Source organism: Phragmites australis, chromosome 8 (genome assembly GCF_958298935.1).
Source record: "Phragmites australis chromosome 8, lpPhrAust1.1, whole genome shotgun sequence".
Classification (NCBI taxonomy): domain Eukaryota; kingdom Viridiplantae; phylum Streptophyta; class Magnoliopsida; order Poales; family Poaceae; genus Phragmites; species Phragmites australis.
The window spans coordinates 37,297,508-37,414,768 of record NC_084928.1 but is presented as its reverse complement, the minus strand read 5'-3'; the positions used below and the strand labels follow the sequence as shown (position 1 = coordinate 37,414,768).

The window sequence follows — 117,261 nt, the reverse complement described above, 5'->3', positions numbered from 1 at the left end:
TTATGGAAAAATAATGATACTTTCATGCATACACATAATTTTAACATGTAAACGACAGTAATACGAATCTAACTAAATTTATTTTATTTTTTTGAGTTTTAGATATTTCCCTATTGCACTTTAAATTATTTCAACTGATTTATCAATTTAACTATTATTACTTTCACTATTTTTCTAGAATTTTGCAAAAAAAACTTATATGTATGTACACATATGTATACATATACACATATGCATACATATTTGTATATATGTACATACACACATGTGGGACCCCAAATGAACAATAGCTACAGTACTCAATCGCTAGAATTGCTCCAAAACTTGGCTCTTTAATATATGCATATACTAGGTGGATTGGCATGCCTACGCTGTGTTTGTTTTTGTTGCATAGAGCGTGACAAAAGAAGACTAAAAAATTTAGATTCATCATTTTCAATATCTCAATATTTATTTATGAATTTATCAATATTTAACACATTCATTTAATTATGAGAAAGCAGTGGCACTTTCATGCATGCACATAATTTTCACATGTAGATGATAGTAATACAAATCTAACTAAATGCGTTTCATATTTTTTTTAGTTTTAGATATTTTCCTATGCATTTGAGATTATTTCAGCCGATTTATAATATAACTATTATTACTTTTACTATTTTATATGGGTACACATATATTTGTGTATATATATACATACACATACATACGTTTATACATATATATATATACGCACACATATGTGGGACCCACATAAACAGAGCTACAGTTATTTGACCTAGATTGCTTTAATTCTTAGTAGCCTTTTAATATACGTAGTAGACTAGATTTGTGTTGGTACGTCCGTGAGTACACTTTCCAATCTGCAGCATGTATGTGTGTGTATATATATAAATATATACGCGCTAGGTAGGTGGCTGTACACACGTGTGCCGTACCGTACGGTGCCTAGAAACATTCGTAGGCGGAATTATATATTCACATGTAATTTGCAAGCATGCATGCATGATTCGTTACAGGATTCGCGCTGCATCTGCATGCATGAGTGAAGAGTGATCCATCGATGAGGGCAACGAGCAACGTTCGCAAGCTCAATTTTTTTTAGATCAGAGCCTCCAATATTCAGTTTTTTTGAGATTTCTACGGGAGAAATATACGGAACGGGAGCTCTAACCTCCACCTTGTAGTTTTGCCACTCCGCTCAATGCTAGCTCATGCATGCACGCGAGATGTATTGCAACATATATACTACTGTATACGATAGGACTACTAGCTAGCTTGTATATATTTGCATGTGCTCTCGCAACTTCACAGCTAGCTTCTCTCGACACTTAATTCCAAAAAGAGGTGGCATTTCACATTTGGCAGAGCAAGGAAAAAAAATAAGAACAGAGAAGAAAAATGAGGAAAACTCCAACTCGATCAAGTTTTATTTTGTTTGTTTCTCTCTCTACTGGCTGTACGTGGTGTAATTTGGTATGAAACTCTGCAGCAAATATTGGTCCTACTCCTTGGCCCTGAGAATCTATCTGAGATTTCAATTTCACATAAACAGACTCACTAGGTACTGCATGCTGTTGCATAGGAGTGTCTCTTTATTTATTTATTATCTTCTTTGAGATATGTGTATGTTCGCGTCAACCCAAGAAGAGAAAAGAGAAAAGGGTGTCGCTGCCGGGATCCGGCGCTGTCCCCAACGAGACACTACGAAAAAGTACTCCTACTCTACCACTGCAGCACGGTGCTCTACCCAGTGTGTGCTGTGCTGTGCTGTGCTGAGGAGAGGAGAGAGAAGATGAGAGAGAGAGAGAGAGAGCAAATATTGTGGGCGCGAACTGGCGGCGTGGAGAGAGAGAGAGCAAAGATGAAAGATGAGAGAGAAAGAAGATGAGCATAAGACAAGCCAAAAACCGAAGCGGCGGTGCTACGTCCAAAACCATGCCAGTTTTCTGCTGGGCGGTATGGTTGCCTTCTGAGCACCTTGGACTCTTGCGACGAGCAACCTAGTGTCTTCTCTGTCTGTCTTCGTGGCTCGCAACCAACGACACGTATAGATAGGCAAGACAGGGGGGAGGGGGGGGGGGAGAGAGAGAGAGAGAGAGAGAGAGAGAGAGAGAGAGAGGGTTTCTTAGCGCACGCGCGCACGAAAAACCAACATGATCCACGAGCCATGCATAATAATGCACTCTCAAAACTAGCCAGCCAGGGCATGCATGCAACGCAGCGTCCTTTTCCAATTTGACATTGCAAGCATCTGAGCAAGAGATTCACTACATATTCGATCCATGGATGCCCAACGTTTTTTCTCATCACTGTAATCACAAATAGATTCATCGCCGCATCAAATCAATGCATGCATTCCTTTAATTTCTTCACACCTATGCTAGCTGCGCTGAGTTTGTCCGCGTTAATTTGGCAGAATTTGATCCATTGCTGGGGTTCACAAATTAAACTAAGTGACGATGATTACAGTGGCTAGCTTAGCTGTTTAAGAAAGCTGGGAGGAATTTCTTGCAGCCTTTTCCAGTAAAAGTACAAAACCTCGAATTGAAGAGCCGTTCCAACAACGGGATTAGAAATTATGTTGAACAATTGGCCTCCTCTACTTGTTCCTTGCTGTGTCCTTCAAATTCTCGTTGTATGTGTTGGGCAGTGTTCCTAAAAAAACTTGTTCGTCGAACTGACAGTGATGCATCATGCACCAGTTTATCTTCTTCAGACCTTGTAAATAACAATCGAAAGATGAACACAAAACTAGCTTGCACGTGATACCAAAGGGAGGAAGCAACTGATACCAACGACATACACTGTACTCTGTCTGTAGTGTACATCATATATATATACGAAAGGTGAACATAAACCATGCACGTGCCACCTGTAGGCTGTAGGTACCTCATGAGCTCTTTTTCCATGCTACCTGACAAGTGAATTTGAGTACTGTTGCTGGAACCTGACATATCATTGTGTCTGCGTTGTCGAAGCCTGTCAACTTGATGATTGCTTCATTCATAAATTAGTGGTTACTTATACCGCATTGATCATCTCTTTGATTGAACAGCTCCTGATCAATAGGAGGCGCCAACTAAATACTACGATGATCACTTGTGTATAGAATGTCAGATGGAAGAAGCACTGTCGTGACAGTATGCTGCAGATTGTAGAGAGTACTACATGCAGACTGTAGGGGCACTTGGGCTGGTGAGAGGAAAAAAAACTCTCTTGGACTGCACAAATATAACATACTAGTATAACAGTATCCAGTATCCAGCACAAAAATATATAATGCAATGAACTAGGTTAACTCTGAAGCCGCTAGCACACCCTGCAAGAATAGGAGCAAACCGGGAGGACGTACACGCGGTTGATTACATGACTGGGCAGTGCTCCTGCCATAAAATTAAAGAACAGAGAGAGAGAGAATACGAGCAAACCGTCAGGCTGATCGATGGATCGCCTTTATCTGTGATCCAACGCAAAGGCCGTCGCGTCTTATTCATGTAGCGAAGCACACAGTCACCGAACGAAACTGCCGCTGTCCCCGGCCTGAAGTAGTAGCAGCCGGACCCTTTTCTGGACCCCTGAAATCTGAATTGGCAGATTTGATCTACCGCTAGTCCACTACCATAAAAAGAAGAGCAGAGCAAGAAGCACGGACGACATACATCTTACAAACTCGTGAATATGCAAAAATAGAAACCACAAATAACCTGAAAAACTTAGCATTAGCAGAGTACTGCTAGCCTGTTAGGTAAGGCTTGTACATCATGTTATTCGTTTTCATTGTACCCGTCTATTATTTTTCCCTAGTGTAAAAAAATAATCTTATTAGGTTATTATTGTGATTTTAGTAATTAATGATAACATAGTTGTTAGTACTAACATGTTTGTCAAGTATATAGATTAATAGGTCTCATAGATGTAATGCATCAAGAAGCTACCGTTGCTGGGACAAAAATTAACTGAATTGAAGAAGTCTAAGGACAATTGATTTCACTGGATGATCCGGTGTTTAGGGTTGAACTCACCGTAGTATTTTGCTTAGAGGCAGAGTGAATGCTGATGACTTTACCGGATGGTCCGGTGCTTTGTGTATTGAACTCACCGGAGTATTTCTGACAAAATATGAGAAGGCTGAGGACCTCACCAGATAGTCCGGTGAGATACAGAAGGTAACACCAAAGCATTTCTTGCAGAAAAAAAATACAATTGCAGAAGACTGAAAATCAACCTACCCGAAGATCTGGTGGTTGGTTGTGCACACCGGAGTATAACACCAGATCATTTCTTGTAGAGACGACTGCAATTGTTGATGAATGAAGAACAACCCAGTGGAAGGTCTGATGCTTTGAAGATGAATGCACCGGAGCATTTTACACAGAGAGACTGCAAAGGCTCGGATGACTCCAGATAACTCACCGGAAGGTCCAGTGATGGATTTGAAGGCCCAACGGAGTGTCCGATGTTCATAGAGGCAGTGTGAAGTTCCAACGGCTAGTTTCTGAGGTTGTACTGATCGAATGATCCGGTGTTAGTATTATAGTTTTCATTGGATCATCCGGTGTTAACAGTTTTTCTAAGCTGTTAGAAAAACGGCTAGTTGGTGGGTTTGAGGTTATAAATACCCCTCCATTCAGTCATTTGAATGTGCGACATGCTATTGTAGTCTAGAAGAAGCTTTTACACATTTAAGAAGATATCTAAACCACCAAAGTACTTAAAGTGATCATTCAATACGATTAAACACAAGATTAGATAGTGCTTATTGCTTATAGGTCTAAATTGAGTTGTAGCTAGGTGATGTAGCTTGAAAAAGGGAATTAAAGAGTGATCCTAGCTTGTACCAAGTGGTACGTCAGCACCTTTAAGTCTTGGTGACTCGCCAGTATCTTGAGCCTTGGTGGTTTAGTGGCTCAAGCTTGTTGACCCTCGACTTGGTGTGAAGCGACGGCAAGACACGTATCCAGGGACGCGGAGACTCTTGCTTTAGTGGCTCAAACTCTGAAGTAATTATGATAGCAAGTGACCGAAAGATAGGCTAGTGGTGAAACCTTGCGTTGGTGGCTTGGTGACCCATCATGCTTGAGATCTTGTTTTGGTGACTTGATAGCTCAAGAGCTGTGACCGGAAGAGACTTGGGGACCGAAAGTATGTCTTTTGTGGAGCTCTAACATGGACTTAGGGTGATATTCATGCTATCGATATAACGGGATAAAAATCTCTTGTGCCGAGTTTGTCTTTACCCTATTTACGTTTCCGTATTTACATATTTGCAATTTATCTTACTACAGTAGCTTGCAATCCTCTTGAACGGTAGAGTAGACACACTAGATAAACCTAGATCATATTTAGATAGAAATTAAGATAGATTTATCTTGTGGAGTTTTTTGAGCCAATTTAATTTAGGTTTCTAATTGTCCTAATTTACTCTTCTCTTAGGACGTTAATGTTTCTCACAATTGGTATCAGACTCTCGTGCTCTTGACAGATTTAACATTATAGAGTTGTGACGTCCGGGGTTAAGATGAATATCCATAGTGCTCCACTTTTCAATGACAAATTTTCTCCGTTAGAAAATTTTGATGTCTTGTTATTTACAAGCTAAATATTTAGATATTTGGGGAGTCACCGAATAATGGATGAGACCTCGTATCACCAACAAGGAGAGACAATTAGATACATTGGCAAATACTATTCTTTTATCATATTTAAATATTGATGCATTTAATCGTGTTTATTCTCTCACCAATGCACATGATATTTGAAATAGTCTTATTGAAATACTTGAAGGCACAAATATGTGCGTAATGAGAAATATCATGTGCTTGTTACTAAGCTCAATAACATCAAACAATTTATCTATGAAAGTGCTAATGATATATACTAATATTTGAATATTTTTGTCAATGAGATGAATAAGCTAGGTTTGACATAAATTGACGATGATCAAATGGTAGGAAAAATACTTCAAGCTCTTCTTCCAAAATATAAGTGGATAGTCTCCATCATCTACGACAACAACAACATCGAGAAGATGACCCAAGTCAAGTGCTCGATAAGATCACCGCCCATGAGATGACCATGAACATATGAGTAGAAACATCTTCCTCATCCGACGCCAAGAACATTATTCTCACAAGAGCAAGCAACACACCCACACATAAAAGCGAAAATAAGGAGGTAAGAGCAAGAGTCAAGCTCTGGCGAAGGTGGTGAAGATAAAGATAAAGAGAGCAATGACGATGATGAGCAAAGCACATCAAGTGATAAAGAAATGGATTTTAAAGTCGCCAAGTTCATCTCTCAAATGGAGAAGAATATAAAAAAAATCAATACCAAGATTAATTATCGAATCTCCATGAAAGACTTGGTTAAAACAATTGATCACATCAAAAAGGAGAAGAAGACCAAGAGTAAGAGTAAGACAAAAGGAAGAGCCAAAACATTTACAGGCATGGGAAGCTGGTGAGTGAAGATGAAGATTTAAACTCAAGTGATAAGAACTTCGCCACCTACTCCTCCAAGATAAGCTCTTCTTCAAGATCATCATCATCACACAAGTCAACACGCAAGTCATCTCACAAGTGACTTATGGTCAAAGGTATGGATAGTAATATAGGTGATGATGAATCTGATGATGATTCTTTCTCCTATGATGAACTCCTTCATTTGATCAATGAGCAACAAAAAATCCTTAATAAACAATCAAAAGAGCTTAATAAATTCAATATCCTTAATAACATTTACGCTACATTTATTTCTAATTATAAGCAATTATTGAGCAAATTTACTTTGCTAAACAAGGAGCATGATGAGTTTAAGACTAAATTTAAGTGTATTAAATCTCAAAGTAAGCTCCCTTTAGACTAATCTACCTCTCTATATAATTTTAATCCTAAAGTAGATGCTCGCACTTCTTGTAATGATTTAATTGATATATAATGCTCACTCATTTGCAATAAGATATGTATTAAGAACGTTTTTGTAGAATCATCTAATGAAATCATTATACAAGAAAATGATGAGCTCAAATAAGAAGTGAAAAAGTTCAAGAATGACTTAACAATATTAAAGAGTAAGAACCATGTTCAACCTCCTTAAGATAACCGTGCAACAAAAGTGAAGAAGCTCACGAAGGGGTCCACCGTGACATGCTTCAAATATCATCAAGAAGACCACAAGTCCTTCCAATGCAAACAAGTAAAGAAGGAGATTAAGGAGAAGAAAAAAATAATAAATCTTTCTAATAAGACCTCCAACTTCCACACCAAACTCAACTACAAGAACAAGATCAAGAACAACTACCACAAACTCAAAGAAAGGGAAAATAATAAGGTGGTTGCACATATAATTAGGAGAAAAAAAATTGGAGATGGAACTAACTCATTTGGGTGTCCAAAGAAAATATCACCAACATGAATGGGCCATATCGTTTTGGATTTCAAAAAAGACTTAAAGCCCTAAGCGGCTATGAGGATTTGTAGACTTAGCTTACAAAATGAAATGAATGTGCTTTGATAAAAATCATGATCATCATATAACCAAATCCCCATCCAAAAGTAATAAGGTAATGGTAGCTAGACTTTTGTTCGTATTTTTTGAACTATTATCTTGTCTAGAATTGCATGTACATATTTTAATTTATTGCAATGCCTAATATAGATTTTTATATGATAGGTTGCCTGTGTTTATCTCTAACTCATGAGCAATATATATGGTTTATTAGTTTTATATCTCTTACATGTCACTAGTTTCACAATTAGTATCATTTATATTCCATGAACCAATTTATAGGGTATATTTCTTATTATTATTAATAACAAATGCATATATCTCGTAAGTATTTAAAACTTGTATGCACACATTTAGAGCTTGTTGACCCTCCGACTTGGTGTGGAGCGACGACAAGACACATGTACGGGAACGCAGAAACTCTTACCTTGGTGGCTCAAGCTCCGAAGTGATTACAACGGCAAGTGACCAGAAGATAGGTTAGTAGTGATACCTTATGTGCTTGAGACCTTATTTTGACGACTTAGTAACTCAAAAACTGTTATCGAATGAGACTTGGTGACCGGGAACATATCCTTTGTGAAGCTTCAACGTGAAATAGAGATGACATTCATACTATCGATACCATATGATAAAAATCTCTTATGCCAAATTTATCTCTTTACCCTATTTATGTTTCCGTATTTATATACTTGTAATTTACCTTACTATAGTATGTTGCAATCCTTTTGAACGGTAAAGTAGACACACTACATAAACTTAAAGTATATTTAAATATAAATTGAGATAAATTTATCTTATAAAATTTTTGAAATCAATTTATTTAAAGTTTCTAAGTATCTTAATTCACTCCCTTTGGCTGCCATGTTTCTCCCACCCTGTTCATGATGAACTCATAGTACAAACTCATAAGTAAAGAGAGTCTATTTTTAAGTGTTATTAAAGCATTAATTATACAAGCTGCTCAACCTAAGCTCTCACTCTTAAACACTCGCCTCAAGTGAAGTCCATGAGCTGATGCGGTGAGCCATGCTGAGCAGTCAGCATCCTGATGTCACCACCTCGGACAGAATCACAGGTGTACCCCCAACTCAAGAAGGCCCATGGCCATGAGAGAGGAGGGAGGACACGTGGGGCATGTGGGCCACACCCAGCAGACTTGCATGCCGATGTGTGATGAGCAGGGAACCTGACCCAGCCGCTGCTGCTGACCCAAAGCCGTTTTCGATTCAGACGCATTTGTGGGTCAAAGTTTGCCACACCCTCCGGGCCCCACAAACCTGCTGAGATCTTCTGCGGCTGGTATGATAAGAACAATCATTCATCTGAGTTTGGCATCTCGGTATTCCATATTTCCATGGCCAAGCAGGTTTGAGACTAACCAACCTTATTGCGGCAAAGTAAGTAAGCAATCAATCACACATCTGTACAGTTCTTACTCAGCCGCACAGAATCCAGTCTCACTGATAGCCTGCATACAGTTTTCAATCAATAATTACAGTTTTTACTTACCCACAATAGCCTGTATAGGAGTAGAGTACTATACGACTGCATACTACGTATACTACTTAGTACTCCTGGCCGTAGGAAGGTTATCAACAATAATTAACAAATGCATCACAGAATTTCATTCCATTTAACTGACAAAGAGGAGGGAGGAGCTCACAGCGAAGTTTCCTCACGGGCAGCCAAGGGTTTCTGTGGAGCCTGGTTGGTGCCAGTCATGAGTGCTGAGCGTTTTAAAGTTTGTGCCCGTCCAGAAAGATGGTTTTGGATCCTTCCTAGTTCCTCCTAGTTTTACTAACTCCTTCAGAGTGACATTGGTATTTGCCGGTAATTCGGTATTTGCAGCTGCTTAACATTGGCAAGGAAAGGAAAAAGACACATTGTGCACAATGGTTTACCATAACATTACACAGACATGTATACTCTTCTTTTGCCAAGAATAAAACCATAGACACGAAAAAAACCATAGACAACATGCCTTTAAGTAAAATACACTAGTACCGTTTTTCAAGGCTGCCAGTAACAACATACCTTCAAGTCCAATGGACGCATCATATCTCGGCCTATCCCAATAGCTCACTTGTGAAAAGGCATTAGCATTACACACGAGGGATCAAAAGGAGGAGCTGTACTCAACAGGAGGAATTCCTGGACCCTATCACTGTTATCTTTGCTCTAGGGCTCACAAGTCACAATACTACAAAACCAGGTTGGGAGCCTCTCTACATTCTACTCCTACCGCAAACCACAGATTAAAGGCCTCATGAGCAGAATATAATAGGGATTAAACAAATGAATGAATGGGATAAGCAGCAGGTGAATGGGAAAGCACTAATGATTCCTTTCCAATCTCATCATCCCATCCCTATCTATCTTAATACTACCACTGTTCACCATTTATCACAGGGAATAATTGTCCCCCTTCCACGGTTCCACCCCATATAAATCCTCTCATCATGGCCTTGCCCTCCCCTCTCACCATAGCTCACAAGCCGCACACGCAGCAATAGCCAGCACTTGTTCTTCTTCTTGTTGTCGTTCTTGGAGGAGGGTCTCACAAGCCAAGCAAAAGAAGAGATGGAGCTGGACGAGCAGGCCTTCTTGGAGGAGATCCTCTCCCTGAGGAGGGACGCGTGGGAGTGCAATGCCATGGGGGACTTCTTCTCCTCGCCCTGCACCGCCGCCATGGACTGCTCCTTCCAAGAACGCCACCAGCCGCCACCAACTGTGAGCGTCCTCCCCACATTCACAGCTTCCTACGAGCAGCCGCAGCCGGCGGCGCACGGGTTCGACTACCTCAGCGAGGTCTACGGCGCCGCCGCGTTCGGCGACCCCAATGCCAGCGACTATGGCAGCGAGATGGGGTTTCTTGATATCATCGAGCCCAAGGCGCCTCTGGTGGAGGGCGGTGGCCTTGGGGTCTGCAAGGTGGAGCCCGGGCTGGCGGAGAGCGGCGGGGCGTTCAGCGCCGGCGCTGCGCCACCGGCCCCGGCGTCGAAGAAGAAGAGGGTGGAGGGCATGCCGTCCAAGAACCTGATGGCCGAGCGCCGCCGCCGCAAGCGCCTCAACGACCGCCTATCTATGCTTCGGTCCGTCGTGCCCAAGATCAGCAAGGTAAGAAACCCAAGGAAATTAAAATCTCTCCTTTTTTAAGGACTTGTCCAAGAAGACCAATTGTTTGCAGCAAGAACAAACAATCTAAGCACAACAACAGAGCGTTTAGTTGATGAAATGTGCCTTCTTGGTTGTGGTGATTAGATGGACCGGACATCGATTCTTGGCGACACGATCGACTACATGAAGGAGCTACTGGAGAGGATCAAGCTGCTGCAGGAGGAGATCGACGAGCAGCAGGAGACGCCGGGCGTGCTCAGCGTGTTCCGGGAGCTCAACCCCAACGAGATGGTCACCAAGAACACCCCCAAGGTAAAGCCATTTGCTAAAGTAATCTGGTGTATTGGGTGAATGCTGAGAATGTGAGACTGAGATGCAGTTGTTTGGTGCACTGCAGTTCGACGTGGAGAGGAAGGAGGGCGGCGAGACCCGGGTGGAGATCTACTGCGCGGCGAAGCCTGGGCTGCTGCTGTCGACGGTGAGCACGCTCGACACGCTGGGGCTCGACATCCAGCAGGCCGTCGTCAGCTGCTTCAACGACTTCGGCATGCACGCCTCCTGCTCCGAGGTAGGAGTGTTGTCTTCCTTTCTCTGTGCCTACCCTTCCATTCGTTCACCATGCTCGTTTCTTGAGCTGCAAATTTGAGGCACAAAGCCTGATAATTTTGGGTGCGCAGATGCAGAGGGAAAGGATCAGCGCGGACATGATAAAGCAGGAGCTGTTGAAGAACGCCGGCTATGGCGGAGGCTGCTTGTAGAGAGAACTAGAGGAGGAAGAAGAAGAGAGCAGCAATAAATTAAGCAGTAGTGGTGGTAGCAGTAGCAGTAGCAGCAGTCAGTAGAGCAGGCAGGCAGGATTGAAAAGGCAGAGGCAGATTTGGGAGGCCCTTTTGCAATCGATCTCCCCATGATAACCCATGTTATGTAGTACTGTATCACGCTGTGATGAATCTTCTCCTATTAGCAAAAAGGGTAGCTTGCTGCCTTTTTAATGATTGATCAGTTCTGCTTTTCGCAGTTTTTTTAATGAGGAGTTCCTCAGCTCTGTTCATGGTTTGTATCAAAGAAACGTGTTAAAATGTTTAGTTCAGTTTCTGATTTGGCCCTATTTCCACTGCAATGGGCACAGCACTAGAGGCTCACCACAAGTCTGTGATCTAGTCCTGTTTTGGAGTGCCAATGGACACTGCTGGAGGTCATGTACAGCCACTGGAGGCTCACCACAAACCTTAAAATGTTTAGTTCAGTTTCTGATTTGGCCCTATTTCCACTGCAATGGGCACAGCACTAGAGGTTCACCACAAGTCTGTGATCTAGTCCTGTTTTGGAGTGCCAATGGACACTGCTGGAGATCATGTACAGCCACTGGAGGCTCACCACAAACCTTAAAATGTTTAGTTCAGTTTCTGATTTGGCCCTATTTCCACTGCAATGGGCACATCACTAGAGGCGCACCACAAGTCTGTGATCTAGTCCTGTTTTGGAGTGCCAATGGATACTGCTGGAGGTCATGTACAGCCACTAGAGGCTCACCACAAACCTCTGCTTCGCTCCTTTTGCTGTCCGGCCGCCTAATAAATCAACACAAGTGAGGAAAGGGAACCCAACCCCCCAAGCTCGCTCCATCCATCTTTACCGATCACTATCACAAGACACTGATGTGGGCACGGATTGGGACTTGCACAGGGAGAGGCTTAAAACTTTGTTTCTTCTCTCCCTCCACTGATGTGGGCCACTTTCTTTCTTGCATGAATTCCTTTTTCTAAGATGAGGGAAAGATTTCACCACCTATTATCTCCTGGCGTCCTGCTCTGCACAGGAAGAGAGGTTGGCGTCCTCGGAAATGACGTTAAGATGGCAAGGCCAGGTTTGCAATGAGGTCGAAATTTAATGGGATTGAGAAAGAAAGATGAGAATGCCAAGTTTGCAGTTAACTAAGCTGAGGCTCAGAAATCGGATGGGATGCACTCACAGACGTTACTGCTCATCTTGAGGACGCTGTGACTCGAATGTCCAGGCGACAACCAGCGCTCTCGGCACGGCGTCGCGAGGTTGCCGGCGAGACGACATGGTCCTCTCCTCCGCACTGCACGGTTCCCGCGCGATGCGGGCGCTCCGTCGGATCGGATGGGTGTGCCGAGTGGGGTCGGTGCCAGATGCGTCTGCTGTTCCTTGTGTTCGTGCAATCATGAGCGTGGCTGCCAGGTCTCGCCCCGCTGCACTCTTTCTTTCATGGTGATCTCCTGCGGTCGCGGCAACGCCATGATCACCCGTCACCTCACCACCGGGGCATGGCTGCCCATCAGCAGGCAGGGGCTCCTCTTCTTTCTCTCCACTGCGTGTCCGGGGCAACACCCGTACGCTAAGGTTACGTTCGAGTCTTGGCCCACACCCCACAGACAGACAGACAGACCGACAGACAGAGGACCTTTCGTGTGCAGGAGTCAGTCAGCCATCCAGTTCAGCTCATCCACATGCTTCTTTTGCATCTACTCCAGAGTTGAGGTTCCTTTGTTGGGCTTTGGTAGATCATGTGCTTCTCGGCGTTTTCGGTCGTCGCCTCCTGCACCTTCTGCAGATCTCCGGCGACCAACGCAGAGACGGAGCGGACCAAGAACTTAAGAAATACGCTAGCTACCTAGTACCCAGTTGAGTCAGGCTAATTAAGTGGGCTAATCCTGTTCCATAACTATGAAAAGTAGGTCGAACGATGAGGATACATCTTCCTTAATAAAGCCCAGATTAACTGGACCAGCTTTATGACGCCACACGTCACGGACCTTGACACATATGCTAATATAAGATTTCATACTACTACGTGGATAGCCTAAGAGGGCTGGGCTGGAGTAAGTTATGTATGAAGCATTAATAGGTAGATCAGCGATAAGGCAGATATAGGGCTACCGGCTATGAACAAAACGCCACTTTCCGCCTAACGTTTCTGCCTGCCTCTTGCAAGTCATCATACATAAAATACATAGCTAGGGGAAGGAAGGACCTGTCAGGACCAAGGCATCCACCAGATGTACATTTTACCAAGGTTGCCGAGGGAGACCGCTTCCGCGATCCGGCGGCGTGCTTGCCCTTCCACGGAGAGCGGCAGGGAAGGGCTGGCCTTAACACCCACGACAACTCCCTGGAGCCTTCCTTTGATGTTAGTAATAGCCCTCTGGATGATTGGTAACAAGAGAGATATCAGAATATCGACATGTCAAAGACACACCCAACTCTTGGTGCAGATTCATACCTGTGCGTGTGGGTTTTGGACTTCGCCTCCACTAGATTTGTGAGATTTGGTCCACTCTACTAGTGGATCATGGATAAAGGTCTCAAGAACAGTCATGAGGGTCTCCTTGTGAGTTCTGAGAACCGATAGAGTAATTTCAGACCTTAAGAAATACGCCTTCATATCCAGTGATGCCCAAGCCATCAATCATGTTCTACAGTTACAGGTTTAGCAAAACCATGTTATAGGTTAAATATCTGCAAAGCTTGAAATTCATGACAAGAAACTAGGAGACAGGCTCTCACTACTTACCTGCGTAAGCCTAAATGGCACCACCTCAGGCTTGTCAAGGAGCAAGCCCCTATCGAATAAGCAGCTAAAATCCACATGAACACAGTCCCCAGTCGTCAAATCTAAAAGGATGTTTTCACCGTGTCTGTCACCAAGCCCAACAATGTGCCCGACCATCGACCACACAGCAGTGGTATGCGCATATGCCACTCTAGCACGAAACCATGCAGCTGGTTCAGAGAATGTTGTCGAGAACCATTTGTGGAAAACTGGGGGAAACATTGGAAGGATTTTAGTCTTCAGCATCTCATCGTCAGGCATTTTACCATGGTATACATCATATATCTTCTTGATTTGTGGATTTGTTTTCAACCTATCAAACTTCCCACAAGTAGTGTAGATGTCCTGAAGGATATGCCGAAGACCACGAGTATTGGGTACCCATTCTACCATTCCACAATCTTCTGTAAGTGGTACTACTGCAAAGGTTCTGATATAAAGCTTATTACATCCAAATCAGCAATATCTTCACCAACGATGAGAGCAGTAATATCCTCCCTTCTGGCATTGAATAATTTGCAAAACTCAGAAGCTACCTTGTACCTCACATTTAAGCTCTCACGATTAAGACCACCAACTAGCTTCAGATGATCTTGCAACTAGCTTCACATTTAAGCTACCATGTATCCTTCAGATGATCTTGCAACTAGCTTCACATTTAAGCTACCATGTATCCTTCGGATGATCTTGCAACTAGCTTCACATTTAAGCTACCATGTATCCTTCGGATGATCTTGCAACAAGCTTCACATTTAAGCTACCATGTATCCTTCACATGATCTTGCAGCGTCATTAGCCCTCTAGCTTCCCTGTATTACCTTGTTTATTTCTGATAAAGATGGTAAGCTAGGCAACAGCGGAAGTTCCCGTATATGTTGCTTCAGTAAGCTATTGTTTTTCACAATAAGTTCTTCTAGGATTTCAACAATTTTTCTCAAGTGCACAGAAGGGCATCCTCTGCACCTTTCCAAAGATGGAATGAAAGCAGCTACAACTTGACACATAACATACTTGATACTATTAGGCGATACCTCTTCCAATTGCCATACTTCTCAGGTTGTTTTCTTTAAGTGCAACTAATTCTGAATTCTCTCCCCAATCCCCATGTGGAAAACATGGGGAAAGATGGTACATTTAATTATTAGAAAGGCATTTATTTAGCATGGGCAAAATAGGAACAAAAGGAGAAAAGTGTCTCGAGGTTGTGGAATGACACATATTTGAAGAAGAGTTGAAAAAGGTTAAAACAACTTATATGGATGGAGTATTAAGGATTTTCGCATTAGGTAGAGGGAGGCAGTGTGTCACATTGCGGTTTCCATTGATCTCAAACCCCGCCAGAATTATAAGAACAGCTGCCTCTGGATTTAATTTAAATTCAAATTTCGTGTCCGACGATCGAATACAGCATCGCCTATTTTGAATACAGAATAACGCAGGTAGCTTTCTATTCTGGTAAATTAATACACAGGTAGCCAGCTGCACTAGTGAGCAGTGACCATTTGCACCTTTGGCCTAAACCACACCCACACACATTATCAGCTTAACCCATCCCACATTCCCACGTCTGGATGGGAAACGAGTATCAAGTGGACAATAGGCAACGCCGCTGCATAGCAAATGAAGTACATTTGTCTACAGTTTAGCAAAAGTATACAACCAAGCGAGAAATGTCAACACGTGGTCGCGATCACAGCACAGATATACCGCCACCGCTACTATGGTACTAATAGATGCCATCACAATCAAATCGCGCAAGCAAGGATCCAAGAAACCTTTAGCGTGAGGAGCGGTTGGGCTAGGGTTTTGAGGAGGAAGAGGGGTGGGGGGGGGGGGGGGACGAGACACTACCGGAAATAGGGCTCAGCGAGGGAGGGGAGGATGCCGCCGATGATGCTGATGACGTCGGCGGCGCGGCCTTGGTAGAACACCCCCGGAAACTTGAGCGCAGTGTATGCGACCAGCCTCAGCACCGCGGTGACTTCCCTGAGTTCCATCTCGGTGGCTGCAACTCGCGCGCGCGACCACGGCATCGGTCAGCTCAATCACCCAATCCGCGAAAGATGGATGGAAAAAACCATAGGGAGGGACGGGGTCACCGTTGGGGGAGGGGACGACGTAGTCGCGGAGGAGGTTGGGGAGGACCTCGCGGGGCTTGACCTCGAGATGCGCGGAGGCGGAGGCGGTGGAGGAGGATGCGGCGATGAGCTCGCGGAGCTCGTTGATGAGGGTGAAGCGGCTGGCCATGGCCGCCGCCGCCGCTCCTTTTCCCTCCTCAATTTGCGGTTGGGCCCAAATTGAAATGCAGGTGGAGCAAATTGGAACTGCTTGGCCCATACCACTAACCCGTCTACTTTGTCTGACTGCCATGTGGGCCTCCATCCTCCTCCCACCAGAGCTCACGCGGAGTCAGATCCAGGCGCCCTGCCCACCACACACACCCGAGGCGGCGGAGGCGACGGGGCGGTCGGCGGCGATGGGCGGCGGCGCGCACGGAGGCACCACCTACAAGGGGTACACCATCCCACACAACAAGCGCTGGCACACCGTCGCCGGCAAGGGCCTCTGCGCCGTCATGTGGTACGCACGCCACGCGCGCACTTCCCCCTTTCCTCTCTCGCTCTCCAACCCCGATCCATCGGACCGTCAAATCTGGTAGCTTTACTCCGATTCAACGCCCGCCTGAACGATGCCTCCCTGCTTTGCTAAAATGGAACGCCACGGCGGGATTCGTCCTCGCGGCGGGCCTTCTGGTAGGTACATCAGCTTAGATTGCGAACGAATTTTATGGATTGTTCGTGCGCAAATTGCCAGGAGCTTTAGATGGGGAAGGGTTCAAGGCGTTTCTTCTGTTCCGATTTCGGAATCTGGAAATGGACCTGGAGATTGCCTTTTATCCGACTTCGGTGCTTTCAAGGGAACTTTGTAACCTCCTTCACTGGTTCTATCTCTGTGCTCTTCTTACCGGAGTTTGGGAACGAGATCCAACTGTTGTTCTACCTTCACATCAAACAAGAACGATTCGAGGCAATTCAATGTTATACAACCTTATTCGGTTCCATGTTCAGGATTACGTCTACAATTTTGAAATCTAATTTCTTAGCATACGAGCAGTTGACTTTGAAAAGGCTACCGCAATTGACATTTATGGATCTCAACCACCTTTGCATCTTCATTGAACAGAATTATCAGAAACCAAAAAAGAAAAAGCTCTGAAATTTTAGTTCTACTACTTAACCCGTCACCTGTCACAGTCACTCGGACTCACCAACTCTTTGCGGATACTATAGCTTGATCATGCGAGCATAGATGCATTAGACAGCAAAATCTTAAAGTTGACTTTCTTTTGAAGCTAGAGCTCGACATCCTTGATCGTGTATCTGTTCTGAAATTTTAAGAGTACCGAAGTATGGTGATTTGTTTCAGATATGTTCAGAGTTTAGACCCCAAACATTCTAATAGCGTGACTGTCATATTTTCACAAGCATAACCAATTGTGCTGTCTATAGGTTTTGGATTTTCTACAGGGCTAAGCAGGACGGTGCTGTGCTCTTGGTAATATTCTATATTGTCTAATTCAACTCTACATTTTATCTTGGTTTACTCGAATACAAGTTAAATAAGTGTAATGTTTTCAGGGTTTGCGTCATCCTTGGGACGGGCATGATGATCACTCTCATGGTCATGGACATGAGCATGAGGTATTAGCATCTGACCCCTTGTCTTCACTTAGCATTATAAAATACATGCTTTAGCTCGCTTTGTTAATGATATGAAAAGGTTGCTGCTGCTTGACTCCTGTGCCTATTAGCATGTTACATTTAATGGTTTTTATTAATTCTGCCATCGGTTTCCTTTCACTTTTTATGTGTTGTAATTTCGAGGATTTGAGGACCCACTAGGAAGAAATTTTGCTTAACTGCCAAAATGTCGGTTGCTGCATATCTCACTATATTGTAATATCACGCGCTGAGTGTTGCATAATCATTTTAATGCCATCATTATAAGGTCCTTCAATTGGTAAGGTTATTAGTTCACGAACTATTGTGTGCTTCACTTAGAGGTACCGACAACTTGATATTTCCTCTTGTAAACTAGTTGATTGCCTTCATTCTTCATTCTCAAAACACGCTCATTTTTCCTTTTGAAATGTGCCTGTAATGCATCGATGATCTTCCAGGTGGGAATGGGACTGATAACTCCCAGATATTTTCAGGTGCCTTTTATTTGTTGTGATTTCTTATATCGTGCATGTTTGATAATTTGTAGCAGTAAATTGATGTGTACTGTTCTGACTGTGATAATTAAACCCAAGGTAGGGGTTATTCGCTTTCAGTGGGTCTACTGTACTGTACTGTCCTGATAAAAGAAAGGGAAAACAGAAAGCCCTTTGCTTCACCCGTGCACCGTGAATTTATTGATTTCCGATTATTTTGTGCAGGCATCATCGTCGTCGTCACCATCTCATTAAGTTCACTTCTCCATGCGTCTGAGGTCGACTCACTGCTTCGCATGTGCCAGCTAAAGTCGCAGTTAATAAAGTACGCTACCATGTATGGGATTCATGCTGTTTGCAACTTGTTTAGCGCAAACTGGTTTTGTGATGATTGTGCTCATGTATTTGATTTGAAGCTCAGTGCAAATGTTGTGAGAAACGATTTGTGTATGTTGCTGTTTGTTTGCTTGTGGCCATAAGGAAATATCAGCAGACACACATTCTGTCTCCCCTTAATCTGTATTTCATTCCGTGGGCATTTGGAAAGAGTTTGTTCCTTTTTTTTTTTTTGAATTGACACTGGGCGACCCTTGATCATGCAAAGCCCGGCCTTGTAACCCCTTCGGCATTCCAAGGCATTTAGCTTCATTGTTTTAGGATGACATGGAGTGGGCTGAAACGTTACATTTGCTGACCGGTACGGCAGGTGATGTCCATTTCTGGTCCCTTGTTGCAGCTGATGGATGTAGCCGTTAAGATCACTTGCGTCGCATCAGATTTCGGAGCATATAGAAGAATGAGTCGGCTGCCAATTCATCGAGTTCCTCCCACGTGGCTGCCTAATTAATACTTAAGACATCTAGCTGTCTAATTAATATTTGAACATTGAGAGTCCACAACTCCACGTGAGCTTTAGCTGGCACATTACGCGTAAATTTGTACGAGCGGCAAGGTAGTAATGGTTTTGTGAGTTGGTTGAGAGAGTCGTTTCTTCCTGTTTACTAGAGTAGTCGTGTAGTCGTCGCGGTAGTATATATTTTGGAATTGAAAGAATTTAAGGGCAAGTTGATCGACGGAGGAACCTGCTGCAGTTACAGTTGCAGTTGCACGCACATCCATCCATCCATCCAGAGATGCATCCACTTGGTCATCGACTGACTGACTGCTCGACGATCGAACTGCTGCCGTCGAGGTCGAGGCCAGCTGTGCCTCCGCCTGCAGATCGAACAAGTGGCCGTTGGCCTCCGGCAAGAGACGCAGGCAGGACTCTTGCTTGTCACGAGGGAGCAAGCTAGCTAGCTAGGAGGCTCTGCTCGATCGCTGGCAAACCGTGTCCGTGTGCATCACTAGCTATGATCGATCGAGTAGCCAACGAGCCATCAGATTCAGATGCATGGTTGGTTGGTGTGCGCATGCAGCGGCGAATCTGGAACCGGCCGGCCGGCGCTTGTCCTCGATCGATCACCGGCTGTGGTCCCCCCCTGCTGCAACTGCAACTGAGCGACCTCCAACGACGAACGTACGACTTGAGTACAAGTACATATACCAGACGGTACTCTCTGCTGCCCTCGATCTGCTTGTTGGTTACTTCAATTCGATTGTGCATGCAGGTGCAGCGTTCTCCAGCTAGCTAGCTCATAGCTTGGGTTAGTTACACATGGACATGCATGGACCGCTGGGGACGACGACGACAACCCGCACGAAGGGCTGCGGGGACCGGGGAATCTCTGCTACTAGCAAACAAATTAATCAGACCTTCACCTTCACGCTGTTCCAAGCTGGCTGGCCGGCCCGGCCGGGAGATCCAAGGTCTGTTTGCTTAGGTGAATATCTTTAATCAGCTCATGGGATTTAAAATTCCCGTGTTTGGTTGCCTGCACTGTCTCTGGAGTGTAGCTCCAAGCTCTGCACTGGGTGCTGCACTTCTCTCCTGGCTATGACGATATACTGCCGCCGCAAGGCACGTGCACGCATGCATGCGAACGTAACGGCGCGTGCGAGCAGAGAAAGAGAGACGCCAACCGCCGGCCTGAGCAGGAAATGCAAGACGAAACGCGAGCGAAGCATCTGGCCACCCGCCGATCGAGAAGCTCCCAACCTCCCCTGGCCTTGCGGATCCTGTCCCTCTCAGCCTCCTCGAACCTCACCACCCATCCATTATACTCCATTGTTAACTCGATCGATCTTAGCTTACTACTGCTAATGAGCCATCGATGATGAGATCACTAACCAACCCACTCGTGCGCACTTACACATCACCAGATCTCCATGACTTGTAGTATTATATATCGTGTGACAGATGTAGGAGCTGTCTGTCTGGCTCTAACGTACGTTTACAGACATATATAGCGCCATCCGATCTGGCAGCCTAGAGATGTGTTCTCTTCTTTTCTGTTCTGGACACGTAAGCCTCACTATACTCCCTCTCTGTTGCCAAGGCCAATCCAATAATATACCATGCCCATGCAGTCACGCGCGCGCCTCGCGGATCATGTCGCCATGGCTCCCCTGCACCTGACATCGTCAGTGGCCTCAGGAATCAGGATAGCTTTCCTGCTCCTTCACAAACGCTAAAGGTCAAATAAATATTATATATATTATACTAGGTTGATTCGCACGCCATATTTTTTTCACAGAGCATGATAAAAACGACTTAAAAAATTGGGTTCAACAATTTTAGATATTTTAATATTTATTTATAAATTTATCAATATTTAATACATTCACTTAATTATAGGAAAAACAGTAGTACTTTTATACATACATATAAATTTAACATGCAGATGAAAGTAATAAGAACCTAACAAAATGTGTTTCATATTTTTTGAGTTTTAGATATTTTTCTTTGTATTTTAGATTATTTTAGCCGATTTATCAATATAACTAATATTTCTTTAGATATTTTTTCTATAATTTCCCAAAAATGAAAATCGTATGTATGTGTATATATACACATATATATGCATATTTGTACCTACATGTATAAATAAACGGGACCCACTGCTACAGTAGTTACAAGAAACCGACCCTAGATGCCCTGATTCTATGACCTTTAATATATGTTATAGACTAATACTAGCTAAGCTGCTACACTACTTCCTAGATGATTGCCTGGTGTCTCTTCTGTGGGGAAAAAAACTCTACCCCTAATCATGAATGCTCTTATTAGTATTAGTAACTTCTTTCAGAATAGCTTAATTATTATTATTTTTTTGAAGATGATGCATGGAATAATGTAGGTGCCGATGTTATGACTCTAGATTATAATGGGGGTAAACATCTACCAAAAGGATAGCCAGATGATATTAGTTACTAGGAATGAGAGAGTAAACTATAGATGAAAGAGACTTAGAATATTAAGAAAGACTTAGATTAATTCTTCTTGTTTGGTCCTAATACACAACTATGATCAACTAACAGAGTTCTAATCTTAATCCAACTAACTATTAAACCGAATCTAACTCTAATTTATCTCCTTCCTGATACCTTGACCGAATCCAAATCTTTACAATCTAAACTAATTTATTTCCTAACTTATCAGCTAAACTCTAATTTATTTCTTCCTAATTTATCCAAACCGAATATCTCCTATACCTGAACTCAATCTGTCATAGTTGCTTCCTTCCTTTCTTGTGCGCCCTTTCCTTTTTGCCGCTCATAACATCTCTTCCTTCCTTCGAATACAGCTCGTCCTCGAGCTATAGGGTGGCGGCCATTGTTGCAATCCTAACAATCCCCACATCGATAGAAGGTGTATCCCACGCCGTTGCCCATGTGGATGCCAGCAGCAAGGCTGTTGTTGGTGTGGCGGTAGCGTGGTGGTCTTTGATGAAGTTAGGAGCACGGCTAGCTTGGTTGCAGACTTTAGCTTGTTGTTGTTGTCATTAGAACATCTCATCGAAGAGATGGTGACTGGCTTGGTGTTGAGGGTGATGTTCGTGCTTGAAGCAAAGCAACAGCATGCACGTTATGGTCAACGACGGTGATAACCACTAGTGGCGATGTGGTAGCAGTGTTTGCGTCACCGTTGCCACCAATTAGGCATATCATTAAACACCTGGCGTGAAGGTATGTGCCGACGATGGTCTCCATGCTCGACGCAGTTGTAGCAGAGGTGTCATACATGATCGGCATGCCTTCCATGCCCGTGAACTTTTCGAGTGTCGTCATGTGTTCCATGAGGCTTGTTACTGCACACGTGAGATCTGATAGCTCATTCTTGATGTTGTCGGAGCCATTCTGAAATTCCTTGCACAAAAGATGTTCTTGAGCAACGAGTAGTGCCTTGAATTGCTCATGTTCAGCGTCTGAAGCCATGGTCTCTGATACCAATTTGTTATGATTCTAGATCATAACGGGGTAAACATTTGCTGGGAGGATAGATGGACGACATCAGGTGCTAGGGATGAGAGAGACTTAGAATATTATGAAAGACTAGATTAATTCTTCATACTTGATTCTAATACATAGCTATGACCATCTATATATAGCCAGCCGACTAACAGAGTCACAATCCTAATCCAACTAACTATTAAACCGAATCCAACTCTAATTTATCTCCTTCGTAATACCTAGACCGAATCCAACTCTTTTTAATCTAAACTAATTTATTTCCTAGCTTATCTCAGCTAAACTCTAATTTATTTCTTCCTAATTTATCCAAACCCAATATCTCCTATATCTGAACTCAATCTGTCGTTCCTGCTCCCTTCCTTCCTTGCGTGCCCTTTCTTTTTGCCGCACATAACAGCCGATTGCCGAAAACTACATTCTAGTTCTTCCAAAGCTCTTACTACAGTAGCTGTGTGAAAAATTTATCGCCGAAAAAAAATTGATTAACCCGATAATCCTGTTTATCGGCGGGGCCCAGTAAATTTACTTATCGGTCAAAAATTTCGGTAATTTTTGAATTTGACATCTTTTGATTTCCGAATTCAACACGCGAGCAAGAAAACTTCGGCCCGCAGGCCGCCAGACCACCCCATTCAATCCTAATTCATTTATGTGTTATTTTTTAGTCAAATGATTTGGATGCAATTTATGTGATTTTCTAGATAAATTAAACCTTTTTTTCAAATTTTGTCCGAAATATTTTGTCCATCGCCGATAAAATTCCGATAAATCCGATAGTTCTGTTTATCGCTAACCTCCGATAAAAAATTTTATCGATAAATTTTTCCTTTTAGTTTTTAGGAATATGTTTATCCTTGGCTACTTAATTTGTTGTACGTACTGCCACCTAATCTCAATCAGGAGACGCATTATACCATTTTTCTTCAGAATTTCAGTGATCTCCAGCTAGCCCACAACTTAGATTTGAACGAAATGCAAGTGTTCAAGATAGGTTTTTAAATATCTCATAGTAGTGCACTCTGCTGTCACCTAATTAATCTCGATTGATCGATCGACCTGTGACCTGATTTTATTCAGACGATCTGAAATCAGAAAACATATACTACGTAGAAAACAGAGAACAGAAGCCAAGAATGATCCCCTCCACGGCACGGTGGCTACTGCCTGCACGCCACTTGTCTTTTGTCTGACAACTGCATGCTCCTGAAAAATCTCACGCATGTCACAACGCGAGATCGATCGAGCTCATTTTCAACTGCACGTTGGCTGGCAACCACACACACCACTCCACGCCGACGCGAGCTACCTGCTTGAGCTCGCCGTGCGTGCGCCTCTTCCTCTTTATAAACTAACCAGCTGGAGTGGAGCACGTACGCCGCCGCAGACACACACAACGACGAGCTAGCTAACACAAGCTTGTCTTGCAAACAAGTCATGGCGCCCGGCTTCGCGCGCTCCATCTCCTTCCCTCTGAGCCCGTCCAGGTCTTCCAAGCCTCGCATGGCGTCCGCCTACCACGCCCGCTCCGTCAGCCTCCCGTGCCGCTCCCACCCCATCCTCGCGCATCTCCACACCCACATCCGCGCCGTCCGCGCCTGGGCGCAGGACCCCACCTCCGTCGCCTCCGGCCTCGCGCACGTCGACGCGCTCCACGCCGCGCTCGGCGACCTCCTCGACCTCCCCGAGGCCCAGGCCGCGCTCTCCGGCGCCAGCAGCTGCGACCGCCTCCTCGAGGCCTTCCTCCGCCTCGCCGATGCGCACGGCAGCTTCCAGGAGACCGTCGTCGAGCTCAAGCAGGACGTCGCCGAGGCCCTGGCTTCCATCCGTCGCCGCGACGGCGTGCGCCTGGCCTCCGCGCTGAGGTCGCAGCGTAAGGCCGGCAAGGAGCTGGCCCGCCTCGCGGCCGCGGCCAGGGACGGAGCCAGCAGGCCCTCGCGCCTCAGATTCTGCGGCGGCAGCGCGGCGGAGGTCGAGGTGACCGGGCTGCTGGCCGAGTCTGCCGCGGCCACGGCGTCCGGCTCAGCTGCGCTGTTCAACATCGTGGCGGCCATGTCAGCGTCCGCCTCCGCGGCGGCGTGCTCGTGCAAGAGGTCGGCGGCGCTGATGTGCCTGATCAAGAAGGTGTCGGAGGAGGAGGAGGAGACGATGGCGTTGATGGAGAGGCTGGAAGAGCTGGAGGAGTGCATCAACGAGCTGGAGAGCGGCAGCGAGAAGGTGTTCAGGAGCCTCGTGCAGACCAGGGTTGCGCTGCTCAACATACACACCCACATCTTCTAGCTCTAGCTAGCCACCAATATAATCTCTCCAAGCAAACATCTTCAGTACTGAATTAGCAGTCAGAAAACAAAAACGAGTGTAACTGGAAGTCTGTAAATAGCTGAGGTTTAATTTTGTGCAGTTACGTTCGTGTAATTTCCGGCTGCGTACGTACGTCTGTCCGCGTTGTGAAATGTATGTTTTGACATGTAAAGATCGATCGATGTGCAACTATGCAAGGCTTATGTTTTTCACACTTCATCTCAGGCGCGAGAGATTTTAAGCGCTCGTGTGAACATGCCGTCGTTAGATTAGGCGAGGGGGGGTTTCGAGATGGGTGGTTTGGGATGCCGGATTTAGAGGAGTGCTGGGGGTAGCGATGCAGCAAGACGACTACAGCGGCGCCGGTGCCGTGGATGGGCGGTGGATGAGGTTGGTAGCGGGGGAGCGCGAAAATAGAGTGATTAGCGTGGTAGGGTAGTGGATATGGATCTGGCAACGAGAACGCTGTTGAAGAGGACTGCAGGCGAGCAAGAGGCACGTCCAGGTTTGAGGTTAAAAATTGCTATGCATGTTTTTTTTAAAAAAAAATTAGGCGCATGAAGAATAGGATCACCCTATGTTTTTTCATATGTCGAGGTTTAAGAGAGTGTGGTGCGATCAGAGTAGTAGTCTAGTTCTACGTCTCACCTTTGAATTTGTTCTATAGTTGTTCAGTGCACGTCTCGCCTTTTTTCTTAATAAAATTAAGGAGCATGCATGCTCTGTGTTGTATGGTGCTGCTCTTCACTCTGCACTGCTTTCTTTTGGAGGGGTTTAGGTTTATATTTTGTTCGGAGAAATATTTTAGTCCATAGATAATATTAAAGGAACACGTTGAGAGCTTTTTCAGAGTTCTTGGGCTCTAGACTCTCCGCAGAAGCTAAGGTCTCTAGAGGCCGTGAACCCCTCGGGCCATCGTTTCTCGAGACAGGGGAAGAAACTGGTCTCTGGAGAGAATATTAGCAAAAAGAGAACACCAAAGACAATTGGTCTGACACGAAGTGACTAGTAGTTAATACCGTTGCAAGTGGTGACCACTCTAACACATGGGACAGTGAAACGTCACATTTAATGATGAACTAGGTACCGCATCCCTAATGTCACTTGCACTACTGTATTTACTATAGTAGATAATATCTTCTAAGCATGATAAAAGTATTCTATCTAGGTCCAAGTTGTGCGATTCAGCCCTAGATCCTTGTGGTATAGTAACAGCCTGTATTACTATCTCTATATGGTATACATGTATATTTACACCCTAAATAACACTATAAATACAGACTCTTGGTCACCAGACCAGTGGACATAATATTTTTTATTTATTATCAATACATTTTTAGTTCTCCCTTCTCTTCACTTCTTCTCTAGCTTGAGTCTCCTCTCTAGAAGAGACTCTCGCCGTACTTTATTTTTTGAAGACATCTTCTCTTTCGCCAACAGCGCGTCGTCTGTGGAGATATGAACATAGAAGCACAAGGGGAGGTAGGACACCACCAAAGACCACCAAGGCGCTAGCCCAAGCAGTCGTTTCCATCGCCGCACCCAAGCAAACAAACGCATGGCAATCGTGATTGAACACACCATGTGCACCCAATAGCTCCGTAGCTGGGCGAAACGGAAACTATCTGGTTACTACAGACCCAACAGCTTGGGTTTGCACAAAGGCCCAAGCCAATATATAGGCGCTCCAACAGTAGCGCAACAAGGACCTCGTCACACCCCATGGGGCTACGGCCGAGGCCGCAGCCAAACAAGCTACCCACTAATGGTTTTAGGTGCTCAAATCTAGGGGCACTCATGTGTGGTCCTGGCCCCTAGATGCCTCCTATGATGACGCCCAGGGCACCTTCATCGAGCTAGTGTCCTCTGAGAGCCTGGTCGCCCAGCGGCCCCAACAGCCTCCCTGTGTGGAAGCACGCTCTAGGGAGACCACCGGCCCCAGGGGCGTAGATCCCGCCAACATCCTTGGCACCAACCACAAGTTTTGGAACCACCAGAAGGATACTGATGCATTCTGCATGGACTCGGACATGGACACAATATAGACGGCTATCAAACCCTCATAGCTTTTCGAGAAGATTACCTTAAGAGGTGTACGGACGCTCGGCAAGGGAAATAAGCTAGCAACAGGCGACCCAGAGGTCGCAAGCCTACAATGGGCCACTAGATGGGCGGTCGGACCTTACCGAGCCCCCCTCTACGTCTCCGGTCTCAGCACAGGCTCCGGAGCGTATTGCCTCCATTTGAACCTCGACGGCCTTCGAATCCGAAGCCTCTACACCTCCGGCCTTAGCACGGGCTCTGGAGCACATTTCCTCCATTCGAACCTCGATGGCCTTCGGCTCCAATGCCTCTACACCTCCGGCCTCAGCACGGGCTCTAGAGTGCATTACCTCCATTCAAACCTCGACGGCCTTCGGCTCTGGCGCCTCTACGCCTCTGGCCTCAACAGAGGCCTCGGAGTGTGTTGCCTTCGTTCGAACCCCGACAACCTTTGACTTCAACGCCTCTATGCCTCCGACCTCAACATGGGCTCCGGAGCGCATTACCTCCATTCGAACCCCGATGGCCCTCGATTCCAACATCTACTATGCGTCTGACCTCAGCATAGGCTCTAGTGCACGTAGATCCTAGTAAACCACCATGACCCTTGGCTCCGACATCAACTCAATCTCAGGCGACCCCCGCCGGGCTTCGGACGGCATCATCCCTGCCGAGCTTCAGATGAACCAATTCTATATCTCCGACTCTCGTCATTTGGGTCTGGACCATGTAGTTTCCTCTAAGTTACGCCATCTCCATCTGACTTCATCAGCATCGCTTACCGTCATCACCGAGAGGCTCTTCAACAGCTAGAAGTTATATTAGGATATCCTGACTATGAGGCTTAGGCTAAAGCTAGTTCCTTCTACATCTGCTCGCCCCTCCACACCTCGAAGCTAGCAGATGAAGGGGTACTGTTGGAGAAAATATCATAGTCCATAGATAATACTAAGGGGACACCATCAAGAGCTTCTCCGGAGCTCTCGGGTTCTGCACTCCCCACATAAGCTAAGGCTTCCAGAGGCTATGAACCTCTCAGGCCACCGCCTCTCGAGAAAGGGTGAAAAGATGGCCTCCATAGAGAATATCAGTAAAAGGAGAATACCAAAGGCAATTGGTTTGACACGAAGTGACCGACAATTAATGCTGATACAAGTGGTTGCCACTCTAACACCTAGGACAGTACGACGCTACATTTAACAATCGGCTGGGTACCGCGTCCCTAGGGCTATTTGCACTACTGTATTTGCGATAGTAGATAATATCTTCTGAGCAAGGTAAAATTATTCTACCTAGGTCCAGGCTGTGCGATTCAGCCGGCCCTAGGTACCTGCGGTATAGTGATAGCTTGTATCACTATCTCTGTAGGATATACTTGTATATTTACACCCTAAATAGCACTATAAATACAGACCCTTGGCCACCAGATCAGGGGACCTAATCATTTTTACTATCAACATGTTTTTTGTTCTCTCTCATCTCCACTTGTTTTGCAAGCTTGAGTCTCCTCTGTAGAAGAGATTCTCGTTACACTTTATTTGTGAAAAACATCTTCTTTTCCGCCACCAACAGATTCAGAAATACAAATTAAATGGGCTAGTGGCTTGATCAAATCAAATTTGGTAGTGTTTACTTCTACAGCCCACATAGTTGCAAAATAAGATTTACTGCCAATGCTCAGGGCTCGTATAATCGGAATTGCTACGAAATTGATTTTTGAGTGAAGAAATAAAGGATGGTACCGATTTGAATTTCATGACACTGCTACCCGAAAAGAACAACATGCCTTGAGAAGGCAAAAATCAAAAAATAGACAACATACTCGACCGTATTTACCCAAATAGACAACATGTCACCGTATTTATAAATTTAATATTCGTATTTGGTACTTTATTTACTAAAAATAGTGATATTCGGCATATTCAGCCCCTAAGGTGCCAAATACAAACTGCACTCTGTCAACTCCCGTTGCCATGAACAGTAGCCTCGTTGATTAAATTTTGTTTCCACTCTCCTTCAAAACGGTGGTCTTCTATTACTTCAAAAAATTTAAAACTTTTTCTACATGTACATATGCAAACCATTTTAATTGGATTCATCCAAAAATCCTTGGTATATTTTAAACTAAAATTCTCCCAAAAAAAAACTACTTTTATAACTTCTAACAATTGTTAGTGCCTCAAATAAATTCCAAAAAATCTGAAAAAAATCACTAATATTCTTATTATGTGATGGACTAATTTCTAAAATTATTTCCAGCCCTATGTTATATGATAAAAAACTGAGTTCCTTTGTAATGCTCCATTTATATGCGTTTTTATCATTTCATGTGATATTCTTCTTTTAATTCAATTTGAATTTAAACAAAATTCAACTATCTCATTATTTTTATTTTGCTGACATGCTAACCTTTTAACTATACTTCTGAAGAGCGGTGGGTGAACTAGCGCGTCTCTTGAATGGTGTAAGCAGTAGTTGCTTGAAGTATGATTATATTATACTTTAAACAGTAACATGGTTTTCCAAATACAATTTAACTACTATTTTTAGTATAATATATTTATAAAAATATAATCATATCAGTTACGAAAGTAAATTTAATGGCGAATCTATGCATAAGTTGTTGCGCTTCCATCTGAATATTTATATATAACAATATATAGTAAATTTTAAATGTTTGGATACATACACATACTTCTAAAATGACACTGGAAGTAGTCAAAGCAAACAACTCTTCCTCCTTACATAGTCTATAAAAATACCGCGACTGTATTGCTTAGCCGCTTAGCCAAATATCAGGTGATTAGTGACCACGACCATGAACATCACATCTGCAGCAATGTCCATGGAGACACTCCAAGTTCATGACCTCTTTGCACACCTCCTCCTCCTCCTTGGTACCATGCTCCTCTATAAACAACTATTGCTTGCACTGTTTAAGAGACGCGCCAGCTCGCCCACCGTTCTTCAGAAATATAGTTAAAAGGTTAGCATGTCAACGGGTCAAAAATAATAAGATAGTTGAATTTTGTTTGAATTCAAATTGAATTAAAAGAAGAATATCACATAAAATGATAAAAATGCATATAAATGGAGCATTAGAAATGAACTCATTTTTTCATCATATAACCTTTAGACTGAAAATAATTTTAGAAATTAGCCTATCATATAAGAAGAATATTAGTGAATTTTATTAAAAAAATGGAAATTTATTGGAGGCAACTAACAATTGTTAGAAGTTATAAAAGTAACAATTTTTGGAGAATTTTAGTTAAAAATATACAAAGGATTTTTTGTGAATACAATTAAAATGGGTTGCATATGGATTATAAAACAAGTAAAAAAAGTTTTAAAATTTTTGGAGTAACAGAAGACCACCGTTTTGAAGGAGAGTGGAAACGCAATTTAATCAATGCGCTACTGTTCATGGCAACGGTAGTTGATGGAGTACTGTCTTTATTCGGTATCTGAGATGTTGAATATAGCACTATTTATAATTTTTGGTAAATAAGATATCGAATACGAATGCTAAATTTGTAAATACGACGATATATTATCTATTTTAGGAAATAAGATTGATTATGTTGTCTACATTTTGAATTTTTGCCACGTTGAGAAGTGCTACAGTAGCTTCGGCACAGTGTTTTAACGGGAGCTGCTGGAGCTGCCCTTAGCATCCGTTGAGGTCTCCACACCAGGGATGCATACCGATTGTGTATCTTGCTGAAACTTGCATTGGGAATTTGAACCTTGATGGTACGTTACTCCATTTATTTTAACTCACGTATGCATACCGATGAATCTTGATACCGTCCTATATATATATATATATATATATATATATATATATATATATATATCTACCACTCAGAGACGGGCACGTACAATTGCATTGCAAGGTAGTAGTCAAGTAATTGTACGATTTCCGATGGACGTGTCGGCCGGGCAGATGGAAATCAGACAATAGATTAACCCGTGCATCGTGGTGTATTGCCGGAGGAATATCCGGTAGCTAGCTAGCAATTGGAGTAGCATCTTGCTCCATCGATCGCCCCGTTGCATGCCATCATCGTCAAACGTATGCAAGGCCGAATCAGACAATATTCAGCGTGTGCAACAGGACAAAAACACAGTGGACGTAGAGGTTCCGTACAGCGCGGAGGACACACGAGCTGTCTCCCTGCCTCCCGTCTCTACACGTACGCCTCGCCGTGGTCCACCGGCCGCCTGCCGTCGCGGATCGTGTCGGGCACCGCCCCGGCCGGCCATGGGATCAGGCACAGAAACTTGCATGCGAATGCCGCCAAAACCTACCGATCGATCGGACATGTATCGCTCTGCCACGAGCTAGCGGACAGTATAATGTTGTTGCCGACGCCTGCTGCGTCGTCGATCTATCGGCAATGGCCGGCCGGCACGGGCAGGCAGCGTACGTGTGTAAGTATATACTTGTCTCGATACCTCCCCTCCCCTCCCCCGACGTTTAGTAGTGTATACCGTGCTGCAGTGTGTGTCCCTCAACTATACTTGTCTCCTCCCTAGAGATCTGAGCTGGTTAATTACTCACTAATAACGCGATTAATTAGTGGTAGGGTTAAGTAAGCAGTAGCTAGCTTTTTTAGACTTAAAGCTACTGATCACTAGTCACTACTAAGTAGCAAGCTGACCAACTTGGCAATTACATGATGGTTGGAGCTAAGGGCTGTTTGATTCCATCAATCGTTGTTATTACATGGGTACGTAATATTATGACCAGTTCGAATGCATGCATTGTTGTCCTCATGCATCCATATATATAGTATCATTCTTGGATTAATCTATCGTGGTAATCTCTGGAACAGATGGAGGTTTCATGCATCAGGATGCATGTGTAGCTCGGTGATTAGGTACTCCATGCCAGTAGCTACCTGAATCCACTGTTCGATCACAGGATCGAATCTGTGGCTGTGAGTGTGACTATGCTGCTGCCGATCGGTGAGGGCACGCATGCAGGACAGCTCTGCCGGGATCTGGATCGGGATCCCGACGCGGCAGGAATCCAGCCTCGCCGATGATCCAGCAGCAGACTCCACGTGTAACACAGACCATCCATCACATCCCACGAGGCCGCAAGCTGCTGCCTGCCCGCCAGCGAAGCACGTCCCCTCCCCTCGCGGATCGTGTCTCCCTCGATCGTCTCCTTGCTCCCTGCACCTGCACCAACCGCCCACGCATGGTGGTGCCTTGCTGCCTCGCCACCCTCTTTATATACCGGCCCCTTCTTCGGCTCTTCCTCTCCCCAGCACAACAACACAGCAAACGCAAAGCAGCAAGAACAAGATCCGGCACTCAGCAATGGCGCCCACCTTCGGCCGCTCCATCTCCTTCCCTCTCAGCCCGGCGCGCTCCTCTAAGCCCCGCGCCGCCGCGCGCCACGTCCGCTCCATTAGCCTACCCTCCTGCCGCTCCCACCCGCTGCTCGCCCACCTCCACAACAGCGTCCGGGCCGTCCGCTCCTGGGTCGCCGAACCCACCTCCGCCTCCTCGGGCCTCGCCCACCTCGACGCGCTCCACGCCGCGCTCGCCGAGCTCCTCCTACTCCCGGAGGCGCGCAACGCGTTGCAGGCCGGCTCCGCCACCGCACACTGCCTCCTCGACGGCTTCCTCGTCCTCGCCGACGCGCACGGCGCCTTCCAGGAGACCCTCCTCGAGCTCAAGCGCCGCGCGGCCGAGGTCCAGGCCGCGCTCCGGAGGCGCGACTGCGCGAGGCTCTCCTCCGCGGCCCGCGCGCAGCGCCACGCCGAGAAGGAGCTCGCCCGCCTTGCGTCGTCCGTGCGCGGCGCCTGCAAGTGGCCCCAGGTCGGTTCCGAGGCCAGCGCCGCGGAGGTCGAGGTGTCCGGGGTGCTCGCCGAGGCCGTGGCGGCCATCGCGTCCGCGTCCGCGGCCGTGTTCTCCGCCGTCGAGTCCCTCTCATCGGCCGCGACTGCAGCCGCCGCCTCTTCGACCAAGAAGTCAACGACTCTCATCTCCTTGGTCAAGAGGACCAACAAGGCTGCAGCTGCTTCCTCCGACGAGGAGAAGGAGATGGCTGCACTCGACAAACTAGAGGAGCTTGACGAATGCATTGCGGCGATGGAAGCCGGCAGCGACAAGGTGTTCAGGAGCATCCTGCACACCAGGGTCGCACTCCTAAACATCCACACCCAGACATGCTAATTGCTACTGCTACTTCTTGGCCATTGACATCTTAATTTGGACATCAAATTAAGACTCCAAATTAACCCAAGTGTACATAAAAAGCAAAATAACTCTTGTTCGATCGGCTGTATATTTCGCTGTCTCATTGCACATCTCCTTTCAATTTGTCTACCTGAAACTCATTCCTGTGATATATATGTGTTTCGTTGGAGAAAATGCTTTCATAGTTTGTGTTCACAAGCTTAAACCCATCTCTGACGGTCGGTGCATGTACAACAGTACAAGATATCGAATCAAGCGTTTTTCTTCTTCTCCATATATATTTGCTGCTGTGTCCCTTTAATTTCCACGAGAAATTTGCTGATTTGTAATGCATAGAGGAACTATTTCATAAATATAATCTATCTATGGATATGACATATGAGTAAAGGAGAAGAGGATCCCATTGATGCAAATTACTTAAATATCTGCTAACGCTATTCTTAAATCAAACCATGACCATGATCTGGATCTAGATCAAGTTCCTGAAACACTTATTACCGTTCGAACAAGAGACCTCCAATGTTCGACTGAGTTTGGGAGACACCACTGATCAATGCACCACTAAGATTGGCCAAGATCTCTGACATTGATCAATAAATAAAAGGGGTGGCCACCAAAGTCGGTCCTGGGACTCGATGCACCACTATATATTCATAAATTTTAGTCGACGGAATTCATACAATTATCTACAAACATACTGTGACCAGAGTGGCTTATATTCAACTTTTCCATGGATCCATATTTCGTACAGATTCGTGTCATGCAACCTTTTCTTGCTTAGAACTAAAGATATATAGCTCATATTATGAACTTGTGTGTGCGCTTCCTTAATTCTATTTCTTTGATAGGTGAGCACTAAATTAATTTTCATTTTTTGCAAGCTCCATGCATGATAACCAGTGAATTAAACTAGTTGGTACTAAAACTAATACTAATTATTGAAACCAAACAGATAATGATCTTACCGATTAATTATAATATTATAGTAAACAAGTCCAAAAAAATTCTAGTAAACAAATAATCGTTTGACGGCAGCCCGTTCGTGCAAAATTGTCCTAGGCTCCTAGCTAGAACCAATTAAATCTCTCTCTCTCTCTCTCTCTCTCTCTCTCTCTCTCTCTCTCTGAAATACGGTGGTTAGCTCCGTCTTCATTCTTGATTATTATATATCCAAAATAGCTAAGATACCCTCTCGTATCGTCTAGTACTAATATTCATGGAACTAAAAATATGATTATTGCAAACATCTAGCTTGTAGCTATCAATTAAGCACGCTTTCCATAAATTAATATATTGTATGAACCAAGCAGGTAGGCATTATATTATGAACTTTGCCGTTTATCTGTCGATAGATTCCTTGCTTGAAAATCTATCAAATTTCTGACTATCTGATCTGCTTTAAAAAGCGTAACCAATTTGATTAATAGCTGATGGATTTTCTTTGTTAACGGGTATTCGAACCACACATAACCCGTTAAGACATGTGCGAAGACAATGAGACTTTTAAAATTGAGATTTGATTTGAGTGCGCTCTCTCTCGTCTCTCTTGCCTTTTTCCCTCACCACTCTCAGGACAGTGCTTCTCTCTATCTTCCTTTTTCTCGAACACAACGCATGTGTTCTCCAGAGCGTGATGCAGATCTCCCCTCCCCTTCACCCTTCAGCTCCCTTTCGCATGCATCGAAGGTCCGTAGATCTGTAGAAATCATAGGCCATCGAAGGTTCGTCGAGCCAATTTATATTATCTTGAGTTTCGATCTATTTCTTTTTCTTATTTTTTTTGTTGGTTATTCTATTCTGGTTAGGGTTCGAATGGGGATTTTTTAGTGAAGGCTTCAGATGTGGAATCTATGGGTTTTTTTTATTGTGTTTGTTGTGTTTTTTGATATGTTTTTACTGTGATTCTAGGAGTTAAGGTTTTGGGAAGTGTTGATTTAAGGAGCCCGTTAGGTGAATCGAATCTGCATTCTTCCCCTAAAATTTTGTTCTGGATAGTATGTATATCAATCAATTTATTAGCCTTTCGGCTCATGAACCAACCATTCTATTTGTTCATGTGTAAGTGTTTGTGTTTCAATTGATCAGCCTTGGCTCACAACACGATGACGCGGATCTAGAGTTTTTCATTTTAGATCATTTCAGGTGAGTGGTAATATTCTCTTTTCACGAGCATTTGTTTTTCACAGTGTTGTCCATGTTATTTATGTTCATCTATTTGGTTCACTATTCTAGTGTTGTTTTGATGTCTTTTTTGTGTGCAGGGAGATTGGTGAAGGAATCGAGCTGTATTCAAATCTTGTGTTTTTGTGTGGCGAGTATGCTCTCTAGCCTTTTTGCCGTGCTTCATTCATTTCATCCCCGTAGTTTTTATTTGAGCAATATAGTTCTCGTTTCTTCTATTTTTATGCAAGTACATTTTGCTACTTATTCGGGCATGCACTTCCTATATGGTGGATTCGATTGCTGTTAGGGAGGGGGGCATTCAATCTCTGTATGTATGTATATGTGATGTGTTAGGTAAGGTTTAGTGTTTATGTTTTGTTTTTTATTTTCTATGAAATTGATCAAAAGAAATTGTGCTATTGATATGTATTGGTAGAGTTATGTTCGTAATAGGTAATCATTGAGAGTGGCCTGGAATAAAGGGAGGGGGTAAGCTTTGCTACATGTGATGTGGTTAAGTTTTTTTTTCAATTGATTGTTGAGTTTCTGTTATAACATGTATGTTATTTGATATCAATACAGATGAGAGAATGTGGTTGCCTCTATGCTTCATCCATTTGTGCATCATTTTTGTTTGTTGAATTTTGTTGTTGCTCTTATGATCTATGAAGTGTGCATCATTTTTTACCTTTACTATGTTATCAGTATTTGTTCTTAGGATTTTTCATTTGTAATGTAGATTCCTTTGTTTTTGCTGATATAAGTTAAAATGCACGGCAGTGCAAGCATTTGACATGTATGTATATGTGATGTGTTAGCTATGTGATATAAGTTGAACGTCAAGTTGCATGAAGAAGGTGCCCATGCAATTATTAGCTATTTACTCGTGCCCCTTTTGTATAAATTAGAAATAGTTTGTCATTTAATTCACTCTGGTTGACCCATGCTTTAGCTGTAATATTTCCAGCTAATGCACTTCTCTGTTCTTTCAGGGTTTTGTCATGAATCTCCAACCATCTGAAGCAGAGGTATGCCTTGGTATCCGAATGCCTCCTAGTGTTCATACTGAAGCACTGGAGAGGCATCAAGTTAAAGAATGGGCACCTTCTTCATGCAAATTGACCTTCAAGGTATGAATGTATGATGTTATTGATGAGTTTCTGTTATAACATTTATGTTATTTGATATCAATAGGGATGAGAGAATATGGTTGCCTCTATGCTTCATCCATTGTTCATCATTTTTGTTTGTTGAAATTTGTTTGTACTCTTATGATCCATGAATTATGCATTATTTTTTAGATGTACTACGTTGTCAGTATTTGTTCTTAGGATTTTTCATTTCTAATGTAGACTATTTTTTTGCTATATAAGTGGAAATGCACGGTGGTGCAAGCATTCGACATGTATATATTTTTCTCTTTGTATCTCTCTTTGTCTTTTTATATCTCTTTTTCTGATTATGTATCTCTCTTTTTCTATTCATCTCTATTTTTTATGTACATTCCTGTTTTTATATCTCTCCTTCCTTCTCTACTTCTATTTATGCTTCTCTATTTTTATGTATATCTCTATCTCTCTCTATCTATATGTATGATTGCTATTTTCTTTTTTGACTATGTAGCTATTTATCTCTATCTCTCTTTGTATATCTCTCTATCTCTGTGTATGACTATGTAGCTATTTATTTCCTCTCTCTCTATCTATATAACATGTCTGTTTATGTCTAATTATGTTTGTGTTTCTTTCTTCTCTCTATTTCTCTCTCTCCCTCTCTCTGTTTTTCTTTATGTATGTATCTTTATCTCTTTCTTTCTCTCTTATCTTTGTACCTCTCTTTCTCTCTTTTTTTATATGTACAAGTATCTGCATAAGTATATTTGATTATCTCTTTATATCTATCTTTATTTCTATCTGTCTCTTGTCTTTCCTATTTCTTTTTTTTAGTATTATATGTATATCTCTATAAGTATCTCTATCTATCTTTATCTCTCTCTGTGTGTGTATGTGTGTGTTTCTGTTAGTATCTCTCTTTCTCTCTTATTATCTATGAATATCTTAATGTGTCTATGTCTCTGTTTATGTATATTTATATTTGTTTATTCTCTTTCTCTCTCTATCTCTTTCTCTTTTTATTATCTTTGTTTGTGTTTTTGTTTATGAATTTGTTTCTATTGTTATTTATATTTGTTTGTTTTTTAATGCTTATTTTGAAGATACCAAGGTTTTGACATGTGACACGAGTTTGTTTGTGCTGAAATGCATTTTGAGAGGTTCAAGATTGGTTATCCTTATGTACCAAAACAAAATAATGTGTGAGTGTTTCAAAAAAATTTATTATAATCTTGAATCTCTTGGTGCATTTTGAGATGTTCAAAGATTGGTTATCCTTAACATCATTTTTATAATTTTTTTAGTCTTGATTGTGGTGTTTTTGTGATGAAATTCATTGAGCTTTGGAGGTTTGGGGCAAAGCTGGTGGATGAATTCTATCAAGATGATATTTGGACCATCTTACTCTTCCTGGGTCGCCATGACGACACCCCTCTTATGTTTCTTCTTCTCGATCTATGAAATCTCGTGGCGGTTGTGTGTCTCTCGTGACCCTCTTTGATTATTTGTTTTTTAATGAATTTTGCTAGGTCTGATCTAATTGTGTTTTGGTTTCTTTTTTTTTTAAGTGGACCTCTGTATTTAATTGAACCTCTGAACTATTGGGCCGGACCTAGGCCTAGAATTTTTTTTCGGGATTGTATTTTGCTAATACAATTTAGCAGTAAACAAAATGGGGCAATGCTCGTTGTATTGTGATGGGTTATTGGGTGACGGGTTTCTTCTGTACCCGTTACAATGTTTTTCTAGCGCTCCACAAATCTAACAGATTTTTCCCTTTTCTATCTGTCAGTTTTTTGGTCTGATGTGACAACTTGCTATTGGTTTAAAATCTGACAAATTTTCTGTTAGAAAATCGTTGACAGACAGATAGTCAGTACAAAGATTTATATATGGGTCGATGATTATATATGATTAAGCTTTGGTATATAGAGATATCCGAACCATGATAGACAGATTTTTTGTCTTATATTATTTGATTCAATGATGCAGCTACCTACATAACCTCTCTATATACCAAAGATTTTATATGGTTCGAATATCTCTTGGCCGATCCGGCGGTCCGGACGGTAGCTGAATGCAACTAAAATAAGTAGCCATTCGTGCAGAAACTAACTCAACCTCTACAACAGCCGGTAGGAAGCTTAAGAGAGCCCTATGACCGGTAGGACGACAACCCATTCGTGCAAGCTGAATTTATTTGTTTTTTAATGTTTATTATGAAGATACCAAGGTTCTGACATATGGCACAAGTTTGTTTGTGCTGAAATGCATTTTCAGAGGTTCAAGATTTGTTATTCTTATGTACTAAAACAAAATAATGTGTGAGTGTTTTAAATTTTTTTTATTATAATCCTGAACCCTTGGTGCATTTTGAGATGTTTAAGATTAGTTATCCTTAACATTATTTTTATAATTTTTTCAGTGTTGATTGTGGTTTTTTTATGATGAAATTCATAGAGCTTTGGAGCTTTGGCGCAAAGCTGGTGGATGAGTTTTTTTCAAGATGACATTTGGAACATTTTACTCTTTTTGGGTCGCCATGACGATGCCCCTCTTTTGTTTCTTCTTCTCGATCTGAGAAATCTCGTGGTGGTTGCGTGTCTCTCGTAATCCTCTTTGATTATTTATCTTTTAATGAATTTTGCTGGGTCTAACCCTGATTGTGTTTTGATTTTTTTTATTGGACCTCTGTATTTAATTGGACCTTTTAACTATTGGGCCCGATTAGGCCTAGAATTTTTTTGGGATTGTGTTTTGCTAATACAGTTTAGCAGTGAACAAAATAGGACAAGGCCCACTGTATTGTAATGGGTGATCAGGTGACGGGTTTCTTCTGTACCCGTTACAATGTTTTTCTAGCGCTCCACAAATCTGATAGATTTTTCCCTTTTCTATCTGTCTGTTTTTTTTTGTTTGATGTGGTAGCTTGCTATTGGCTTAAAATCTGATAGATTTTTTGTTAGAAAATCTGTTGACAGACAGATAGTCAGTCCAAAGATTTATATATGGTTCAGATTATATATGTTTAAGCTTTGGTATATAGAGATATCCGAACCATGATAGACAGATTTTTTTGTCTTATATTATTTGATTCAATGATGCAGCTACCTACATAACCTCCTTATATACCAAAGATTTATATATGGTTCGGATATCTCTTGGCCGATCCGGCGGTCCGGACGGTAGCTGAATGCAACTAAAATAAGCAGCCATTCGTGCAGAAACTAACTCAACCTCTACAACAGCCGGTAGGAAGCTTAAGAGAGACCTATGACCGGTAGGACGACAACCCATTCGTGCAAACATTGTGACTGGCATGCATATATACTTCAAATTCTAGCTAGTGCAATGATTCATCTGGCGATCATATAATTGTATCCGACGACCAATATGATGGAAGAAAACCTATGAATTAGAAGATTTAGAATTGCAATATATGCAATTAAGGTAGCAGAGAGAGCCCTATGAATTGGAGGACGACAACCCATTCGTGCAGAAACTAACTCAACCTCTACAACAGCCGACCGGTAGGAAGCTTAACAGAGCCATATGAATTGGAGGACGACAAACCATTCGTGCAAACATTGTGACTGGCATGCATAGATACTTTCTAGCTGGTACAATGATGCATCTGACGATCATATATATAATTGTACCCGACGATCATATGATGGAAGAGAACCTATGAATTAGAAGATTTTGAATTGCAATATATGTAATTAAGTAACAAAGGCACTACTACAGAAATGATCATCATTATCGATTCAAAAACTACATTAGTGCCGGTTATTGAACCGATAGTGATTAAGTGGGATTATCACTGTCAGATATAAAACCAGTACTGATAATGAATATCACTGCTGGTTTATAGTGATACAAACTATCACTGCCGGTTCTTGAGCCCGATTGATATACATATCACTGCCGGTTCCAGTTATAAACTAGTAGTGGTGCTCAGTCCAAGGAAAAATAAAATAAAATTCAAACATACAGACAATAATTTAATTGAGCTTTACATTACTAATATCTAGAATTACTAATTTATATTACACTAATCTATAATTGAATCACTAATAATTCATAACTCTATCACTGTACACCAAAATCAAAAGACACGGCCGTACGCGCAAAAGAACCCTAAACCCCGTGCACGTCTACCGGTTGCCCACGATGATGAAGTAGTTATCATCATCATCGTTATTGTCATCCTAATCCTCATCGTCGCTGTCATTGCCATCGTCATCCTTGTCGTCATTGTCGTCATCACCCTCGTCATTCGTGGCTTCCTCCCATGCATCGGCCTCCTCCTCCTCCTCATCCGAGCTCCGGGGCCTCTTCGCCTTTGGCTCATCGAGGAGGTAGTCCCAAACATCGTCCTCGGAGGGGGAACCTGCCGGAGCCCAAGGACTACACCTCGTCCTAGCTCTCCGGCGGGGCCTCTGTCTCGTCGTCAGGTGACGGTACGAGTGTGGGTGGCGGTGGAATGGCGATAGTGGGAGAAGAAGGTGGTGGATCCATTGCGGTGGTGGTGGCGGCGGTGGAGGGGAGAGGGCAGAAGAGATCCAGTGTGAGAGCGAGAGCGAGTGAGATGAGCGATTGAGTGAGAGCGATCGAGTGAAATTTAAAGGCATTCGGGAGAGCTGAGCAGGCGGGCGTACGAATTCATACGATTTTTGAGTTATCACTGTCAGTTTGTAAATACAACTGGCAGTGATAGCCATTATCACTGTCAGTTCATGTTACAAACCGACATGATATATCACTGATGATTTTAGCTAAGAACCGACAGTGATGTATTATTGTCGGTTCATAACAAGAATCGACAATAATAATCACTATCATTTTCGGTTCTTGTTAGCTTGGCTTTTTATGTACGTCTTGAGTTTATGAACCATTAGTGATATATTATCACTATCAATTATTAGCGGAATAACCCTTTATATAGTAGTAAGAGTTAATGAGATATGCATGCTACCATACGTTCTCATGTGCACTGTTTTGATGGATTATGTACTTTAATTTAAAGGTTACAATTTCATGACCAAAGTATCGTGAGTCTCAAAATGACTAGATTAGCTAACTGTTCTTACTTTCAGGAAAAAGAGTAAAGGAACATATATATGAGTAAACTGAATTATTTTTGTTTCCTCTGTTTGTACAGTGCAAGAAATTAAACTACAAAAACTCAGAAACCTGGGCGCTCATGCGGTGGTTGGGCTTGTATTGTTAAGCTTGAACAAGCCCGGAATTATTGACCAACCAGGTGATAGCTCTCTCTCTATATATATGCACACACTCTATTTCTTAAGATGTGCGTACTCCTTTTTAACACCCATTAAAGGAGAAGTAGGAGTAAAAAAAAGCTTTATATATACACACACACACATTCAACAACCGAAGGGTGGCTAAGCTTGGTTAGCTAGCTAGCTAGGATTTACACGATGACAGGGTAGGCGACAACCATGCGTGCAGTCGTGCGCCATGCCAGATGAGCAGTGCGTGAGATGTCCACAATGGAGATGAAACATTTGGAATCTGGTAGCTGGCGAGAGGCGACACTGCACTACTGGTAGCGCATATGATATGAGGTCGATGCGTGGATCCGAGTGTTGCAGTCACCAGCCGTGTGTCCGGTTGCTGGCGAGCCTGCAAAATAATGCATGGTACCTAGCTATTCGTACCTGCTAGATGGGCTGCGTGCGTGTGTTACATTACATACAGATCATGCAATGCATGCAGCTGAGTCCTCTTGCATTGCATTGGATCGCATCGCATGCATGTCCAACACCTCACCTTTTTGCAGTTGGAGCCAACATGACACCTAGGCACGCACGCACGCACGCATGCAATGCAACTACATTGCAGGAATAGTTTGACTTGAACGGCACCATCACCATGCAGCTCCTTTCCTACCTGCCCTCCTCGATCACCCGCTGCTACCCACCCACACGTGCAACCACCAGGCCACTCGCCGAGCTCGCTCCTTCGCCTGCCTTCGTCCCTCCATATATCTATACCTCGCTCCTCTCCTCCTTCCCATCTCACACAAACAAACACAGATCTGCTGGCAGCAACAACATCCAAGAACGAGAAGTAAACACAAGAGATCTATCCACAAGATCAAAATGGCGCCGGGCGTCGGTCGCTCCATCTCCTTCCCGCTCAGCCCGGCGAGCTCCTCCAAGCCCCGCGCCGCCGCGTGCCACGCCCGCTCCATCAGCCTCCCGTGCCGCTCCCACCCGCTGCTAGCTCACCTGCAAAGCAAGATCGCCGCCGTCCACGCCTGGGTCGCCGACCCCACCGAGCCATCCTCGGGCCTCGCCCACATCGACGCGCTCCACACCGCGCTCGCCGAGCTCCTCCTCCTCCCGGAGACCCAGGACGCGGTCCGCGGCGCAACGGCCGCATCCGACCGCCTCCTCGACGCCTTCCTCCTCCTTGCCGACGCGCACCGCGGCTTCCAGGAGACACTCCTCGCACTCAAGGCGGACGTCGCGGACGTTCAGGTTGCCCTGAGGAGGCGCGACGCAGCCAGGCTCGCGTCCGCCGCGCGATCTCAGCGCAGGAACGAGAAGGAGCTCGCGCGCCTCGCCGCCACCGTCTCCCCCGGCGCGGTCTTCAAGTGCGCTCGCCTGGGCCTTGGCGGCGCCACCGCCGAGGAGACCGAGATGGCCACCGCGCTCATGGAGGCGGCCGCTGCCAGTGCCGCGGCTTCCGCGGCCGTGTTCTGGGCGGCCGCGTCGATAGCGGCCGCGGCGTCCTCTTCCAAGAAGACAGCGGCGTTCGCTGCCTTCGCCAAGAAAGCCGCACCGGAGACGGCCGAGGTGGCGCCGGAGAAGATGGAGGAGCTTGAGCAATGCATTGATGAGTGCGAGAGCGACAGCGAGAAGGTGTTCAGGAGCATTATTCGGACTAGGGTTTCGCTGCTCAACATTCGTACTCCGGCAATTTAGAATGAGAAAAGGAGAAGGAAAAGCTAACTGTTGTACACTAGCTACCATACTGTACATAGAAACAGAGCAAATACAAAGAGGAAAATTTTGCCATACATATCTGTTGGGACAGCTCTTGGAACGCAGTCCGGTCACCGCGCACGGCGCTGCTCGGCACGAACTCGGATGAACACGGATGAACACACACGAACGCGAGAAACTGGTTTGGTTTTGCTGCACAACGTTGCAACTTCGGTTGCCGATCTTATTGCTATTTAAGCACTGGATTACACGGTCAGGAGAAGACCGAATCCCACGCCACACCGCCCACGGTGCGCAGCGCGCGTTTTACCCGCGACGCTCGCGACGTGTGGCCGTGCTCGCTGTGGCGCTCAACAAACCGAAAGACCCGGGCCACGCCGTGAACCATGCACGCCTCTGGCCACACGCACCCGCTAACTGCCTAGCTGATTACATGCAACGGTTTATTGACTAACAATTCACCCCCTAAATCCGTTGCACCTCGACGACACCCAGCATCTGCCGAAGCTCGACGAACCTGACGCGCCCAAGTGACTTGGTGAAGATGTCCGCCAGTTGCCCGGCTATCCCGATGTGGTCGATCTTCACCCTCCCATCTTCGATGCACTCACGAATGAAGTGAAACCTTGTGTCAATGTGCTTGCTTCTATCATGGTGCACCGGGTTTTTGCTCAGCGCTATCGCCGACTTGTTGTCCACCAGCAGATTCACCTGTATCGCCTTCCTTGCCAGCATTTCACCGATCAACCGACCCAGCCATACGCCTTGACAGGCGGCTGCAACCGCTGCAATATATTCAGCTTCACAGGACAAAAGAGCCACAATCTTTTGCTTCTGTGACGTCCAGCTGATCAAGCTTGACCCAATGAAGAAAGCTACACCAGTGGTGCTCTTCCGGTCATCGATATCCCCGACGAAATCACTGTCACTGAATCCAACCAACGATGGCTCAAGTGACTCCCCTTTCTTGTACCTACACCCATATCCCATGGTTCCACTGAGGTACCTCAGGATGTGCTTCACTGCTGCCCATTGCTGTACACCAGGAGCTTCCATGAACCGGCTCACCAGCCCAACAGAGTGAGACAGATCAGGTCTTGTGTTGACAATGTATCTCAGACTCCCAATTATGCTTCTATATCTTGTGACATCAACACCTTCGCCTGCATCCTTCTTACTCAGCTTAGTTCGATTCTCCAGAGGGGTTTGACATGGATTGCAGCCTGCCATCCCTGCAAATTCCAGTATCTTTGCAGCATAGGCACTCTGGCATAGAGTGTTTTCACCTTCTCCTTGTTTCACCTCAATTCCCAGGTAGTAAGTCAAGAGACCCAAGTCACTCATGCTGAACTGCTGCATCATTTCCTGCTTGAACTTCCGAATGTCACTGACATTTGGCCCGGTAATGATCAAATCATCTACATACACTCCTACCACAAGGAATGAGTGCTGATCTCCCCTCCTATACACTGAGTGCTCCTGCTTGCACCTCTCAAAGCCGAGAGCAATCAGCTCCTGATCCAGACGCGCGTTCCATGCACGCGGCGCCTGACGAAGTCCATATAGAGCCTTGCGCAGCTTCAGAACTGGAGCTTCAGCGGTCCCAACCTGGAAGCCCGGTGGCTGCTGTACATACACATCCTCCAGAAGATCTCCATTAAGAAATGCTGATTTAACATCCATGTGATGTACCTGCCATCCACCTTGCGCCGCCAACGCGATGAGCAGCCTCACTGTCTCCATTCTGGCCACCGGGGCAAATACTTCATCAAAGTCCACCCCCTGCCGCTGCGCGTATCCCTTTGCGACCAGACGGGCTTTATGCTTGACGATGTTGCCCACCGGGTCCTTCTTCACTTTGAACACCCATTTGAGCCCTATGGCTCTGTGACCTGCTGGCAGTGTCGCCGGCAGCCAGGTGTTGTTCTCTCTGATGGCCTCCATTTCGAGCTCCATTGCCCGTCTCCAATTTTCATCCGCCAATGCCATCTCCACACTGCTTGGCTCCTCAGCAGCGAGAAGACACTGGTCGCCGTAGTCGAAATCCAGGACCTCCGTGGTTGTGTCGAGGAGGTTTGAGACTCGGCGAAACCGGAGAGGAACTCCATCTGAGTCCACTTCACCGCTGGAGGGTGGAGTGGCCCATTCAACTTGGGTTGGAGCTGCATCAGATGTGATCGCCGCTCCTGCCGGCGGACTTGACGAAGTGCTTGGTGATGAGAAGGTTGGTACTGAACTTGACGAGGCGCTCCACGCTGGATCAGCTTGAAGGGGCATCGGCGGAGTATGCATCCCCGCATCGGCAACGCGTTCAGCGGCAGCACCATCAGCGCCGCTGTTGCCTGTTGTCGGATTTCCGTCAGGGACAGCGAACTCGACTATGAACGACTCAGTCGGCTTCCTGCCCAATCCACCTCCTCTCTTTGCCCAATCCCAGGGTTGCTTCTCATCGAACTTCACATCACGGGTGACCATCAGCTTCTTGCATACAGGATCATAGACTCGATAGGCTTTTGAGCTTGCTTCATAGCCGAGGAACACCCCTGGCACTGACCTGTCCGATAGCTTGGTCACCCCCGGTCCAACTGGCTTGGCATAGGCGACACACCCAAAGGTGCGCAGGTGCCGCACACTCGGCTTCCTCTTGTACCAAGCTTCAAATGGAGTCTTGCCGCTCAAGCTCTTGGTCGGCGACCGGTTCAGAACGTACACCGCAGTTGTCACCGCTTCGCCCCAGAACGCCGCCGGAACGCTCATGCTTTTCAGCATACAGCGCGCCATCTCCACCACCGTTTGATTTCTCCGCTCCATGACCCCATTCTGCTGAGGAGAATACGGGGCCATGGTGTAGTGCTTGATGCCGTTCTCTTCACAGAATGACCCGAAGGCGATCGAATTGAACTCGCCCCCCCCCCCCCCCCCGTCAGATCGGAACGCCTTGAGCCGGCCACCGAGTTCCACCTCGGCACCCGACTTGATCTTCTTCAGAAACCTGAGGGCTTCATCTTTGGACGACAGCAGCTCAATCCACATATAGCGACTGTAATCATCAACAACTAGCAGGAAGTATCTCTTGCCGCCCGGAGTTGGTGGAGTGATCTGACCGCACAAGTCGCCATGGAATAGCTCGAGACCGCGCTCCGCGCGGTACGACGTCGCGTGTGGGAACGGCGTGCGATGGTGCTTGCCGAGAGCGCACCCATCACAGAATTTCTCCCCGCGCTGGATCAGCGGGATGCCCTCCACCATCTCCTTGGCACTGAGGTCATGGAGCGACCTGAAATTGAGATGCCCATAGCGGGCATGCCACAGCCAGGCCGTGTCATCGATCTTGGACAATAGGCACACCGGCGCCACCAGGTTCAGCTTCAAAGTGTACATCCTGTTCCTGGTGCGCGATGCCTTCGCCAGCAGCGCGCGCTCGCGATCATAGACACGCAGCACGCCTTCATCGATCACGATTTTGCATCCTCCTTCCTCTAGCTGACCAAGACTGATGATATTACTCTTGAGTCTAGGAATGTAGTATACCTCAGTGAGCGCCCTGTGCTCGCCGTTCGCGCTCGCCATGGTCACGGCGCCCAGACCACAGATGTCCACCATGGATCCATCACCAAATCGCACCGATCCACGGATGGACTCATCGAGCGACGTGAGTGCCGATCTGCAGCCCGTCATGTGGTTTGTCGCGCCGGTGTCGAGGTACCACGTGTCGTCGTCGCCGTCCACCGGGAACACGTGCTCCTCATTGAGAAACACGCTCTGGGAGGTGGTCACCGCGACATTGCACTCGTGTGCAAGGAGGAGAGCAGGCTGATCTGGATCAGCCTTGGTCAGGTTCGCCTCTTCTCACCTCTCCCGCTTCGGCTTCTAGCATTCCTTTGCCCAGTGGCCATACATGCCACAATTGCGGCACTTCCCTTTCCGTCGAGGTGTTCCCTCTGACATGAGCTTCACAGCGGTGTTGCGCCCATCACCACGCCCTGCGTTGACACGAGCGCTCGGCTTCCCTTTGGACTGCGCCTGTCCTCCGAGTTTCCCGCTGCTCGACGATGTGTCGATCTGAAGCTTGTGCTTCCACTTCGCCAGCCAGTCCTCCTCCGCCATCAGCAGCCGGCCGGAGTTGTCCACAACATCTCCGTTGACAAACTTTATATCAATATTGTATATCTCTATGAGATGTACAACTTTGTAGTTGATAAATTTTTCATTTAAAGGCATGCCCAAATAATCATCCAAAAAATTGAGGAGAAAATATCAAAATAATAAATTTTAACATAGCCATCAGATAAAACTGTGAGGTGAGATAGTAAGGAAGCTCCTGTGCAAGGGGGAGGTCGCCAGTTCGAATCCCACAAAATGCACAGGCGCGTAATTCGCTAACTTCGAGTGAGAGCAACATATGAGCCACGGGGGGTCTTTGATCACAAGTTAGAAAAGCCCGTGGGAAGCTATGGGGGATCGTTGGCGAGTGCAAAAAAAAAATGATCCAAAAATGTCAAATTTAGGATCAATTATTATTGTCTGTTTGTAACACCAACTGGCAGTGATAACTCTATTACTATTGGTTCTAATAGTATCACTGTCGTTTTAAAAATCGATAGTGATGTCATTTTTAATCCCATAGTGATGTTGTTTTCTATAGTAGTACCTCTGTGTGGTAATACAATTATCATATGGTATTCGTGTACTAATCCATGTGCTGTTCAATTATATGGTATTCATGTCTTGGAATTTTTTAACCTATTTTAATCTATTATTTTAATAATAACTCATTCTGGACTACATTTGCAGGAAGTAATCTTTTGGTCACGTCGATGCACGTGGCGCGATAAATGACTACTGTCATGCCATATGCTTTGGCGTGACAAGCTTTGCTATGCTGGTACGCAGCCAGTGAGGCAGCAACCGATCCACGTGGAATCGATGTATCCCTCACTCTGTCACGCCATATTCTGATACAACAAGCCATCACACCAGGCGGGCTGGCACGACAACTGCTGATACAGAGACCGTGCCGCATCCTTCTATTTCCTCTCTCTCTCCTCATTTCTTCCTCAACTGCACCTGAGCCCGAGCACAGGCACCTTGTTGTTGGCTGCTCCTCCCCCTATTCCCAATTCGATGATTTGAGGCCCGATTTCAAGGGCATTTCACTGGGGCGTGTCTAGGAAGATATATCCTCTACCATCTTCTTGTTTGTTGCTCTATTTCGTAGATTTTAGGATATTTAGGTGAGCTATGGTTTAACATGAATGTTCAAAATTTGTGAATTATGGTTGGATTTGGCTCGATCCAAGGCCACATTGCATCACAATTTGGTGTCTGTCGGCCTGTTTGACATGTTGAAATAGTTGCATGTGGTATTTTTGCTGTATGCCATGGATTGGCTAGTGTATATGTATATGCCATGTTGTATGTGTTGGTGGAAATTATTTAATTGGCTAGTCTGTATGTGTATGGTTGTATATTGAAAAACTTTGATAGCAAATAAAATATTTATGACCCTGAATGTCATATTATGAACCACATCGCGTGACGGCTAGTTGTGCCACATGCTCTGGCGTGACAGAGAAAGAGCCACGTCAGCTTCATGTCGACAGGAAAAGCTTGTCATGCCAAAGCATGTGGCATGACATTAGTCATTTGCCACATCATGAAAGGCAACATGACCAAATGGGTTACTTCCTATAATTTAGTTTAGGACAAATTATTATTAAAATAATAGATTAAAATGGCTTAAAAAGAATTCCATGCCTTGTGCCACTATTCTAGCCCTACTAACTTCATTGTAAGTGGGTTTAATTGAGGATTTTCTACGAGGTCAAAGAACTAATTAATGACCTTTTAGTTGTTATTCAAGGATAACCAACACGATTATTAGAGTCATTTGTTTGCATTGAGATTTGCTTGGAGGGTAAGCGAGAAGAATCTTGGTGTAAGAATCACGGGGGTAGATGGATGCCACGTGGGAGGAGTGGATGGCTGTGATAAGGCCCTCTGCGTGCACATACACGCGGATTTGCATTTCACTAACCAACATTGTTCTCGAGAAATTTACCGTTGCGTAGACAGGAATTAGACCCACCCACCTTGTGTTGGTAGGATAATTAGCTCATTTCCCTTCCAACAAAGGAATAATTGGGCCTCACCCATCCACCCAAACAAGTAAATTTGTTATTCCCAAACTATTCAACTGAACCAGTTTTAATTTGGATCAATACTATAGATCTCAAAGTTTCAAGCCTCATGCAACTGCCCTAGTTCATGCCAGAACAGAGTTTGTTCTTGTGCTAATCTTGAACAGCTAGAAGTTTAGAACGTGAAACGTACATGTGCCTCAGATTAAACAATCAAAACGAGCAAAAAAGACCGCGGCTACCTATTGACTGCGCCGCTGGCGACCTTAACCGCGTCAGGGTTACAGCTAATTAGCATTTCCGTCACACGAGTCAGGAGAGGAGACATTTGGAATCTCAACACCAAAACCGATCCATCTAGCTCTCTAGTCCACTTTGATCTACAGTCTACTCTACTTGATTAACAAATTAAAACCGTATCGACTGCGTGATTAACAAATTCACAATTGGATCGATCTATCGATCGGTTGAGTTGTCACAAGTGCAAGATATGTAGCACACCTGTCATGTCTCGTCGATCGACATTGTCTGCAGTCTGCACAGATCGAAGCTCGGGTGATGTAACCATGATCATCTGATCAATCTAATAAGGAACAGCCTGGTAAGTGGGGATCATGCAGATAGAAAAAAGAGGCTCATCGCTTGTAAGCTTGCACTTCTTCCCTAGGTCAATCCCTATCGATCGTCGTCTCCGATGGGTTTCTTTCAGGTCCAAGAGAAGAGATGCCCTCGTGCACCATATTGTAATGTGTCCACCGGACCGGCCACCGGCAACACCGCGACATCCACAGCTGGCATGGTGCCTGCCAGCCATACCCCCAAAGTCTACTCCTTCAAACTGCTCCCATCGCCATTGCCATCCTGGGATCTCGATTCTAACTTGTTTTGTTTGGTCGAGGGACTAGTTGGAACTTAGGAATTTCACATAAATTTTACAAGAATCTCACGAAAAATTGTTTAATTTCGATAGGAAACATGGAGAATTCCAAACAGGACCCATTATGCAGAGAACGTCTGATCCAAGAATCAATACACGGTATCGATCAAGATTGAGATGTTGTGTGATCTTGGCCGCTTGTTCTCAATCGGACGGCGATTGGTGTCCAAAACCGTACGTGGCGGACATGCAGACGTCCACTTCATGGAAGCTTCGTCGGTGAAGGAAGCTCGAGCTGCTTCCGTGTGCATGCACTTTCAAACAGTGACCAGCACCTCGACAACTCAACAGCTCCAGATAGCTACCTCCTCCTCCTCGTCGTCTTCTTCTCGTTTATATATACACGCCGCACGCACACGCTTGTCTTGTCATCGAACTCAATTCCATTGCGCCGATCAGACGATCACACTGCCACATAACGACGCTAAGGCTAAAGACAGAGAGATCGCAACGAGCGATGGCACCGATGATGACCGTGCCGCCGATCCCCGGCAGGCCGGCAAGATCGTTGGCCGGGCACGTGCGGTCAGCGAGCGTGCCGTGCCACTCGCACCCGCTGCTGATGCACGTCGATGACCAGCTCCTCGCGCTGCGCTCGTGGACGTCCAACCCAGGCCAGAACCCGCTGTCGCTGGCCCACGTCAGGGCGCTCCTCTGCGTGCTCGACGAGCTCCTGCACCTGCCTCTTGCGCAGGGAGCTCTCGTGCGCGGCGCTGCCGCCTGCACGGATAGCCTTCTCGACGGCTTCCTCGTCCTTGCCGACGCCTTCGGCTCCTTCCTCGCCGCGCTCCTCGCGCTCAGGCAGCACGCCTCCGATCTGCGGGCTGCCGTGCGGAGGCGCGACCCAGAAAAGCTCGCGTCCGCCGCGCGCGCGCAGAGGCAGGTCGGGAAGGAGCTCGAACAGCTCGCCGCCGCCGTGGCGCGCGAGGCCGCCAGGTGCGCGCGGGCCAGTCTGGTGTCGTGCAGCGCGTCCGCTGAGCCCGAGATCGTGAGTACGGTGGCCGAGGCCATCAATGACACTGCGGTGGCGTCGGCGTCCGTCTTCCTGGAGGTCTGCGCCGTCGCCGACGCCGCGGCAGCAGTGGCAGCGTCGCCGTCCTCCTCGTCCAAGAAGCAGAGGCTGGCGTTGGTGAACGCTTCGTCCAGGAGCAAGAGGCTTGCCAGTGAGGAGCAGAGAGAGGCGGTGGCGCTGGAGAAGCTGCAGGAGCTGGAGCTGTGCATCGGAGAGTTGGAGAGCGAGAGTGAGAAGGTGTTTAGGAGTCTAGTGCAGACCAGGGTTTCCCTCCTCAACGTTCACACGCCAACATTTTAATTATATTAGACGTGGTGGTGATTATATTGGTGAAGTTGCATAATTAAGAGACTAGTCTTCAGGCTGTGATCAATATTCATGAGCCAAAGTGATATGTTGGTGTATGTGATTGCCGCAATGAGACAATAAGAGTGAATTCTTCTTCTTCTTCTTTGGCAAAGAAGCTGCTCATTAGCAAGTGCCGGCCGTACTAAGTATAATAACCATAGCTACGGGATATGTTTCCGGCTCGTTCGGCTATACTATGTTTTGGGCTTAGCGTCTTTGGTGTCTATTGTATTTTAGTTATGTGCATCTTAATTTGATATGTAGAGGCCGAGTGAACTCCTGTACGGTTATATCAGTTTAATATAATAATAAGAGATAATAAAGCTTCTAATTTCCAAAAAAAAAAAACAAGTGCCGGCCGTGTACATTTTCAGTCTGATATTGATCATGAATTTGCAGCATGCATATCCTGGAGTCATGTTAAATTTCAGTCCACGGAAAAGATTGGCATGCGGTACCAAAGATTGTTACTACGCAGTTATATTTAGTTGCAAATTAAGCAAGTGAAATTTAAATACTCCCTTTAGTGAACTACTTTGTATCTCTGTTGAGAGTGAACTGCAGCTTACATGTAAAGAGACCAATTTTGAGGCTGTGATCAATATCGATGAGCCGAAGCAATATGTGCTTATGTATGTGATTACTGCAATAAGGCAATAAGAGTGAATTCTTCTTCTCTTCTGCTGCTGCTGCTGGCAAAGATATACATTTCTGTCTGATCTTCATCAATAATTTGCAGGTACCGTCTCCTGGAGTTATGTTAATTTTCAATCCATAGGAACGGATTGGCACAAAAGATTGTGAGCTTGTGCAAATTAAGCAACTGAAACTTAAAGCTGTGCTGATCATCTGTAGGCGCTGGTTTGGACTACTACATCCTCCCGGCCTCAGAAACCCGTTTCCTAAACGATGTAGAACTGAAGGAGATCTTCCTCCATGGTCGCCTCTTCACATGGAGCAACAAAGTTTTCGCCTGATGATTCCACTGTGGTTTCACTGGTCGTTTTTATAAAGTCGGCCTGGCATGGCACATCATATCAAACGTCAGGTGCTTGAGGCTTTCAATGCGTTGGCAGCCGCAGTTTTCATCACCTCAACGATGCCTTGCTCATGTTGCTACCGAAAAAGAAAGATGCATTGGAACCTGGTCAGCAAGAACCGGAGTGCTTTTGCTTTTGTCAAGAAGAAGAAGCGCCTTATCCAGGATAACTTTCTATACGCCCAAAGCCCTGTACACCAAAAAGGTGCCCCGTATCCTGCTCAAGCTAGACATGGCCAAGACTTCAATTTGATTTGGTGTTATGGCTATTCCTTCTCGAGATCCTGCAACACATGGGCTTTCCCTATCAGTGCACATCGGAGACGGCAGGTCGGCCCTGTTCTGGAAAGATAATTGGCTCAATGGGTTCAGAGTCAGGAACAAGCGCTCGGTTCAGGAGGCTCTCGAGGGCAGGCTGAAGATGGATCGATGTGGTCGGCGTCAGGATCAATTCATCTGGAAGTGGTCGGCCTCTGGCACCTATGTGACGCCCGTTTTCTCTCCGCAGCCCGGCCCAGCGCCATCTGCTTCCAGCCCAGCCCACCCCGCGCGCGCGTCGCTGCCAGAGGGGCCCGCCCGTCAGCTCTGTCGTCTCCGCCGCGCCCCGCAACAACCCGCGCCCGTATCCAAACCGATCCCGAACTGCCGCGCGCCGAGTCCGATTTCGTCGCGCCGTCCGCCCTACGCGCTGCGCCCCGCAACAGCCTGCGCCGCCCTCGCCTATATAACCCCAGCAGCGCCGCCTTTTCCCCCCTGCACACGCGCAAGAACCCGAGCTCGCCGAGCGCCATAGCCGCTGCTGTCGCCGAGCAATCCTCCGCGCCCGAACCTCCCCGCCGCGTCCGAGCTCGCCGCCAGCATCGCCGTAGCGGGAGGAGCCCGTTTCGCTGCTCGCCGACGCTTCTCCGCCGCCAGACCGAGCCGTCATCGCGCACCGGTAAGCGCCGCCGCCTCTCTCCGTCGTCAGCGCTCCCCGAGCCATATTACGGTCGATTGATGCCTCCTCCGTCTTCGCATGCCTCCCTAGAAGCTTTCCCGACCGCCAATCGAGCCGCTCCGTCGTCGCACCGGCACCTTCACCGAGCTCCGATCCCGCCGCCGCCTCTCGCCGTCGCCGAGCCGTTGGAAGCCACCCCGACGCGGACGTGTTGCTCAATCGGGTTCGCCGTCGTCTCCTCTCCGTATTCCGCCGCTCGCCGTCAAAGTCCAGCCACCGGAGCTCCACTCCGGCGACTCTCCGGTCAAGCACCGCCGCCCTGAGCTCGCGCCGCCGACCCGAGAAGGAAGATTCAAGGTTAGCCGTCGGATACCCTTTGAACGTTCCTGATTAGATCGCAAAGATACCCCTTCGCTAGCCGTCCAGATTGCGCCACGTGTCCCTCTTAAACCCAGTCAGCAGCAGAGACACGTCAGTGCGCCACGTGGATGCCCCTGTCCTACGTGGCAGAGCCCAGTCAGCAGTGGATGCCCAGTCAGCAGCCCAGTCAGCCTGTGACATCAGCATTGCGCATTAATTAGGATTTTCAGTATAAAAAGAATTCCACCTATTCTCGGAAAATAGGGAGATTTGCAAGGAAACCCCTAGGCTTCACTGTTTTTGCATATAGGCCCTTAGATAGTTCTGAATAATTACAATTTGGCCCCTGGACTATAGGATAATTGCAATTAGGCCCCTGAATTTTAGGGTAATTATGTTTAGGTCCCTGAACTTTGCACTTAAGCCCCTAGAACTATCTGTTTTACAATTTAGTCCCTGCAAACTTTCAGAAAAGCCCCTGTAGAGTAGAATTAGTGTAACTTTTCCATACGACCTCCGATTTAGGTGATTTTCGCGCCCCCGAGATCGTAGCAGCGTGCACTTTCCGTTCTTAGCCTTTTTAGAGTTAGTTTCTCCTGTTTAGTGTGTTGTACTTAGCTGTTTTGTTATTTCTTTCTGGTGTATTCTTCGGCTTAGGAGGAGAGCAGAGTGCCAGCATTCAAGACCAAGTTTTCGAAGATTCTGAGCAGCCAACTTACGAAGGCAAGTGTCCTTGATCACCTTGATTTCACCATAGATCATTATAGTTTACTTTTCCTTAGTTGCATGCTTGTCTAATTTTGAATCCCATGAATAGGGTTTACTAGAATTTGTATGGTCATTCCTTGTAGCCTCTTTTGGGGTTTTTGGGTCCTGTAAAAGGGTAGTCATGCTAGTGCAGTCATGGATTAGAATCATTATGAACTTTGATTAATAACTATGGAACAAGTACTTGGGAGAATTGATAACCTTGTAGTAACTTGAATTTAGGGATCCCAACTGGATGGCTAGTATGTGGTGGAGCTATACAGCAGGGTTTGTGTATGTTCTTGTGCGGGATCCTAAGGACCGGTTCTTGGAGCCTGTAACCTGGCAAAACAGCACAACCATGAGGCCTATATGGGTACGGCCTGGCTAAGTAATTAGTGTTCTTCGCATTCTGTACGCACCAATGGTTGGTTCGGTGGCACAAGAGGGGGCCTCTGCAGTGGATGGGATCCCTGTTAGCGGTGAAACCTCAGTGGGTGCTTATAGATGTGGAGATACTTTGTAACAGCCTTGTAGTGAGACCCCGGCCATACACCCCGGAAGTGTAAGGCAAAAAGGGAATCACGACTCGTGGGTAAAGTGTGCAAACTCTGCAGAGTAAATAACTGATCGATCAGCCGTGCTCACGGTCAAGAGCGGCTTGGACTTCTTCAGGATTAGATGAGAACTTTAAGGGTTGGTCTGGGTAGTCGGGTGGTGGTATTCCCGATGAGTCGGTAGCCGGATATGGGACATCTGGTGAGTCTGGTAGTCGGATGGAATCCGATGAGTTATGTTCTTATATTGTTGGAATAAAATCTAGTAAATAGGATTGCTAGGTTGTTTGAGTCTGTTTTAGCTGAGCATAGTCACAGTAAATCCCCAAGTTAAACTTTCCTTGTCAATAGCCTGCATGTCATCTTTTTCCTCCACTTGCTGAGTACTTTATGTACTCACGCTTGCCTTTTCCCTACCCTCGGATGCTGCTCAGAAGGTGAAGTCTTCGAGGAAGTCCCGGGCGAGGACGCTGATTTCTAGAAGGAAGAAGGTGTTGATTGAAGACCATGTCCTAGGCTGGTGTTTCCCCCGGACAACGCCTGTGGATGGATGGGTGTTCCGCTGCCAATTGAAGATTTATTAGTATTTTCTTTCAGACCTACGGGTCCTTTTGTAAGGATTGTTTACGTTATTTGAGACACAGTTTATGTTATCACTAATGACGTCGCTGTATGTATGTAAAACTTGATCCTGACATACATGTGGAATACATCTGGTTGTTTTCTTTAAAACCGGGTGTGACAACCTAGAGGATCTTCTTCCTTGGCCAATCGGCGATCCTCGACGGCGCCAGGCAGCTCTGGAAGGTCCAAGTGCCGTTTCTTCATCTGGCACAGCCGATGTTGGACCTCGAACAGATCGATTGCGCAGGCTCGGCAAAAAATGCTCAGGAGCCAGTGACCCTGGCCGGACTTTGTGCTGCGTTCACAGTAGAGAGACATGGTTCAGGTTTCGACACGTTGGAGTCTTCAACTTCAACCGGTCGCTCTAGCCCAGCAGATCGTAGATGAGAACGCCTGTCTATACGTACGGTCTCACAACGATATCATGGACTATACAGGTTTCAGAACACAGTCTTATTCAATATCGGCGTTGCATGAGGCAGCTATGTCGGTTCATAAAATGTATTTCACTGATACATGTGAAAGTAAGAGAGATATTTCTTCTTTTAAAAAAACTTTATAAAAAAAACCAATTGTATATGGTTCTTGGCCCATGTCAGGTCCTCAGCTCGTCTCACTGATTTTAGCGTTGCAGCCATATCTCTTTTCCTGATGTGTCACTATAAATATTTTGTTTTTTGAGTTAAAAAGTTTCAAATGGTCATATTTTCTAAACCGGTTATCGTTTTTAAGATACGTTTGACCATTTGAATTACTTACAATTTATTCTACAAAATAAGAACCATGTTTACTATGCTTCAATACTAAAAATTTTAGATATCATATAGGTCTCACATATCATACACACAAGGTTGGCAAATTTTTGCATGTCTACAATCCAAACACTATTCTTTGCCTATGTTTTGTCTAAGCCTCCTTTAAATTGGTTTGACCACCATCCAAACACCACTTTTTTAATCCATGATTTGGCACTGCCCTGGTTTTGGTATGAACAAATTTTGGCTTGGCGCAGTAGGGCTGTAAACCAAACAGCCCCTAAGCCCAGCAGGGGGAAGAAGCTTCCAAAAATTTGTGGGCCAATCAAACACGAGGCAGACCAGATCCCAGCAGCATAAGTAGTGGGCCAAATGGCCAGTCACCAAACTGGATGCACCCTTTCTATGTATTGGTCAACTCAGTTTTAACCTCAACCGGTTAGCTTTGAGATTCGTGCACACATGAAACAGACGACAGTGATTCTCACTTCCTCCTCTTGCCCTCTCGAGCTCACTCAAGCCCAACGCCACCACCTGAGCTCGTCCTCGTGACTTAGGGTTAGGGTTCGGGGATTGCGAGGGGCCTCCTTTCCTCTGGCAACTTTAGAGGGAAGGCTAGAAGGTAGGGTGGCACCACTGGCCACGGATGACGGAGAACCGCCTGTGGGAAAAGTGAGGGCCGGGATATCCTAGTCGAAGTGGTTAATGAAGGTTGGGGAGGAAGAGATGATGGAGGAGGACAGTGGGTGGCGTGGTAAGGGTGCCGCCAGCTGTAGGAAGTGGAAGGGGAGGTGACTGCATGGTGGGTAGCCATGGCGGTAGCAGTGGAATGACACTGGCGACGAAGAAGCCGATGCTGGAGGTTCGAGAAGGTACATACGACCACTACAACCACTCGACTATGTGAACCATAAAGTTGTTTAACTGAATGTAACTAACAAATATAGAGTTCTAACGAATTAATATGAAGACTAAATATAAATATTGGTGTGTGTATTCAGATCATGGTGCTAATCTCATCCCATGCATGCCACGACCATTCGGTACCTGAAAACCAAATAAAATACAAGTATGAATAAAAACACTCAGCAAGTATAATATGAAATTGAAAACACTCAGCAAGTATAATATGAAATTGAAAGAACATATAACATATCAGAAGTCAGTGAAGAACCAGGATTGAAGGAAAATTCTCTTGTCTTCAATACCCCCCATTAAAATAGTAGTTTCCATTTGAAACGAATAACACTTGAATATATCCTTAGTATTTATTGGTAAAGCCGAACAAGTGGGGTCAGAAATTACTCGTAGGAACATAAATATAAGAACCAAACTGCACATCCCATGTTTTTCAGAAAACCCCCGAAACATGAATCATATGAAAGGAAAAAACTTGAATCTCGAATCATCTTTGAAAGGAACATTATCAAGAAACTTGAATCAAGCCAACACATGAAAATATGAAAATTGAAATAACATAATCGAACAAGTCAAAAATCAACCAGCGAGCAAACCATAGCATCACACAGAAGTCGACATGCACTTGTCTTAACCGACCGGACAAACATCCACGAGAGAAGCGAACCCAACACCGATTTAGCGAGCACATTTGGAATCTCAAACCAATGCACAACCTAGGGAGTGCTTCATATTAAATATCTATGGGAAATACATTACAACATGCATGACGAGTACAGCTCAAAGTGGCACTTGACGTTTTAGCATAGCCCAATGGGATACTCTCGGAGGCCACAAGAATTAGGCAAATAATTATCTGTTAACTAGAAAACCACTGAACTATTCTTCTTCCTTCATTTTGGTGACCAGCCCTGGTTCCGAACTGATACTATCCAGGTTCACAAAAACTTCCCGTTGTCCACGATCACCTAATTTCCAAACAGCATTCTTGTAAAGGTTGCAAATTTCAAACTGTGCATCTTATTTGCGCAAACAAACAATAGTCGGCAAGCTAGAAATATACTCTTCATTCTTTATTTAGGCACCGAGTCGAGTTTGGACCTCAAGGCATCCTAATCCTAATTAACAAAAGAAGACAGCTGAGAAGACACATATCCTACTACATAGATCCAAAATTAACTCTCTAATAGTCGACCGAAAGCTGAAACCAGCCTCTACGTTATTCGTTTATGAACCCTGGTTTGGTTTTGTCACTAAGACACCTCAATTAGCACCGTAAGCCTTCTGCTAGCATCAATCCAGAAATCTGGATAGCAGTACCAAGCGTACAGCACAAATGACAACCCCAGGGCACCATCCTAACAGGCTTTGACATAAAGCTACAATGCCACACATGAAGAAAAAAAAAATCTAAGACATGTACCTTTGCTGGCGGACTACAGCGACAGAACACTACTTTCCGATCTGCACATCGTCAAAAACCTTCCGATCTGCACAGCTCAATATTCGTTTATGAATCGAGATTGAGGAATTCGTAGCCCTGTGGATCAAATTACAACCGATCCAACTACACCCGAAGAGGGAAAACACTATCCGCTAGCGATAGACACTCGATGGGGAATACACCGGCAAATCCACTTTTGAGGTACAATTCAACGGCAGCTTCGAAACATACAAACCAACTACATATGAAAGGCCCATGCAGAGAACAAATGCAAATTCTTCACCTGGACTTTGATCCAAAATAAGATACTCACTGCGGATAACTTAGCGCTATGTGGATGGCCATATCAGCCGGCCTGTGCCCTGTGTGATGGCCCAATGGAGTCGAGTGTCCATCTCTGTATGCAATGCCCCTTCACCAGGAAGTCTGGACCAGGGTTCAAAAAACCGTCGGTAACCGCTCAAAAATCGCGGTTACCGACCTTCCCGGTCCGGTCCGATTTCAAAAACCGTTCGGTAACCGAAATTTGAATTCAAAAAATTCGAAAAAATAAAAAAATTCAAAAAAAATCTTAAAAAAAACTAGACACAATTCTAAGAACTTCTGTGAAAAAAGTTTTCAAAAATAATGTCGTTTGCATCATATTCTATAGGGAGAAAGTTTGAAAAAAATGAAAAAAATTGAAGCGTGCGGCTCAATTATTAACTCACGTTAAGGAAAAGTGTAACATGCAAACACATATTTTTATTGTATAAAACATATTTTAAGAGAACCTTTAAAATTGATTTCACTTTATTTAGAGTTTTATTAAATTCTCTATGATTTTTACAAAGTTCACAAGCATAAAGTGAATATGTTAAGAAACATCACTTTAATTAATTTTTTCATGTCTACTATTATTTTTTCTACGTAAATCATAATATAAATAAGCTAATGAAAGTGGTTTCACTAATTTTTAAGGTGTGATGGGTCAGTTATGAATTAATCTAGTCGCAACACATTTACACAATCATGCATGTTACAATAACTAATTCATGAGTTCATATATTTTTAAAAGATATAGGATCATGTAAGAAGACTAACAAAATTAGTTTCATGATTTTTGGATTAGCAAAGAGTAAACTATGCATTTACCTTGGTTTAACAAATAAAATTTCTCACAGAAAATTTTGAACTTTTTTATGAGTATAAATACTTTTATCATGTAGATCATGTTACAAGGAAGCCAACAAAATTTGTTTCACTTGATTTGAAGCTCGGATGAATTAGTTATTGATTTTACAAAATTGAACCCTTTTTTAGGTTTTTTGTTGAACTGCGCTGAAATTCGATAAAACCGCTCGATAAATCGAGAAAACCGAGCGGTTACCGAGCCAAACCGCTCGGTAACCGACCGAATCCAAAATGCGAGAAAACCGCTCGGTAACCGACCCAAACCGCTCGGTAACCGACCCAAACCGCTCGGTTACCGAGAGGGCAAAAACATGATTTTTTCGCAAAAATTTAAAATTTGCCGAATGAATTTTCTCCGAATTTTTTTGAATTTTTGACCGGTAATCGCGGTTATCGAGGTTTTTCGGTTACCGCCAGAGGTCGGTAACCGACCTCCGGTCGGTAACGTGAACCCTGGTCTGGACCCGTATCCTTGCCTGGGAGCAGATCGATTTGAGCTCCCACGTATGATCTCTTAGATATGAAGTTATGCCAAACGAAACCTTGGTCTGATCAGCACTTTAAAATATTCACGATTTATTTCTTAATATTCGGGGTATTACATGACCAAACCACTCAGCAACGCGTTGCCGTAGCGCACACGTTCCACAGCCGCACAGGTCAAGTCAAGAACGCGCTCTGAGCCGGCTGGATTCCTTGGTTATTTGCATTGCTCTTCTCAGCGATCGATTCCAGGTGCGTCCCTCATCTAATCCATAGAATTGACAGAATCCAACTAGCTAGCTAGCAAGCTCGATCGCATGGCGGCGGCCTGGCGGAGATCATGGATGTCGAGGGTCTCATCCACCGAGCGAGGCAGATCACGGAGACTCCAGACGGACGGGCAGCCATCGCGATCCTACCTTGGCAGCAGCGCTACCCCTTCTTCAGCTACCACCGCCTCGAGCACCCGCAGCCACACCAGCACTTCCACTCCAGTTGGAGAACCTGCAGCAGGTCCTGTTTTCCACCCGTTTATTTTTCTGCCCAAGGCGCCGGTCGTGGATGAAAAAGCTGAGGAGCTCGACGAAGAAAGAGCCGAGGAGTCCGAGGAAGAGAGGGCGAAGGCGCGCGGGCTCGTCAAGAGCCATCTGGTCCATGAATTCTGTAGCGACGTCTGTATTGGCCTGGACAGGTGGCTCTCGGAGCTGCACGTCGGCTGGGTTCTCCACCTCGCTGACGATGATGCGTCCTCAGGGAGCAGGGGCAGTATCCTCATCTCGCGGCAACTCCAGCATCTTGCACAGAGCTGGATCCTGGCCCTATTGGAGATTAACAGTTACTTATCTAGATGCTTCAATAGATGGTATAGCCATAGCCAGGAGCTGGAAGAAACTGTTTGCCCGCCTGCTTGTGATTTTGCACGGTTTGTGGAAGCAACCTTGTCGAAGATGCTCCCTTTCGTTGACACCGTTGTTAATCTGGCTATTATTCATCCTAGCTGCAGTGAACATTGTGTTGCTGCTCCTAGCAATGGGGCGGCAGCGGCACCAGCTGAGAAGCTCCAGGCACTGATAGACGTTCGTGACGCTCTCTCCGGGGCCTCCGAGAAGGTCCAGCTTTGGGACTTATGGTTTTGTTCGTCATCCGATGTACAAGTGCCAAGGATAACTGGCCTATTGTTAGCAAAACTGGCCAAGTTGGATGAGGCCATATGTAATACAAGAAGTTGCATCAGGACCCGGATCATGTCCTTGACGTACGACGACGAATCTTTGTGGGCTACTCAAACTCCCCAAAGATCGCCTGACATTCACAAGGTCACTCGATCCGCAATAAGCTACATCGATGTACTTTCGACTAGTTACGAAGCATCTCTCCGTGGTAAGTGTGTGGCTGACTTTGAGATTATTTGTCATTCCACCAGCCTCATCAGGGAGGTGTTTTGTTCCCTAGAAGAAAAGCTTGTGAGAGAGTCGCAGACATTATTCTCGGATCACAGTCTCAGGTTTCTATTCTTGATCAACAACTCCTACTTCATGTCGCAGAAGCTTCATACAAATCGGTTCTTGGCTGTCCCCATGCAAGCCCTTGCTCGCAAAATCGACGGCTACATAAATAGTTATCTCCAAGCATCTTGGACACCGGTGTTGAAATGCTTGCACAGTCCTACATCACTTCATTGCTTCAGGAGACACTCACCACTGCCTAAGTTCCAGTCAAAGTTTCAGAAGACCTACACAGCCCAAAAGCTCTGGAAGGTCCCAGACCCTAAGCTCAGAAAAAGGCTGCGGAAAGCCATCGTCGAGAAAGTCATCCCGGCCTTTACAGGATTCTTGGAGGATAACAATATCGACACCCCAGGAGTCACTCCCGAGAACCTGGAGGAGATGTTGGAAGAGTTATTCGAAGGATGAACCAGTGCACCACAAAAAGACAGGTTGCCATATAGGTCTACATATAGTTTACTAGTTCTGCTTTATCTGTGTTCACTGTTTCATTTTTGTTTTTTTCCTCGAACCTGTAAGAGAGTTACATATCACTATATTAAGAAGAAAGAGTGCTCCAGTTAAGCTTTGTGTGAAGATGCTAGGGCGTTTTAAGAATACAGCGTTCCAAAGAGACTCTTAAGCAGTACTAGATAAGATTTGTTATATGCCCTTGCTGATGATTGTGCAGATCTTTGGTGAAGAATGGTGAAAGCATGTAGAACATACGATCGAAATTTGTCGATGATTTTGAATTAAGACCTACAGAGTGAAAAGGGGAAGCACAGAGAACCAATGAATTTGCCGATGATTTCGAATTTGTCAGAATTTAAGCCTCCATTGTTTTCTTACGGGGCCCGTGTTAGCCTCCGTATAAGCAGGTTAATTTTCACAGGCGACAGGTCTGTTGTGCTATAACAGTAAGCAGTAGTGGTTTACTAGCTCAATGTCAGTAGATGCTTTTAACTACACAGGTATGCAAAAACATCTTTGGCTACATCGATGTGGTTCCTACAAGTTGGGCACTCCATTTCCCCTTGTGTTTACCAGCACAGATCACTCAACGCAAAAAGCGCGCAAAGACTGAGCTAGCTCCACGCCTTCTTTGCCTCAAGCAACAAACAACTCGGCCTGGCCATCGATGAACAGGCTCAGGAACTCCTCTCCATCCACCGTCTCCTTCTCTATCAGAAGCTGAGCGAGCGTGTGGAGGATGTCGATGTGCGTGGTGATGATCTGCGTTGCTCTCGAGTAGGCTTTCTCCACAAGCTCCCTCACCTCAGCGTCCACGATGTCCGCGGTCGCCATCGAGTAGTCCTTCTGGCTCGACATCTGCGACAACAATGAGAAAATCAGTCAAATTATGACACATAGTTTCTGAGAAATAGCGAGAGAAATTCGGAGAAGCAGTAGCTAATCCAAGTGAGACACTTCCATGTTAGGCAAGGCAACCAGGGTCTAGCAGCAGCCACACAAAATGAGATACGTGCCTATTCACACTGTTGATCTGAAACAGGACGTTGATGATGACATAATTGGCAGTATAGGAGTGGCGTGTTAGGGGAAAACTAGAAGACTGGAAGCCAGGATGCAGTGGTCATCAGGGTAAGTGGGCAGCACTGAACATAGAACTTTCCTAGACGTTGGTAGTGATTCCAGGGCACCAAGTAGATGAGGACAACAAATATTGAGCTGATGTGTTGTAATTGTTGAAGTTTGCACGCCAAGTTCTTCACATATATTTTACAGTTTCTGATTCCGGCCTAAATGATTTTTCTTGCAAGTCTATTTCAGTTATAGTGGCATACCTGCTGACCCAAGAAAGGGTTTCCACCAGGTCCCCCAATCGCAACTTGTCCGATCTTCTTACTGAACCCAAATCTTTCGACCATTTGTCTTGCGACACGTGAGACCTGCATAAAGTCATTGGAAGCTCCTGTTGTCACGTTTTCTTGGCCAAAGATCACCTCTTCAGCAACCCTGCAAATCATGTTAGCTCACACAGTTCAGCACTCTGCACAACAGAAGAAACTAGTGGATGCAAAAATGAACAGATTTTTCATGAAAACCGCACCTGCCGCCAAGGGCTACAGCCATTTGGTTCTCAAGATAGCTCCTGCTGTACAACCCAGATTCAAGCCTTTCTTCACTTGGAGCAAAGAATGTGAGTCCACCAGCTTGACCACGAGGAATGATGGAAATCTTAGCAACCGGATCATATTCCGGCATGAGGGCACCAACGAGGGCATGACCAGCTTCTGCAAATCCAAAATTAAAAAACAGATTAGGAATCTGTGGCCCCCAGGATGAGTTCAACTTCAAGTTACAATTTATGGTGATAAAAGTTACCATGGTAAGCCACAAGTTTCTTCTTCCCTTCAGAAACAACAGCATTTTTCTTTTCAGGCCCAGCAATGATCCTCTCTAGAGCATCAGAGATCTCATCCTTGCTTATTTCCTTAAGATCACGGCGAGCAGCCAGAATGGCAGCCTCATTCATCAGGTTTTGGAGATCAGCTCCAGTGAAACCAGGGGTTCTTCTAGCAATTTTCTCAAAGTCAACATCTTTTGCCAATGCTTTTCCTCTGGAATGGACCTATTAGATGAGAACATGTCTGGTAAGCTCATGTATACACAAGAACACATCAAGCAGGGAAGTTCAAGGAGAACTTATTGGAAAAGCAATCTTTTCTAATAGATGTAGATGGGAAAAAAATACATTGAAATTACTAGGGTTGGGAACTTGCAAGGACATATTAAATAGTAAATGCAATTAGGAAGATGAAATGAAATACTTAAACAGAAATTACTTCTATAAGGACACAACAATGTGAAGTTTGGAAATCAAAACTTTGCAACTCTAGATACTAGAAGAAAACGTTAAGTAAGGAAGTGAATCAAGTGATAAACAGGTGCATATTAAAAGCCAACAAGTGATCCTCTAAATTGGATGTCAACAAGTATTAATCGAATCATCAACAGTCTAAACTAAGGAGGTGATGTACAACTACAAGTGCATATCCAAAACCAACAACGTAAACATTGGCCAAATAAGTTGTCGAAACAAGATTATTAAGCTTTGTATCAATGAGCAAGAACTGACATTCTGCCAAGCTATCAAACTACATGAGCTCTAATCTCCACAATAAAAACTCTTGGTTCTTAGTGTTGCTAGATTTAACAAATCACACTTATGGCTTATCAAATTTAAGGGGAAACCAACTGCAGAACATCTGCCCCATTTCAGCTAACGAAATCAGTTATACCCCAGTATATCATAACACTCTATAACATGACACGGAACATCTCCAGGCTAATTATTCCAAAGTTTCGATTTTTAGCTGCGTGTGTAGATTTCCAAGCAAGCGTCCCCTTTGCTAGACTAGTTCATAAATGGCAGTGGCTCTAAGCAAAATCAGTCCATCATAACTAGTTCAGAAGGTTATCTACTAGCAGCAAAGCAATTAAAAGATAGCAGCAGCAGGCTCCTCACCTCAAGAATCTTGACGCGCCCGGCGACATCTGGCCTGTCAACGGTGACCTGCCGATCAAACCTCCCTGGCCGTAGAAGCGCCGAGTCCAGCACATCGGGCCTGTTGGTCGCAGCGAGGACAATGACACCACTGTTGCCAGCGAAGCCGTCCATCTCCGTCAGCAACTGGTTAATGGTCTGCTCCCTCTCATCGTTTCCGCCACCGAGCCCCGCACCACGCTGCCTCCCGACGGCATCAATCTCATCAATGAAGACAATGCACGGCGCCTTGGCCTTGGCCTTCTCGAAGAGGTCGCGCACTCTGGAAGCACCGACACCGACAAAGAGCTCGACGAACTCGGACGCGGCGCAGGAGAAGAAAGGCACCCCGGCCTCCCCAGCAACGGCTCGCGCGAGGAGCGTTTTACCTGTCCCAGGCGGGCCTACGAGGAGACATCCCTTGGGGATCTTGGCCCCGAGCGCGGTGTACTTGTCTGGGTTCTTGAGGAAATCGACGACCTCCTGCAGCTCGAGCTTGGCCTGGTCGGCGCCGGCCACGTCGAGGAAGGTGACACCTGTCTCGGGCACCTCCTGGAACTTGCTCTTAGAGCGGCCAAAGTCCATGGGTCCGCCGAGCCCGCCGGGGCCCGCGCCAGGCCCGCCCTGCGCGCGGCGGAAGAGGAAGAAGAGGCCTGCGAAGGCGAGGAAGGGGAAGAGGAGGTTGCCGACGAAGGCGAGGAAGCCGCCGGGCCCGGCGGCCTCGCCCTCGGAGACGGAGATGTCGACGCCGTTGGTGGCCAGGATGTCGATGAGGTCGGGGTCGTTGGGGACGACGACGGTGGCGCGGCGACCGTCGACGGCGGTGAGCTGGAGCAGGCCGCCGTCCTTGGAGAAGCGGACGCGCTCGACCTTACCGCGCTTGACGGCGCTGAGGAACTCGCTGTAGCGCCACTGGGCGCCCTCCGGGAGGTCCGCGGCGGCGGAGGGCTTGGGGGCCGTGAGGAGGGAGTTGGAGAAGGGGTTGGCGGCCGGTGTGGGGGCCTCGGCCTGGAGCTCCGGCGCGGGCGCGGGGACCGGTGCTGGGGGCGGGGCCGGCGAGTCAGCGGCGAGGGCGGGGAGCGCGTGGGCAGCGGCGAGCGCGAGGAGCGCGGCGGGGAGGGGCTTGGGCTGCGGGAGACGGGGCGACCTTAGGGAGGAGGGCTTGGGGAGGGAGGCGGTGATGAGGAGGTGGGAGGCGGAGAGCGAGGGCGGCGCCATGGTGATGGCTTGCTTCTTGTTGCCGCGTTGGTTGGGTCTTGGGGTGGGAGGGAGAGGGGAAGGGAGTGATGGCGCGCGGCTGGACCTGCACGTGGAGACGATGATGGCCATAGATTGCTCTGGGGTCCTCAGTCCTCATTGTAAGTACGTGTCCATCCTTTCCTTGTATACTTACCTGTTCATCACACTTTTTGTCAATTAATCTTTTTTAGCTAGTAAGTGACTCGGGTTAATAACACGACTAAACTTGCTATAATATTTTATTACTATAACTTTTAGTTAAAAATTAATTCTTTTATTATTAAGTTTATTTTGTCTGGACTCCTTGTTTAGGTATTTTGCTTTCCAATTGGTATAAAAATCGAACTGCTAATTTTTTATATCTTTAAATTAAAAAATTATCTAATTATTAATCATATTTAATATAAACTTTTTAGTTAAATATAAACCATTAGATATTCATAACAATGAGAAGTCTATATCTTTTTAGATTAAAATGGTAATTTTATAATTTTGAGAGCGAACGTGGTTGTTTATTTTTCCCTCAAATATTAAGATAATAGATAATCAAAACAAATGATGTACACTATCTCTTTTCCCGGCTGAGTTAAGATTTATTTGGCACACCTCCATGTAAGATCTAAATTTGTAAGAAAAATAAAACAGTTTCAATCTTTATTTTTAGTCTATAATACGGATAAGATGACTCGCTCAGGCATTCCTTCTTAATGTTGTTGCTGGGAAATGGGTGCGCGCTCCTCGCCAAAAAGAAAAGGAAATGGGTGTGCCTACGTGTCATCTCGAAGAACAGATTTTCTTTTAAACGGAAGATTTTTTTGTTTCTTTTTTTATTTGTTTGGAGAAGAAGAGATTTCCTGGCAAAAGGAAATGTGCTTGGTTTGGTTTGGTTTTCTTAGTTGTTTGTGCCAGGTATGACTTTGGGGGCCACAAAACTCTTTGTCTTGTATTCTCACGGTGGATTGGGTGAGTAGCTCATAGAGTAAAGATCTTTGTTTTAGGTTGTTTTGCTTTTATTTTTGTCAGAAGTCTATAGGTTAGAAGCATAAATAAATAGGTTTTTAAAAAAATAGTTTTTGGAGAAGACAGATGTTTATTTTTGAGAAAATAAACTAGAAACTGAAAAGCTAGTTGAGGGTAGTTTTTTTGAGAAGTAATGTGCTGAGAAGTTAAAAAAATATTGTAAAATCTAACAGCTAAAATCCAAAAACAGTTTTTCAGAAAAAAAAACAAAAACACAGTTTTTTTTGGAGAAACCAGAAACAGAAGCGCAAACAAACAAACCCTAAGAGAGAGAATGAGTAGTAGCTCGGTTGGTTAGCCGTTCGGATGTGAGTGCTGTCATTGGGTTTGATATCTGGAATCGAAGTTGGGTCTCACATGGGGTTTATCCCTTAGTTGCTCTCTGGAGTGATTCTGGGTGTAACATAGGTTCGTACATACGTGCGCGTTAAGTAGAATATACATACTCGCACATTGAGAGTCTAGAGTTCTCCAGTATATCTTTAATGTGTGGTTAAGACAAGTATGCATATAGATCCTGGTTGTACCTTAGATAAAAAAAAACAGAGTAAGAGACTTTATGTCCATATGAAAAACAAGCCCTACTTGACCGTCTGTTGGGATTGTTCTATCATAGTTATTTTATTGAAGAGGTCCGACAAAGTAAATTGTTTACGGATACGGGCTAGAGCTATTTTTAACCTGGGGACATCGACATATTTGATTTTTTTTTCTTTTTTATGTACAACTCGCAAGCACTCACATATACTACAATTACATCCACATATATCTATATGGATACGTACTAACACATACCTAAATTAACTTAAATGTAACCTCATATAGCACAGTCATACACTTTGATCATAAGAACCATAACCAACCAAGCTAGCTTCATTTTTTCTTTCGTCCGAGCATCTAACTTCACCTTCTCTCTCGTCAATGGTAGCATTCACTCAACTTTTTTTGCGAGGGAGCATTGACTCAACTTAGCCACGCCCTTCACCTCCCATACGATTCAATAGCCGAGTATATGTTAAGTTGTTAACTTGCCAGTTCGCACTGAAAGCAAGAGTGGTACTTCCTCCGTTCTTTTATGCTTGAAGTTTTAGCTCTTCAAAAATGTCGTTTAGTTATAAGATTTTCATTCGTGTCTCGATTTTTTATCATTTTTCACGTAGTGTGTCTATGGGGCGTCTGAATTCGAGTCAGCCTCAGCAGTTGGATAAGGGGTGGACGTGCGAAGAATCGATCTATCCATCCATGGATATATCGTGTCAAGTTGCTCAGTTGGACACGTATAGTATAGTATAGTACGTACGTATACCAGTTGCCCCAAGAGACCCAGCTGCTAGCTATATAAGGACATGCTCGCCCACCGCTTCTTGCACACACCACAGTGACACACCAGCACCTCTAGCTGGTGGCACCGCACCTGTCCATCTCATCGAGCTGCTTGCCATGATGAGAGCACTGGCACTAGTGGCCATGTTGACCACGGCCTTCGCCGTCGCCGCGCGCGCCGAGCAGTGCGGCTCACAGGCCGGTGGGGCGCTCTGCCCCAACTGCCTCTGCTGCAGCCGATTCGGCTGGTGCGGCTCCACCTCCGACTACTGCGGCGCCGGCTGCCAGAGCCAGTGCAGCGGCTGCGGAGGCGGGGGCGGGGGCGGCGGCGGAGGCGGGGGCGGAGGTGGCAGCGGCGTCGCGTCCATCGTGTCGCGGTCCCTCTTCGACCAGATGCTTCTGCACCGCAACGACGGGGCGTGCCAGGCCAGGGGTTTCTACACCTACAACGCCTTCATCGCCGCCGCGGGCGCCTTCAACGGCTTCGGCACCACGGGCGACGCGGACACCAAGAAGCGCGAGATCGCCGCGTTCCTGGCGCAGACGTCGCACGAGACCACGGGCGGGTGGGCGACGGCGCCCGATGGCCCCTACTCGTGGGGCTACTGCTTCAAGCAGGAGAACGGCGCCACCGCCGACTACTGCCAGTCCAGCGCCCAGTACCCCTGCACCCCCGGCAAGAAGTACTACGGCCGCGGACCCATCCAGATCTCCTGGAACTACAACTACGGTCCGGCGGGGCAGGCCATCGGCGTTGACCTGCTCAACAACCCGGACTTGGTGGCGACGGACCCGACGGTGGCGTTCAAGACGGCCATCTGGTTCTGGATGACGGCGCAGTCGCCCAAGCCGTCATGCCACGCCGTCATCACCAGCCAGTGGAGCCCCTCGGGCGCCGACCAGGCCGCCGGGAGGGCGCCAGGGTACGGCGTGATCACCAACATCATCAACGGCGGGCTGGAGTGCGGCCACGGCGCCGACAACAGCGTCGCCGACCGGATCGGATTCTACAAGCGCTACTGCGACATCCTCGGGGTCAGCTACGGCGCCAACCTGGATTGCTACAACCAACGCCCCTTCGGCTGATCAACCAGAGTACAGCTACTACTTACACAATAAGACAGATCGAGCTCTCGATCGAGCTAGATGCATGCATGGCAACTCGATCAGCAGTTACAAATTAGACAGAGCTCAAGTCAAGTACACGAATAATAATATAATATAATGATCAGAGAAATGAAATGTGGAACTAACTCATGCAATTAAAAATGCCATTATGTTATGGATACAATAAAAACAGATGCTTAAATCTAGCCGCCCAATACGAAATCTTTGTAGAAGAAATCAAATCAAATCAAAGCTTTCAATCGAATCGGTCAATACGTGCGTGCGTGCATGGTTTGGCCCGTTGCAATTACAGTATGAGATAGTGGCAATCTATCAACGTGCGATAGCAACATGCATGCATGGAATTCCACAGGTGGAGATGCATGCATATGCATGACGAGGATATACATGCATGCATATGTATGAGGAGTGCGTTCCGCTACATTGTACGAGCTAGCAGCAAAGTATAGCATTCCATGATCGACGGCCGGGAAGAGAGTCTCTCTCCTCTCCTCTATCGTCGTCCTACGATCGACGAACCTGCAGGGCTGCAGTGCCCTGGAAGCCCTTGCAGTCGGTTTTAAAAAACTAACTACATAATAATAATTATTATAATCGGTTTTTTAATCCACAGTTATCTAAGACCATCTCAATCGGTTCTTAGCAAATATCATAGTCGGTTCTGGTCGAAACTCGACTGCAATATATCCTAGTCGGTTTGTGGCCAGAATTGATTAAAATAATATGCTTGTTACACATTACTATAGAATGCTTCATTCCAGATGACTCCAAACCGACATCCTAGGTGGTTTTGCTTATATCTGTCCAAAAGTGTTTTTGTGATAACCCCTCTAATCATAGACGTGCGTTTGGAGCCATTTGGAATATGGTTATATAGTAAAAACCGTATGTGATAAGTGGAGTTGTCACAAAAGGTTCTTAAGCAAAAACCCACCTTTTGGTGCTGAGAAAAAAATCCAATTTTTTTGCCACAGGACCACCCATAGGCTTAATAGCCAGTCGCACCTCTCTTGTCACAAGTCTTTTGCGCGCATGCGGTTAAGACGACTCAAACCTGTGACCTCCATTCGAAGTTATCTTACCATCCCACCTAACAATGATTTTTCTTTTTATCCCTGGTTGTGCAAAACTTTTGATAATTATTTAGGCATCTAAATCACTTCAAATAAAAGGTTATCAACTACAATGTTGTAATCTATTCAAGGGCCACAATTTTCATATAAATACTTTCTTCATCTGACTCAATATGAATATTTTATATATTTTTTGAATATATCACTACAAACATGCAAGTTAACACTTGTTTCCCAACTTCATCATGGCACAACTTAATCATTGCATGTATTATCATTTCACCATATAATTACTACGGTTAGAGTTGATCATTTATCTAACATATATTTTTATACTATCTCATGTTTTGTCCAACTTGTAACTGTGTTTGCCCACATGAAAGTCAGAGAATAGCTAGCTTCAATGAGTACATTTTATATTAAAAAAATTAGTACTTAAGATTGCATATATATACTATTTCACCATGTTATTACTATAATTTTATCCTTTTCTTACGTAGTTTAGGAGTGCTAGGTGATAAGTTATGATGCCAAATTGTTTGTTAACCAGATTTGGGTACCTATAGATGACTTCAAATAAAAAAAAATTGTCAAATACAAAGTTATGGATCTCATTGAGAGCTATAATTATTATATAAAAATTGCCTTCATCTGATTCTTTATGAAAAAATTTATGAATTTCGGAAGATCTCACTTTTTTAAAAAAAATATCATATACGGTTTTTTACATAGAAGCATCTATGATGACTATTATCACATACAGTTTTTAAATGAAGTTATCATAGACTGTTTATATGGGAACTGATTGTAGTGATGAACATATTACATACGGTTCCATTTGGAAATTGACTGTGTCTCGCAGATGGTTTTGCCCACCGAGTTATTAGCAGACGGCTCTTGAGCGGACCATCGTGACATGTCTATCATAGACCTAAGCATGGGCTGGGTCGTGCCAAAGAAAAGCCCGGTTTGTTTTGGGCTGAAAATGGCTGCCTAGTCCCGTCCAATAATATCAAAGCCGGACTGTAGTAAGACCGGGCTTGGGTCCTTCGGTGAATTTTACGTGTAAATATAATTAAAATTAATATTTTGGGCGGGCTCGAGCTGAGTCTAATTTTCGGGCTCATAAACTACTGCCGAGGCCCGTCCACATCAACCGAAGGTCGGTCTGGGCGGGCCAAAATCGGCTCGGATTTTTTATGCTCAGGTCTAGTCTATCAAACGGTTTCTGTGTGCCGTCTGCGATTTGGCCGTCAGATACGCAGCCTCTGCTCCCGGGATGGGCCGCCGCTGCTCCAAGGAGATCCCACGTCCCCGTGCTTGGGCCGCTAGAGTTTCGATCGGGCGCCACCGGCCACGGCGACCTCGCCACAATTGGGCCCGATCGTTAACGCTCAGGCATGTTGTGTTTGTCTATTCCAATCCCAAATCCCAAATAATAGGATTATTGTCCACTGATTTCTGTTTCCCAATAGAAGAAAGACGTCTATGCATGCATACATATTGTACGTACGTAAAGACGTCTATGCATGCATACATATTGTACGTACGTACTCGTGTGTATACTGTATAGTATACTATCGTGATTAAAAGTTGAGGACGCTGGCATAGTATGGCGACCAGCTCTCCATCCAGGGGCTCCTCAGCTGCGTCAGGAACGGGTCCTGCATCCACTCCTGCAGTCCGCTTTGTTGCCTCGCCACCTCCAGCTGCGGCAGGCTCAGCGTTGCCGGCCTCACCACCGCCGCCTCGGTCGTCGCCTCTTTCTTCATGCACGGTCTGCCCATTTCCACCTGCAGCTGCTGGGGGGGTGCCTCGTGGTCCGAGGCGGACGAGATGGAGTCGGCGGGCGAGCCGGTGTTGTTGGAGGCCGACGGCGTGGCGGTGGCGCGCTCGAGCTCCTCCATGGCCACCCGCTGCTCCAGCTCCTTGAGCGACACCGCCTTCCGGTATATCTTGCACAAAACGATGTCCTCCTGCGCACATTACATCAGATGAATTACTGTAATTAATAATTATCGTCCTTAATTAAGGACTCGTACTCAATTAAAAACGTTGATTTCATGCTAGACCTGACAAATATCTACCTCTACTTTTCAAAGCACGCGCCATGCTACGACGACCATTAAGCACCTAGGAGCAGAGATCGACTCGCACGGTAATTAGGTCAAAGTCAACCTTTTCACGCACTCCACCCAGTACATGCACACTACTGGGTACCCCGTCGGATCCCAAATATAATTTCATATAGCCTTTATACAAATACATCAAATATTAAGTCCATCATAACTCCAATAATACACATATTTGCTTCATTTCTTCATGTATGTCTCTACTTAAATTAATGCACAACTTGTCGTTTGCCTTAACTCTAGCAATAATTGATGAGCAGAACGATCATTGTACTTCTCACTTTAATTCTTATGCCCAAATGCAAATGGACTCGTACTCTATTTGAGATCAGAGGGAGTAATTAACAACAGACTAGTTGCATATGAGGCTTGGAAGTTATCTCTCCCTTCTAATTATTCTTTTTGTTTTAACTATCATTTTACGTTCTGTGCAAATACAGTATATATAATTCGCAAAAAACAAATACAGTATATATTAAGACGCTTATATATATAGAGCGAGAGAGAGAGAGCTGGAGGGGTACGACAGTGCAAAATTGACGTGTGTCGTAGTACCAGTACCTTGGGCGAGTTACTGGACGATGAGTCGCCGGCGGCCGCATTGGCGTCGGGGAGGCGGTACTCGTTCATGACCCAGTCGGTCTTGATGCCGCGGGGCGCGCGACCCTCATAGTAGACGAGCGTCTTCTTGAGCCCGATGAGCTGCTTCGGGTCGGTGGCACACCGCACCGAGCGGTCCGACCCTGTGGCCTTCCAGAAGCCGCGCTCCGTCGTCCGGCTCGGCCGCCCGCCGCAGCCGGCCTGCTTGCGGTCGCGCGGCACGAAGAAGTACCACTCCCTCTCCCCTATCGGCGCCAACCCTGCATGACGCATGCATGGTTAATTCACGGATGCACTTGCGCCGGGCAAAGCATGCATGAAGCATGCATGGATTAATAAATCTACGTGCCTGGTAGCTCCCATGGGTCGTGGCGGTAGAGATGGACGGTGGGGATGATGTCAAACTTGAGCTTCTTGCCGTGGGCCACCTGCCTCAGGTAGAACTCCAGCAGCTCCTCCTCCGTCGGGTGGAAACGGAACCCCGGCAGCTCCAGCTCCGCCGCTCCGCCTCGCCGCTCCATCAATTAGTTAGACTCACTGATGAGACTTCCTTGTTACTTGTTGCTGTGTAATTTGTTCGATGGGTGGGTTGGAGGAAAGAAGTGGTTTCCCTTTTGTATATATGGGCCGGCGTCACTGGGGGTGAGAGAGACAGAGAGAAGGGGTGACACCGTGAGACTGAGAGGCGGAAAGTGTGTGGCCGCTGCTCTATGGACTCTTTCCAAGTCTTCTCGAGCGTCATAGCTGACCTTTAGTAGCCTAATATGTGACTAGTGTGCATGTGGAAAGACTTGGAATTCTTAATTAATATTGTGTGGTGATTAGTTTAATTAATATATTATTTTAGTAAAACATAATTAAAAGGAGCCACAAAGTTTGCTCTCGAGAGCTAGATATTACCAGATTAATCGGAAAAAGAGAGAGAAAATGATCCACACCATTAATTGTTATAATCATCTAACGATCTAGATTAAACAAAGAGTCCATATAAATACAATTAATTAATAACTAAAATTTAAAATAAAAACTAATGAAAAATTAGTAGTTCGGTTCCCATATGGATTATGAAGTAAAATATCTAAATAAAGAGTCCATATAAAATACAATTCATAATAATTAAAATTAGGATTAAAAATAAAAAAGAAGAGTCCATACCAAATACAGTATTAGAAGAAAAATTCAAAATATATAAGTTAGTAACACGATTTCTATAAGAATTCAAATGTACAATACAGCTTAAGGTCGCAGCATCAAGCAAGCAGCTAAACAAGACACAACATGCATACTACATATGATAGAAGTTACAATTTGCAAAGGCGACAAATGGACATCAACAGATTCATAGATTGACATGATAGGACAAGGCACAACATGCAGACTACATATGATAGAAGTCACAACCTCCGGCAGCGACAAAGGGACATCAATAAATTCATAGATCAACATGACATGACATAGGATCAGATCGGTGTGGGAAGATATGGAGATTGTTATATCAAGCTTGGATCGTGCAATTCAAGGTCGCGATGTCAAGCGTGTGACGAGGTAAGGAGCAACCCGTAACTTGCAGACGGTGCAGCTATGATATCTAACAATGACTAAGAGACATCCACAAAGCTATGGATTGATAGGGCAAGGCATGTAAGTTGGTCACACATCTTGCGGTTGTGGCAATAGGCAGGAGATGAGTTGTATTTGACAAAGTTCATTGGGAGATTTAAAAATCACACAATAGCGGATCAGTATGGGAAGATATGGGCACGATTATATCGGGCTTGGACCATGTGCAACTCAAGATCACGATGGTGTCAAACATGTGATGGGGTAAGGCTCGGCTCACAACATGCAGGCGGCTCAACCACGATCTCCAACAATGACTAAGGGACATCGACAAACCCATGGGTCAACAGAGCATAGCACATAAACTGGCCACGCATATCGCGTTCACGGCAATAGGTGGATGATGAGCTATATTTGATTAAATTTATTGGAGAATTTAAAATCACAAAATAGTGAATCAGTATGAGAAGATATGGGCATTGTTATATCAAGCTTGGACTATGCAACTTAAGATTGAGGTGCTAGGCATGTGACGGGATAAGGTGCAACTCATAGCACGCAGACGATGTAACCACGATCTCCAACAATGACTAAGGGTGTGTTTGGTTGTCCGCATGAAGTTTTGTAGAGCTGTATCGTATATCCTGGATGAGAGGAAGCAGGCTGAGGGGATCCGTATTCTAGAAAAGAAGTGTGTTTGGTTGGTTGGATGAGCTGATGCAGGTTAAATTTGAGTTTGTGTTTGGTAGGCTGAATCTGAAGCTGTATGAAGGAGCTCGCTGTCGCTGACGAGTGGACCCAGCTGCATCCGACGAGCCAGGACGACAGCTACGATCGAATCGGACGCACGCACGGATGCAGCATCCAACCGTATGCCTGCACCCGCGCGTGCAAAGCTGGTCTGGTCATTCACCCATCCAAACGTCCATCTCAATCATCCTGTACGCTGAACGTTGCACCCGCAGATGCATGCACGCGCGGAAGCACGCATCCAAACACCCCTAAGGGACATCGACAAAGCTGTGAATCGACAGAGCAGAGCACGTAAGCTGGCCACGCATCTTGCGTTCACTGCTGTAGGAGGGCAAGGTGATGTATTTGACTGAATTTGTTAGAAAATTTAAAAATCACACATTAGTTTTGTTGTCATATAGTACAAGACCATAGTGTCAGGTAGGTAACGAGGCAAGCTACAATCCACATGTTATAGATGGTCAAGAAACGACCTACATGCCAACAAGGGACCTTGGATCCAGGCTTTGACCGCGTACCTCGCGGTTGTAGCCATAAGGTGATGATGGGCTACATTTGATTTAATTCATCGGGGGAGTTCAAAATATGATAATAAATTTATTATTGTGCACACGATATAGTGATGTCAAATAAATGGTGAGGCAAGGCATAATCACATGCCACATATGGTGGAGCCACAACCTATGATGGCGACAAGGGATATCTATGAAACTAAGGATCAATAAGGCATGATGCAACTGGCAAGAGCTGAGTTTGGACTAGCAACTTATGGTTGTAAAGACAAGCAGGTGGTCGAAGAGCTGGAGCATGATTCGTGTATTTATATTATATATATATATATATTTATTTATTTATATTTGACTAAAACATTAGCGAAATTCAAAAATCAGACTATAGATTTATTGATTGATCATATAAATATGAATTTATAATCGAATAGAGTAAAAGAGAAGCACAGTATAACGAAATCTGACCGTGCAAATGCATGGGCCAACTTGCTAGTTGGGAGTTAATTAGCGTGTGACTACTTATTGCCCACACCTCTCAAACAAAACTGCACAACTATTACACTAGAGGCTACACAAAACAGAGACGATCCTGATAAAGAATGAACACTGCTACACGTCGAGTACAACGCTTGATTAAATGACTTAAATCAATTGGATCAAAGCTCGTAAATATATCAAATGGTTTAAATGCATAGTTTTACTAAATAGTTGTACTCGAAACATTTTCCATGAAGAATGTGCGACTATATAGATGTGACAAGTTAGTGGCTGCAAAGGACAAGTGAGTGGCTGCAAAGCCTGCAAAGTGGTGTCAGAAGACTCGGTCCATTGGTGCACTCACTAATTAAATTTAGAGTGTCTCTAATTAGAATTAGGAGGTGCAGTGAACAGATTGAGTTGCGTCTCTTTCCAAGGGATGCGGAGAGAATCATCTATGATTGGCTAACTATATTATTTACCAAGTCATGCATTCTTGACAATGCGTTAATTCCTATGCAGCCATTAATATTAATTTTCTTACACTCTACAGAGAAAATATTCTTAACCACCTTTTTCTGCTAATATTGAGCAATTTTTATAAGTGGGTTAGCCTATCCCCTAAACATAATCACGCCACATTTGAAATAAATGGACTTTCTAGGAAACAAGCAAGAATTGTGTTGATTCCTGCCTAATTTTGTCATTCTAGCTAGTCTTGCGAAGTTCCTTTCGATGTTGATGGATTTACTTGTACAGAATAACTTGAACTGGTAAACGGCCAGGGTTAAGTCATATTTGAAATACCGAAATTTTCCAGGAATGCTGTCCTTTTCACTCAGCATGCTTATGGTATGGGAAATATGAAAAGAGACGAACGCAAGAATTTTCATACACAAGGAACTCTCGGCCGCCTCCCTCCTAAGCAAGATCCACGAGGAATCGTGAACTTGGGCCCTAGCAGGAGCGAGGCGTTTAGCATCTCTTTTTGCGGGAGAGTAGGCATTTAGCTTTTGTTTTCTCTAAGAATCATGGAAGAACTGTTGCTTCAAAATTTCTGTCCAAACAGGCCCTGGGATCAGTTGCAACAGATACTATGACGAGGTAGCTGTAGGCATTCTTTCAAAAAAAAAAAAAAGGTAGCTGTAGGCATTGACAGGATCCAATCCTTGCCATGATACACTCGCCGCTTCCATAGGTTGCTTAGCTTGTTTTTTTTCTTTCGGTTCAGTTAGTTCCTTCAGTCAGCGTGAGATAGTGTCACGTCCGATTTTTTTTTTAAAAAAATAACCAGATGTATTCTATATGTATAACATGATTATTTATCATAAATACGATGATATAATAAGTGATATATAGTTGTATATCGAATAAAAATAATTTTATTAAAATAGATATTAGAGTTTTTAAATAGCAGCGGAAGAACAAGAGGGAACTTCAATGAAAACTTCAGGGCATACCACAGGCAATCAACTGGGGCAACACGACCTTGGACTCTCCGTCTTCATTGTAATCTTCAGCTTTCTTGATCTTCACATAGTCCTCTCCAACTGAGCAGCAGTTATTATTGGAAATAGCAAGTGTGAGTACATATCGTACTTCACAAATGTAGGAAAGTATTATATGAGGGCTTAAGTCAAGAAAAGGTTAGACACTGGTTTATTATACTAAGCAACTTTAACTTATAACTTCAAGAAACATGCATCCTATTACTAAGTGTGAAGACACAACTTAAACAAGAAGAATAGCTCATCGGATTTCATCTGACTACCAAATTCACCAGATATTCCATATCCGGCTACCAAAATCACCAGGTAATCCCATTACCAGGCTACCCGACCATCTATACAAGAACCTTGATCCCAACTAATCAAAAAAAAAGTTCAAGCCGCTCGACCATGAGCACAGCTGATCGATCAGTTTTATACTCTGCAGAGTTTGCCTATCTTTCCCCACGGGCATTAGCGAAGAGTATCCTTTTATCATCCTTAAATATTGATGCATTTAATCGTATTTATTCTCTCACCAATGCACATTTTGGACTAGTCTTATTAAAATTTATGAAGGCACAAAGGATGTGCACGATGAGAAATATTATGTGCTTGTTACTAAGATCAATAGCATCAAACAGCTATCCTATAAAAAGGCTAATGACATGTACTCACATTTGGATATTCTTGTCAATAAGATCAATATATTAGGTTTGACGCTGATCGAAGATGATCAAGTAGTGAGAAGAATACTTCAAGCTTTTTTTTTCAAAGTACAGGTTGATAGTTTTCATCATCTACAACAACAACGATATCAAAAGAATGACTCCAAATTAAGTGCTTGGCAAGATCACCGCCCGTGAGATGACCATGAATATGATGGTGAAAGCCTCTTCCTCATCCGATACTAAGAACTTTACTCTCACAAGCAAACAAACAACATACCAACATATAAAGGCAAAGATGAGGAGGCAAGAGTAAAAGTCAAGCTCAAGCGAAAAAAAATGAAGATGAAGAGCAAGGCACATCAAGCGATGAAGAAATGATTCCCGAAGTCACCAACCTCATCTCTTAAGTGGAGAAGAGCATCAAGAAGATCAATGGCCAGATTGATCACTGGATCTCCATGAAAGACTTGGTCAAAATAATTGATTATATCAAGAAGTAGAAGAAAATCAAGAGAAAGAGAGAGATAAGGGGAAGAGCTAAAGTATTTGCAAGCATGGAAAGATGAGTAAGTGAAGATGAAGATTCAAGCTCTTCCTCAAGGTTATCATCACGCAAGTCGTCAGCACACAAGTGCCTTATAACCAAAGGTATGGAAAGCAATATAAGTGATGATGAATCCGATGAGGATTCTCCCTCTCAACAAGAACTTATGGATTTGATCAATGAGAACAAAGGGATCTTAAAAATAATCTAAAGAAATTAAAAAATTCAATGCTCTCAATGACATTCATGCTACCATTGTTTTTAATTATGAGCAATTATTGAGCAAATTCAATTTGCTAAATAAGGAGTCTGAAGAGCTTAAGGTAAAATTTGAGTACATTTAATTTCAAACTATGGTCCCTTTGAAGCAATCTACCTCTCTATTTAATTTCATGCTCACCCCTTTGCAATGAGAAATGTATTGAGAATATTTTTTTAGAACCATCTAATGACTTCATTACACAAGAAAATGATAAGCTCAAACAAGAAGTGGAGAAGCTAAAAAAGGACTTGGCAAGATAAATAGTAGAAATCATGTCTAACATCCTCAAGATAACCATGCAACCATGGTAAATAAGATTGCGAAGGGGTTTATTGTGATATGCTTTAAGTGCCATCAAGAAGGACACAAGTCTTTCCAATGTAAACAAGTCAAGAAAGAGATCAAGGAGAAGAAGAAGGCGACGGATATCTCCAACAAGACCTCGAACCTCTACACCAAGTCCAACTACAAGATGAAGAGCAAGAGCAATCACTACAAGCTCAAGAAAAAGGACAATGATAAGGTGGTTGCATACATGTTTGAGAGAAAGAATCTGAGGTGGAACCAACCTATTTGGGTGCACAAGGAAGTCATCATCAATATTAAGGGACCTCAATTGATTTGGATTCCAAAGAAGATTTGAAGTCCACAAGTCGGCTCGAGGATTTGAACTTGACTCACAAGATGAAGTGAAGGTTCAAGCAAAGAAACCAAGTATACAAGATTGGACGCTTCAATGAGGATTATGATCATCATATACCCAAATCCCCATCTAAAAAAAGGGTAAATGGTAGATAGATCTTTGTTCATGTATTTTGTTTTGCATCTATATCATTTGCCTTGACTAGGATTGCATTTGCATATTTTAATTTGTTGCTATGATTAGTGTAGGTTTTTATATGGTAGGTTACTCGTATTTCTCTATTGTTTATGGGCAATATGCATGATTTATTAGTTTTAAGTTTCTTTCGTGGCAATAGTTTCACAATTGATATTTTTTTATGTGCTATAATCTAATCTATAGGATAAATTCCTATTGTTATAAAAAACTAGTGCATATCTCTCTCAAGTATTCAACATTTGTATGCACACATCTAGGGGGAGTATATCATATGGGTTGTGATTTTAAGACCAACATATGTTGCAAGTTACATCTTTTGTAGTCTCATGAAGCAATCAACACATCCTCGGAGGTATGCAATGCTTAAAGACTTTGTGCTCTTTACAATTAATATTATTGTCAATTCATTTCTACATTTAAGTTACCTTCATATATAATATAGCTTAAACTTTCATCTTGATATAATTATCTAGTTGTGTATATAACTCTCTTTTATCACAGGTATGCACACACATAGGGGAAGTGTAAATCATATTATATGTTTCATGAATTATGATCCTTGTTTGTTTTTTTCAATTGATATCAATGCTTCCCATCCTTAAAATTTATATATCTATTAAATTGGTATCATTTCATATGGATCGTGGTTTATGAATCTCTCTCTCCTATGTGCTCTAACGCTCTTTCTCGAGATCAACATGTGTTTGTAGTCCTTTTTGAGATTGTTGATAAAAGGGGAGAAATTTGACAACCGAAGCAAGAAACAAGACGATCAAGAGACATGCCTAGTGGAGAAAGAAGATACCTAGGGATGTCAAGATTCACAAAGGGGGAGAAGCCCAAGTGACAAATGTTGACTCATCTACATTTGGCATCAAGAGCATGCAGATGGAGAAGTTCTTGCATGTGGATCGTTTAAGGGAGATATTGATAATGGAGAAAGGGGAAACCACAACAAAAGAGGGACTAAGTGGTAAGAACATGCATCCAAGCAATATGATAAGGTTTTGTGCTCTTTACAATTGGTATCATTTATTATTTCCCACTTGCTTTGATTGTGTTACCATCAATCACCAAAAATAGGGAGATTGTAGCGAAAATAATCTTATTAGATCATGATTGTGATTTTGAGGATTAATGACAATATAGTTAATGAGACTAGCATATTTGTCAAATATATGTTTTAGTAGGTCTTATGGATGAAACACATAAAGAAGCCACCGCAGTCGGGATAAAGTTTGATTGAATTAGAGAAGTTCTAAGAAAAATGTACTCACCGGATGGTCTGGTGCTGAAAGAATTGTACACACCAGAGCTTTGTGTCCAGAAGCAGTTATACCTCATTAGATGGTCCGATATCAAATGAGTAGAAGCACCGGAGCATTGTTGGCAAAGAGGAGAATGCAGATGGCTTCATTAGATGGTCTGGTGATCACCGGAGGATCATGCCGGACGAATTCTTGTAGAGAAGAATCTAAGCATAGAAGAACGAAAATCAACTCACTGGAAGGTCCGGTACCTGTGTTGTACACATTGGATACTTCATAACAAAGTATTTTTTGCAGAAGCGTTCCCAAGAGTCGAAGATCAAAGAATATCTCACCGGATGGTCCGGTGATAGGTGTTGTGTACACCGGAGGTTTACACCGAAGCAATTTACATAGAGAGGCTAAAAAGGCTCAGATGGCTCAAATGTACGAACCGGATAGTCTGGTGATGGAGATGATATATACATCAGAGTGTCCAGTATTCATAGAGGCTTTGAGTGAAAGTCTAACGGCTAGTTTCTAAAAATGTACTCACCGAATGATCCGTTGTTAGTACTACTATTCTCATCGGATCATCCGGTGTTAACAGTTTTTCTGAGCCGTTGGGTTAACAGCTAGTGCACGAGTTTGAGGCTATAAATACCCCTCTACTCAGTCTTTTGAAGGCATGACATGCTACTAGAGTCCAGAGAAACACATAGATACTTGAGTAGATATCTAAGTCACCAAAGTTCTCAAAGTGATCATCCAACGCGACTAAGCACAAGATTAGAGAGTGTTTAGTGCTTATAGGCCTAGGGTGAGTTGTAGCTAGGTTCTGCAGCTTGAAGAAGGGATCAAGAATTGATCTTAGTTAGTATGAAGTGGTACGCCGGCGCCTTGGAGTCTTGGTGACTCTCCGGCAACTTGAACCGAAGTTTCTCAAGGTTGTTAACCCTCCAACTTGGTGTGGAGCGGCAGCAAGGCGATTATGCAGGGATGCGGAGACCCTTTCCTCTGTGGCTCAAGCTCCGAAGTGGTCATGGTGGCAAGTGACTGGAAGAGAGGCTAGTGATGAGACCTTGTCTTGGTGGCTCATCCGGCTTGAGACTTTGTTGTGGTGTCTTGGTGGTTCAAGAGACGTGACCAGGTGCCGACCGGGAGTATATCCTTTGTGGAGCTTCAACGTGGACTAGGGGTGACATTCAGGCCATCGATACCACGAGTTTGCTCTTTCTACCTTATTTACATTTTTGTATTTACATACTTGCAATCTACCTTTGCGCATTTATCTTCCTAACTAGTTTTCTATGATTTGCTATAGTTTGCAAAACTCTTTTGAATGATAGAGTAGATACATTAGATAAACCTATATCACATTTAGATAGAAATTAAGATAGATTTTCTTGTGAAGTTTTTAGAGCTGGTTAGGTTTCTAAGTGTTCTAATTCACTCTCCTCTTAAGACGTAACCGATCCCTACAGTCGCATCAACAATCTCATCGGATCGGCATCTCCACCAGGCCTGGTGCCCTGGGAACTTGGCTTTGAAGAACTCCTGTTGTCGAACGAGCTCCTACTATCGGTAGATGAAGAACCGACGAATTTCATTGAAGCCGAGTGCCATCACGCGTGGAGGCAACCCATGCTGGATGAATTGGCATCAATTGAAGCAAACCGAACCTGGGATCTTGTTGATCTTCCCGCTGATCGGTGAGCCATTGGGCTCAAATGGATCTACAAGATCAAATGGGATGAACTCGGCAATGTGGTCCGGCACAAAGCCCATTTGGTCGCGAAGGGATACGCACAACGGCAAGGCGTGGATTTTGAAGAAACCTTCACGCCCGTGGCAAGACTCGATTCAGTGTGGCTGCTGATTGCGGTTACGGTGCACCTCAAGTGGCGGATGCATCACATGGATGTGAAGACTGTGTTCCTCAACGGGGATCTGCAGGAGGAGATATACGTCGAGCAGCCTCCGGGTTTTGTTGATGAGAAGCATCCATGCCGGGTTATGAAGCTCCAGAAAGCCTTGTACAGTCTTCGTCAAGCCCCCCGAGTGTGGAACTCCAAGCTTAACACAAGTCTACTGAATTTGGGTTTTCAGAGAAGCGGTACTGAACCTGCTATTTATACATATGAGAAGGATCGGTCTCGATTGATCATCGGTGTATATGTTGACGACTTGATTATCACAGGATCGGATGAGAGTGTCATTAGCATGTTCAAGGGGGACATGTTGAAGATTTTCAAGATGAGTGACCTCTGTTTACTCTCTCATTATCTGGGCATTGAAGTGAGGCAAAGGTCTAAAGAGACCACACTCTGTCAGGTAGCTTATGCAAAGAAGCTAATTGAGAGAGCTGGATTGGCAGGACGCAATTCATGCCAAACACCTATGGAAGCTCGTTTGAAGCTGTCTAAGGCAAGCTCAAGTGACAAGGCGGATGCAACACTCTATCGAAGTCTGATAGGTGGGTTGAGGTACCTTGTGCATACCAGGCCGGACATCACCTTTGCAATAGGGTATGTGAGTCGATTTATGGAGGACCCTAGACAAGAACATCTCTCTTCGGTGAAGCACTTGCTGTGATATGTGGCCAACAGAATTGGATATGGCCTCAAGTATTAAGAAGGAGGACCTAATGGCGGTTGTTGACAGGACACAACGACTCAGATTTGGCTGGTGATACTGATGATCAAAGGAGCACTTCTTGCATCATCTTCTTTCTTGGAGGAAATCCCATCTCATGGCAGTCTCAGAAGCAGCGAGTAGTAGCATTATCATCTTGTGAAGCGGAGTATATAGCTGTTGCAGGTGCTGTCTGTCATGGAGTATGGATCAACCGTCTACTGGAAGAAATCCTGGGAGAACCGCAAGGGTTGCCGAAGCTCAAAGTTGATAATAAATCGGCGATTGCATTGAGCAAGAATCCGGTCTTCCATGATCGGAGTAAGCATATTGATACGAAATATCACTTCATTCGCAGCTGTGTTGAAGAAGGCAAGCTCAATCTGGAGTACGTCAGCTCTGAACATCAGCTTGCGTATATGCTCACCAAGTCACTTGGCCGTGTCAGGTTTCAGAATCAGTGCGGAAGGGTGGGCGTTGAGCTAAAATAAAATTGGTGCAAGTATTGGGGGGATTGACAGGATCCAATCCTTGCCATGATCTCCACTCACCGCTTCCTTAGGTCGCTTAGCTTGTTTTTTTTCTAGTTCAGTTAGTTCCTTCAGTCAGTGTCAGTAACAAGTCTTCAGTCTTGCTGTATTTTCGGTCAGTTTTAGTAGGAATTGGTCACAGCATGTTCTCTGGTTGTGGGATGGTGCAGCCAAAATGGAATCTTGGAATCGGTTTGTCTACTTAAAAGTAATAAAAATAAAAATAAAAAAAATCAGAGTTTCGCTTCTGAAGGGTAGCTACTGTAGCACATATTTTCAGCAAAACACAGACAACCTCCAGAGAGTGCAGTGAGCTGAGCGATTTCGTGATTCCGAGCGAGTTGATTTCCCAACAAGCATGCTCTGCATTACTTTGTAGAGTTCCTTTCCGTATTGATGGCTTTACTTTGACATAATACGTTGAACTAGTAAACCATACGATGGTTAATTCCAGGAAGCCTCATGAACATGGAAAAAAACACATCGATCATCAACTTCCACAAGATTTCAAGAGCATAGGTTGTTTGGCGTGCTGATAGTCCAATTCGTTATGTGCATCCATTAGTCGCGCGAGGTCACGACTTCCACAAGAAATTCCAAGTAGAGGCATGATGGGATCCTCCTGATGGCGCCGAAAAGTCCGATTCGCACGCACACGCCAAGCACTGCTCGTGCCCTCCGACAGGCCACCCACTTTCTAATTTTGGAATTTTGTAAAAAACTTTTTTGAAACTTTTCTGGTTAATTTCTTAAAAAACTTTTCTAGTTAACTTTTTTTGAAAAATTTATCTTGATAACTTGTTTCGATAATTTTTTTGAAACTTTCAAAAAAAAAAGTTACCAAGGGAAATTTTTTAAAAAAGTAAAGTTACGAGTTGCTGTACTAACACGCGCCCGTAAAATAGCACAGTACTGATGGCGCTCTCTTTGTATATCTCCAATTTTCTCTTTCTCCATCTATTCGTTTCTCTTTCTCTCTCTAAAACCGTGTTGAATTGTTCCAAAGTCTTGAAATTATTCTCCTTTTTGACGAGGTTACTTTCCAAGTAGAAAAGCATTGCAGATTATTTGGTGGCTGCTGCGAAAGGAGACTAATGGTTGGCTAAAGTGGCTTCATTTGTCAGGTACCTTACCATTCGCAACTATGGACCTGCTTGGACTATGGACAGTAGCATACATCATACATGTTGAAATTCGAAAAGAGCTATAGCAATAGCCTTCTTTTGCATCTTTAATTTGTGTCTTCAGTATGAAGCAACCTTGGCACTCTCAACAACGATACAACTATGAGCGAGTGATGCAAATTCCTAGCTAATTATTGATAGAATTTGCATTCAGTAATTAACTCAAGTTTTTCCCCCCTGTAATCAATATCAGTTCATGATGCGGTGGAGTGATAGAGCTCAGTGATGCGAATGTGGCATAGACATCTTTAGAATTTAGGGGTTGTTTGGTTTTTGATCCCAACAGGTCTAAGTCAAAATTTGGTCAGAGATCAAATCATAGCAATACCAAATTTTGATCACCAAAATAACGTTTGTTTTGAGACCAAACCAAAATTTGGCCAGCCAAAAATTTAAGCAGACGATTTTGCCGTTCGAGATTTGTCAAAAAACGCTATAAAAAATTTGGCCGACCAAAATTTTCAGGGCATGACAAAATTTTTACCTTAAACCAAACGAAAACTAAATTTTTAGTGCACAGCCAAAATTTAACTCGGATCCCTTTCACTTTGATCCCTAACCAAACAACTCCTCAAAGCAAAAAATTGGCCATATCCACCATAAGCACAGAGAGAGTAGTATATACTAGTAATTTTCAGTGTGAAAAGCTAGCGTAGACTTATCTTGTCTGGTGCTAGGAGACTGGAGACAAAAGATGAGCTAGCTGTAGTGCAGTACCGTATAAATCTACCAACAAGGGAAGACTTGAGAATGGAATTGGAGCCGTCCACGTCAATTGGACTAGCTCTTCGATCAGCTCCTTCCTGCACAAGTCATTGCTGAGTGATCGATCTTGCTGCCAAGCAAGAGTCAAGTCCATGCGAAAAGGAGAAGCTCTGAAGCTTTCTTTGAAGCGGTCCAAGTCTTCAGAGATGTTCTGTGCTGAGAGTGAGGGAAAGAGAGCAGAAGCTGCTGCGCCTGCTGTTTGTGGGTCAGTCCCCTCACCTCACCTCACCTCACCTCACCTCACCTACCTCAGTGCTCTGAGTGGAGGAAGACCTGGAAAAAAGACGAGGTCGTTAATGATATCTTCGATAGTTGGAGGGAAACAAATAGTACGAGACATGAAAAGATCGATGCCTGTGTGTATCAGTGTGACACCATGACATCTGAGCCTGAGTGGAGATGAAAGCTGGCCTGACCTGCTCAAATGTGAACAAGACAGGGAACATGGAGTGAAGCTTCCTCACTTGCTCTTCAGTTTTAGCAACAGACTAACAGTACATTCAGTTTTTTATTACAATTCCGCCGCATTACAAAGGCAACCGAATGGTGCACACAGCCTATAGGTTTGTTAATATCGAGTACGATCTTGACAATTCGCCAAACTGATTTAGCCAAATAACAATCAAAGTATTGTATATTTTTTATTCTGATTACAAAAGCAGTATTTTGTACTCCCGTTCTAATATCTTTTTTTTAATTATCTTTAGTCAAGATCACACCTTTCTCCACATACCACATGAAGATTTTTATCTTCAAAGGAAGTTTTAATTGCCACAGGAAGTTAAAAGAAAAGGATGTACTATTATTAGTCATGTGTTGGTACATAGATTAGACAGAGAATTGTCTGTTCGTTCCCTGTAGGTTCCATCTAAAGATATCCCTTTATTGGAGTAAGTGCATATTTAGTAGCCGGACACTAAGCTATGCCATGCTACAAGTTTATCTTCTATAACCGGTCTGCAAAAGGATATATGGAGTGGTATGATGCTCATTACCTCTGCCGCTGTGGCATTTTTGTGTCTGGCAATATTAAACAACACAGGATATTGTTGTCTAAGTGGAGTATCATCGATCCATTTATCTATCTAAAATCTTATTTAGGCTCCATTATGTAATTGGAATGAGCCCCATTTTAGAAAATCCTGTGTGACTTTTATTAGTCCTGTCGAGATTCGAGAATTGTGGGTCTCCTAGTTTGCTCTCCATTTGTGTGAGTGTCTTACTCCCAAGATATTTGTCCTTTATCAGATTTTGCTAAACATCATTCTCATTCAATAATTGTCCTTTATCTTGCTAAACATCATCCTCATTCAATAATTTGAAGAGCCATTTGCTTAGGAGGCATTTATTTTGTATGGAGAGGTCCATTATGCCTAAGCCCCCTGATCTTTAGGTTGGCATATGATATTTCACTTACCCAACTTATATTTCCGTTTATGACCATCATGCTCTACCTGAAGAATCTGAATCTTATATATAGTCTTTTGAGCACTCTAAAAATTTCGAAGGGCATTATGAACATTATGCAACTGCACAGGCTAGAAATTTAATTTACGGCTGAATTATAGATATTTGTATTAATAATGGTTGTATACTAAGATACATCAACTATTTATATTTAAATATTAGAATGTAAAATATAAATATTTTTTTCCATAATATTGGAATCATGTTTATTATTTGTGAATAAATCTAATTTATAATTTTCATTTTATGTGTTATGTAAATTGATTTTTATTTGTTTCTTGATTTTTTGAAATTATTATTATTATTAATATCATCACCGTATCTCATATTATTTTTTTGAAATACATTATAAATTCTTTGATATTATTTTCTGTGTGATAATCCGTAATATGTTTGCGTTCTGTTGTTTTAATTTTGTAATGTTTGATTATAATTGATTTGGAAAAATGTGTTGATTGCTAACGTAACTAAGTTGGAGTTTGCTAACGTAATCTTGTTGGACAAATGATATCTATAACAAAAAGAAAGGCAAGGCAATGCAAGGCAAGGAGTAGTCTTAGGTTGGATTCTATAATTTGTTTTTTAATCTTTTATGATGTTTTATCTGATTGTTGATCTATGGTTACAGTTAATCAATCAATTAATTCGACGGTCGGATGTTTTGCTTTTTTATAGGAATTTCTAGGATCTGCTTAGAATTAACGTGGAGACACCAAAAGGAGCCTCCAATTAGTAAATATAAGATCGGTAGGCTACTGAAGATAGAATTAATCAATACTAATCTTCCCCCAGCTGACATGGTTCTATGCAGGCAGTACAAATTGCAAACAAACCCAGGGTTTTATTTTTCACAGAAACTGTACTTTACATATTATGGGCACGTTTAGCCATAGATGGCCAAGATCCAGATGAAGGACATGGCTCCTCTGTCCCTGATTACTCTCTTCTTTTTGGAGTACTATACATGCAGTACTCGGTGACCTACAGCTCAAGAACCAAAACCAAGTAAGGCAAGCCAGAAGTTGAACTACACTGCTACAATACCACCAGCCCACTGCGAGCTATAGAGCACAACTATTACAAGGGCACCACCAGCCAGTCCTCTCAAGGATCCGGTGCTTTACTTGGAGTCTTTGTCAGAGGACCCAAACACAAACTTCCTTCCCTTCTTGCCAGAATCATCCTCGGTTTCGGTTCAACCCCTCTCACCACAGGATGTTGCGTCCCTGTCTGTTGATTCTTCAGACTCTTTGGTGGTAGGCGTTTTGACGGGGGGCAGCATCGACATTGATGAACTCTGGAGAAATCTTCTCAGCACTTGTTCCTGTTTTCCTCTGAAGCTGTTCAGCCTCTTCGTCCACACGGTGGTAAGCCTGGTAGTAAAATGTTTCGTGAGGTACTGATGTTGGACTGCGACAGATAGCCTTTTGTTCATCAGTTATTACGTAGTTGATAAATGGACTTTACCACACAAGTGCGGGGAGGAGATAGAACTTTGAATGAGTTAGGGCGGTTGTTGAAGTTTGTTTCAGGTACTCCTGGTACTCCTTCAGGTGACGTGAAGTGATCAATGTCGTGGCCAACCTGTGGCATAAGAGAGATTCACCTTCCAAATGCGACAGTCTAATACAATTCTGATGGCACCAATGAGAGGAGAAATGAAAAGAAAACATTTTTCCAGCATCTATCATCATCATTACTTACTCGTCCATGTCCACCAAAAACCAAAGCATCAGAGTCCAATGCTACTCTGTATTTCCCAGGCAAATCGCATCCAACTTTGTGACTGCATATTATTCGCAAAATGGAGGTGATATTAAGCACACTAGACAATGGGTAAAAAAGGACTTTTAAAAGGTTCAGCTTGCAATTGGTCAGTTACCCCTCATAAGTTTTCTTGGGATGAAAATTGAAAACAAAAACCAAATCTCCACGTTCGAAGACAATAACCTGAAAGGAAGTAGAATTAAATGCAGAGTGCATTTTAAGAACCAAATGATTCACATCAATGGCTACGGTTAACACGATGCTTTCCTGAGGAATAACTCACCTTGCCCAGTTAAATAGGACATACAAGCAAGTCAGAGCCACTATTCTAAGACAGAAAGAAATGGTGCGACAAGCTCCTGCACTGAATATGCTTTAGTCATTACCTTTTCCACCTCGTTCATGTCGCTTACGATCTGCTTTGATGATGAAAGGAAGGAAAATTTCTCGTCGAGCGCATTCATTGCTTGATCAAATGCGTTCATGTACTGTTCAACATTAGAGCAATGAGAAAATTTTATATGTTAGGTGAGACAAATTGCAGGCTTCAACTGCAGAAAAAGCAGACAGAATAGACATTCTGTAAAAGCATATATTGTTCATCATATGCCAATAAGAAGAATATTTCGATGAAACAACAGATCATTGGGAAATACATTCCCTTGTCTTCGAAATAAAGTTCAGAAAATGCCAGGCCAATCAATGCATGGAAATTAGGTGTTCCACATCACAAATGCGTAAGGGTCAATAAACATAGTAGGATTTCACAGGCCAAATGCAATCAGCATATTGAGCAGTACTGGACCGGTGCAATTTATTCTACTAGGAAGGCTTAATAAAGTGTAGAAAGGCACATTTGAACTTGAACCCTGTAAAACTGATATGTAACCAACTAAAGTAGCTAGCATTAGAGAGGCAGAGATCAAAGGAAAACATAAAGATAGAAGAGAGCCTAAAATGGTACCAGAACTAAAAAATATTAAGGGTGTATGCATAGGCATAACCTTGTACCGCAGGTGATCAGTGTCCACAAGGCTCCACTGACGTCTGCATTTATCATAGCTCCATTTGTTGCCTTCTCTTGGAAAGTCAATCCATTCTGGGTGACCAAACTAGACGGAAATCACACAATCAATTAAAGACACCATCACTATGAGTTAGAATAAAGGTATAAGAAAAGAAATTTAGCTACCCATCCTCCCCCCCCCCCCCGGCACACACAGCATGATGGCATACGAAAGACTAGGTAATATATCAGCATAAAATAAATCTTTTGATCATGAAGGGTCAAACACTCAGATGCATGTTATATTGTACGAGTCACAGGAGAATTTACCAGCAATAAACAGACCGCATATCATGCGCAAGGACAAAACTTATTCGGAACTAAGAATGACGACCAGTGCATTTTAATGCTGACTGCAATTAATCATGCAAATAGCCGATATGCACCTGGATTACTAAGAAAAGAGAGGTCAACCCTTAATGCCGAACCCTCAAAACGAAAAAAAAGAACAAGGGACCACAAAGGCTCAGTTACGGGAAACGATTTTTATATATACCACTAAGAGTTTACCTCATTCCCCATAAAATTCAAGTAGCCATCACCTCCAAGGGCCATTGTGATGAAGTGAATCATCTGGAATGTTTAATACACAATAAGCAAAATATATCAAGAGGGACTGGAAGCCTGGAACACATTAAGAACCATATAAAATCAAGTTCACCAGTACTTGAGGAGAAATGAAACCTTTTGAAGTGCAATTCCACGATTAATTGTTGGTGAAGCAGGCTGCAAGTCTGACATGCCAGTGTACATTTCTTTATCCATCAAAAGAAATGCTATAGTTTTGTCGCCAACAATAGACTGAAAATTGTGTGAAATTAACTCAGTGGTTGTTCCAAACTTCTAGTAGAAGTGAAGTCACTAGCTATCAGAATGAAAAATCTGATATCCTATACCATTGTCTGATTAAAAGCTACTAAAAGGCCATCACTCCACGTGCTCACTTGTCTATCAAAATAATTAATTTACTCCATCTAACTATAGGTCCATAGAATATAACCCACACAAACAAAAAAGCAGCTGCACCTGATCATGGCTCTCAGCATATGCAATGCATTTTTCAGTATATCTCCTGTTAGTCAGAGTATACGCTATTTCACCCATGGACCATTCAGAGTCATCTTTGTTCTTTAGATAGTCAATCCATCTATCAGGAATAGCCATAGCCAGGCGATAGTCAAACCCAACTCCACCTTCATGAACTGGCCGGCAAAGGACTGGCATGCCTGAAACATCTTCAGCAACAACAGTTGCTTCTGGCAAGAGTTTATGCATTAAATGGTTTGCAAGCATCATGTAAACAACTGCATCCACATCAGTGTCCAAACTGAAATACTCCTTGTAGTTTCCAGTAAATGCCATATTGACACCATGGTGATGATACAGCATTGATGTAACTCCATCAAATCGGAAGCCATCAAACATGAATTCGTCCATCCAATATCTCAGGTTAGAAAGAAGAAACCTCAAGACTTCCCAATTAGCATAGTTGAACAGCCGGCTATCCCAAAGTTTATGATAGCCCCTATCTCCTGTATGAAAATAGGACTCTTGAGTGCTTTGTCCGACATCATAGCCATTTAAACCATCCGTTACATTATTACTTGCATGGCTGTGGACAACATCCATCAGAACTTGCAACCCAAAACTGTGTGCCTTATCAACAAGATATTTGAGGTCCTCTGGTGTGCCTGATCTGCTACTAACTGCGAAGAAATTTGTTACATGATACCCAAAAGAAGCATAGTAGGAATGTTCCATAATTGCCATCAACTGAACTGTGTTGTAATTATTTGCTCGTATGCGTGGTAACACATTGTCTGCAAATTCCCTGTATGTGCTTACTGATGGCTTTTGACCACTCATCCCCACATGAGCTTCATAGATACGTGGAGCGTCAGGCTTTGGAGGTCGAGGATGCTTAAACACATACCTGCGAAACAAAAAGTTAGCAAGTACCATGATTGTGTCACATGTTTTTTTGCTAAGATTTATTTCATTTATTTCAATGTATTTTGATGCAGTAGAAGTAGACCTTTCACAAGCTGGAGGATTCCAATGAACACCATCGTAGGGAGCTCCAAATTTAGAGGCATCAACAGTTGCATAACGAATCCATGCAGGAATCCGATCAACCCATACTCCATCCCCATGTCTCAAGCGAAATTTAACCCTGGAATTGTGAGGGACGGCAGGTTTCCCATTGACATGGGGAATCTTAATTGACCAAACACCAAATGTATCCTTCTCCATCTTGTGCTTCGCACCATTCCACTCATTGAAGTCACCAACAAGCTGTGCTTCCCTACATTAGTGAAAAATTCCAAGTAAAATGCATCAATCTATTAAAAATAGTGGGAAGTATTGTAATATAAAAAATCAGCATTAAGTAATCACAACCACAACAAGAAAAAGGAAAATATTTTTTGTTATCTCTTCAACACAGATAATGATCTAACAGTGATGCTTTCTTTTCTTTTTTTCTTTTTTTTCGAACCGGCAGGAGAGCTGCCTGTCATTGAATTAAGAAGAAATAAAAGAAGTACATGGTGCACCCCACAGCCAAAGACCAACAGAAATAAAAAAACACAAAAACACTAAGAGGCTGTGGGGAGCAAAAAACTCAAAAACAACCGGCCAATAGCTTATGATAGTAGGATGGCCAACCCTTTTGCTCCAGCAGCACACCACGCCGAGGCCTCATCTCATATATCACGCTCTATCCTAGAGAGGCTTGGGGAGAGGCCGTAGAAGACACATGTGTTCCTATGCTTCCAGAGCAACCAAGCCACTAACATAACCAAGGAATTGAAACCCCCATGACCTGCTGCCGACACCCGAGAGCAAGCATCTCCCCACCAATCCACAAAGGAGACACCCTACGACTGGGGAGCCAAGTGCACTAAACCCAATCTGCTCAAAACAGAGTACCACGTCTGCCGAGAGAAAACACAATCCAGAAGAAGATGATGCTTTCTTTTACAGCCAAGACATGACAGTCTTGCACAAGAGTGAAATCTCGAGTTTTTACTCCCAAACATTGATTGCTCTCTAGTGTTGTATCATTATTATTATTATTCGCTAGTTGTTATTAGACAGAATCTCTTCATCAGTCTATCCTTAACAAGTATTTGCAAGACAACATTAGAACTTACTGTGCAGCTGGTGCCCATTCACGATACACAGTTGCACCATCATCTGTGTTGATCCCAAACTTTAAATAGCCTGCAAAATATAGAATCCAGAAAAATTGATGATGCAAAGAAAGTAATATTTTACACCGCAGATGCCACAAACACTAGCATTCAGAATACATGAACTAAGCCTAACCTTTAGAAAATTCTTCAAGGCTTCCTTCATTTTTTTCAATCGAATGTTTCTGGTCCAGGTATCTTTTCATCCGATAGCTGAAATGGTCGTTTAGTTCCTCCAACTTTGGGTCTATCTTGTATATAGGAAGACGGTCGACATCCTCTTTGGCAGTTGCCATAGTTTTATTTTCTTGCACAGTCACCGCAGTGGCAAATTTGCTCTTGACCTTGCAGTTATGCATGACAGTTAGATTCAGAATTGCACGGTTAACAGAAGCTACTGCATTACAACGTAGCAATTGGACGCCACATTAACCCATGAGTATACCACATTAATACCATAGCAGAACAAGATCAACCACGAAAACCTAGAGAAATTCAATTAAAATCTGATTCACTTCATAAAACAAGTTACTAGTAGAAAAAGTACCTAGTCTGAACCAAACCAGAACAAAATTCTAATCGATAAATTCCAATGTTATTCTCTACAGTTACCATCAAATTGCATTCCCCGTGCAAGTAGAGAGCCTCACATCTCCCAATCTGAGGAAAAGATTTACCTTGACCGGGCGCGACCGGCGAGCCGAACACGGGACAGACACCACAATCAGGCGCACATCGCCGCCACCCTGCGAAACCACCAATGAAGAAAACCGGCCACGAGCCACAAAGAAACTAAATTGACCAACCCCCCAGAATCACCGGGCCTCACCACGATCCCTGGGTGCGCCGCCCGATCACCAGGCGGCGGGAGAGGAGTCGGCGAGGAAGACGACGATGTGAGGCACAGCATCGCGGCGGCAGCGAGTGAGTCCCATCTCGTCAGTCCTCGCGCTTTATAGCAGGCGCCGGAGGCGTCTTCTCCCCGTGCCGTGCGGCCGTGCCGTGCTGTACTGCTGTGCTGCGTCTACGGCAATCAAGGCGTGATTTTTTTCTGCCTTGGCCCTTGTCCCCCTGTCCTTTCTTCTCCCTCTGCCAGCCTCTGTCTCACTCTCACCCTCACCCTCACAAGCCAAGGACGAGCAGGAGGGGGCGGATCTGTGGGTCCGGATGTGCCACTTGGACGGCGAGGAGGAGCTGAGGCGCTTTGGGGCTTGCCCCGGTCCCCCGTTTCCTTTTGAGGCTTGTGATAAAAAAAGCTTAGATACAAACGATTTGATTACGTTTCAATTTGGTGCAAGATTTGTATGGATGACATGGCTTGTGCAGCCAGATTTGTTCTGTTCTAGCTCTTTGCGCAAAAGTTGCTTTTCCATTCTGACACTGGATTTATGCGTGTAGCTTTTCTAACAAATTGAAGTGACGAATGTTTAGAACGTACAGCTAAACGAAGAAATATGAGCTGCAGCTGTTAAACAGACATACCAGCCGGGTGTTTTCGTGTAGTGTTAAACAATTCATCTTGCTCCTTCAACTTTGCACGCGATATTCTTCAGTTAAAAGGACGTAGAAAGTAGATGATGCAGTGCAGTGCTCGTGTGATCAGAGCATCCATCTAAAAGTTAATGTCCGTTCCAGCATTGCAAAAGGGGAAGCAATAATGCTTCGTGCATGGCCTCTTGCTTTGCTTGCTTGGAGAATTGGAGCCACAAGCCCACAACTCCATGACAGAAAGCTAAAGGTAGCCGAGGCCTATCTCAAGTTCAGACTGAAATTTCAGTGATCGATGGAGCCACACAATGGCATGCCCTGGCCCTCCAAATCACACAAACTAAGAAGGGAATGAGCAGTGAAATGATATCATCAAAGTAAGAAATAAAAGGACCGGTAAAACATCTCTCAGGCCACAACTTAGAAAACATCTATTCTATTCTTTTATAGATGGGCCTAGTCTGTACTTTTTACAAGTGAAGTGATGCAGTGTCAACTAGCTATGCTCCATGAGACAACAAGATGTACAGGCACAATGCTTTCAGCGCTTGCTGTAAGCCTGTCATATAAAATACAAGATCAACACCTCAGCAGCTGAAATTGTCAGCTCAAAGAATCTACAAAATCAGATTCCTGGCTCAATTTTCTGCACTGCAGAATCATGCAATCTTACATCTGAACCCACTTGAGATTCGCCGCCCCCTTGGTTCGTATGATTTACCGTGTATTGCTAGCCAAGAAAGAGCCAGCAACCAACTTTCAAGAATTTCTTGTTACTGATTAAGCATTTGTTGTTACTCCCTGGTAATCCATCTGTGCCCTCGGATCTCATACCCACCCAAGCCGTGATCACTGCTCTCTCCACTCTCTACGCTTGCATACCCTGATTTCCTGCGATGCCTTCGTGCTTTCTTGGGACCACTGTTGTCACTCAAGCTCCCATTCAGGAGCGGGTCATCAATCCCGCTGATTACCCTGTTCAAGGATGGTGGTGACTTAATGCAGCTATCATCATTTGTTTTCTTCTTTTCCTTCTCATGGTTTTTTATGTTCTGGGATATCATGTGCAGCTTTTCATTGATTGGTTCCACCGCATGGTTGACAGTGAACTTCAAGTCATTCACAATCTGCAAGGTCCGGTCAAATGTGATATTTCAGTTTAACCAACATAGGTAAAAAAAAAACATATTTCAAGTAAACCGATGAAGGTAGTAGCAAAGAATAAGCATTTTCCCCTTACATATTCACCGCCCCCAAGTACAACATCACGAACACTTTCTTTTATGGCAGTGGAACACCTGGCATGATCATCTGGCTGGGGAAGCCTAAACTTGGTTGGGCGCTCACTATCCTTAACTTCATCTGGATCTAGAGGGCAGTCAACTGAAGCATAGTCTCCAAGAACTGCAACCCCTCCGGTGAAACGATCACCCATTAGCTCATATGGCTTTGCAGGGAAGACATACAGGTGGACAACAGAAGCAACACCCATCTGTATTGGAATACGGACTTTGTTAGGGTTAATTTCAAATGAACATTAAAAAACAAACATGCATAAATGTTAACCCATAGAGAAAAGGTTCCCAAAAATCACCAATGAATTCTTCAGGAGTTCAGTGTCACACAAGGAACTGAAAAGGTAAAGTAGGAATGGACCACCTCTATGCAGATAATGAAGTCCTGAATACTGGACTTGAACTGCAACTCCTGAGCTATGGGGCCTCTCAACAAACCCCAATTGTAGAGCAGTGCGATTGCTATACCTTGCCACCATGTTAAGAAGACAATAGACTTGAATGTCAGAAACTTTGCAAGAGGCTTTATATGGGCCAACTCATCCTTTATGGCAGCATAAAACTGAACGAGACAGTATAAGGCCCAAGACTGACTGAAATTGAGAACCACAGCCGTGTAAGAGTACCTGGTAGACAAGTCAATAGTTCAGTAGTGGCAAGACAATGTGTTTGAATCCTACATAAAAAACATGCACGAACAGGTTCACCAATGCTACCACATGTCCAACAAAAGATAATACGTAAACAGAGGAGAACGAAAAGAAAGAAACAACAAAAAGCTTATAGTCTAAAAAAGTGTGCAATTTTACACACAAACCTGAGTTAGTGAGTTATGTATAGTATAGGTGTATTCCAATACAGGATGGGGCATCCCCAAAATAACTACAAGACGGGGTAGACAAGGAGGGTCAGAACCACCATAAATTAGATGCAAACACAAATTGTAACCAAATCCAGTGTTATCAAATTTATTTATGCATCATGTGAGAGTCATCTACCACAATGCAAAACACCAGAAAGCGGGCCATTCAACGCAATAAAATTATAGGCCATGAAATCTAGCACATAATTTGACATATATGGTACATGAAAGTTGCAAGTTGTAATTGGACTACAGGTACAGAACAACTGAATCTATGATGCATTAAGTGATATAACATTATGAAAAAAACATGCATGCCGACAGCTTAAAAAATGAGCATAAATGCATTTGGATTAAAGAACTGCCAGCAAAATAGTAGCACAGTAACAATGTCGCATAAACGAGACAAGTCCGTGCAGGATTGTTGAGTGAAAGAAATCAATGTGCTGCATGTGTCTATGTCTCTTACCCACAGTTCCACTTAAACTCTCCTTCACAGTACACTCCAAAGGATTCAAGAATCACAGCAAGAATAGCACATATTGTTTTTATTATCATCTGTCCCAGCACCAGGAAAATGCATTAGTTTGAATTTCCATCACACGCTGCAAAAGGGTTGGGAGATAAAGAGCCACATACATATTGAACAAGCCCAAACTTGATGATCAAGTAGAACCATTCTCCTAGAGGCCATGGTTTCAGCAGGTAATTCATTGGAAAAGGATGGTTCACATATCTTTGTTCAGATGCTTGGCCTAAAAGTGGTACTTCAGAACCTGAACCACCCTCCTTCTTCAGAAACTCAATTGTCCTATCTTCCCCACCTGGAATGAACAAAACAGGATTATATAGAAGGTCTAAGATATGAATAATAGAGGTGGAACGGAGACTACTTGACAAAAGAGTACCTAAGCAAGCAACTAGATACCGCCCAAAGCAGTACATAGCAAAGGCTTCATAGCCATCTCGCAGAATCTCGATGTCAACAATTATTGATGGATTTACCAATGATATGTACTGCAAGAATGCTCATTAAATGTTTAGCAATGTAGTAAAAAAAATTGAGGAGAACAGTAGTGAACAAAATTGAACAGCTAAATTAATCTAATCCAATCCCTTGAACAAAGCCGTAACATAGCACCTTACCGACTCGACTGCATAGCACGGCACCATGAGAATGACGCCAACAAGAAACTTCTGCTCCTGAAAAAACACAGATGCAGCACAAAAGAGTGAGAAGACCAAGTGAAATACAGCTCTGACAATATATCACTTTGTTTCAAATTAGAAATACCAATCACAACCTCTGGATTTTTGTATGCTGACAGATGATTGAACAGCAAGAACAGGGACAGCGAGAGTGAGATGACGACGAAAATCCCAGCGATGATTGTAGCCCAAAGAGGCAGCGCGTAGCTCGTGAGAACTGCGAGTAATTGCTGCGCCAACTCCATCACCCTCTCTTCTCTCGGTCCCACTTCTTTGTTGTATTCAAATTATGCCCCTTTGGTAGCCAGTACACGCACAACCTTCTTCTGTTCCAGAGTATGGTTCATAGAGCATCATAATGCACAACCCCCAACTGATACTGGAGTCCTTTTGGAACAGGCAGCCACCGAAAGGCAGTAGCTTTCTGTTCTTCCATTCCACCAAAAATACTCGGTGGTCTTCACCTGCGAGCACCAAAAAGGAAAAGGGTAAGATCAGAAGTACCAGCTAGGACGAATCCTTCATCAGAACTCAAAGGAAGCGAAACAAAGAACGCTGCTTCCGACCCAATTCCCATCAATGATTGAAGCTAGCGGCTAGGAAATCAAGCAGTTAGAAAGAATCATGTGAACTTCCATGAATTTGGGAGCAAAAGGCGGCAGCTTTCGGTCAAAAATCGATCAAATCCCCCATGAACCACACTACTAGCGACGGATCAAAAAGAGGAACGGGACGAAACAACACAAACCTAGAGGATCGGTTCTGAGCCGGGAGCGAGCCAGTGCTTTGCCCGCCTACCGGTCGCGTGAGGGTTGGGATTGCAAGGTTAGCTAGAGCAAGACTCCGCAACCGGAGAGTCCAATCGATTAGCGCATAAACAAACAAAAAAAAAAGGAATACCGATTGTTTGCCCGCCTACCGGTCGCGTGAGGGCCGGGATTGGGAGAGGAGTAGGCGTTGAAGTTGATTAGAGCAGATTAGGTGGTGGAATCGTAGTTGTTAGGGAGATGGAGACGGCGATTTGTGACGACATACACGAGGGCGGTGAGTCGATTTTGATATTCTTTCGGCTCTCTCGCATGCTTCCAACGTTTTTGGTTTCGTTTTGGAGTCGCTGTCATGTCTCGAGCGCTCTCTCATTCTGTCCTCCGCATCATCGATCCTCTTTTTTCTGTCTTCTTTCTTTGGCACGCCAGATTGTAGTAGATAGATAGGACGCACCGACGCACCTAATTTTGAAATTTGGGATTCGACATCATAACCCAAAAAGAATTGCACACGGTACACCATCGCCGAAGGGGGAAAATGATCAAACACAATATTTACTCAAGATACATATGGAGAACACCGGACAACAATCGAACCAGATACACGAAAGTACGATAAAGGTATAACCATCAGACAATACAAGCCTACAGAAAAAAATGGAATCCTAAGAAACCGTTAAAGACAATAACCCTGCAATATGATCCAAAAGTCACGATTATCCAAATGCACGAGTAACTCAAGGAGATTTTACGAAAGCATCTCTTTAACATGATTCGTATAGCTTTCTAATACATTTTTATTCGGTTCTCCATCCTTCCCAATAATACTCAAAGTCTTTAGTACCTTTAAATTGGACTTCCTCTTTCAAAATTTGGCTAGACGAGCAGCCTTGTGTGAGATGATCTTCTAGGATGATAGCTTGATTCACGGATACTCTAGTTCGAAAGAGTAACCGCTCACCTCAATGGCACCATCAGCTTTGCCCAGTGATCATTCATGCCCCTCCAACACTATCTCGTAGCCCTCTTTCGTGCATACAAGTAGAGAGCACGAATAGACATATCTGTGTTCCGGTGGTTATGTTCAGTTAAATCATGCCACCAGATCCGATCGCACCAGCGTGCCTGTAACCACGGAGGAACATCCAAATCAAGAGTGGCGACGATCCGCCACCCACAGCAGTTGGGGGAGGGAGACGACGTGACAAGGCGGCGGTGGCAAAACACTAGAAGGACGCGACGAGACTCTCACTCGTCCTCCTATTTCCTCCCAGGCTCATTGCGTCAGTTCTTTGCAGTAGGACCAGAGCCAGATTGTTGGTGGAAGGATGGCGACTCCAGGGTTGGATCGACGCATGAATTCTTGCGGATCGAAAATCTGGACACGTCATTTGAGACGATGTAAAACTTTTCAGTTAGCACAGCAGTCTTGACACGTCATTTGCCAATTGCGACAAGAGAACTCACCGTTCATCCAGCGCGTTCCAGAGCTCCCAAGTATGATACACAGTAGGGTACAAGTCTAGTCTACTACCAGTACCAAATTAATGGATAACGAGTGCTTGTCACAGCTCGCAAGTCAAATCTTTAGCTTGCAAGCAATGGAGGCCCCTAGAACTATAAGTCTGCCTTTTCAAAAAAAAATCTCATGGATTATTTTGCGACTTCAAATAATCAAATTTTATCAGACAATAATCATACCGATTAGTTTCCGTGTCTTGATAGACTGTTAACTCACCACATGGTCAAGGTCAGAGTATGTGCTGCTGCAAATTTAGTTCGGAGTTTATGGGCCCGTTTTTGTTCGCGCCTAAGTTTGTTACACATAAAATTAGTTATGCTATAGATTTTTAGGTAGTTATTTGGTTGATTATCACAACTATGACAAATCATATTTTATTAGCCTCCTGACTCACGCGTCATACACTCGGTTTTTTATTAACTTTGTTATACTTGTGGTTAAAAATTTTTAACCACACTTGACTAACCTTAAACGTGATCAACTTAGACGCTACTACCAGTTCAGACCTTTATCTTTAAATAGGCATGTATCACAATACAAGATGTTACCAATTAAGGATATAAAGTTCAGAAAATACTATTCCGAGTTGCATATGGCACTTCAGTCTGAAAAGGCTTTTGTTTGAATAGATCCCCACGCCACCTTCACCATCATGAGCTTCTTGGTAGCATTGCTACTTTTAGGCACATCTGAATGTTTGATTTTCAGAGCACAGAGAAAGGCAGTGCAAAGCAGAACATACTCAACTAGGAGAGGAGGTACAGCAGTTAAAATATAGCAAAATTGTGATCATATTTAGCCTAATGCCAGCTTAATTAAGCAAGAAACATGCTTATGACTTGAGAGGCTTTATGCACATGACCAACAACAAAATGACAACAATGGGAATAACAGTGCCATGCTTAAGTTATAGTCATATTTTTTTTTTATCTGCCTTTCTAATATAGGACAACACCCCAAACACCTGAAAACGGGACCAGGAAGGAATGATATAGTCAAAGCTTTGCACTCCGATATGAGACTGCTAACACTGAGATACGAACGATGATGGTGAACGGCGAGCTGTCCATGCATGCCACTTGGTGCAAATTTGAGCCAAAAGTAAAGAAAATGGAACTTCTGCTCAATTAAGTGCATGGTAGCATCCTCCAGAACACTGCTACAGTAGGAAGAATAATTTCAGCGAATCACGGATCATTGGGGCATACCAAAAAGGAAATTCAATTAATGTTTATTTTCAGACTGCAGGTGTCACAGACCAAACCAATGTTTCATCGATGTTAAGTCACTGAAACTAAACACACCAGCCCAACCCATCAAATGGTCGCTGCAACAGCTGTTGCATATATGCAGATCACCCTCTGTAATTTAATCGAAGCAGCCTCTATATACACCCCTCTTTCACTCTCTCAATGGAAGTAGTTGGAGTGTGTATAATCAACCAATTAGTTCTAGCTAATCCAGCAAGAAGGTCGCCGGCTCCGATTTTGCCGCACAGCCGTACCTAAAAGTGCTATACTTTCTATGAACCCCAGTAAGCTTCCCATGAGCTGCTCTCTGGTGGAGTTCAACCATCATCCTGGAGCAATCCCTGCAAGGCAGAAGTAACCATGTAACTGTAAGTACAAAAGCACAATCTGAATTGGTATGACATATGAAATGTAACGACTAGGGAGGTAAATTACATCAGCTGTTCTTCAGAATATTTTGTGTGCATCTCACAGCATTTGTTCCAGGACTTGAACCCATTCAAGGTGCACTGAGAAGTGTAGATGGCAGCAGCTGCCAGCATAGACGGGCAGAACTTCAGCATCTCATATTCAACAAGGCTCAGCTCGATTATGAAGAAAGACAGGAGCTCCAGCTTCTTGTCAGAATTTGCTGCCTTAAGAAACCTTCTCATGAAACAGTATGGAGTCGGCACTGACATGTTGAACTTGAGTGTGTTCACTATCATCCTCTCCTGCAGAAATGTAAATGTCAGTTCTCTGACGTTTTTCTTTTTGCACTGAAAATCAACAGGTAGAGAATTGTTACCATTTCGAGAATATCTGTCCTTGTGTAGGCACGGTCGCAGATAAGAATCAAATCCTCAACAACAGGCACGCTTACTTCTTCATACTTGCATGCAAGCAGCATAGCAGTCACACCAACTAACTGAAGCCTCTTTCGCACCACATTTTCACGTGCCAAAAATCTGTCTATGATATTCACAGTAAGAAATAGTGTCTCCTCCAACAGCTCTAATTTGTAGTGCACCTGCATTGCACATGGAAGCATGGAATGCTGAGATTTTCAAAACCATATGAAGAAATACTAAACCGAATGCACTAATATTTGGTTAAAATTCTCACCTCTATCAGCCAGTCAATAAGAATTCCACGCATCTTCTCATTTATATCAGTCTGACTTGACATATAATTAGGAGCGACACAGCTTGAACCCTATGTATACAGGATTTTACAATGATCACAGAGGTTAAGAAAGATGATAATTGCAAATAACTTCGGGATGGGTCTCAAAATTCTACCTCAGTTCTTCTGTAAAAGCTGTAAATTTCATCGACGTATTCAACCACCGCAAGAGAGTTTCCTGCATCGCAGCTGTCAATATTAGGTGCTGCATCCTCAATATCTTCCATCTCGATCTCTTTCAGTTCAGAAGTCATCTGAAATGACAAGTATTAGTGACAATGGACAAATGCACATCTACAAAGGGCCAAATAATGTGTTCTGAATGTATGATGGTAGATTTACCACTTCGTCCATCTCAGATAGCATCTGCAAGGGAATGTCATCAGACATCTTGGTGCTTTGACTGTTTTCCAAATCTGCAACAGTGTGAAATGCTGTATCTGCATTTCTTTTCTGCCTCTCACTTCCAATGGGTGCCTGCACAACATTTTCAAATATCTGAGCTGATAATTAAATACTATTACTTGTCCAAATTGTACGGCATTTGTGTGCAAAAAAGTCAGGAAAAGGAAAAGAACACATAGCATATTCAAATTCTACATATGCCCATTCAAGACTACACAACATATAAGACCAGTCAGTACAAATCAGAAGATTCAGTGCGTAGATCAAAACTTGATCTACTATTAGCAAAATCTGAATCTATAATATGGGGCTTCAAAGTGAAAGACACAGTGCATATTATTGAAATATTTGAATTGACATATTTACCACAAGAAGCAGCAGCATCTATAAGAGAATTAGAAAACTGACAGCAACGACACAGTGCATAGTATTCAAATATCTGGCTCCCACAACAATTTTAAGTTGTATAATTGGAAAGTTTAGAGAGATGAACAGCAGTGCATGTAGATTATATTATAAAAAATAGCAACAATTTGAAACAGTTTCATGACTATTACCAGATGGGCACTTGAAGGTTGGTTTGCCAACGTTGCAGCAAACTTCCTGCCAAAAGAGCGAGCCATATACTTCATTAACCCTCCATCAAAATTCGATTCTGAATGGTAAGTAAAAGTGAGGAACAGCTCACAAACCTGGTAATGGGACGGTGTCCAAGAAAGCGATCCTTGGGGTTTACAGTAGCATCAGATTTTCTGAAACATGGAACGAAGTGTAAACCACTTTGAGATCCAGTATATGCAAGCTAAAACTCAAATTTGGGTGTAGCTCGTTGGCTTACTCTGACAGCCCATTTGTGCTCACAGACAAGTGGTGGTGACGGCCTCCTATGATGTTCTTGATGTCGCAGAGGGCCCTCCTGTTTGTGTTTGCCATCTCCGGCGCAAACTTGACGCCTACCATTGCATTGCCTTGGTCATAGTTTTCAGATTTCATGGCGTGGGCACGATTCTCCATTACTGATGGAACTCCTGCAGCAAGAAAGTCAAACCGAATTCTACATCAGAAATCGAAGGAACAAGGACCAGCATTAGGTATCATGACTGCATAACGCCAAGTCACATGCATGGATCTGCGAAAGGCATGGTCATTTGGTTTGAATCTCTGCTGATATTCCGTCGGACGTCATAAAGGACCCAAAAAAACGACAATTTTGGCAGGTGGCCAGATATCAAGAAATCGATGAAAACGCTAAGAATTCGAAATCAAATCAGCAAAGAAATCCTAGTAAGCTCGAGATAACCACCGAGCAAAAGAGGAAACTTTTAGATATGCCAACCAAGAGGCTCGCAAGAACTTCCAGGACATGCCTTCCAAGAAGCAGCTAATTTCTTGGGGTTCTTTACCGGAATTGAGAGAGCAGAGGAGATCCAAGAAAAGCACGAGGGCAAGGAACCCATCAAGAGCAGATCCACGGCCAACAACTCGAAAGGAGTAATCCTAGCAACAAGACGATGTTATCGCTTCCAGCTAATCTTTCCCCCTGAATTGCTCCATCTATCCGGAGATCCAAGGACAAACCAGCTCAATATACCAAATCCGACGCAAGAGAACATCAACAACGATGTTTCCAGACCCTCGTCCAAGCAAACTCGAATGGCGCCCCTTTCAAGAACCAATTTTTCCCACGGCCGGATGGCGCCACTACGGAGAGAGAACCCACGGAGAAGAGAGAGAGGCCGGAGGAGAAAAACCTTGGTAATGTTCGTCCTACGGAGACGAGATTTGAGAGAGAAGGGCACCGCGCGCGACCTCCCTCTCACTCTCTCTCTCTCTCTCGGGGCTCGGGTGGTGGCCGCCGCCGCCGCTGCCGCTGCCAGGAAGAAGAGGCTAGGAGCGGAGGAGAGAGACGGGACAGGGGAGCGATAAAATAGGGGAGGCGAGGGTCTGTCCGAGCCGTTTAAACGCAACGGTCGCGCGATCGGGGCCGTCGGATGGGATCTGGACGGCGGGGGAGTGGTGGGGCGGCTTCAACGGCTATGCATTCCACATGTGCTTGGGCTTTCAAAATAAAAGGAGATTTTAAGATAAGTGTCCTCAACTTAGATTGAGTAAAGTTAGGGCTGGGTTGCTTTCACACCCTTCCAACCAAATTCCAAATTTATGAGCCCAACAATTACGTATCAATGTTACTACTTGCAATACATTGTTACGGATTATTCCCTCCGTCCATCAATGGCGTATTTTAAAAATTAAAAAAATCTTTAAAAGTATATTTTGATCTTTAATTTTTTTTGATATATTTTCAATTGGTACAAAATTAATATCATATTAAAATCACTTTGAAAATATGAATTTATTGATATAACTTTTGTAAACTAAACATATACATAATTTGACTAACTGTTAGTCAAACTTAATAAACTTGACTTTTTAAAATAAAAAAGCACGTTATGTTGATAGACGGAGAGAGCAATAACTAACAAGCCTATTACACTTTTTTAAGAGGTGAAGTAGTTAGGTTAATTATGGTGGCGGTATTTGTAAAGATATATACCTCAAGTTCTAACGATTATTTCTCTCGACAATGATTTACCGTGGAGTAATTTATTGGTGGCTTGATACTCAATTAAATAAAGCAAAAAAATAATGTAGAAATAACTAGCATAAGAGGAGTAATTAATCAATGTTGATGGACGGTTCTTTTCCTCCACCCTAATCCATAGTCGTTTTCAGCTGTGGACCTCACTCTGTGCAGTCCCATCTCTACCGTTATTCTCATATTCACAACCTATTTTTTTTTTTCACCACTCCCAAGAGAAGAATGAGAAACCGATGTCCAATAATTTCTTCATTCTTTTCTGTCATAATCTTCCTTACGGAAATATGACAAAAGAAAGGCCCAGTGTGAAACAAATAAACTGGAGATTTGGGTTTCCATTTTGCTTTTCACTAGAGATTTGGATTTGGAAAGGTCCGAATTCATTTGGGTTTGGTGGCCAATGAATTAATAAATACGCGATACGAAAACTAAGGACATCTTGAAATTTAGGTAGCTAATTAAGATGGCTGGATGCAGTTGTTTCACAACTTTTCATGTCTGTGTTCGCGAAAAAAAAACCCCCTTTCCTGTCGCTAGTTTAAAAGTTTCCAACTACACCTTTGTTTGAAACTTTACGTGCATACTTTAAAAGGTTGGAATTTGGCCAAAACAAAATAAAAAAACTGTTCAACTCCAACGTTCGAAATGGGACATAATCATGAGCTTCAAATTTCCCCAAGAAATTTTGCTACAGGGAAAAAAGAGAATATTAGTTACGAACCAAAATGGGATAATATACTTATATCATCTGTAGTTACCGCATTAGCGAGAGAAAATATTGCGCAACAAATATCGTAAGTAGAGTGTTCATTTATAGGCTCGCATGACAATTTAGATAGATAGAATGGTGAAATTCACTTGTTTACATCTGTTGCATCCGCAGCTAAAAAAGCATTCACTTAAAATGCAAAATATTTGGCATAAATAAACAGCAAGTGCTCGCAAGTCTGTTGCAATGGCAAGAGAAGTTACTGCAAAACGGTGTACACTGTACACAGCCAGTTCTCGTTTTATTTGGACCCTTGCCAACGTGCTCTATTTTATATGCTCATCTTGGCTCATTGGCACTGCTCTAGGTCGTATTTTCAAATTCGCATATGTACAGAACATGCATGGCTAAAGTTAAAGCACTTGTTTCTTTCGCTGTCCCAGGTCAATTTTCGGATACGGACACGATGGAACTGTAACACTCAAAGCTTTGTCATCTTTCACGATAGCAAAAATCACTAAAAAATTAAACTTTTTAGACGTAGTTCGTTTAGATTAATCCGACTTGTGCATCGATTTAATCATCCGAGCTTCCACCTAATCCAGCATGAAGCTACAATTCAAATTGAATTGAATGATTCCAAATCAATCCCTTTCTTCGTAAATCCTAAAAACCCATCTCAGGCTTGAATGATTCCCCTTTCATTTCCTGCCTTTAGCAAAGATACATGTCATCCCCCTTGTTGCTGTACCGATGGAGCAAAATCCATGACGCCTGAGGCCTTTTCTTTTTTCTCCCCTCCCCTCGTGCAGCCCGAGCCGCGAGCACTTCAAATCCCGGCCCTGTTGCAGCGCGAGGGAACGCCGGCCGTCGGCACTGCGCAAGAGCGCCATCGCCACCTGCTTCTTCTTGCTCCATTTTCCCAAACCAATCACGCCCGTGTCGTGGCCTCCTCATCCTGGAGCCGCAGAAGCATGCCGTGCTGCGCGTCGGCGTTGCGACGCACCAGCTCGCGCAAGCTGGGGAGCGGCTGCGAGGGCTACAGGAGGAAGGGGAGGGACTCAAGGGATGGTCTTAGTACCGGCGGTGCTCCGTCGAGCCACGGCGTGGAGCGGATGCTGCGTTTCTTGGGACCCCGAGGGTGGTCGGTGTTTCAAATACCGTCAACCCCTCCCTTCTTCCTCCTCCTTGCTCTCTCCATCACTGCTCCTCCTCCTGTTCATCCATCATTCCGTCGCCAGTTCCCAGGATTCAGATCACACGATCGAGCATACCGACCGATCGATGCTGCCGACGCCCGTGGTGCCGCCGCCGGCGTCCGCGGCTGACGCGGAGCCATCGGAACCGTCGGGGAGGCACCTCCAGGACGAGAACCTGGTCGAGGAGCTCCTCCTCCTCGTCACCGTCGGCTCGGCGCGGGAGTTCCAGGAGTTCTGCCGCTCGCAGCGCAAGGACTGCCTCAACCTCCTGCGCCGGCTCCAGCTCCAGCTTGTGCTCCCGCTCATCCAGGAGATCCGCGAGATGGATCGATGCTCAGCTCTTGGTCCTGGACTGGTTCGAGATCAGCCGGTTGTCTTGGCCGTTTAGGTTTTCCCCACGGACGCCACGTGTCCATACCCGCACGTACGCAATTGAAACGAGTTCTCTGCTTGATGATGGACGCAAGCATCCATCACAATGCATGAACTATTCCGAGAGATTCATTCGCCACTGCTCGATCGAGTCTATACATCACGGTGCTGTCGATACATGTAACTATCCCTGAGGTTAAGTCTTGTCAGTGCTGATCGATCGATTTCAAGCAAGCACAATAATCTAACCGATCATGCAGTGGTGGCAGATGTTTAGATGTATATCCATGCACACATTCCACCGGGCCCATCGGCTGCACCACACGACACCTGTTCCGTGACGCTTCAATTTCTTTCAGTTATTAGCTAGACTATCGCACGATATATATACGGAGAAAAGAGTGCCTAGCTTCCTCCTTTCTTTTTTACACCTAGTCTATAACATTGATACAGTCTCTGATGCATGTGTTTGACTTACGTTTTTTTCTAACTATTTGTTATCAAAAGTCGTTAAAATATAATTAGTCGAAGTATTTTCCATTATTAATCTACTAATATTATTTTTTACATGTCAAGTCTTAATACTTTTGTGTATATTAGTTATTAAAGCTTCTAAATATTTTTTATATATTAATAGTTAAAGTTTCTAAAATTTAATTATGTATGTATCTTAAAAGTCATATATTGAAAACGGACGAAACTGAGAACAAATTAAAGTCAGTTAATATACCATAGTAGCACCGCACGAAGTTACTTGCTGTCTAGCTTGTACACTTCCACGTGCATACCATACATATGAACACGGTTTTCCTCACGTATGTACGTATATGGTTTCGTTTGGCACATCTTTATATCCAAGATTTTTTTAGAAGCGGTTAAATCTAACTTCAAAGAATCTTAGATCTGGATTTGTAGATGGATTAAGGGTATTTAGGTCTCATTTGGCACAGCTCTAGATCCGTGGTTGTGGCAGGCCAGGAGGTAGGTCAGTGGAAGGATGGAGCTAGGTTTGATCAGCTCTAAGAAATCTTAGATCTGGAGCTATTGGTGGATTGATGGTATTTAGGGCCAGTTTAGCAACCCTCCGCTCCGCAACTCTGCTACCGGAGCAGAAGGAGCGGTGCCGAATGGTCAAACTCCGCGAATTCGCTAGCCCGAAGCGGAGCGAGCCGTAGTGCAACCCATCTGGAGCACTCTGAAACACGCATTCGTGCCATGGGAGCATAGGAAAATCACCCAAGGTACTTTGTTGAGCTTTGGAATCGTTGGTTGAAGGGGGAAAAGCTCGAGAAAAGGAAGAACTCCGATGCTTCTTGTGCTTCAACCATGAACACCGAAAGACATCAAAACCAGTTCGAATACTTTGAAAAAATGAAAATGAATTGGAGGGATATGAAGCTCATGAGCTAGTGATCGCGTGGATATCACATGCGTACCTCAACTTTGATTCTTGAGGGAGAAATCCGAGGGAGAAGAGAGAGCTTGAGATGGGAGTGAGAGGGGGAGCTCCTCTCATTGTCTTGGCCGGTGGGGAGCACGGGAGAGGAGTGAGGGGGCTGAGGGAGTGGTTGGGCTGCTTCCCATAGAGAGGAAGAGATGGGTGGTGGGGCTACATGTGGGGCCCACGTGTTAGAGAAAAGGGTCTATTTTAACTACGAATTCAATTCTTTTCTCTTCCGAATTTCTTTCTCTCATCCGATTGACTCAAATCGAAGTACTCTGATGTGCTAAAATAAATTAAACATAATACTTAAGAAGCATGATTATGCTTAATTACATGATTACGGATTTAGAACGTGATAACCGGAATCCTGCATTAGGAACCATTCCACAGTCCAGCAGTGTAATAACTTTCAATTTTCAATGTGGATGACATAGAAGATGTTTTGCTAGAGGAGACCAAACAGAGGAGTTGCCTACTAGTGCAAAAGAGAAGAGAATAGGCAGGTTTGTGGATGATAATAACAAGAAGCCGAAGACATCACAAGTTATGCAGCAACAAATAATGAAGATTGGAGATATAGCAGAGATGACTCAATCAAGCTTTGAGTCATTCGTCAAGAATGATGAAATTTCATCAATCTCTTCTGTGATGGATCTGGTGGTTGAGTGTGGTGCAGCAGTAGGTAGTGATGAGTATTTCATTGCTACTGAATTATTTGTGAAGAGAGAGCAGTGGGAGATGTTCCTCCACATGACTGAAGGTACTGATCATTTGATTGGCTTTACATGAAGTACAACGCCAAGTATGGGCGTTAGATGCTATTCTTCTACATGATTGTATGGTTTTCTGTAAGACTATTTGGATTGTAATATTACTTTGAACTATTTGTATTTGAATATGTGTTAATTTGGATCTTTTCAGTATATATGCTTGCAACTATGATTGTATATTTAATTGCTGCCATGTTATGGGCAAATGCCATCTGATAGTGAAAGTGACAATGAGAGCAGCTATGACAAAAGGAGGAAAATGATCTGCTGCCATGTGCAAACTGTGGGCATCATCTATGCAGGTGCAGCCACCATTGCTAGGAAATATTGTGATAGTTACTTGTTCAATGTAGGCCCAAAGATTTCTATTCTCAATTGGTTTGGATGGCTACAGGAGACAGTGTCAACACTATGAGAGACATAAAAAATACTATGAATGAATGCACATCTCTTCTTCAACCTTCATGACTTGTTGGTCAAGAGGTATGACTTGAAGTCTTCCTGCTTCGTGAGCAGTTATGAGGCGCTTGCAATATTCTTATGGACTTTATGTGGTTGTGAGTCAAATAGGAAAACACATAACCATTTCAAGCACTCAGCAGATTCTGCCCACCGTAAGTTTCATGAGGTTCTACTTTCTGTGCTTAAAATGACATCACATTATCTCAAACCTAAGGACCCAAACTTTCACAATTTGCACCCAAGGATTAGGAATGATAGAAGGAATTATCCACATCTTAAAGATTGCATTGGTGCATTAGATGAGACCCATATTAGAGCCTCAATTCCTACTAACAAGAAAGTGAGATACATTGGAATGTTAGGATCAATAACTTAGAATGTCTTAGCAATCTATGATTTTGACATGCATTTCATGTATGCTGCAATTGTTCAACCTTATTCTATGCATGATACAAGTGTGATGTATCATGCAATGGCAGCTGACAAAGATACCTTTCCCATCCTCCAAAGGGTGAGTACTACCTCTAATCATTTTTTATGTTGACATATATTTCACACATGCTACCACTGACATGCAATTTTCTTGTGCTTTAGACAAGTATTACCTTGTGGACGCTATCTATCCTAGCCAACCTGATTATCTAGCACCACACAAGAGAGAGAGATACCACATTCTAGATTTCCATAGAGGTGCAGCGCTAAGAACTCGGAAAGAAAAATTCAAAAAGATTCACTCTTTCAAGGGCAACATGATAGAGAGAGCCTTTGGCGTGTGGAAAATGAAGTGGCATATTTTGCTCAAGACGCCAAATTATTCCATTGAAACCCAGAAGATGATTGTGGCTGCTGCTATGACACTTCATAACTACATTTGTTTTCATGACAAGAGGATCTTCACTTTGTTCCAGTAGACAAAGATCTAGATTATGTGCCAGCTATCCCATCAAGGTATCGATGACATACCATCTCTCCAAATGCTTCAGATGCGTCCACTTCAGAGGCCAGTGATTTTGATATGGACAAGTTACATGATACATTAGCAACAACTATTGTTGTAGGTTATAATTTGTTTTGTGCGCGACAATACTTTTTTTTTGGCATCAAAAGTTTGTTTTTTGGGCATCAAAAGTCTTTTTTTGGGTATATGGTGACAGGGAACACTGAAACCACAAATGAACATTCCTTGATTTTGTAATGTCGAATACACATATGAACATTTCCACATTTTGTAATGTGTTGTTTGAATATGTGTTAATTTCGATATGTTCAGTACATATACTTGCAATCTTGTTTGAACTACAACAATTGAAACAGGGGTATGGTAGTCCATTTGCAAAACTCAACAAAATATAGTTTCTGGAGTTGGCGTTGGCAGCCGAACATTTTGCTAAACTCCATAATGTGCTACTGGAGTTGGGAGTGGAAGAGTTAGGAGTGGAGTTGCGAATCTGCAGGAGTGGAGTGTTGCTTAACAGGCTCTTAGTTGAGTTATCTGATTTTTATTTTAAATTAAAAATATAAATTCAAACTATTTTATTATATCATACAAATTTTAGATACAATATAAATCTTTGAATCATCTAGTTTTTATTTTAAACTAAAAATAAAAGTTTAAACTACTTTACTTTATCATATAAAGTCTTAAACCAGTATAGATCTTGAGCCAGAGCTTTATCAAACATAAATCGGTAATCCATTAGCTACTGCTAATCATGCATAAAGGTTAGCGCTACTGCTAGAAAAATGAAGCGATGGATCGAGAAGGCTAGCTAGGTCTAGCTAGGAGGTAGCTAGTTGCATGCATGCATGGCCGGCCGGTCGATCAGTCACGGTCGGGTTAACGATCGAGCTAATAGGAGATTTGTTGTCGAGAAGAAGCAGCAGCCACGGTTGCGTGAGCTTGCGGTGCTTGCCTTCCGATTCCGAGCTGGACGACCACGCAGCAGGCCCCAGAGCCACCAGCAAATATAATATAATATAACTAGCTGAGTGTAGGTGGAAACACAAAAGGTGTATTTGGTTTCATACATTAGATTTCTGACACCAGCATCGTATAAACAGACTAAATAAAATTATATTTAAAAAAAATATATTTAGTTGATTTTATCTGTTTGAACAGGCTGAGTTGATTTTCTGTTTGATTTACTGAATTTGAGGCTGTATAAACAGATACGAGAATTAAGATTTTGATCGGTTACTCGTATAAAGATAATTTTATAACACTGATAAGTAGACTCGTCTGTATCTACCGAGTCAGACTATGATAAAACTCAAATCTAGCTTCACTTACAGACAAAATAAGATCATTTATTTTTATCCATCGGATCAAAATATAATAGTAAATATAGATAACTAAACTATTTCTTTTTAAGATTCTATGCATCCACTAGATGATACGGGTAACAAGCATATGAATGAGTATTGCGTTGCAATGGTTTCAATTGGAAGTCACGGCTGTCGCGTGTATGCAGGAATCAGGGGAGTCGCGGATCCGAGGAGCCAGCACAGCCCACATCTCTCGACGCGGCACGGCAGCGCGTGATTGATTAATGGCACGGCTCACCGACGGCGACGGGATGGCCGCCACCACCAGTGTGGGAAACTCAACTAGTGGCGAGGCAGAGGTCGATCTGGAGGGGTGGACGATTTCATACGTATATATCTCATGCTAAATTGTTAGGTCCACTCGTACCCCAGCCATTGCACAACATTGATGTGCATATTTAATTGTTAGGTCCACGCGGTGCCCCAGCCATTGTGGAACCTTAATGTGAATGACATATATGTCAGTTCCACATTTTCTCACAGGACTTGTTTGGATGAAGGAGGGTTAAGTAGGATTCTCATGAACTGGATCTGGTGGTGAAATAAATTGTCTTCCACAAATAAAATATAGTGAGAGTCAAATTACACGAATGGCTCAAGCTTGAAGGATAGACGGAGAATAAGAGACACCAGAATTATCTGGACATTTTTCCCTCTTTGGTTTGATGGCCAATGATCTATATTTATACTGATATATAGAGTGTGAATGTACAAATATGTTCCTAAGAGGTAGGCAGAGGTACATATCTTATACTATATAACTAGAGAGCGGGCTAGCTTAATAATTACCTATACGGTTGGTAAGGTGGTTGTCCTAGCGATGATACGGTACCTCTCCTGATTGATCTTTTCGAAGGCTCGAAAGGCTCTAGATCTTCAGAGGCACAACCTCTGGAACCGCCTTAGAGCTCGAGCCTCGGAGGAGGCTAGAGCCTGACGTTCTTCGCCCAGACTTCTGGAGCCAAGAGATGTCGAGAGTCTTTAATAACAATTCTCCCAACATGGTCAAATATACTTACAATATGAAACAGTGGCATGCCATAAATTTGACGTGCCTAGTATCGGCTCTATGTCTGTTCAAATATTTCTATTTTCTCTATAGGGTTATATGGGCATTTGGTCCTATGGCTTTGTAGCGGTGGGACTAGATCCATTGCTATCCAGAAGGGCGTCTTTATCCACCTACTTGATTCAAGTTTTAAATCCAAATATATAATGTTTATATATGGCTCCATTTCCTCCTGTATAACCGGAAGTGGTTCAATTGCTAGCAATTGTTGCACGCATATACATATTAAAATATTTTAGCAACAAGTTACGATCATATTAAAGATAAGTATGAGCATAGACGTAATTTTGCCCCTCTAGGCTACAAGTTAGAATATTGTAGACTTTGACATCTTACATCTACTTAACCAATGCCACTGGTTTGTATATATATATGCCCGTTTCTTTTCTAGAACAACGAACGGAGAAAACAAAAAGGAAACCCTACTGGTTCCGCATTTATCTATCCACATGTCATATAAACTCTTGGCTTATTTGCATGCAAAATTACCATTGACAACACTTCTAATGCGAGAAAGATATCGTCATATCGACACCAATGTTACTCAAGCAACACTATATCGTCATTGTGCCACGATAGACATATGTACGTGGTGGAATGTTGTGTGCTTTCGTGTTTCATCTGTTGTGTTGCTTTATCTTTTTCCTTCGGTCTGTACCGAAAGAAGCCACCTTTCTCTTGGTGGCTTGTTGGTTTTGTTTCTTGCCTTGCAAGAGCTTCTCTTTCTCCCTCACTGTATTCATGGATCCCTATATAAGGGGAGGGCCACGAAATCATATAAAAAATTCCAAGTTCCATACATAAGTGACCGGGTGCATAAA

At 43.9% G+C, this 117,261-nt stretch overlaps 13 protein-coding genes and 1 long non-coding RNA gene across 18 annotated transcripts; 8 read left to right on the top strand and 6 right to left on the bottom strand.

Moving 5' to 3' along the window:
• Positions 1-8,392: 8,392 nt before the first annotated feature.
• Positions 8,393-16,469, bottom strand: LOC133927428 (uncharacterized). Of its 3 annotated transcripts, none has more exons than XR_009911338.1 (5): positions 16,306-16,469; positions 14,168-16,211; positions 13,877-14,069; positions 13,628-13,798; positions 8,393-8,980 (listed from the first exon to the last, which is right to left on the bottom strand). It is a non-coding gene; the product is annotated as an uncharacterized LOC133927428 (long non-coding RNA). The 3 variants fall into 3 exon arrangements; XR_009911339.1 differs by lacking the exon at positions 8,393-8,980 and having other exon boundaries at positions 13,472-13,798; positions 14,168-15,035; positions 16,058-16,211; XR_009911337.1 differs by lacking the exon at positions 8,393-8,980 and having other exon boundaries at positions 13,472-13,798.
• LOC133927426 (transcription factor bHLH93-like) lies at positions 9,720-11,737 on the top strand. Its single transcript, XM_062373890.1, has 4 exons — positions 9,720-10,629; positions 10,774-10,941; positions 11,027-11,197; positions 11,307-11,737. Exons 1-4 carry the CDS (start codon positions 10,093-10,095, stop codon positions 11,385-11,387), a joined length of 957 nt encoding a protein of 318 aa, XP_062229874.1. The 5' UTR covers positions 9,720-10,092; the 3' UTR covers positions 11,388-11,737.
• A 106-nt stretch (positions 16,470-16,575) lies between the features above and the next one.
• On the top strand, positions 16,576-18,931 carry LOC133927427 (NADH dehydrogenase [ubiquinone] 1 beta subcomplex subunit 2-like). Its single transcript, XM_062373891.1, has 4 exons — positions 16,576-16,786; positions 17,716-17,761; positions 17,845-17,907; positions 18,648-18,931. The coding sequence occupies exons 1-4, from the start codon at positions 16,683-16,685 to the stop codon at positions 18,675-18,677; spliced, it is 243 nt and encodes an 80-aa protein (XP_062229875.1). The 5' UTR covers positions 16,576-16,682; the 3' UTR covers positions 18,678-18,931.
• Positions 18,932-24,064: 5,133 nt separating this feature from the next.
• On the top strand, positions 24,065-25,297 carry LOC133926042 (uncharacterized). Its single transcript, XM_062371776.1, has one exon. The coding sequence runs from the start codon at positions 24,210-24,212 to the stop codon at positions 25,050-25,052; it is 843 nt and encodes a 280-aa protein (XP_062227760.1). The 5' UTR covers positions 24,065-24,209; the 3' UTR covers positions 25,053-25,297.
• A 7,107-nt stretch (positions 25,298-32,404) lies between these two features.
• On the top strand, positions 32,405-33,470 carry LOC133926041 (uncharacterized). The gene has a single exon (XM_062371774.1). The coding sequence runs from the start codon at positions 32,451-32,453 to the stop codon at positions 33,309-33,311; it is 861 nt and encodes a 286-aa protein (XP_062227758.1). The 5' UTR covers positions 32,405-32,450; the 3' UTR covers positions 33,312-33,470.
• A 9,078-nt stretch (positions 33,471-42,548) lies between these two features.
• On the top strand, positions 42,549-43,597 carry LOC133926040 (uncharacterized). The gene has a single exon (XM_062371773.1). It carries the CDS (start codon positions 42,739-42,741, stop codon positions 43,564-43,566), a length of 828 nt encoding a protein of 275 aa, XP_062227757.1. The 5' UTR covers positions 42,549-42,738; the 3' UTR covers positions 43,567-43,597.
• Positions 43,598-51,053: 7,456 nt separating this feature from the next.
• On the top strand, positions 51,054-52,103 carry LOC133926039 (uncharacterized). The gene has a single exon (XM_062371772.1). It carries the CDS (start codon positions 51,122-51,124, stop codon positions 51,974-51,976), a length of 855 nt encoding a protein of 284 aa, XP_062227756.1. The 5' UTR covers positions 51,054-51,121; the 3' UTR covers positions 51,977-52,103.
• A 9,094-nt stretch (positions 52,104-61,197) lies between these two features.
• LOC133927425 (uncharacterized) lies at positions 61,198-63,542 on the top strand. Its single transcript, XM_062373889.1, has 2 exons — positions 61,198-63,009; positions 63,237-63,542. Exon 1 carries the CDS (start codon positions 61,379-61,381, stop codon positions 62,972-62,974), a length of 1,596 nt encoding a protein of 531 aa, XP_062229873.1. The 5' UTR covers positions 61,198-61,378; the 3' UTR covers positions 62,975-63,009; positions 63,237-63,542.
• LOC133927424 (ATP-dependent zinc metalloprotease FTSH 1, chloroplastic) lies at positions 63,453-67,360 on the bottom strand. The gene is made up of 5 exons (XM_062373888.1): positions 66,039-67,360; positions 64,895-65,141; positions 64,620-64,803; positions 64,354-64,525; positions 63,453-63,877 (listed from the first exon to the last, which is right to left on the bottom strand). Exons 1-5 carry the CDS (start codon positions 67,272-67,274, stop codon positions 63,656-63,658), a joined length of 2,061 nt encoding a protein of 686 aa, XP_062229872.1. The 5' UTR covers positions 67,275-67,360; the 3' UTR covers positions 63,453-63,655.
• Positions 67,361-69,702: 2,342 nt separating this feature from the next.
• On the top strand, positions 69,703-70,974 carry LOC133927423 (chitinase 12-like). Its single transcript, XM_062373887.1, has one exon. The coding sequence runs from the start codon at positions 69,756-69,758 to the stop codon at positions 70,722-70,724; it is 969 nt and encodes a 322-aa protein (XP_062229871.1). The 5' UTR covers positions 69,703-69,755; the 3' UTR covers positions 70,725-70,974.
• Positions 70,975-72,644: 1,670 nt separating this feature from the next.
• Positions 72,645-75,176, bottom strand: LOC133927422 (NAC domain-containing protein 22-like). The gene is made up of 3 exons (XM_062373886.1): positions 74,921-75,176; positions 74,533-74,831; positions 72,645-73,815 (listed from the first exon to the last, which is right to left on the bottom strand). The coding sequence occupies exons 1-3, from the start codon at positions 75,090-75,092 to the stop codon at positions 73,426-73,428; spliced, it is 861 nt and encodes a 286-aa protein (XP_062229870.1). The 5' UTR covers positions 75,093-75,176; the 3' UTR covers positions 72,645-73,425.
• A 15,147-nt stretch (positions 75,177-90,323) lies between these two features.
• Positions 90,324-96,682, bottom strand: LOC133927421 (1,4-alpha-glucan-branching enzyme, chloroplastic/amyloplastic). Its single transcript, XM_062373885.1, has 14 exons — positions 96,359-96,682; positions 96,207-96,275; positions 95,666-95,873; positions 95,491-95,560; positions 94,371-94,640; positions 93,362-94,268; positions 93,020-93,136; positions 92,846-92,908; positions 92,274-92,381; positions 91,656-91,757; positions 91,385-91,452; positions 91,207-91,288; positions 90,970-91,086; positions 90,324-90,875 (listed from the first exon to the last, which is right to left on the bottom strand). Exons 1-14 carry the CDS (start codon positions 96,437-96,439, stop codon positions 90,744-90,746), a joined length of 2,394 nt encoding a protein of 797 aa, XP_062229869.1. The 5' UTR covers positions 96,440-96,682; the 3' UTR covers positions 90,324-90,743.
• A 755-nt stretch (positions 96,683-97,437) lies between these two features.
• LOC133927420 (protein LAZ1-like) lies at positions 97,438-101,501 on the bottom strand. 3 transcript variants are annotated; one of them, XM_062373881.1, is made up of 9 exons: positions 101,132-101,501; positions 100,479-100,847; positions 100,321-100,377; positions 100,083-100,191; positions 99,814-99,998; positions 99,644-99,732; positions 98,677-98,938; positions 98,258-98,509; positions 97,438-98,144 (listed from the first exon to the last, which is right to left on the bottom strand). In XM_062373881.1, the coding sequence occupies exons 2-9, from the start codon at positions 100,626-100,628 to the stop codon at positions 97,812-97,814; spliced, it is 1,437 nt and encodes a 478-aa protein (XP_062229865.1). In that variant the 5' UTR covers positions 100,629-100,847; positions 101,132-101,501; the 3' UTR covers positions 97,438-97,811. The 3 variants fall into 3 exon arrangements, with proteins under 3 accessions (XP_062229865.1, XP_062229866.1, XP_062229867.1); XM_062373882.1 differs by having other exon boundaries at positions 101,284-101,501; XM_062373883.1 differs by having other exon boundaries at positions 101,303-101,501.
• Positions 101,502-103,877: 2,376 nt separating this feature from the next.
• LOC133927419 (cyclin-B2-2-like) lies at positions 103,878-107,394 on the bottom strand. Its single transcript, XM_062373880.1, has 10 exons — positions 107,243-107,394; positions 106,330-106,519; positions 106,184-106,243; positions 106,049-106,094; positions 105,429-105,563; positions 105,203-105,340; positions 105,027-105,116; positions 104,710-104,931; positions 104,358-104,635; positions 103,878-104,263 (listed from the first exon to the last, which is right to left on the bottom strand). Exons 2-10 carry the CDS (start codon positions 106,503-106,505, stop codon positions 104,128-104,130), a joined length of 1,281 nt encoding a protein of 426 aa, XP_062229864.1. The 5' UTR covers positions 106,506-106,519; positions 107,243-107,394; the 3' UTR covers positions 103,878-104,127.
• Positions 107,395-117,261: the final 9,867 nt, after the last annotated feature.

Coding starts and splice junctions, on each gene's coding strand:
- LOC133927423 (XM_062373887.1), top strand. CDS start 69,756: ATGATGAGAGCACTGGCACTAGTGGCCATGTTGACCACGGCCTTCGCC.
- LOC133926041 (XM_062371774.1), top strand. CDS start 32,451: ATGGCGCCCACCTTCGGCCGCTCCATCTCCTTCCCTCTCAGCCCGGCG.
- LOC133927426 (XM_062373890.1), top strand. CDS start 10,093: ATGGAGCTGGACGAGCAGGCCTTCTTGGAGGAGATCCTCTCCCTGAGG. Junction 10,630..10,773: donor TCGTGCCCAAGATCAGCAAG/GTAAGAAACCCA, acceptor TGTGGTGATTAG/ATGGACCGGACATCGATTCT. Junction 11,198..11,306: donor TGCACGCCTCCTGCTCCGAG/GTAGGAGTGTTG, acceptor TTGGGTGCGCAG/ATGCAGAGGGAAAGGATCAG.
- LOC133927427 (XM_062373891.1), top strand. CDS start 16,683: ATGGGCGGCGGCGCGCACGGAGGCACCACCTACAAGGGGTACACCATC. Junction 17,762..17,844: donor AGGACGGTGCTGTGCTCTTG/GTAATATTCTAT, acceptor TAATGTTTTCAG/GGTTTGCGTCATCCTTGGGA. Junction 17,908..18,647: donor GTCATGGACATGAGCATGAG/GTATTAGCATCT, acceptor TATTTTGTGCAG/GCATCATCGTCGTCGTCACC.
- LOC133926040 (XM_062371773.1), top strand. CDS start 42,739: ATGGCGCCGGGCGTCGGTCGCTCCATCTCCTTCCCGCTCAGCCCGGCG.
- LOC133926039 (XM_062371772.1), top strand. CDS start 51,122: ATGGCACCGATGATGACCGTGCCGCCGATCCCCGGCAGGCCGGCAAGA.
- LOC133927419 (XM_062373880.1), bottom strand. CDS start 106,505: ATGGAGAATCGTGCCCACGCCATGAAATCTGAAAACTATGACCAAGGC. Junction 105,341..105,428: donor TATCTGAGATGGACGAAGTG/GTAAATCTACCA, acceptor TTGTCATTTCAG/ATGACTTCTGAACTGAAAGA. Junction 104,932..105,026: donor TTATTGACTGGCTGATAGAG/GTGAGAATTTTA, acceptor TGTGCAATGCAG/GTGCACTACAAATTAGAGCT.
- LOC133927424 (XM_062373888.1), bottom strand. CDS start 67,274: ATGGCGCCGCCCTCGCTCTCCGCCTCCCACCTCCTCATCACCGCCTCC. Junction 65,142..66,038: donor GGCGCGTCAAGATTCTTGAG/GTGAGGAGCCTG, acceptor CTCATCTAATAG/GTCCATTCCAGAGGAAAAGC. Junction 64,526..64,619: donor GCTGTAGCCCTTGGCGGCAG/GTGCGGTTTTCA, acceptor CATGATTTGCAG/GGTTGCTGAAGAGGTGATCT.
- LOC133927421 (XM_062373885.1), bottom strand. CDS start 96,439: ATGCTGTGCCTCACATCGTCGTCTTCCTCGCCGACTCCTCTCCCGCCG. Junction 95,561..95,665: donor CCTTGAAGAATTTTCTAAAG/GTTAGGCTTAGT, acceptor TATATTTTGCAG/GCTATTTAAAGTTTGGGATC. Junction 91,453..91,655: donor ACATGAACGAGGTGGAAAAG/GTAATGACTAAA, acceptor ACTTCCTTTCAG/GTTATTGTCTTCGAACGTGG.
- LOC133927425 (XM_062373889.1), top strand. CDS start 61,379: ATGGCGGCGGCCTGGCGGAGATCATGGATGTCGAGGGTCTCATCCACC.
- LOC133926042 (XM_062371776.1), top strand. CDS start 24,210: ATGGCGCCCGGCTTCGCGCGCTCCATCTCCTTCCCTCTGAGCCCGTCC.
- LOC133927422 (XM_062373886.1), bottom strand. CDS start 75,092: ATGGAGCGGCGAGGCGGAGCGGCGGAGCTGGAGCTGCCGGGGTTCCGT. Junction 74,832..74,920: donor CGACCCATGGGAGCTACCAG/GCACGTAGATTT, acceptor TGCGTCATGCAG/GGTTGGCGCCGATAGGGGAG. Junction 73,816..74,532: donor CGTCCAGTAACTCGCCCAAG/GTACTGGTACTA, acceptor TAATGTGCGCAG/GAGGACATCGTTTTGTGCAA.
- LOC133927420 (XM_062373881.1), bottom strand. CDS start 100,628: ATGGAGTTGGCGCAGCAATTACTCGCAGTTCTCACGAGCTACGCGCTG. Junction 100,192..100,320: donor CGTGCTATGCAGTCGAGTCG/GTAAGGTGCTAT, acceptor GCATTCTTGCAG/TACATATCATTGGTAAATCC. Junction 98,145..98,257: donor TACTTGGGGGCGGTGAATAT/GTAAGGGGAAAA, acceptor CGGACCTTGCAG/ATTGTGAATGACTTGAAGTT.